Source organism: Saimiri boliviensis, chromosome 8 (genome assembly GCF_048565385.1).
Source record: "Saimiri boliviensis isolate mSaiBol1 chromosome 8, mSaiBol1.pri, whole genome shotgun sequence".
NCBI classification, from domain to species: domain Eukaryota; kingdom Metazoa; phylum Chordata; class Mammalia; order Primates; family Cebidae; genus Saimiri; species Saimiri boliviensis.
Genome location: NC_133456.1, coordinates 109,142,813 through 109,265,969, shown reverse-complemented (window position 1 = coordinate 109,265,969; position 123,157 = coordinate 109,142,813). Strand labels below are relative to the sequence as shown.

The 123,157-nt window shown below is 43.3% G+C and overlaps 3 protein-coding genes and 2 pseudogenes across 8 annotated transcripts; 3 read left to right on the top strand and 2 right to left on the bottom strand.

Annotated features, from left to right (window-relative positions):
- Nucleotides 1–3,327: 3,327 nt before the first annotated feature.
- Nucleotides 3,328–61,479, top strand: SEC61A2 (SEC61 translocon subunit alpha 2). 4 transcript variants are annotated; one of them, XR_012518963.1, is made up of 13 exons: nt 3,328–3,447; nt 6,690–6,757; nt 10,437–10,502; nt 19,159–19,237; nt 27,353–27,484; nt 27,612–27,721; nt 33,878–34,031; nt 34,995–35,155; nt 36,135–36,332; nt 39,489–39,680; nt 41,057–41,133; nt 57,235–59,544; nt 60,272–61,479. XR_012518963.1 is itself a non-coding variant. In XM_074405038.1 (13 exons), exons 1-12 carry the CDS (start codon nt 3,441–3,443, stop codon nt 57,338–57,340), a joined length of 1,350 nt encoding a protein of 449 aa, XP_074261139.1. In that variant the 5' UTR covers nt 3,328–3,440; the 3' UTR covers nt 57,341–57,363; nt 59,422–61,479. The 4 variants fall into 4 exon arrangements, 3 of the variants coding, with proteins under 3 accessions (XP_074261139.1, XP_074261138.1, XP_039334936.1); XM_074405038.1 differs by having other exon boundaries at nt 57,235–57,363; nt 59,422–61,479; XM_074405037.1 differs by having other exon boundaries at nt 57,235–61,479.
- Nucleotides 9,696–10,147, bottom strand: LOC101036099 (large ribosomal subunit protein eL32-like; annotated as a pseudogene).
- On the top strand, nt 23,585–23,679 carry LOC120367679 (small nucleolar RNA U13; annotated as a pseudogene).
- NUDT5 (nudix hydrolase 5) lies at nt 45,645–70,974 on the bottom strand. Of its 2 annotated transcripts, XM_003930617.4 has the most exons (10): nt 70,837–70,974; nt 66,166–66,269; nt 64,830–64,897; nt 59,170–59,219; nt 56,858–56,965; nt 53,133–53,228; nt 52,180–52,281; nt 50,103–50,111; nt 49,921–49,974; nt 45,645–47,390 (listed from the first exon to the last, which is right to left on the bottom strand). In XM_003930617.4, exons 2-10 carry the CDS (start codon nt 66,226–66,228, stop codon nt 47,281–47,283), a joined length of 660 nt encoding a protein of 219 aa, XP_003930666.1. In that variant the 5' UTR covers nt 66,229–66,269; nt 70,837–70,974; the 3' UTR covers nt 45,645–47,280. The 2 variants fall into 2 exon arrangements, with proteins under 2 accessions (XP_003930666.1, XP_010339474.1); XM_010341172.3 differs by lacking the exons at nt 64,830–64,897; nt 66,166–66,269; nt 70,837–70,974 and adding an exon at nt 60,446–60,618.
- Nucleotides 70,975–71,216: 242 nt separating this feature from the next.
- CDC123 (cell division cycle 123) lies at nt 71,217–115,952 on the top strand. Of its 2 annotated transcripts, XM_039479003.2 has the most exons (13): nt 71,217–71,385; nt 73,591–73,662; nt 79,772–79,829; nt 80,108–80,140; nt 86,042–86,137; nt 87,964–88,070; nt 94,810–94,858; nt 100,286–100,361; nt 102,384–102,506; nt 104,022–104,050; nt 112,107–112,235; nt 114,352–114,489; nt 115,677–115,952. In XM_039479003.2, exons 1-13 carry the CDS (start codon nt 71,312–71,314, stop codon nt 115,701–115,703), a joined length of 1,011 nt encoding a protein of 336 aa, XP_039334937.1. In that variant the 5' UTR covers nt 71,217–71,311; the 3' UTR covers nt 115,704–115,952. The 2 variants fall into 2 exon arrangements, with proteins under 2 accessions (XP_039334937.1, XP_039334940.1); XM_039479006.2 differs by lacking the exon at nt 86,042–86,137.
- Nucleotides 115,953–123,157: the final 7,205 nt, after the last annotated feature.

The window sequence follows — 123,157 nt, the reverse complement described above, 5'->3', positions numbered from 1 at the left end:
AAATAAGGGATGGTTGCGATGACTCACACCTGTAATCCCAGCACTTTAGGAGGCCAAGGTGGATCATGAGGTCAGAAGTTCAAGGTGAAACCCTGTCCCTACCAAAAACAGAAATTAGTCGGGCATGGTGGCACATGCCTGTAATCCTGGCTAGTCAGGAAGCTGAGGTAGGAGAATCACTGGAGCCCGGGAGGCGGAGGTTGCAGTGAGTCGAGATCACACCATTGCACCCCAGCCTGGGTAACGAGAGCGAAACTCCCTCTCAAAAATAAAAATAAAAATAAAAATAAAAATAAACATAAACAGAGTGCATAGTGGCTCATGCTTCAAATCCTAGCTCTTTGGGATGCTGAGGAAGTTAAGTCTCTTGAGCCAGGGAGGCATAGGTTGCAATGAGCCGATATGGCACCACTTCAGCCAGGATGACAGAGCGAGACCCTGTCTGAAGAAAAAAATAAAAATAAAAAATGTATTAAAGTTATATTATTTTAGTGTTATGTCCCTGTTTTCTTTGACTTACATGAACCAAACATTAGAAATGACTCTTTTAAGAGTAAAATGGTATTTCATCAATAAATACTTTATTGGACACCCATTCCCTATATGACATTTTTATGGACTTTAGAAATACATAGAACTAGAAGATCAAATGGGTGGCCCACTGTCCTCAATGGGCTAACAGTCTATTTGAGAAAACAAAGCATTTTATACATAGAGACATTTTCTTAGTGGATGTGCTACAACAATGAAAGATGAAGGTACAGCAAGATTCCCAATGGATGTAGACTAGGCCACTCAGCTCACTGCAGCCTCTGTCCATCCCAGCGACAGAGTGGAACTCCATCTCAAAAAGAAAAAAAAAAAGAATGGTGGAAGGATTATTCACAAAGTTTATCCAGAGTAAAAACTCATTCCCAGGCTCTTACTTGAAACATGAAACTATCCCAGAAATGGGCACTAAAAGAGGCACAGGACAGGCTTCACCTTCTGTGATATTTTCAGTTTAGTGCATGTCCCCCACCCCCCAACTCCCCCACTGCTGGAATGCAGTGGTGTGATTTCAGCTCACTGCAACCTCTGCCTGCAGGGCTCAAGTCATCCTCCTGAGGCCTCCTGACAAGCTGGGACAACAGGTGCCAGCCACCATGCCTGGCTAATTTTTGTTTTCTTTACCTTTTGTAGAGACATGGTGTCACTGTGTTGGCCAGGCTGGAATTTAGTGCATCTTTATGGAAAGAATATTGCATTCATGAAGTTAGCTCGTAATTTAGTGTCAAAACTGCACTTGAGTCAATCATTTTGTAGGATAGTGTACGTGGTAAGAAAAAGTAAGAATGCGCACTCTAGAAGTTTACTGCATAGCAGGGGAGATCAGGCAAGTATAAAAATTACTACTACAGGCTGGGCTAGGGGGCTCACGCCTATAATCCCAGCACTTTGGGAGGCCGAGGTGGGCGGATTACTTGAGGTCAGAAGTTTGAGACCAGCCTGGCTAACATAAGGTAACTCTGTCTGTACTAAAAATCCAAAAATTAGCTGGGTGTGGTGGCTGGTGCCTGTAATCCCAGCTACTTGGGAGGCTGAGGCAGGCAGAATCCGTTTGAACTCAGAGGCAGAGGTTGCAGTGAGCTAAGATCATGCCATTGCACTCCAGCCTGGGTGACAGAGTGAGACTTTGTTTCAAACAAACAAACAAACAAATACAAAGTAGAATGAGGTAAGGATGAATTAACAGGATAGGAGATTATTACTGTGGCAGATTGGATTTTCCAAAAATTCCCACAGCAGTATTTTGAATCCCACATCTTCTTCCAGAATCTTGCCACAGTCTCCCCCCGAGTTGGTGTCCTTAGGACTTGTGGCTGCCTCTACAAACACAATGCAGTAAAAGAGATGCTGGTTCAGTTCTGAGGATATTCTTTGGCTCCCAGCTACCATGTAGTGAGGAAGCCCAGGCCACTTGGAGAAGCCATCTGGAGAGTGCTGGAGCTGACAGCTAGCACCCAATGCCAGATTGGGGAGTGAGGGAGCCATCTGATCATTCCAGTCCCCAGCCCTGGGGCTGTCCCAGATGACCTCAAGTATAGCAGAGACCCATGCAAGCTGGACCTAAATTGCTCACCCCCCTGATATATATAATTTATTTTTTGGACATAGATCTGAACATTAGAACACATTCTTGAGGCCAGTTGTGGCGGCCCACGCCTGTAATCCCAGCGCTTTGGGAGGCCGAGGCAGCTGGATTGCTTGAGCTCAGGAGTTCAAGACTAGCCTGGGCAACATAGTAAGACTCCATCTTTTTTTTTTTTTTTTTTGAGACAGAGTCTCGCTCAGTCGCCAGGCGCCAGACTGGAGTGCAGCGGCGCGATCTCGGCTCGCATCCCGGGTTCAAGCAATTCTCTTGCCTCAGCCTACCGAGTAGCTGGGACTACAGGCGCGCGCCACAATGCCCAACTAACTTTTGCATTTTTAGTAGAGACGGGGTTTCACCATGTTGGCCAGGATGGTCTCGATCTCTTGACCTCGTGATCCGCCCGCCTCGGCCGCCCAAAGTGCTGAGATTACAGGCTTGAGCCACCGCTCCCGGTCAGTAAGACTCCGTCTTTACAAAAAATACAAAAATTAGCTGGGTTTGGGGACAGGCCTGCTAGTCCCAGCTACTCGAGAGGCTGAGGCAGGAAGGGCATTTGAGACTGAGACGAGAGTTCGAGGCTGCAGTGAGCTATGATTGCGCCACTGTACTCCATTCCCGCCTGAGCCACAGAGCAAGGCTGGCTTAAAAAAAAATAAAAAATAAAAAAAGAGAATAGAGGCTTCAGGAAAACTGTTCAACGGTAGGAGGCTTACGATCCTGATCTCTGTATTTTGGAGAAGATGGAGGAGCCCAGCTTAAGTCGAGAAGGGAGCGTTCATAGCTTTTAACTATACACAAAGACGTGTCACAGATTTTTACAAATTTCCCAGAGATAATGATAAGAATGAAGCAAAATAAGATTGGTTCGGTCCCGTCCGCTCTTAGCGGCTCAGCCCCAGACTTCGGGGTCAGCTGTGGTGCGCAAGGAAACCGCAGCTTCTCCGCACTGAGTCACGAAAGCCCGTCGGCTACGAAGTGCAAGACCACTCGGCCTCCGCGCGGCTCCCACGCCCCCGCAGCTGCCCGCCCGAGCTCCGCCCCCAGGAGTGCTAGCCCCGCCTCCCCGCGCCCCGGCAGGCCTTACCGCAGCGCCCGCGGTTACCATGGCAACGCGGCGGACGTCGGCCAACGGCCGGTCTGGAGGCGGGGCTGGGCCAGGCGGGCGCGCGGGTCACGTGGCGCGGGGCGGAGCCTGCGCGGGGCCGGCAGTAGCACGTCAGTAGCCGGCACCGAGGCCCGAGCCGCGGGAGCCGAGCTAAGGCAGCGCAGAGGCAGCGGTTGCCTCCGGGCCTCCCCAGCAGCCGCCATGGGCAGTGAGTAGCGGCGGCTGGAGCGGGGCTGTGGCCGGGAACGCAGGCCCCACCTGGGCTGCGGGCGGTGGGGCCGGTGCTCTCTCAGGGTCGTGCGGGCCGGGGATGCGCGGGCCGTGTCGGGCCGCTGCGGAGGGCGCGGGCCAGGGGCCTCCGCCGAGGCTCCCCGGGGCTTGCGAGGCCTTGCCCGGCGGGTACGGGGATCCGGTGTCCCGGAGTTTGCGCTTGCTAGAGGGCGAGGATGGCGCTGGGAGGCCATTGGTTTTGGGGGCAGGGAGTTAGGGCAGCGGGTGAACCTGGACCACTTTTTAATTTTTCAGAAATTAAATTAAAGAAATCCCGTAGTTTTATTTCCCCATCATCCTTCCTTGGCATGTTGCGTGGAATAAAGCTCCCGTAACTCGTTTAATTAAAAAAAAAAAGTGATGCCTGGCGTGTGTTTTAGGGGAGGAAAGGAGAGCATTGGTAGCACAGCATTTTCCCTAAACTGTTCATTCTGTAGCGTTTACTGAACACTGTAAGGTTGTATAGCCTTAGGAACAAGGTCTTATGCTATAGGAATGCATTTCAGGGCCCTGCCCTAACACTCAACCCCACATATGTGCACGAAGCTGCTTGCATGACTGTGAAGATGTTCCTTGGATGAATGGGTCACGCATACCCAAGCAGGGCACCCATTAGCCAACTAGTGGACATTTGGGGGAAATCAGAACGGGAGTAGGAGAGACCCTTGGCAAAATTCTGCATCACAAGGATAAACAGGGGGCAGCCAGAAGCTCTGCTTGAACGTGAATACCGTTTACAGATGATCATAAAATATCAGGGAAACAGTAGCTTGGATTGAGGTGGGAGGGAAAAGGGTTGGAGAGGCTCTAGGAACTCTCCTGATGTGATTGATACTTGTTTTGCGTTAGCGATGAATGCTTTCATAATTCAGATTTACTTTCCAGATAGTCCAGAATATTAGGTTGCTGAAAGATTAATTGCGGTTTTCAGTTACTTTTCAAAAAGCGCAGTTACTTTTGCACCAACCTAACAGTACTTGGGTAGCAAACATCTGCTCATCAAAATTAGTGAATTCTTCTGTAAAACGTCAGTGACTGGCAGGGCGCAGTGGCTCATGCTTGTAATCCCAGCACTTTGAGAGGCTGAGGAAGGTGGAATACCCGAGGTCAGGAGTTCGAAACCAACCTGGCCAACGTGGTGAAACTGTCTCTACTTAAAATATAAAAATTAACTGGGTGTGGTGGTGGGCGCCTGTAATCCCAGCTTCTCAGGAGGCTGAGGCAGGAGAATCGCTCGAACCCAGGAGGTGGAGGTTGCAGTGAGCCGAGATCGTGCCACTGCCCTCCAGCCTGAACGACAGCGAAACTCCATCTCAGAAGAAAAACAAACGTCAGTGATTGCCATCATTTGTATACTTTTTTAAAAAAGATAATATAGTCAGCTTTAGGCTAACTGTAGAAATGTAATCACATCAGCTTTAAGACAGTTTTGGGATGTTAATATACAGAATCCAGGTTTTTTGTTAGTTAGTTAGTTTGTTTTTGAGTGGGAATTTTGCTCTTGTTGCCCAGGCTGGAGTGCAGTGGTGCGATTTGGCTCATGGCAGCCTCTGCCTCCCAGCTTCAAGCAGTTCTTCTGCCTTAGCCTTCCAAGTAGTTGGGACTACAGGTGCCCACCATACCTGGCTAATTTTTTTTTTTTTTTTTTTTCAGTAGAGATGAAGTTTCTACATTTTGGTCAAGCTGGTTTTGAACTCCTGAACTCAGGAGATCCGCCCACCTCAGCCTCCCAAAGTGTTAGGATTACAGATGTGAGCCACTGCGCCTGGCCCAGAATCCAGTGTCTGTAGGGGAGGAAGAGCCGAAGAGCCCAACTAATAGCTGGCTGTGGCTTGTCTTTCTCCACATTGCAGACCCTTTAGCAAAGGACAGAAACTTGAGAGATTGTCATCTTCACCCTCCAGTTCTCCAGCAGGACTTGACTTAAGCCATCCCAGAAGATGGTGTCTATCCTTAAAGAACCTTGCTTTATCTTACCTTTATATATTATAAGAGTAGTCCAGGAAAACAATACTTTCTGGTGAAATATAATTGTAAATTATCTGGGCTGATTATTTTACATAAGCAAGTACTCTGGCATTACCTGGGAGAGTAACCAGGCAATGAAATATGAAGCAGAGATTACCTACTTTAAAAAGTTAACTATAGGCTGGCTGGGTGCCATGGGTTCAACTTCTCTAACATACTAGGCTTCTACCCAGCCACAATCCATCGTTTATCTCCTCACTCAAGCCTACACACAAGTCAAAATCTGGCTTCACTTTTACTAGACCTAATGTAATTAGGAAAGTCTAATCCGAAAACAGTTTCATAAACCCGAATTTCAGCCTCTATCATGATATCAACTCAGAAAGGCCTAGTCAAAAGTCCTGTAGTCTCAGTACTTTGGGAGGCTGAGGTGGGAAGATCATTTGAGGTCAGGAGTTTCAGACCAGCCTGGCCACCATGGTGAAATCCTATCTCCAGTGAAAATACGAAAATTAGCTGGGAGTGGTAGTGGGCACCTGTAATCCCAGCTATTCGGGAGGCTGAGGCAGGAGAATCAATTAAACATGGGAGGCAGAGGTTGCGGTGAGCTGAGATCATGCCACTGTACTCCAGCCTGGGCAACACAGCAAGACTCCGTCTCAAAAAAAAGAAGTTAACTATAGGAGATGATTCTGTAATTTTTTGTGACTTACACATTTTGGTATCTTTCAGTTGTTTAAGTCAGTTCTGCAGATTAAGCCCATTTCCTGTTGTACTTCCTGAGGGTACAAGGTACCCTCCTGTCTTCCTCGTCTGATACCTGTTTTCTTCTATCATGCATTGTCTCATGGGTCCACAGTAGAGTGCATTTGCTCTCTTTGGATGTTGTGATGCCCATTGAACCACTCCCTTTCTGTATGTATAAAATGATTGGATACAAGTGTGAGGACGCAAAGTTCTAGAAAAAGGATGCTTGGATGCCTTTGTTCCTACTGACTAGCCATCAAACCATTTGGGCTTTTTTGTGCCTTTAATTCTGTCTCTTTCTTTATGTATCATTTGAAATGGAGAGCAGTATGATTATTTAATTTTGAGCTGTAAGGATGGGGTGAATTGCTGGTGAAAGAGAATATTTGTGTTTGATTCTCTAGAAAGATACATCTTTTTTTAACTTTATAATAATAGGGACATTTATTCTTTTTCTTTTTACAGTCAAATTTTTAGAAGTTATCAAACCTTTCTGTGCAGTTCTACCGGAAATTCAGAAACCGGAAAGGAAAGTAAGTATAATATTTTAATAATAGAGAGGGTAGCTCAAGGACTTATCCTACTAAACCAGCAAGGTTCATTTCCTTTCTTCAGCCCTTCTCTGTTGGTAATTGGCAAACTGTTGCTGCTCATCCTCCTGCAAGAGGCACAGAGTGAATAAAACGAATATAAACCTGTTTAAATCTAGATAGGTTATCTCATGCTTTCAGAAATGACTGTTCTTTAAGTTGTGGCATTTCCAAACTAAGTGTTTCTTTGGCCTGTGTGTTAGTGAAGACAGTATTCTCCTGTCTGCAGTGATCCTGTATAATTCCTGTAGTGTAGGGTGTATATTGTCCTTGCTAATGATGTGACTACTGGGCTAGAAGTAACCCAGTCTGCTGGATAGGTTTTGATGAGTACAGCTTTATGTAAATGAATGGCATTTGTGCATATATATACCTCCCATTTCTTGATTCATTCATTGGAGAGAAAAATGACAAGAATGCATTCAGAAGATAATTGTGACTGGGTCAAATCGTTCTTTCATCATTGCAGACTTTCAGAGTTAAGGTATTTTAATTCTGGAAATACTATTAATCCAGATTGGCCAATTTCTAGAAATTCTTTATACTTTCAGTTTCTCATCAAACTAATAGGAATAGGGACGTAGAGATAGGTAAAAAAATGTTAAACTTACTATTTTATTTAGAGGTTTTTTTTTGATTCACACAAAAAAAGAAAAGAAAAAAAAAGATTAAATAGAGGTTTGTTTTTTTTTTCATTTCTTTGAGATTGTAAAAGTAGTTGTTCCATTTACATTTAAGGCATCTTGAGAAACCCTAGCTTTGCAGTCTGTAAAATATTCATATGCCACTATCACAAACAGGTCTACCTTTGCACAGTGCAGTGTTTACTGAATCACATGCACATTGGATCTGTTATGCTTTGCCTGCTTTTCAGTTTCATTTAACACCATACAATGCAGATGAGAACTGCCTGTATTTAAATTACCTTTTTTTATGAAAAGTAAAGAAACTTGTATTCAGGAAGTTCAGCGGTTTGTTGTACCTTCTACTAAGGTGAAAGGGACATTTAAAGAGAAATCTACCTAAGACGGTACTTCAGAAAGGGACATTTAAGAGTGAATAATTCCATGTCAAGATAGGGGACGTTAGTTGCATTTTCATGTGGATTTGTGTTTTAAATTTGCTATTTCAAAAACCAAACACTGCCTGTTCTTACTCATAAGTGGGAGCTGAACAGTGAGAACACATGGACACAGGGAAGGGAACGTCACACACCAGGGTCTGTTGAGGGGTAGGGAGAAAAGGGAGGGACAGCATTAGGACAAATACCTAATGCATGTGGAGCTTGAAACCTAGATGACAAGTTGGTAGGCGCAGCAAACCACCATGGCACATGCATATCTATGTAACAAACCAGCACCTTCAGCACAGGTATCCCAGAACTTAAGTTAAAAAATATGTATATAAAATCAGAATATTTCAGGTAAAAATTTCGAAGTGAAAGAGAAACTGAAAAATTTAGATTTCAAAATTCTTCCCTCAGTAAAAGAAGATTTAAAAAATATAAATATAAGAAAGTTTAATTTTTTGGAACTTGTTTCTTTCTCTTTTTACATTTGTATAATTTAAGTAGCCCAAGGGCAGTTTTGTTACATGGATGTATTGTGCAGCGGTGTTAGTGTATCCATCACCCAAATAACGTATGTTGTACCCATGAAGTGATCTCTCATCATCCATCTCTTGCTGCCACCCTGTGCCCTTTGAATCTCCATCCAGTGACTGTCATTCCACACCCTGTGTCCATTTGGACTCATTGTTTAGCTCCCACTTTTTTTTTTTTTTTGGAGACGGAGTTTCGCTCTTGTTACCCAGGCTGGAGTGCAATGGCGCGATCTCGGCTTACCGCAACCTCCGCCTCCTGGGTTCAGGCAATTCTCCTGCCTCAGCCTCCCAAGTAGGTGGGATTATAGGCACACGCCACCATGCCCAGCTAATTTTTTGTATTTTTAGTAGAGACGGGGTTTCACCATGTTGACCAGGTTGGTCTCGATCTCTCGACCTTGTGATCCACCCGCCTCGGCCTCCCAAAGTGCTGGGATTACAGGCTTGAGCCACCGCGCCCGACCTTTTTTTTTTTTTTTTTTGAGGCCGTCTCGCTCCGTCGCCAGGCACCAGACTGGAGTGCAGTGACGCAATCTCGGCTCACTTCAACCTCCGCCTCCTGGGTTCAAGCAATTCTCCTGCTTCAGCCTCCTGAGTAGCTGGGATTATAGGTGCACGCCACCACGCCCAGCTAATTTTTGTACTTTTAGTAGAGACGGGGTTTTACCATGTTGGCCAGGATGGTCTTGATCTCCTGACCTTGTGATCCGCCCGCCTCCGCCTCCCAAAATGCTGGGATTACAGGTGTGAGCCACCATGCCCGGCCTAGCTCCTACTTTTAAGTGAGAACCCACAGTGTTTGATTTTCTGCCTCTGAGTTGTTTCACTGAAGATAACCTCCTTCAGTTCCATCCATGTTGCTGTCAGGGACATGATTTCATTCGTTTTATGGCTCAAAAGTATTTTTTTTTGGGGGACGGAGTTTTGCCGTTGTCACCCAGGCTGGAGTTCAGTGGTGCAATCTCAGCTCACCACAACCTTTGCCTCCCAGGTTCAAGCAATTCTCCTGCCTCGGCCTCTGGGAGTAGCTAGGATTATAGGCATGTACCACAACGCCCAGCTAATTTTGTATTTTTAGTAGAGTTGGGGTTTTCTCCATGTTGATCGGGCTGGTCTTGAACTCCTGACCTCAGGTGATCCACCTACCTCAACCCCCCAAAGTGCTGGGATTATAGGCATGAGCCACTGTGCCTGGCCTGTATTTCATTATTTATATATAGCTATATATATATATTTATATATAGCATATCTTCTTCTTCTTTTTTTTTTAAGGAAGGAAGATGCCAGTTTTATTTAAACACAAAACGTGCACATAAGCTGTCTACTCATTTTCTTCGCTGCGCAGCCTGGCATTGGGGTTGGTGACTCTGATGGCCAGCTGGGCAGCTCTCCACAATGGCTTTGTGGTTCTTGGAGGAAACATTGTGAGCAGTCTCAGCACAGTAAGATTTTGTTGCACATCAGCAGCACTTCCAGCTCCTTGATGTTGTGGACCAGGAACTTCCGGAAGCCACTGGGCAGCATGTGCTTTGTTTTCTTGTTGCTCCCATAACCAATGTTAGGCATCAAGATCTGGCCCTTGAACCTTCTACGAACCCTGTTGTCAATACCTCTGGGTTTCCGCCAGTTACGCTTAATTTTGACATATCAGTCTGACTGGTGCCGGATGAACTTTTTGGTTCTCTTTTTGACAATCTTGGGTTTCACAAGGGGTTTAAGGGCGGCCATGATGCCGAGGAGATCGCTGCTGCCTCCATAGGCAGTGCCGAGGAAGAGAGCGCGTATCTTTTTTATCCAGTCATTAAGAAGCATGTGCACGTGTGTGTGTGTATGAGAGAGGATGGAATGTCTATTAAACTTTGTACCTAACAAACCAAAATGCTTGCTCTATAACACATATGGACATTTCCAGCTTCTGATGATTAGGACCCAAAGAAGAACCTCAAAAATCCTGTCCCCATCCCCCCAAAAAATGTGCTGTTTCTTGGTTTTGATTGATCATTCTTTATATTTTGTTCAGATCCAGTTTAGAGAGAAGGTTCTATGGACTGCAATAACGCTCTTCATTTTCTTAGTATGTTGTCAGGTATGTAATTCCACTGTTAAATAAATGTCTCTACCATTGTTCTAAGGTCTTGATGGTTAGAGTTTGAGAACATTTTTTTTCTTGTTAAAATAATAAATATATTAGCTCAACATCTTGTCATCTATCTCTTGATAATAATGCTCAGTATATATTGAGTATTACTATCCTTTTTACTTTTTATTATCAATTTTTTTTTTCAGATGGAATCTTGCTCTGTCATCCAAGCTAGATTCAGGGACATGATCTCTGCTCACTGAACTTCTACCTCCTGGGTTCAATTGATTCTTCTGCCTCAGTCTCCTAAGTAGCTGGGACTATAGGCGTCTGCTGCCATACCTGGCTAATTTTTGTATTTCTATTTTATTTTATTTTATTTTTGGGATGGAGTTTCACATTATCATCCGGGCTGGAGTGCAGTGGTGCAATCTGGGCTCACTGCAACGTCTTCCTCCCTGGTTCAAGTGATTTTTCTACCTCAGCCTTCCACATAGCTGGGATTACAGATGCATGCCACCATGCTGGGCTAATTTTTATATTTTTAGTAGAGGGGATTCACTGTGTTGGCCAGGCTGGTCTTGAACTCCTGACCTCAAGTTATGCGCCTGCCTTGGCTTCCCAGAGTTCTGGAATTATAGGCGTGAGCCAGTGTGCCCAGCTGAATTTTTTTTTTTCAACCTCCCCACCTACCCGCCCCAGCTGAAATTTTGTAGTTTTAGTAGAAATGGAATCTTGCTGTGTTGGTCAAGCTTTTCTCGAACTCCTGACCTTAGGTGATCTGCCTACCTCAGCCTCCCAGATTGCTGGGATTACAGGCATGAGCCATCGCACCTAGCCTGTTATCCTTTTTATCTGATAATTTTTTGTTTTCAAAAAGAGATGGGGTCTCTCTAAGTTGCCCAGGATGGTCTCCAGCTCCTAGGCTCAAGTGATCCTCCTGCCTCAGCCTCCCAAGTAGCTAGGACTGCAGATGTGCACCACCATGCCTGGCGAATTTTTAAATTTTTTTGCAGAGAAAGGGTCACACAAAAATAGAATCCTGTGGTTGTACTATGTTTAAAAATTACTAAAATTCAATGATAGTTTTTTCTTTTTTTTTTTTTTTTTGAGACAAGGTCTCACTCTGTCACCCAGGCTAGAGTGATCACTTCAGTCTCAACTTCCCCAAGCCCAGGTGATCTTCCCACCTCAGCCTTCTGACTAGCTGGGACTATAGGCACAAGCCACCATACCCAGTTAATATTTTTTTGTATTTTTCATAGAGATGGGTTTTACCGTGTTGCCTAGGCTGGTCTCAAATTCCTGGGTTCAAGCCATCAGCCTACCTCTGTCTCCCAAAGTGCTGGGATTACAGGCATGAGCCACCATACCCTGCCCAATGATACTTTCAAATAAAATTTTGCAGACATATTAAGTTCACAGTGTGAGGATAAAATGTGATCTGGCTATGTCTTAGGGTTGTTGTAAAGATTAAGTAAGATAATTTAGGTCAAGGTGGCTGGGTACAGTGGCTGATGCCTGTAATCCCAGCACTTTGGGAGGCCAGGGAGGGCGGATCACTTGACATCAGGAGTTGAGACCAACCTGGCCAACGTGGTGAAACCCCAACTCTACTAAAAATACAAAAATTAGCCAGGCGTGGTGGCATGCACATGTAATCTCCCAGCTACTCGGGAGACTGAGGCAGGAGAATCACTTGAACCCGGGAGGTGGAGGTTTGCAGTGAGTAGAGATCGCACCACTGCACTCCATCCTGGGTAACAGCAAGATGCTGTCTCTAACAATACAACATAACACAACAAAACAAAAAAACCAAATCATTTATTTTAGCTCAATTTAGATCAAAGTTTTTTGAGGATTTCGAAAAGCTGTTGAAATACATGTAAGAACTTTTAAAAAATTATATTAGGAAGCAGAGCAGATTAGGTACATAATCTGGAGAAAAACTATATTTTCTTTCTGAAGGATGAAATGATCTGATTGTTAAAGTACTTTTACTGCAGTTTGCTTTAGATTTGTTTTAAATGATCAGGGAGAGGAGTTTGAAAAAACACAGAAAAATACAAAGAAAAAGAGAATAGTCATTCATATTCCTACCATCTACTTTTAGCATCTTAGAAACTCCTCTCCCCATCACTAAAAAAAAAGTCAATCTCATGGAGGTATAATATATATACAGTAAAGTACACCTGTTTTTAGGCGTACATTTTGAAGAGTTTTGACAAATTTCTACACCCACGTTAACTACAACCTGTGTGGAGGTAGAAGATTTCTGTCACCCTCAAAGTTTGCTATAACCTTTCTCATTGAATCTCCATAGGCTGCCACTGATCTACGTTCTGTTACTCTAATTTGATTTGTTTTTTCTAGAGCTTCATATAAATGGATTCATATAGTAGTATTCCTTAGTGTCTGATTTCATCATAGTATTTTTGATATTTATCCATATGATTGTTACAGCAGGAATTCATTCCTTTTTATTTCTGAGTACTGTTCTGATATATGAATTTATCAGTTCATTCATTGACTTGTTGACATTTGGGTTGTTTCCAGATTTTGGCTACAACAAATAAATTTGCTGTGAACATTCATGTATAAGTCTTTGTGTGGACATTTTTTCATGGATGAAATGGATGAATACTTAGAAGTATAGTTGTTGGTTAATTTTTTAAATTATTATTATTTTTTAAATAGAGACACAGTCGCGGTCTGTCACCCAGGCTCACTGCAACCTCTGCCTCCCAGCTTCAAGTGATTCTCCTGTCTTGGCCTCCCAAGTAGCTGGGATTACAGGCACATGCTACTGTGCCCAGCTAATTTTTGTATTTTTGGTAGAGCTGGGATTTCACTGTGTTGGACAGGCTGGTCTCGAACTCCTGACCTCAAGTGATCTGCCTGCCTCCACCTCCCAAAGTGCTGGGATTACAGGCGTGAGCCATTGTGCCCAGCCTCACATGTTTCATGTAATAAATTAATTTATGCATCTTAGGTTACATTATTTCTTCCCTTATACATTTATGTAGTTCCCAAACTGTTTCTTTTTATCTTTCTCATGCTTAGGCAGCTCTCCCTAGTGTGGGAGATTATTCTCTTTCTTCTGAATCTCAAACAGGTTCTAGCCAGTTTTCCTGAGGGAGTGGTGGGAGGTGAGATAAACTGAGATAAGTACAGTGATGCTGCCTGGGCTCTGCTCTGTCCTCACTTAAAAAAATTATTTTATTTAATTGGTATGTAACTGATGTATGTATTTTCAGTGTACATGTGATAATTGAATGCATTCGTATGATTATTAAATGCATTTGTATTATGTATAAAGATTCAGTCAGGGTAATGAGGATATTCATCACCTTAAATATTTGTCTTTTCTTTATGCTAGAAACATTTGACTTATTCCCTTCTAGCTGTTTTTTGTGTGTTTGTTTGTTTGTTTGAAATGGAGTCTCAGCTCTGTCGCCCAGGCTAGAGTGCAGTGGTGTGATCTCGGCTCACTGCAACCTCTGCCTCTCAGGTTCAAGTGATTCTTGTGCCCCACCCTTCCAAGTAGCTGTGTTTGCAGGTGCATGCCACCACACCCGGCTAATTTTTTGAGTTTTTAGTAGAGATGGGGTTTTGCCATGTTGGCCAGGTTGGTCTTGAACTCCTGAGCTCAAGTGATCCACTTGCCTCTGCCCCCCAAAGTGCTGAGATTACAGGTGTGAGCCACCATGCCCAGTCCCTTGTAGGTATTTTTTTTTTGAGACAGAGTTTTGCTCTTGTTACCCAGGCTGGAGTGCAATGGCGCGATCTCGGCTCACCGCAACCTCCGCCTCCTGGGTTCAGGCAATTCTCCTGCCTCAGCCTCCAGAGTAGCTGGGATTACACGCACATGCCACCATGCCCAGCTAATGTTTTGTATTTTTAGTAGAGACGGGGTTTCACCATGTTGACCAGGATGGTCTCGATCTCTTGACTCATGATCCACCCGCCTCAGCCTCCCAAAGTGCTGGGATTACAGGCTTGAGACACTGCGCCCGGCCCCCTTGTAGGTATTTTAAAATATACAATACTTCTTGGATTTTTGTTAACTGTCTTGAGAAGCTTTCCACCATCTAACTGAGGGGGAGTATCTTTCATTCTAGGCTCCAGATTGCTGCCCTGTAGTGGGGAATAATTTTTCATTCCCCATTCAGTGTGGCCCATTACGCTTCACTTCCATCAGAGAGGCTCAGTTCCGTTGCTGTCTTCTCTTTCTTCCATTTCTTCCCAGCTGCTGTTTCTACTGCCTCTTAGCCAGAGGAGGGAACAAGATAAGAATATCTGTGCGTTTTACTTCCTGCAGATTTGGAACATTGGTGGGAGGTCTGAGATCCTGTCAACTTCCCGTCGTGAGGGTCAGGAGCGGCTCCAGTGCTGAGTCTCCTTCCTTCTCAGCTGTCTGGAGTGTTTCCCCCAGGACCACCGGGGCTTTAAGTTTACAATCCCTTTTCTTATTTTGCTGCTTCACAGATTTTTTTTTCTCTTTCCAAAGCTTTTTTTCATTCTTGGTAGCTTTTGCTATTTGATGTTTTAAAAAATATATTTTAGACTGGGCATGGTGGCTTACACGTGTAATATCCTCACTTTGGGAGGCAGAGGCAGGCAGATAACCTGAGATCAGGTGTTCCAGACCAGCCTGGACAAAATGCTAACACCGCGTCTCTACTAACTACACAATTAGCTGGGCATTGTGGTGCACAACTATAATCCCAGCTACTTGGGAAGCTGAGACAGGATAATTGTATGAACCTGGGAGGCAGAGGTTGCAGTGAGCCAAGATGATACCACTGTATTCCAGCCTAGGTGGCAGAGTGAGATTCTGTGTCAAAAATAAAAATGTATTTTATTATGTGTCAGAGGAGGAAAATGCTGCGATTTATTTTCATCTTGCTGTCTTCCCCCAGAAATACCTTGTTTGGTTTTCGGTTTGGAAATCCCTGGTGCTGATTTTCTATTTCTTGATCTGATTAGTTCAGGTTTCTATTAGGGCTTGGAATGCTTTGTTTCTCTGCATACTGTACTGTATTTTGTCAAGTTTGTTAAAAGAAAACTTCAGACAAGATAAACTTCGGGTTTCTTGAGCATTAAAGGATTCGTGCATCTGACAGTGTTCAACATGGGTGGAGGGTCAGAGAGCTGCTCACGGGTGTGGGCAATGAGCTTTTGTAGCAGAAGTCAAGAATTTACTCAGCTGGCTACAGCTAGGCATTTGCCTCATTTGAGTATGTTCCAGTGAGAGGTTTCTATGTAGTCAGTAGGCTGGTTGGCTGTCTGTGACTGGCTGAAACTCATTCAGAATTAAATAGCCTCTAAGGTCATTTTCAGTTTTCTTTTTTTTCTGAGACAGAGTTTCGCTCTTATTACCCAGCCTGGAGTGCAATGGCGCCATCTCAGCTCACTGCAACCTCTGCCTCCTGGGTTCAGGCAATTCTCCTGCCTCAGCCTCCCGAGTAGCTGGGATTACAGGCACGCGCCACCATGCCCAGCTAATTTTTTGTATTTTTAGTAGAGACGGGGTTTCACCATGTTGACCAGGATGGTCTCGATCTCTTGACCTCGTGATCCACCCGCCTCGGCCTCCCAAAGTGCTGGGATTACAGGCTTGAGCCACTGCGCCCGGCTTCAGTTTTCTTTTATGTGAGTTCAGGGTACAGAAACAACTGCAAGCTAATGGCTTCCTGCTTAGAGTTCCTTAACAAGTTGAAACTGAACCTGGTGCGGTGGCTGACGCCTGTAATCCCAGCACTTTGGGAGGCTGAAGTGGGTGGATCATGAGGTCAGGAGTTCAAGACCAGCCTGGGCAAGATGGAGAAACCCCGTCTCTACTAAAAATATAAAATTTAGCTGGGTGTGGTGTTGGGCACATGTAATCCCAGGTACTCTGGAGGCTGAGGTAGAGAATTGCTTGATCTCGGGAGGTGGAGGTTGCAGTGAGCCGAGATCTTGCCACTGCACTCCAGCCTGGGTAACAAGAGTGAAACTCCGTCTCAAAAAAAAAAAAAAAAAGTTTTTGGTTGTTGTTTTGTTTTTGTATTTTTTGAGATGGAGTCTTGCTCTGTTGCCCGGGTTGGAGTGCAGTGGCATTTTCTTTGCTCACTGCAACCTCTGCTTCCCAGGTTCAAGCGATTCTCCTACCTCAGACTCCTGAGTAGCTGGGACTACAGGCACATGCCATGACTCCTGGCTAATTTTTTGTATTTTTAATAAAGATGGGGTTTCGCCATGTTGGCCAGACTCATCTTGAACTCCTGGCCTCAAATGATCTGCCCACCTTGACCTCCCAAGGTGCTGACATTATAGGCCTGAGCCACTGCACTCTGCCCTCATCTCTCACTTTGAATGAAGAGTGTCTACAGCTACAGGGTGCACATAAAATATCCATGCTTCATGCTTTACCAGTTTTGTTACCAAGTTAATAAGTTCAGACATTCAGAGATGTTTAGGTTGATCACGTAGGTTGTTTACAATTTCTGCCAGCATCTTTTGTAACTTTCTTAAAAAGCAGTTTCATATAGAGGTTTCTGAAATGTCTTTGTCTGATCCCCACATGGTTGAGGAGGGGTTAAGGGCATGTGTTATATCCTAAACATGGGCCATATAATACAAACCAATCTGAAGTTAAGTTTTTTTTTAATGAAAAGTTAATGTCCTCATTATGGAAAATTTGATACATTTTGAAAAGAATACAGAAGAAAAAGTTAACTATAATTCCACCATCTGTAGATAATCACTGTTTAGTATTTAAAAACATATCTCCTCCTAGTTTTATTTTCTATACATCTTTTTACAGAGTTGAAGTTTATGTATACGCTTTTGTACCTTTGTTTTTATACTAGGACTTCTTGGGAAGTTTTATTTTCTGTACATCTTTTTACCATGTTGAAGTTTAGGTAGATGCTTTCGTACCTTCGTTTTTATACTAGGGCTTCTTAACAGTGGCACTGCAGAATGTTAGGTGGGATGATTCCTTGTCATGGGGGTGGGGGCTGTCCCGATTATTTTAGGATGCTCAGCAGCATCTCTGGCCTCTGTTCACTAGATGCTAGCAGCACCTCCTGTTCTGTGAAAGGGCTGTGTATTCAAAATGACCCCCAAACACTCACGGTGCTGAGAAACTAATAAATGTGGCAGACAAATCCAGTTTGTCAGTAGAGGGTGATTTTCTGGTTAGAATCGTAGTTTGGGGCAGCAGTGAGACAGGGAAAGGCCTGCACTGTTACTCCCAGACCCAGGGCTAAGCTACCGTAGCGAAAGGGTGTACGTGCCCTGTGCAGGACAATTGAAGGCAGCCTTCTAGAATATGGAAGAATGGTCTGTGTCACAGCCTGTCATTTGTGTCATAGCATCAAGGTTGCTTACTCTCAAGGCAGGATTTACAGTAAGTGCATGTTCTTACACTAGGGACTGTAACTACAGTAGGAATCAGGAGGCATTCCTGGGACCAGGGTTGAGCAGAAGTCAACATGGTAGATTAGCATCCAAGATGGAGTCACTTTGGTCTCCATCTCCACTCCAAGTTGTGACAACCAAAAATGTCTCCAGATATTGCCAAATGTCTTATAGGGGAGCTAAAATTATCCCAGGTTGAGAACTGCTATTTTATTTTATTTTATTTTTTTTTGAGACAGAGTTTTTTCTCTTGTTACCCAGGCTGGAGTGCAATGGCGCGATCTCGGCTCACCGCAACCTCTGCCTCCTGGGTTCAGGCAATTCTCCTGCCTCAGCCTCCTGAGTAGCTGGGATTACAGGCACGTGCCGCCATGCCCAGCTAATGTTTTGTATTTTTAGTAGAGACGGGGTTTCACCATGTTGACCAGGATGGTCTCGATCTCTTGACCTCGTGATCCACCCGCCTTGGCCTCCCAAAGTGCTGGGATTACAAGCTTGAGCCACCGCGCCCGGCCAGAGAACTGCTATTTTATATTTAGTTTTATGAAATAAGCACTTCTTCCATGTTATTACAGATTTTTCAGCATCATTTTTAGTAGCCATGTAATATTCCACGGTGTATCACATCTTCAGTTTTACATTGAGAAGACTGACATTGGCCGTCTTTAGTACATAGAGCTTTGCAAAATCATTCTGTGACTAGGCAGGTATCATATTCCATAATCCATTGGTCAGAGTGTTTTTTAAATTGTGGTAAAAATACATAAAATATGCCAGCTTAACCATTTTTAGATTTACAGTTCAGTAGCGGTAGGAATGCTCACGTTGTTGTACCACGACCCTCCATAACCAGTGTATTTACTAGTGAATGAACTAGGTAATGACTTGTTTTTTATTTTTACTTTCTGGTTCTTTCTGTTATTTTTAAATTAATCCTCATCTATATGATGGAATGTTTTTATTTTTATTTTATTTTTAATAAATAGCTTTACCTTGAAGATATGCTTGTTTTTGTTAAAGAATATGAGAGGTAGTTTTTAAAAAAGTGTTGCAAACATTAAGTGAATATACTGGAAATTAAGTTCACACTTTATACTTTTTTTTTTTTTTTTGAGACAGCCTTACTCTGTCGCCCAGGTTGAAGTGCAGTGGCGCAATCTCAGCTCACTGCAGCCTCTGCCTCCTAGGTTCAAGCGATTCTCATGCCCCGCCTTATATAATACGTTTTCATAAAATATTTTGTGTGCTATTTTAGATCCCACTGTTTGGAATCATGTCATCAGATTCTGCAGATCCTTTCTACTGGATGAGAGTGATTCTGGCTTCCAATAGAGGTATGCCTGTCTTCTCTTTTTGCCTCCATGCTCCTACTCAGCAAACAGATGTAAACACGTGAATTAACAATGATTTTTCAGTGTCTACAGGGAGGGGAAGGATATCACTGCCTAGAAAAGCCTGGCATGTACATAATGACAATACCGTGTAATTACTGTAATCAGAGAGAAATCTGTCCTTGGGTTTTCTCGGGCTAGAACACCCTGATCTTCAGTGTCAAAGAAGGTGACATCCAGATAACATTGGAACCGGAGTCCATGTGGGGTGTGGTGGCTCACACCTGTAATCCTAGCACTTTGGGAGTCTGAGGTGGGCGGATCACCTGAGGTCAGGAGTTTGAAACCAGCCTGGCCAACATGGTAAAACCCCTGTCACTACTAAAAATAGAAAAATTAGCCAGGCGTGGTAGTGTGCATCTGTAATCCCAGCCACTTGGAGCGGGCGGGGGCGGGGGAAGGTGGTGAGGGTGCTGAGGTCAGACAATCCCTTGAACCTGGGAGGTGAGGGTTGCAGTGAGCTGAGATTGAGCCAGTGCACTCCAGCCTGGGTATCAGAGTGACGTGCTGTCTCCCCAAAATAAAAGGAGTCCAGTGCGTGAAGCAGTCGGGGAGCTCAGCTGGAGCCGAACCGGAAGCCTCAAACAGCATGGTTAGTCTGGGAAATTGTGGCTGGGGATGCTGGACAGTGAGACTAGCAAGAGGGTAGGCTAGTCATGAGGTTTCTTGCATTTAGGAACACTGGTTGCCTCTTTTTTGAAACACTTTTTTTAAGTAATCCTCCCACTTCAACCTCCTGAGTAGCTGGGACTATAGGCACATGCCACAATGCCTGGCTAATTTTTGTAGTTTTGTAGAGATAGGGTTTTGCCATGTTGCTCAGTCTGGTCTTGAACTCCTGGGTTCATGCCATCCTCCCTCCTCGGCCTCCCAAAATGCTGGGATTATGCCGGGCGCGGTGGCTCAAGCCTGTAATCCCGGCACTTTGGGAGGCCGAGGCGGGTGGATCATGAGGTCGAGAGATCGAGACCATCCTGGTCAACATGGTGAAACCCCGTCTCTACTAAAAATACAAAAAATTAGCTGGGCATGGTGGCGCGTGCCTGTAATCCTAGCTACTGAGGAGGCTGAGGCAGGAGAATTGCTTGAACCCAGGAGGCGGAGGTTGCGGTGAGCCGAGATTGCGCCATTGCACTCCAGCCTGGGTAACAAGAGCGAAAACTACGTCTCAAAAAAATAAAAAATAAAAAAAAAATAAATGCTGGGATTACAGGTGTGAGCCACTGCACCCAGTCTGGAAGCACTTTAAATAGCTGGCAGATATCTTTTTTTAAATGTTTTTAGGTTATAAAAATAATATTGGTTTATTATTTTAAAAATGTGCTAGCAATTTTTATACAGATTTATATGAAGCTGAAAAGAAAAGTGTCACTTCTGAGTGGAGCTCTGAAGTTGGTAGATTGGTGACTATTGATTGAGGTCTTTTCTTTGCACATACATTCACGTATATCTGTATACTTCTTATAACTAAAAAATAAGATGTCCTGTATATACTATTTTGCTACTTTGTTTACTTAACATCTTACATGAACTACTAATGGCCATGTTACTATTCCATTATAAGGATATGCCATGATTTATTTGATCATTGATTTAACAAATATTTATTGAGTTTGTACTGGATGTCAGCCTTTGCGCTAGGTACGGAGCTTAGAGCAGTGAACAAGACAGTGTCCCAATTGTCATGGACTTGATGTTTTCTGTTTGGGGAGGTACATTGGGTAGGGAAGGTGCTCTAGGAAGGTGATCTTTGAAAACAACTGCAGGAAGTGAGAGAGGAGGCCACACGAAGACCTAGGGAGGCACATTCTAGGGAAGAGCCAGTACAAAGGCCCTGAGGTGAGTGTGTGCTTGATGTGTTCAAAGAACACTAAGATGGGGGCCGGGCATGGAGGCTCATGCCTGTAGTCTCAACACTTTGGGAGGCTGAAGCAGGCAGATCACTTGAGGTCAGGAGTCTGAGACCAGCCTGGGCAACAAAGTGAGACCCCCAGCTCTACAAAAAACACAAAAATTAACCAGGCGTGGTAGCGTGTACCTGTGGTTCCAGCTATCTTGGGAGGCTGAGGTGGGAGGATGGCGTGAGCCTGGGAGGCAGAGGTTGCAGTGAGCTGAGATGACGCCTTTGTGACACAGCCAGACCCTGTCTCAAAAAAAAAAAGGGACCGGGCGCGGTGACTCACGGCTGTAATCCCAGCACCTTGGGAGGCCAAGGCGGGTGGATCACGAGGTCAAGAGATTGAGACCATCCTGGTCAACGTGGTGAAACCCCGTCTTTACTAAAAATACAAAAAATTACCTGGGCATGGTGGCTGGCGCGTGCCTGTAATCCCAGCTACTCAGGAGGCTGAGGCAGGAGAATTGCCTGAGCCCAGGAGGCGGAGGTTGCGGTGAGCCGAGATCACGCCATTGCACTCCAGCCTGGGTAACAAGAACGAAACTCCATCTCAAAAAAAAAAAAAAAAAAAGGCTGGGCGCAGTGGCTCAAGCCTGTAATCCCAGCACTTTGGGAGGCCGAGGCGGGTGGATCACGAGGTCCAGAGATCGAGACCATCCTGGTCAACATGGTGAAACCCGGTCTCTACTAAAAATACGAAAAAATTAGCTGGGCATGGTGGCACATGCCTGTAATCCCAGCTACTCCGGAGGCTGAGGCAGGAGAATTGCCTGAACCCAGGAGGCGGAGGTTGCGGTGAGCCGAGATCGCGCCATTGCACTCCAGCCTGGGTAACAAGAACGAAACTCCATCTCAAAAAAAAAAAAAAAAGGAACATTGAGGAGGTCACTGTGGGTAGAAGAAATTAAAGAGGGAGGAATTGGGGGACCTGATGCTGCAGATGTGTCAAAGTCAGATCATGAAGGGCCTGGAGACTGTCGGAACATATTTTAAGGAAGATGAGAGTCTTCTGCAGGCCATTACGGTCCTTTCTTATCATATATTACATTTCCCCCCAATTTTATATCATTATAAACAACGCTACAATGAAGGCTACCACATGCCTCTGTAATGTTTTGATAGCATGAAGTTCTAGAAGTTCAACTTTAGGTCACAAGAAATGTATACTTAAATTTTTGATAGACAAAGCTAAATTATCTTCCAAAACAGTTGTTTTATCTTTTTTTGAGATGGAGTTTTCCTCTTCTTGCCTATGCTGGAGTGCAATGGTGCCGTCTCAGCTCATCGCAACCTCTGCCTCCTGGGTTCTAGCAATTCTCCTGCCTCAGCCTCCCAAGTAGCTGGGATTACAGGTGTGCGCCACCACACCTTGCTAATTTTGTATTTGTAGTATAGATGGGGTTTTTCTTTTTCTTTTTTTTTTTTTGTTTTGAGACGGAGTTTCGCTCTTGTTACCCAGGCTGGAGTGCAATGGCGCGATCTCGGCTCACCGCAACCTCCGCCTCCTGGGTTCAGGCAATTCTCCTGCCTCAGCCTCCTGAGTAGCTGGGATTACAGGCACACGCCACCATGCCCAGCTAATTTTTTGTATTTTTAGTAGAGACGGGGTTTCACCATGTTGACCGGGATGGTCTTGATCTCTTGACCTCGTGATCCACCCGCCTCGGCCTCCCAAAGTGCTGGGATTACAGGCTTGAGCCACCACACCCGGCAGTAGATGGGGTTTTTCTACATTGGTCAGGCTGTTCTCAAACTCCCAACCTCAGGTTATCTACTCACCTCGGCCTCCCAAAGTGCTGGGATTACAGGCATGAGCCACTGCGCCTGGCCTGTTTTATCTTTTTTTTTTTTTTTTTTTGAGACAGAGTTTCGCTCTTGTTACCCAGGCTGGAGTGCAATGGCGCGATCTCGGCTCACCGCAACCTCCGCCTCCTGGGTTCAGGCAATTCTCCTGCCTCAGCCTCCTGAGTAGCTGGGATTACAGGCACTTGCCACCATGCCCAGCTAATTTTTTGTATCTTTAGTAGAGATGGGGTTTTACCACGTTGACCAGGATGGTCTCGATCTCTTGACCTCATGATCCACCTGCCTCGGCCTCCCAAAGTTCTGGGATTACAGGCTTGAGCCACCGCGCCCTGCCCCCGGCCTGTTTTATCTTACACTCCAAGTGACAATATACGAGAATGACCATTTCTCTTTCAACAATGGATATTAGCATTTTAGTCTTTGTTAGACAGGTAAAAGTTGGCGTCTGTTATTCAATTTTGATTTCTTTATCGATTGGTGAGTTTGAACTTTGTTTTATGTTTTCGTGGAACATTTATATTTTTTCTATAAGTGGACTTTTTATTAGTGTGTTAGATTCCTTTTTGTTATAAGTAATAGGAAACTAGATGCTTTCATAGTCTGTAGGTGTGATGAGTGGACTTTCACACTCATGTGTGAAATGTCCGTCTCTCCTTAGGATGTTGGACATGACCGTCTGACATGAAAAGAAAAAAGAAGGCCGGGCGCGGTGGCTCAAGCCTGTAATCCCAGCACTTTGGGAGGCTGAGGCGGGTGGATCACGAGGTCGAGAGATCGAGACCATCCTGGTCAACATGGTGAAACCCCGTCTCTACTAAAAAAATACAAAAAACTAGCTGGGCATGGTGGCTCATGCCTGTAATCCCAGCTACTCAGGAGGCTGAGGCAGGAGAATTGCCTGAACCCAGGAGGCAGAGGTTGTGGTGAGCCGAGATCGCGCCATTGCACTCCAGCCTGGGTAACAAGAGCGAAACTCCGTCTCAAAAAAAAAAAAAAAAAAAAAAAAGAAAAGGAAAACTTTTTAATAAAGGAAAAAATAAGAAATAGGAAATCACTGACTAGCTTAAACAGAAGCATGAAACTTACTGGAAGGATACGGTGAGAATGGAAGGATACAAGGAGGATGGAAAAATAACCAAATAAACTGGTTATTTTCTGGAGTCTAAAGTGGAGGTAAACAGCTAAGCCCCAGGGAAAGGGAGAGCCAAGCCAGCCCTGAGGCCTCAGCAGCAGGGATTGGTGAACCTTTTCTTTGTGATTCAACCCCACACTCCCAGATTCTTCATTTATTAGTTTAAAATTCCAAATGACTTGGGTTTACACAGGGCTGGATCAGCTTCTGTTAGAGTTCCGGGGTTGCATAGGACAGGGTTGGGTGCTGGGGGCCTATTCCTACGTGGTATTTTCCTGAGAAAACTTCATTGGGAGCAGATATATCATGTATCTGGTTTCTTTTTTAAATGGGTTTGTTCAGTTTTGAATTGATTTGTAAGAGCTCTTTGCATATTAGAGATAAGAACTCTTTGTCATTTGTGCTCAGTGTGTTTTTTTGCGGGGAGGACAGGCTCTTGCTCTTTTGCCCAGGCTGGTGTGCGGTGGTGTGAACACAGCTGATTGCATGCAGCCTTGACCTCCTGGACTCAAGTGATACTCCTGCCTTAGCCTTCCATGTAGCTGGGACCACAAGTGGGCATCACCATGTATGGCTAATATTTTAATTTTTTTTAGAGACAGGGTCTCACTTTGTTGCCTAGGCTGCTCTCAAACTCCTGGCCTCAAGTGATCTGCCTGCCTCAGCCTCCTAAAGTGTTGGGATGACAGGCATGAGTCACCACACCTGCCTGAAGAGTTTTATTCTAACTGTTAGGCTACCTTTTGCCACATGGAAGTTTCTAAGTTGTATCTAATCATATATCCCATCTTTTCCTTTGTGAGTTCTAGATATTTTGCCATGCTTAGACTTTCTTCCTCAACGTTATAAGCTATTTATCCATGTTTCCTTCTAGTATTTTTGTAATTTATCCTTTATGCTTAAATTTTCTATACATGGAGGCCTGGTGCAGTGTCTCATGCCTATAATCTCAGCGCATTGGGAGGCCAAGGAGGGCAGATCACTTGAGGTCAGGAGTTTGAGACCACTCTGGCCAATGTGGTTAAACCTTGTCTCTACTAAAAATACAAAAATCAGCTGGGTGTGATGGCTCACACCTATAATCTCAGCTATTTGGGAGGCTGAGACAGGAGAATCGCTTGAACCTGGGAGGCAGAGGTTGCAGTGAGCCGAGATCGTGCCATTGCATTCCAGCCTGGGTGACAGTGAGACTCCATCTAAAAAAAAAAAAAAAAAAATTCTATACATGTAGCATGTATTTTGATGCAAATCATGAGGTATGAGGTAAGGAATCTAGGTTTAATTTCCTAAAAATACCAATTTTTTGCCAAGGTGTATTTTTCTCTACTGATTTGAAGTACCGTCTTTCTTTCTTTCTTTTTTTTTTTTTTTTTTTTTGTCTTTTTGTTTTTTTCCTTTTTGTGGAGAACGGGGTCTCGCTATATTGCCCAGGCAGGTCTCGAACTCCTGGGCTCAAGCTATCCTCCCGCCTCTGCCTCCCTAAGAGCTGGGATTACAGGCGTGAGCCACAGCGCCCGGCCGTACCATATTTCTAATATCAAATGTTCGTTAAAACTTTATTAGATCTTGGCCAGGCGCGGTGGCTCACGCCTGTAATCCCAGCACTTTGGGAGGCCGAGGCGGGTGGATCACGAGGTCGAGAGATCGAGACCATCCTGGTCAACATAGTGAAACCCCGTCTCTACTAAAAATACAAAAAACCAGCTGGGCGTCGTGGCGCGTGCCTGTAATCCCAGCTACTTAGGAGGCTGAGGCAGGAGAATTGCCTGAGCCCAGGAGGCGGAGGTTGCGGTGAGCCGAGATCGCACCATTGCACTCCAGCCTGGGTAACAAGAGCAAAACTCCGTCTCAAAAAAAAAAAAAAAAAAAAAAAAAAAAAAAAAAAAAAAAAAACTTTATTAGATCTATTTCTGGATGAGAGCTATTTTTGCAATAATAAATTTTGCTGTCTAATATCTTGAACACTTAAACATGTTTTTATTTTTTGCTATTGCAGAAGTATCTGAGATGATATAAAAAAATTACCCTTAAGGTGGAATGTTTTCTCATATGAAGGGCAGCTTTTCAGCATTTATGAAAACAGGATTTAAGGGTGCAGTGGCTCATGCCTGTAATTCCAGCACTGTTGGAGGCCAAGGTGGGTGGATCACCTGAGGTTGGGAGTTCAAGTCTAGCCTGACCAACATGGAGAAACCCTGTCTATACTAAAAATACAAAATTAGCTGGGTGTGGTGGCAGGTGCCTGTAATCCCAGCTACTCAGGAGGCTGAGGCAGGAGAATCACTTGAACCCAGGAGGCAGAGGCTGCGGTGAGCCAAGATCTGGCCATTGCACTTCAGCCTGGACAACAAGAATGAAACTCCCTTTAAAAAAAAAGAAAAAAAAGCCGGGCGCGGTGGCTCAAGCCTGTAATCCCAGCACTTTGGGAGGCCGAGGCGGGTGGATCACAAGGTCAAGAGATCGAGACCATCCTGGTCAACATGGTGAAACCCTGTCTCTACTAAAAATACAAAAAATTAGCTGGGCATGGTGGTGCATGCCTGTAATCCCAGCTACTCAGGAGGCTGAGGCAGGAGAATTGCCTGAACCCAGGAGGCGGAGGTTGCGGTGAGCCGAGATTGCGCCATTGCACTCCAGCCTGGGCAACAAGAGCGAAAACTCCGTCTCAAAAAAAAAAAAAAAGGAGTGATGTGACAGAGTAGCCCAGGAAAAGTCTTGACAGTATAGAATCATTTAATTCTATACCTTCCTTACACAGTTGGCATATTTGATTTTCTCATTTTTCACTATTAATTCTTTTTTTTTCTTTTGATATGGAATCTCACTGTTGCCCAGGCTGGAGTGCAGTTGTACTATCTCAGCTCACTGCAACCTCCACCTCCTAGGTTCAAATGATTTTCCTGCCTCAGCCTCCTAAGTAGCTGGGATTATAGGCACCTGCTCCCACACCTAGCTAATTTTTGTACTTTTAGTAGGAACAGGGTTTCACCATGTTGGCCAGTTGATCTTGAACTCCTGACCTTAGGTGATTTACCAGCCTTGCCCTCCCAAAGAGCTGGGATAAATGATAACTTTTCTTAGCAATTAATGTTAATGAAATGAAAATGTGCTTGTTAAAATGTACACATGTGTTTCAGTTGAGGTAATTTGGGAGTGGGACACCTCTAAATCAGCTGTGTGGTGTACAGTAAACATGGCATACTTCTCTCCCCTTCCTTTACAGGAACTTTAATGGAATTGGGGATCTCCCCAATTGTAACATCTGGTTTGATTATGCAGCTGTTAGCTGGAGCCAAAATCATTGAAGTTGGAGATACACCGAAAGATAGAGCTTTATTCAATGGAGCCCAGAAACGTGAGCATTCATGCAGTTAAAGAGCTTTTTCCAAATTTGAGACTGTTTGTGGGAAAGATGTTTTCTATCGTCTTTTTTTTTGTCTTTGGTTGTAAGCATGTACTCCTTTTCCCCCAATTCTTGTCAGTATTTGGTATGATCATTACCATTGGGCAAGCCATTGTGTATGTCATGACGGGGATGTACGGAGACCCTGCGGACATGGGTGCTGGGATCTGTCTCCTTATCATTATTCAGGTAAGAAAGCCTGTATTTTCCTACGCAGATAACAAAACACTTTGACTCATTTTTTCTTTTCTAACAGTTCTTTAGGTGATTCACGTACTCATTTTGTTACTTTTGAATTATTATAGTATTTTGATTACTGAAGTGATATGTGTAAATTTTTTAAAAACATTCTGTGACCTTGAGGTGTTCAAGTTCTGTTGATGTGAAAAATCCAGATTTATTCTAGTAGCTTTATAACTGCACTGTATGGATCAACTGTATCTTATTGATTCTGAGGTACACATTTGTCACATGTTGATGGCTCTGCAATCAGGACTTTTTTGTACAGCAAACAGTGCCTTCCACTTGTATTTGTCCAGGAGGCAGCCTTGCTGCCGTGACTGCCTGCGCTTGTGTCAGCTTGTGCACGTTGTCCTGACCTCATTTAGTGAGTGCATTCTTGACAGAACTTGTGTTTGAGTTCAGTTGCTGTCTAAAGGCGTTCAGAAAATCTGTTGCAATTTGCATTGAAATGGAAGTTACTGCTTTTGCATAGAAAGGCAAGCTAGATGATAAATATCAACCTCTAGGCCTAAAATATGTTTTTGTAAGTAGAAAATTAAAATTCTTTGTAATAAGGTATTGTGTCATCAGTTAATTGGCTGTATTTTTTTCTTAGTAGTACGCAAAATAATGATGTTTTAAATGATAATATCTTAGAGAGTGAAACACTGTATATACACACATAAATATGTTCGATGAGTTTTTTAAATGGTTGCTTGGGAATGGAATTTTTGAAGGTCAACATAATTACAAGTGTCCTAAGTATCTTAAAGTATGTTAGGTTTAGAAGATATTTCTCTATTGTACAATCCTGAAAAACCATTTAGAGAAATTACCCAGGAATGGATTGTACTTAAGTTATGTTTCTTGTGTTTTGAGAAGAAGTTTGCTTACGTTAATAAACAATGGGTATCTGGAGTCTGGAAATGCCTCTTGTAAACTTTATGCAAATAGGATTAGTTTAGGAAATTTTTTCTATCGGTTCAAAAGATCAAACTCAGAAAAATATTTTTTAATAATCTCAAATACCAGTTTATTAACATATATATATATAGAAATCTGACTATCTCAGACTAGCATGGTTGAGCATTCTGGTTTTTTTTTTTTATTGTACTTTAAGTTCTGGGGTACATGTGCAGATCTTGCAGGATTGTTGCATCGGTACACATGTCATGGTGGTTCACTGCCTCCATCTCCCTGTCACCTACATCAGGCATTTCTCCCAAAGTTATCACTCCCCAACCTCCTCACCCCCTGCTGTTCCTCCCCTAGGCCCCCCCGCCCCACAACAAACCCCAGTGTGTGATATTCCCTAGCATTCTGTTTTTTAAATTAGAAACTTTATATAGGAAGCAAAACATAAGATTATTTAATGAGTGTGACTTCTGTCCAGAAACCTAGGCTGTTCAAGTATTTATTTAGTGTCGTTAACAATAGACATGACTTTTCTAATGAGATGGAACTGTTTTGTCATTTGACCAGGGCAGGAATTTTTTAATGGATGATCAGGTTCTTTGGAAGCTTTTTGATGCCCATTGTGTTCCATTTGGTAGAAGATATGTTTCCTTAAAGAATAACTGTCAGGTGCAGTGGCACACACCTGTAATCCAGCAGTTTGGGAGGCCAAGGTGGGCCGATCACTTCAGGTTAGTAGTTTGAGACCAGCCTGGCCAACATGGTGAAACCCTGTCTCTACTGAAAACACAAAAATTAGCCAGGCGTGGGTGGTGTTGCGTGCCTGTAGTCCCAGCTACTAGGGAGGCTGAGGCAGGATAATTACTTGAACCCGAGAGGTGTAGGTTGCAGTGAGCTGAGATCCCACCACTGCATTCTAGCTTGGGCGACAGAGCAAGACTCTGTCTCCAAGAAAAAAAAAAAAGGCTGAGCACAGTGCCTCACACCTGTTATCCCAGCACTTTGGGAGGCTGAGGCAGGCAGATCACAAGGTCAAGAGATAGAGACCATCTTGGCTAACATGGTGAAGCCCCATCTCTAGTAAAAATACAAAAATTAGCTGGGCATGTTGGCAGGCACCTATAGTCCCAGCTACTCAGGAGTCTGTGGCAGAAGAGTCTATTGAATCCGGGAGGCAGAAGTGGCAATTAGCTGAGATTGTGCCACTGCACTCCAGCCTGGGTGACAGAGTGAGACTGTCTCAAAAGAAAAAAAAAAAAAAGAGGTTAACTTTGTGTTTATTTCTCCATTTGCAAATCACTTGATTGGCAAATTTGCAGCCCTTGAGAATTAGGGGAAGAGGCTCATTGGATGGGGAAAGAAGATACTCTGGAGACTGATTTTAGCATCTTTCAGTGCTTAGGGTCTCTCTTCATATGCTTTAGTCATTGTTGAGGATATGGACAGGCCAATTGTTGCCTTAAGTTTTGCTTCTTTATAGCATTTTCTTTAGACAACCCAGAGTTTAGAATAATCTTGATTTTTTTTTTTTTTTTTTTTTTTAGACAGAGTTTCGCTCTTGTTACCCAGGCTGGAGTGCAATGGCACGATCTCGGCTCACCGCAACCTCCGCCTCCTGGGTTCAGGCAATTCTCCTGCCTCAGCCTCCTGAGTAGCTGGGATTACAGGCACGCGCCACCATGCCCAGCTAATTTTTTGTATTTTTAGTAGAGACGAGGTTTTACTATGTTGACCGGGATGGTCTCGATCTCTTGACCTCGTGATCCACCCGCCTCGGCCTCCCAAAGTGCTGGGATTACAGGCTTGAGCCACCGCGCCCGGCCAAATAATCTTGATTTTTAAAAGACACTTTAGAACTGGCATGTAGCTCTTAGAACATTGTATATCAGGAAAATGTCTCTAGTGTCTTACTTAAGGTTATATTCAGACTCCTTAAGGAATCTACACTGAACAATTCTCAGCTAGCTAGCTAAAGGATTGACTTCTTACAGAGTCACTTGTGGATTTAAATTGATACAAAATAGAGTTAGGCTATTTTGATGTTTATTTTCAGTATTCAGAAATCCAGAAATACAGTCCAAGAATGAAACAAGTGAAGTGGATGGATATTAATTCATTTACATGAATTCTCATATACAAATATGTGTATTATGGTTAATTCTTCTAGTGCTAATGTATAAAGAGCTATGTCACATTTGATTGTAGGTGGACAGTGACCCATTTGTGTCTTTTCGAGGCATTGCTAATATTGAAAATATGTGGATACGTTGTAGAGCTATGATTGGATGTGTGTGTTTCATCCAGAAACAGAGATTTTGAAAACTATTTGCATGCAGTTATGGAAGGTACTTCTCACTATTTGTTCATGTTTCATTCACATGGTTAGTGTTTTTTAGCTACTGAGTTTAGAAATCTAAATAGCAGGTCTTGATTAAAAATTTTTAAAAAGGCCGGGCGTGGTAGCTCACGCCTGTAATCCCAGCACTTGGGGATGCCGAGGCAAGTGGATCACGAGGTCAAGAGATTGAGACCATCCTGGTCAATATGGTGAAACCCCGTCTCTACTAAAAATCCAAAATATTAGCTGGGCATGGTGGTGCACGCCTGTAGTCCCAGCTACTCAGGAGGCTGAGGTAGGAGAATTGCTTGAACCCAGGAGACGGAGGTTGCGGTGAGCCGAGATGGCACCATTGCACTCCAGCCTGAGTAACAAGAGCGAAACTTCATCTCAAAAAAAAAAATTTTTTTTTAAAAATGTGTTAGAAAATATCAGTGTGCATGGCACATGATAAACGTGAGTATTCTGTTTTTAAGTTTTTAAGTATGTTCTGACATACTTAACAGAGGTAGTTTGACAAAACTAAGTTGTGTGTTGGTGCCGTTTGCAGGGCTGAAATGTAACGTGCCGTGTGTATACTGGCTCATCATATATGTCCATTCCCTGTGAACATGCGGTTAGGGTTCTGGTCCCATTACTGCAGATGCTGCTGTCGCTTCTTGGTTTCCCATCCCTTTTCACAGGCATGCATGGTATTTAACTGTCTTTTATTCCCTTAATTATAGAAACTGATTCTTGTTCCTCTAAAATCTTCCTCCCATTGGGAAATCCCGAGTTTAATTTTCCCAGGATGTATATGAACCACTCGTAGTTCAGTGGACACTGTTCTGAACGGGGTTCTGGAGAATTAGAATTGTTTCAGAGCCGATGTGGGACTTTGGAGAGGTCATTTCTCAAGGCCCATCACGATGCCTTCTGGTGGCTGATGGTTATGGACAGCTGTCATTTCCAGCCTGAGGATGGGTTTCTGTATTTATGATGGGGAGTATCTATTCACTCGTTACATGATTGTGGTTAAATAAAATCTGGTAGTGAGTCTTAACCTCTACATTATTTTGTCAAAATGTCAAACTTGGTTTTCAAGCAGTAAAGGATTAGCGTAATCTCTCTTAGAAGTTTGGAGAATTTTACCCTTACTCTAGTCCATTGGAAATCAAACTAAAAGACTAAATAGACAAGTTAGGCTGTGTCCAGCCATTGAAATGGCAGTTCAGGAACAAACAGCACCGTGTAAGGTAAGCATGCTTAAAATGGCCTAATGTGGTTAGTTTGGTCATGCTTCCAACAGGTGATATAAAGTGAGTACAAAATGAGGGCGGGCGGCTTGAGAGCTGGGAGGATTGGAAGTGGCCTCCTCACTGGTGCAGGAGGGTGTCTTTAAGTGGGGACATGTGTGAGGTTGGGGGCAGGAAGCATATTTTCTTCCTGTCTTGATCAGGTTATTCAAGTGCAGGAAAGGGGTCATATGACTGAGGAGGTCACTTGAAAGAATAAGAATTGTTCTTTTTTTTTTTTTTTTTTTTTTTTGAGACGGAGTTTCGCTCTTGTTACCCAGGCTGGAGTGCAATGGCGCGATCTTGGCTCACCACAACCTCCACCTTCTGGGTTCAGGCGATTCTCCTGCCTCAGCCTCCTAAGTAGCTGGGATTACAGGCACGCGCCACCATGCCCAGCTAATGTTTTGTATTTTTAGTAGAGATGGGGTTTCACCATGTTGACCAGGATGGTCTTGATCTCTTGACCTCGTGATCCACCCGCCTCGGCCTCCCAAAGTGCTGGGATTACAGGCTTGAGCCACCGCGCCCGGCTCAAGAATTGTTCTTAATGCATGCTTTTACAAAAATGTCTTCTCCCAGAAGCAAGTTAAGAATTTTCAATATACCATAAATTAAAATTGGTATGCTTTCATTTTTAAAAACATTATGAGCAGGCCGGGCATGGTGTGTCAAGCCTGTAATCCCAGCACTTTGGGAGGCCAAGATGGGCAGATCACCTGAGGTCGGGAGTTCGAGACCAGTCTGACCAACATAGAGAAACCCCATCTCTACTGAAAATACAAAATTAGCTGTTCATGGTGGTGCATGCCTGTAATCCCAGCTACTTGGGAGGCTGAGGCAGGAGAATTGTTTGAACCTGGAAGGCAGAGGTTGCAGTGAGCCAAGATCGCTCCTTTGCACTCCAGCCTGGGCAACAAGAGCGAAACTCCCATCTTAGGAGGGCACGGGGGAAGAAAACATTATGAGCTTAACCTTAACTGACTTCAAATTTATATTCAATCTGTGTCACTCTGTGTATATAATGCATTTTTACATTGTTGCTTGAGTACATATTTGAGTTCTACTTTTTTATTCTGTACACACTGTATAGAATATACATATATGTAAAATATATATAATGCTTTTTTCAAAGGATCAACACAGCAGTTAGACTTATCCTTTGATGGCAGTGTACATTTCCATCTTGCTTTTATACCAGAATTCATCTGACTTTGTACTTCCTTGGAGGTATTGGGGATGTTTTCAGTTTCTTGCTGTCATAAATTCTAGAATACTGTGATCATTTTTTGTTGTGCTTTTTAAACAGGCTTTATTTAAACATTGCAAAAGAAACTATTCAGATAAGTGTAAATAGAATTTAAAAGTTGAAATGCCTGCTTTATAATTCAACAATATTTCCAGTCCTCTTATTGCTCCCAGTTGGCCTGAGTAACTGAAAGCAGGTCCAAAGATGCAGTTGGTCATAACAGTGAGATTGCAACGAGTAGGCCTTAACATTGAAAATGCCCCTAGCTTGGAAATACCAGCGGTGTTCCTTGCCCCCTTCCTTGAGTTTGTTCTTGCTTCTGCTTACTTGCATTTCTTTCCCCACAGTTGTTTGTTGCTGGTTTGATTGTGCTGCTGTTAGATGAGCTGCTACAGAAGGGTTACGGCTTGGGGTCTGGGATTTCCCTCTTTATTGCCACCAACATCTGTGAGACCATTGTCTGGAAGGCCTTTAGTCCCACTACCATTAACACTGGCAGAGGTACATTGCACAGTGACTGCAACTGCACGAGTTTTGCTGGATGTGTGCTGGGAACAAACCCATCATGCCGCAGTACATGCCTAGAGCCATTCTGGTTTGCTCTCCTAGGGGATAAGGAATGCGGATTCTTCAAAACTTAATAAGCAGAGATTTGTGGAGTATGCAATGCTACCCCAGAGAGAATAGCATCAAAATTTTAGCCTCTGCTCGTTTAAAATTTCAGTGGTTGCAAACAGACTTTTAAAATTTTGTTTGTTAACCTTGCTTAAGCCATTGCTGCAAGTCATTTATTTGACTGATTTCAGCATTCCTAGGGGGATAAAAAGGTAGTAGATTTAGATTTTTCAAATGAAAAGACTGTTGCTCATTGAATCCACCTGGAGCACTCATACTTTGCTGCTCTTCTAATTGGCTTTGTAATAGCACCGAAGTTTTGAAATATTTCATTCTCTCCCTTTCCTCATCTCCACTTCTGTCAGATGCTGTCCTACATGGTTAATACTCTGATCCCAGCCTTAAGAAAATAGTAATGATTATTAATGTTCTTGGTGCATTAAACTTCAAGGCACGTTTGATAGAATGACATGTATCTCTTAGTTCTGACATCTCTACTCTGCTTCGTTGCTTTTTTATTTTTTCCTAAAAATACTCTCTTCCTTCCCTAAAGTAAAAGAGAGGCAAATCTCTATGAATGAAAATTTGCTTTGGTAAATTTTACTTTGTATGTTTTCATCAAGAATAGTCTCTTGAGAAAACTTCGGATTTATGCTATAAAAAGATAGATTTGCCTCAGTGATCTAGATATTTTTAGAACCTGCTCACATGGCTATCTCATAAAGCAAACATTGGTGAATTCCTTTGACTCATTTTCTGCTGTATACTGGACTTTCACAGTTATTTGTTTGAGCTTTGGGAAAGCTTTGGACAATGAGTCCACACCTTGTGTCTGTCTTGATTTTGCAGGTACCGAGTTTGAGGGCGCCGTCATAGCTCTGTTCCATTTGTTGGCCACCAGAACGGACAAAGTCCGAGCTTTACGGGAGGCTTTTTATCGGCAGAACTTACCCAATCTCATGAATCTCATTGCTACAGTTTTTGTGTTTGCTGTTGTTATATATTTCCAAGTAAGTATAATCTTTTCATCAAAGTAAGTGGGATGTAGATTTTTATGTTGCTCTTGAAGAGAATGTCATTTGACATGCTAGTGTTTAACAAGTCAGAGTTTAAGATCAAGTGAAACAGTAGTTTTGTAATTAGAGTCTCCAGAGTGTCATTTTAAGGTGTGAAATATGGGAGTCAAGTACTTTTTTTGTTTTTTGTTTTGACCCATCAGCAGGAAGCAGACTGTGAACACTTTAAAAGGCAGAACGTCTTTGTTAGCATTGTGTTTTCTTCTCTTTTTCTTTTTCTTTTTTGAGACCGAGTTTCACTCTTGTTCCCCAGGCTGGAGTGCAATGGTACAGTCTCGGCTCACGGCAGCCTCCGTCTCCTGGGTTCAAGCTATTCTCCTGTCTCAGCCTCCCGAGTAGCTGGCATTACAGGCATATGCCAGCATGCCTGGCTAATTTTGTATTTTTATAGAGATGGGGTTTCACCATGTTGGTCAGGCTGTTCTCGAACTCCTGATCTCAGGTGATCTGCCCTCCTGGGCCTCCCAAAGTGCTGGGATTACCTGGCCTTCTTTTTTCTTTTCTTTTCTTTTTTTTTTTTTTTTGAGACAGAGTCTCAATTTTTTGCCCAGGCTGGAGTGCAGTGGTGCAATCTTAGCTCACTGCAACCTCTGCCTCCCAGGTTCAAGTGATTCTCCTGCTTCAGCCTCCCAAGTAGCTGAGCTCACAGGCACGTGCCACCATGCCTGGCTAATTTTTGTATTTTTAGCAGAGATGGGATTTTACCACATTGGCCAGGCTGGTCTCAAACTCCTGACTTCAGGTGATCCACCCGCCTCGGCTTCCCAAAGTGCTGGGATTGCAGATGTGAGCCCCTACACGTGGCTGGCATTGTCTTTTCATACTCCCCACTTTTATATGCTTTCCCTCTCTGGTCTCTGTTCTTTATCTTATCTGCCTAGTTTCCCAACTGACTCTCAATTTCCTTTTTCAGGGATTTCGCGTTGACCTGCCCATTAAGTCGGCCCGCTACCGCGGACAGTACAGCAGCTACCCCATCAAACTCTTCTACACTTCCAACATCCCCATCATCCTCCAGTCGGCCTTGGTGTCAAACCTGTATGTTATTTCCCAGATGCTGTCGGTTCGATTTAGTGGCAACTTTTTAGTAAATTTACTAGGACAGTGGGCTGTGAGTATTACGTTTGTTTATATTAAAGTTTATTATAATTTGTATTTCTTGGTCATATTTTTAATGGAATGAGGTTGATATTGGGAGTGTTTGCTATAATATTTTCAGGGTAACTTAACCTATAGCAGAGTTTATTATTTATCTGGAAGAACTGGTTAAATGTTGCATAACTAAGATTGCCCAAGTACTCTTTATTATTTTGCTGTCTGGTAAGTATTTTCACATCTCATTTGAATGACCTTTTTAGGCTAAAATTGTGGTTGATTTCATAAAAGTAATTTCCTATTTTGTAATCTTATTCCAGTATCATCTATAATAATGTTTTTTAAAAAATGCTGGGGGTGGTGGCTCATGCCTGTAATCCCAGCACTTTGGGAGGCTGAGGTGGGTGGATCACCTGAGGTAAGGAGGTCGAGACCAGCCTGGCCAACATAGTGAAACCCTGTCTCTACTAAAAATACAAAAATTAGCCAGGCGTGGTAGTGGGTGCCTGTAGTCCCAGTCATTCAGGAGGCTGAGACAGAATTGCTTGACCCTGGGAGGTGGAGGTTGCAGCGAGCTGAGATTGTGCCACTCTGCATTCCAGCCTGGGCGACAGAGAGGGACTCCGTATCAAAAAAAAAACCAAAAAACAAAAAAACAAATGCTGCTTGCTGCTGCTAACATATGAGTTACTGGACTCATCCTATCCTTTCCTGTCTGCCACCTCTCCTCCAGGCCTCCTCCATTTTTCATGGCCTGAATGGCAATAAACTAGCTTGTGATGAACTGGGCTGGAGATAGGCATGTTATTAACTAGATGGTAGAGACAGCAGTGTTGCTAGTAGGACAATCTTGTAAGTTCTGACTTCCTTTCATAGATCCCCCTTGTCATAATTTTTGTAAAGCAATCTAACCACGTTGTTATTGAAGCGGTGAGTTACTGTAGTACTAAATTTTCATTGGTTTAAATTCTATCACCTAACAAAGGGGTATTTTCCCTCTTAAATTATAGATGTTAGCCAGGCATGGTGGCTCACACTTGTATTCCCAGCACTTTGGGAGACCGAGGAGAAAGGATAGCTTGAAGGCCAGGAGTTTGAGAGCTGCCTGGGCAACATAGTGAGAACCCATCTTTACAAAACAATTTAATGATTAGCTGGGCACAGTGTTGTGTGCCTGTAGCCCTATCTACTGGGGAGGCTGAGGTGGGAGGATTGCTTGAGCCCAGGAGTTCGAGGCTGCAGTAAGCTAGATCATACCACTGCACACTAGTCTGGGTGACAGAGTGAGACCCTGTCTCAGAAATAATAGAATTTTAAAAGATTATTGTCCTTTATTCTTTGCCACAGCATGTAATTATAGAATTTGCACCCCACCAAAGAATACTATTTTTTTGTACCGTTATTCTTGAAATATGGTGTTTATTCTGTGCATTTGTCTTAATATGCTATCTTTGGTATTATAAGTCATGGCAACTCCTACCTTTCTGCTTCTACTGAATGTCAAAAAAATTAGTTTAACAGAATAAAACAGTAACTCTTACATATTAGTTGAAGGGAATGGGATTCCCTTTATTCATACTTCTTTTCCGTTCATTTCACAGAAGTGTGATGACCTGTTGTTTTCTGGCCTAATATTATAGTGAAGACAGGAGAGTTAGAGACAGGAATAAGCAGGATGCTGCTTCTCCCTCCTCAGCTGTAGTGTCCAGCAGCAGTTACTTCTCTCATCAGAATTTCAGAGCAGTTAGTGCTTTGAGTAGTTGGTCTGTACAAATTGTGTTATGATCTTGACTAAGATTCTTCTGAATGAGAGAATTATTGGGAAATAGTGCTTTTGATCTGGAATTAGTGATTCTAGGGGCAGAGTAAGGAAATCATTTGGCAGTCATTAATTCAGGAACCAGGCCGGGCACGGTGGCTTACGCCTGTAATCCCAGCACTTTAGGAGGCCGAGGCAGGCAGATCACAAGGTCAGGAGATCGGGACCAACACAGTGAAACCCTGTCTCTACTAAAAATACAAAAAAATAGCTTGGCATGGTGGCAGCTGCCTGTAATCCCAACTACTAGGGAGGCTGAGACAGGAGAATCACTTGTACCCAGGAGGCAGAGGTTGCAGTGAGCCGAGATTGCACCACTGCACTTCAGCTTGGGCAAGAGAGCAAGATTCCAAGATTCCGTCTCAAAAAAAAAAAAAAAAAAAAAAAGTCAGGAACCAGATACTTTAATCATTGCAACTAAAAACTGTTTTCTCACCCCCATCTCTGTACCCTGCAACTATATTTAATATGAGCAAATAATGCTGTTCCTATTGCTTTAAGACTTCTTAAATATGTAGATAAAAATCCAGTTATTATAAATACTTATTAAAAGATTGTTCCAGCTGGGCTTGATGTCTCACGCCTGTAATCCCAGCTTTTCGGCAGGCTGAGGTGGGTGGATCGCCTGAGGTCAGGAGTTCGAGACCAGCCTGGCCAACATAGTGAAACACTGTCTCTCTTGAAAACACAAAAAATTAGTTGGGCATGGTGGCAGGTGCCTGTAATCCCAGCTACTAGGGAGGCTGAGGCAGGAGAATCACTCCAACCCAGGAGGTGGAGGTTGCAGTGAGCTGAGATTGTAGCGTATACTCCAGCCCGGGGAACAAACTCCAGCCTGGGGAACAAGAGTGAAACTCCATCTCAAAAAAAAAAAAAAAAAGATTGTTTCTTATAATAACATACAAACCACATAAAGTTTAAGTAGGATGTTAAGTCTTCTGTCAGTATTTTCGTTGATTGCATTAATATTTTCATATGGAAGAATCATTCATAGGGATCTTAATATACTGGATACTCATAGCTCAGAAAATTTGAGATTTTAAGTGTAATCAGAGGTTGATTGTAAATGTAATCATACTTCTATTTTTAGAAATGGAAGATTTTTTAATATATAATTCTTAAAAATGGCTCACAGTATTTCCACGATGTCTTACATGTCATAGATGCTCACTATATAATTTTGAAGGTGTGAAGGTATTAGACACAAAAGTACATTCTTAAGTTATGTAGAATGATTAGCTGTAGATGCCTTGAACTTAAAACACTGTCATTTCTGAGAAGTTTGAAAAGTCATACAAATGTATCGCCGACTAACTAGGCCGGCCACTTGTTCTTTGTATTCCTGTGCTGTAGGATGTCAGTGGGGGAGGACCCGCACGTTCTTACCCAGTTGGAGGCCTTTGTTACTATCTTTCTCCTCCCGAGTCCATGGGCGCCATCTTTGAAGATCCTGTCCACGTAGTTGTTTATATCATCTTCATGTTGGGATCATGTGCGTTCTTCTCTAAGACATGGATTGAAGTATCTGGTTCCTCAGCCAAAGATGTAAGTGTGTGGTTTATTTTTTATTTTTATTTTTATTTTTGAGACGGAGTTTCACTCTTGTTACCCAGGCTGGAGTGCAATGGCGCGATCTCGGCTCACCACAACCTCCGCCTCCTGGGTTCAGGCAATTCTCCTGCCTCAGCCTCCTGAGTAGCTGGGATTACAGGCACGTGCCACCATGCCCAGCTAATTTTTTGTATTTTTAGTAGAGACGGGGTTTCACCATGTTGACCAGGATGGTCTCGATCTCTCGACCTCGTGATCCACCCGCCTCGGCCTCCCAAAGTGCTGGGATTACAGGCTTGAGCCACCGCGCCCGGCGTGTGTGGTTTATTTTTAAATAAAACTCTTGGCAAGGTGTGGTGGCTCACATCCGTAATCACAGCACTTTGGGAGGCTGAGGCAGCTGCATCACTTGAGCTCAGGAGTTTGAGACCAGGCTGGGCAACATGGCAAGACCCCGTCTTGACTGAAAAATATTAACTGGGCATGGTGGTGCGTGCCTGTGGTCCCAGCTACTTAGGAGGCTGAGTGGGAGCATCAGTGCTGGAGTCAGGGAGGTGGAGGTTGCAGTGAGCCAAGATCACACCACTGTACTCCAGCCTGTGTGATAGAGTGAGATCCTGTCTCAAAAAACTAAAAAAGGCCAGGTGCAGTGGCTCACGCCTGTAATCCCAGTACTTCGGGAGGCGGAGGTGGGCGGATCACGAGGTCAGGAGATTGAGACCAGCCTGGCCAACGTGGTGAAACTTTGCCTCTACTAAAAGTGTAAAAATTAGTTGGGCGTGGCAGTGTGTGCCTGTAATCCCAGCTACTTGTGAGGCTTAGGCAGGAGAATCACTTGAACCCAGGAGGTAGAGGTTGCAGTGAGCTGAGATCGTGTCACTGAACTCTAGCCTGGTGACTCTGTCTCCAAAAAAATAAATAAATAAATAAAAGTTTTTAAAAAAAAGTATAATAAACTTTTTGGAAAAAATATTCATATTTAATTGTCAAAATTGTAGTTGATACATTTCTTTATAACTTAATTTTTACATTTTAAATGAGTTAGTGTTACTGGAACGGGCTAAAAATTGGTTCCCAAAAGGTGAAAAATTCTTAGATATTACAGTGGTTTGCAACCCTCCTGCAAAACAAAACCCTACGTGTTGGGTAATGAAAGAAGGGTTGAGCAGTCCCAGTTTCATTTGAGTAACGTGGACCGGAGCAGCACTGAAGCTTTGCTTCCCTCAGGCTTAATGGGAATGATAAGACAGCGCACTTTCAGGTTATTGTATGTTACTGGTTAGCATGTGATGAGCACTTCGCATACAACATGGTAGAGGTAAGCATTGAAATGTAGAGTTTGATTCTGAAAGTTGTTTTTCTCTCGGCAGGTAGCTAAACAGCTGAAAGAACAGCAAATGGTCATGAGGGGTCACAGAGACACCTCTATGGTTCATGAGCTTAATAGGTAAGGCCGTTAGGTTGAAACCTTTGTAGGCCTGTGTTTGTACTTCAGCCTTTCACTCATGGCTAAATGTTTTCCTTTGTTCAAGTTCATATTTAAAGTACTTCTGTTCACACAAATGAATCAAAATTTAACACAAAACTGGTTTTCCATGTCAAAACTGACACCTGAATTATGAACTGAAATTGTGATCACTGCAAGGCCCATCCCAGTGGTAAAATCTTGCAGCTCATTGGTGTTCTCATCGTTGGCTGGCTGCACACAAAACCACCACAGAGCTTTTAAAAAAGGATCTTCCAGGAATTGTGCCTTATTTGGTCTGGGGTGAGTTCCAGGTATCAGGGTTTTATTTTTTGGTAAAAGCTTTATTGAGATATAATTCAGATACCATGCAATTCACTCACTTGAAATATATTGTTTAGTATTTTTTTAGTATTAGTCAAAAGTTTAATTTTAAACACATTTTCACCACCCAGAAAGAAACCCTGTACCCACTAGCCCACCCTCCCAACCACCAACCCCAGGCAGCCACTTTTAACTCTGTCTCTACAGATTTGCCCATTCTGTACATTTCCTATAAATGGAATCATAAAATGTATGTATTTTGTAAGTGGCGTTTTTCACTTTACATCATGTCTTCACAGTTCATACACTTAATTCCTTTCTATTCATGAATAATATTCGATTGTTGGGCTTTGCCGTACTTATCAGTTGATAGAAATTTGGGTTGTTTCCCCTTTTTATGAGTAATGCTGTTATGAACATATTTGTACAAATTTTGCATGGATGTATGTTTTCATTTCTCAAGGAGTAGAACTGTTGGGTCATATGGTAACTGACTGTGTGTTGAACATTTTTGAGGAGCTCCTCAGCTATCTTCCAGGGTGGCTACCCAGTTCCTCATTCCCACCAGCCATGTATGTGGTTCCACTGCTGCATGTCCTCGCCAGCACTAGTTCTGGCTTTTTAATTTCAGCCATCCTAGTGGATGAGAAGTGGTGCAATCACAGCTCACCGCAGCCTCTACCTCCTGAGCTCAAGCGATCCTCCCCACCTCAGCCTCTCAGAGTAGCTTGGGACCACGGGTGTGTGCTACCATATAGCCAGCTATCCCCCCCCCCCCGCCGATGGGGCCTCACTCTGTTGCCCAGGCTGGAGTGCAGTGGCACCATCTCAGCTCACTGCAACCTCCGCCTCCTGGTTTTAAGCGATTCTCCTGTCTCAGCCTCCCAAGTAGCTGGGATTACAGGCATGTGCCACCATGCCTGGCTAATTTTTGTATTTTTAGTAGAGATGGGGTTTCACCATGCTGGCCAGGCTGGTCTTAAAACTCCTGAGCTCAGCTCATCTGCCTGCCTTAGCATTCCAAAGTGCTGAGATTAAAGGCACGAGCTACTGCGCCTACTTTCTTGATGAGGTCAGAGGCTGAGGTGGGCAGATTGCGAGGTCAGGAACTTGAGATCAGCCTGGCCAACAAAGTAAAACCCATCTCTCCTAAAAATGCAAAAATTAGCCAGGCATGGTGGCAGGCACCTGTAGTCCCAGCTACTTGGGAGGCTGAGGCAGCCTCTCTTCACTTTCTTGATGATATCCTTTGGTGCACAGGTTTTTAATTTTGATAAAATCCTATATATATACGTATTTGGTTGCTTTGTGCTGCTTTTGGTGTTTATCTAACCAAACCCAAGGCCACTAAAATTTATTCCTCTATCCTAGGAATTTCAGTTTTTACATTTAGGCCTGTGATCTGCTTTGAGTTAATTTTTTTGTTTGGTGTGAGTTAGGGATCCAGATTCCTTTTTTTTTTTTTTTTTTTTTTTTTTTGAGACAGAATCTTTCTCTGATGCCCAGGCTGGAGTACAGTGGCATGGTCTTGGCTCACTGCAACCTCCACCTCCTGGGATCAGGTGATTCTCCTGCCTCAGCCTCCCAAGTAGCTGGGACTACAGGTGCCTGCCACCATGCCTGGCTAATTTTTGCATTTTTAGTAGAGATGGGTTTTACTTTTTTGGCCAGGCTGATCTCAAGTTCCTGACCTCACGATCTGCCCACCTCAGACTCTGATCTCAAACTCCTGGCCTCATGATCTGCCTGCCTCAGCCTCCCAAAGTGCTGGGATTACAGGCTTGAGCCACTGCGCCCAGTGGGATCCAGATTCCTTCTTCTGCATGTGGGTATCTAGTTGTCCCAGCACCATTTGTTGAAAAGGCATTAGTATTTTTACAAACTTTGTTTATTTAGAACACAGCCTGCAGAGTAGTATGATGAATCTCCAGCTCCATTTTTCATCATCCTGCTGTTCTTGTTTCATCTATCTCCGCGTTTAAGCTTTTTTGAGTATGTTAAATCCCATTTTTAAGTCTTCTGGGTGATTCTAATGTGCAGCCGAGGTTGAATTGCTGAAGTGGATCATCAAAATCTTATGTTGATACTTAGCATTTTGAACTTACTCTTCATTCCACAACACAAGAGGGAATGAAAGGTTACTCATTTAAAAATATTAAACATTTTAATATTTAAATCTGTCCAGGAATCTAGTCTCCTGTAAGATCATGCATCGTCTTTCTCAGCTGTTGACTGGTTAGGGTCGGAATCTCTGCCTGGATCTGAGCTCCCATTCCCATGCTGTGTCCTGCGTACCCCTCCCCATGGTGGCCTGTTCCTTCTGCAGTTCAGGGAGGCTTTAGACACAACCATGGCTGCTGCGCCTTGGCCTGTCTCTTCTCTAGCTGCTGTGCTGTTCATGGTCTCGCTGCCGCCTAACTCGGGGTTCTGTCTCCTAGGTACATCCCCACCGCGGCTGCGTTTGGCGGTTTGTGCATTGGTGCCCTGTCGGTGCTGGCCGACTTCCTGGGGGCCATTGGATCCGGCACTGGAATTCTGCTAGCAGTCACTATTATCTATCAGTATTTTGAAATATTTGTGAAAGAACAGGCCGAAGTTGGTGGGATGGGTGCTTTGTTTTTCTAAATGTTCAAATATTTCATTTTGTGCGTGTGTAAGGGAAAACATTTTGACAGATCGTTTTTGTCACATGACACCGGTGGCTCCCTTTTCTCCCCTCACAGTTTCTTGTTTCAAGTGCTGACTGACCTGTTTCTGAAACGGGCACCGAGCTAAGTCTGCGCAGCATTAGTACCCGCTGCCTTAAAACTCAAGTTTACATTATTCGCTAAAAAACGTACATCTAGTGTTGCCTGTAATGCTGGAAACCAGTGTATCTACCTTGCTGTGTTAAATCATGACAGTGAGATGGTGACATGGATTAGTTTTGCACACAACATTCAAAACACTTAATATTGCCCCCACTTGTTTAAAAATAAATGTAGTTCAAATTGCCACTTTCCAGTATTTTTGCGCTTATTTAATGAGTTCTGGAACATTTATATCTAATCTATATTTTAGATAATTACTTTTTATACTTTTTAAACTCATGGTATCCCCACTCCCCATCCCCACCTCATTTTTATTTTTCCCTTCTCAAAGCAGCCACTTAGCCGACACGGGCAAAATCAAGTCTCCAGTTAGTTCTGTTACTAGTCACAGCTGCCTCTAAGGCCTCTTCCTCATCTTTTCCCAGTGGCAGCATCATCAGTGCTGTTGGCCTGTACTGGCTATGCCTTCTAACTCCAACCAGTCACTTGAGAAGACTCTTTCGAGATTATAGGCCCCAGTTCTTTTCTGTTTAAATCCCTAAAGCAAAGATCGAATTCTCCAGCAATGCCTGTAGTTCAGTGGGGGTGAACAATGAGTAATTCATGCTAGGAATTTGTGTCTGTTGTACTTACAGCAGCAACATTAGTGTAAACAGTAGACAATAAACTTTTATTTAAGAAAACTGATTCAGTTGTGTTGGAAAAAAAAAGAAATCTGATATTAAATGTTTTTTCTTAGAATATGTAGAGGTTCAGTGTATTCATAAAGTCCACCCTGAGATGCCTATTAAAAGTCAAATGTAATTACACTTAGAGCTTTAATCCTAAATTATTGAGGGACAGTGATCAACTTAAGGGTACTCAAATCTGTGACTAACATTTGGGAGGGAACAGGAAAACTGGCCTCAAAGCAAATACCCCAGTCTGCATTTGAAAGTGCATAGTTTTTGGTAAGTCACTTTAAAAACTATGTGCTTTATTTCTCAAAAGATCAAACTTAATTTTTAAAGGAGACCCTTTTCAGAAGTATGGTACTTTCTTAAGTATAGTAGCTCTTATTTAGCTTATGCTTACAAAGCCAAATAATTACAGGGGCAAGGCAGATAAAGGCAGGCAGGACATGAACAATGGCTCATTGGAGAACATCTCCCAAGGGCCCCAGACCACTGTGACCGTAAAAACATCTACCCAATGTTGTTATGTCAATTTTTTGGTGGAAATAAGGCTTTTAATACATAGGAAACCTTCAGTTTTTAAATGCATGGCGAATTTTTAAACAATGCCAGCTGGACTGCCAGTTCTCAAACAGACTTAATTTCCAAAGCACAACTTTCTCACGTTTATTTAAAAAAAAAAAAAAAAAAAAGGCATTTAGAGTTACATTCTAGGATTTGGCTGTCACACTAAGTTGCACTCTTAGGAAGAAGCGAAGGACAGAGGTCAGCTGCAGAGGTCATTCCCGTGGGGAGTGGCTGGGGAGGAACTGGGCAATGTGGAAATACTGGGCTGTGCCCATCTCCAGATGCCATCTCTCTCGGTTTCACTTACAGGATGTGGCCTTGAGAGCTGAAGGAAGGGCTAGAGCTTTGGACAATCACAATGACTGTGATTGAAATCAGGATTTAAAAAAAGGGTTAGAGGTATAGGGGAAGGCTACCATTATAGGAAGTAGTTGGATCTTAGTTTTCACATGTATAGGGCTAGATAACTTCATCTATAAAGTTCTATATTTCCATAATTGTTACCTTTAAGAAGACCAGTGTAAAGATCTCAGAGTTTGACTCATAAAAGTATCTTTGGGTCAGACAGTGAGCCTGAGGACAGATCGATGACATCGTAGCATTCTGGCATATCTAGAGAACCCTTTTATATGATTCTTGGGGCCTGGCTTGCCCCCCAGATCCAGGCTAGAAACATGACTTATGGCTGGATGAGAATCATCCTGAGACTTCTGTGGGGCCAGACTGAAGAGTCCTGGAAAATCATGGAACTGCTGGAGGCCAAAAAGTCAACACAAAAGGAGCTAAACTTACTCAAGAGGCAAAGAAAATAGCCCAGCAACACTAGGAGAGCTGCTGGGTGACAGTTTCAGGCATGGGAACCAGAGTCAACCTGCACTTCTTGCTCTGAAGTACTCTGTGTTGGGTTTCAGGTACTGGCTAATCTTGCTGGTCCTGTTCATGGTTTAACATCAAGATAATAGTGCCCCAAACCATGTCAGTCTTAAAAGATTTGTTTTCAGAAACTTCTAATAGTCTTTGAGGTAAGGATGGGAAAAGAGACCCTAAAGTATATGCAGAAGCCTGAGGGATGGCCCTGAATTCTCCTTAGTCTTCTAGCCTTGATGTAGTGAATGGAATCAACCATTTTCCTTACTTAAAAGCTGGTTCAGCTTTCAGTAAATAGGTGGACTTAAAACTAGTAGAGGATTCTATTGAATCCTACCCTATTTGGATTCAGCTACCCTAGCTGAATTGTGCATAGTAAAAATTCAGTTAGAAGAGGCCAAAAAGTCCTTTTTTTTCTTTAACTTGATGGCAGGCACTTTTTTTCTTTTTAAAGCTCTTTTTAACACAAATGGAGTATAGGGTTATTTGCATACCCAGCTATAGAATTTTTTATACTGGGGGTAGAGAGTGGAAATATTTGAGCTAATTGGGAACTTAGGTCTGTTTTCCCATACAAATACCCCTGTCTACCAGTCTAGACTAGAAAAGTAATTGAGTTGTCATTAACTGCTGTTGAGCTTTAAAAAGTTGGAGTAAACGTACTTGCATTTATATTGTTTTTCGTTAATTTTGGCTGGAGTTTAACGAATTTAAAAGGTCACAACCTACCTGTAATTATAATTCCATACCACCACATGCATTCTGTGCTCCTTTTATTTTATGAAAAAGCTAATTTCAAGTCTACATTAAGCTAAGTTGAAGACAAAGTCTTAGTGAAGAAGGCCTGGTGGTCTCGTTTACAAAAATGGCCAGCGTCATCTTTGGCCTTAAAATTTCAGGAAAGGCACTTCAAATGGCTTTGCATTTGCATGTTTCAGCGCTAGAGCGTAGGAATAGACTCTGGCATCCACTGTAACGTGTTCTTCAGCTACCAGAGCTGTGGAAAGCAAAGAAAACATCTTAGTTCCTGCGGTTAATGAAGGACAAAACATCTTAGTCAGTATTTGTGGAGTAAGTACTATACGCCAGTTCCTACGCTAGATGCTGGTGATACATTTTTTTTTTGCCTGTAAGGATCTTAGTCAAAGAATAAAGACTATAAAGGCAAGATTACATTCCTAGCAGGAGAAAAGAACATCAGGCATAATGATTTGATGTGTTAAAACGGCAGAGTTGGAAGTTTATAGAGCCAGTCACTATACCTCATTTATAGCTGGGGTAGGGATCTGCTGTTCTGAAACTCGATGGCGATGATTATATAGGATCTTAGGGATTCACATGTCTTTTCCGCTGCAAGGGGATACATAATCTCCCCTGGCAAGTTAAATGGTGTGCATGTTAGGACTGGAGGTATACTACCAAGAATGAGGTTTCAGAATCTCGTTACCATGGGCTTTCATTAAAATTTCTGTTTCACTCGGAGGCTGCCAGATGTAAAATCAGCCTCGTTTCCCTAGCTACTTTCTTGGGAACAAGCTTGGGGACATCGGCAGGCAGGGAGCATGTCCTGTTTACCTGGGCACAGCAGGTGCTTGGTAACTGGTAGATGCTTCTCTTTGTAGCAAATTGATTTTGAGATGGAATCTCACTGTATCTATCACCAGGCTGGAGTGCAGTGGTGCGATCTCGGCTCACTGCAACCTCCACCTCCCTGGTTCAAGCAGTTCTCCTGCCTCAGCCTCCTGAGTAGCTGGGATAACAGGCGTGCACCACCACACCCAACTAATTTTTGTATTTTTAGTAGAGATGGGGTTTCACCATGTTGGCCAGGTTGGTCTGGAGCTCCTGACCTCAAGGGATCTGCCCACCTTGGCCTCCCAAAATGCTGGGATTATAGGCGTGAAGACCGTTCATGGCCAGCAAACTCATCTTAAAGTACACTACCTTCCTTGTGACTTCTCAAATGTTGCTTGTTGAATAAACGGTTTGCTGTATTTTGATTGTACTAAAGCTAGCCAATTTGGTTCTTTTATCCTTCCTCCTTTAGAGCCATAGTAGCCCTCTCTCCACTCCCATCTCTTACTGTTTTTTCTCCCTCTTCTAAGACCAAAAGGGAAGTGAAGTTAGGTGGAAGGGAGAAGGAACACTATTTAAAAAAGGATATTCTTCTACTAAAAAAATAACTACGCAAGGCATTTCACGCTTGCCTACAGCATCCTACTTTTTACACACCTCCTCAGAAGGAGGGGCTGTCTATTTTGTTCCTGTTTTATGAAAACAGCTGAGAGAGGCTACAGAACCTGTTTGACATGATAGCTAATTATGGTCAGCAGAGCCTCAAACCCGAGCCTCAAACCGAGCTGGCCTGTTGCACCGAGCTGCACTGCCTGTATTGACTGCCATGGCTTTCTCTAAATACTTACCTGATAAATTATTGTGTCTCTTCAGTCTGATTGCCTAACTCTAGCTTTGAGCTGTCAAGCTGGCTTTCACCTTAGGTCTAGTTTTTAGAAAGGTGGAGCAGGAGTGGAAGCTGTCTAGGGATCTGAAGTTTGATTTTATACAAAGAAATGACAGCAGCCTTTGAAAGATCTATTCTAATTTTCAGACAAACAACAGACATTTCAAAACCAGGCGCTCTGCTTATTAAAACTGTAAGCCACTGATGCTCGGGGAAAAGCTTCAGAAGCTGGTCCTAAAGCTTCAGGTCAAACAGTGCTTCAGGTCACATTTGAAGTAATCACTTAAAAACAGTAGAAAAATCAGGTATCAATTATGTAAAACACTTAGACTCAATAAAATATTCACATGATGAAACATGTCTGCCTCTGTATGGATGAGTGAAAAGGGATTTCGCAGCCAGGTCAGAGGTGCTCCTTCATGGGCCCATGCCATGTCTCCATACAGTATCTCCTCTTGTGGTTTTATCAAGGACTTCTCTCCCCATAAGCTTACTTACTGTTTACAAAGTCCCTAAAAGGTGGGCTAGCCAAGAATTATACGATGACTCTACATGACCAGCGATCTCAAAGGGCCACACAGCTAGTTTGGTTTATATGTGAAGAACATATCACACCGAGTATACTGGAGCTGCCTCAAGTATTTGTGGAAGGAATATTTTCAATTTCTCCTTAAACTTATACCCTCCACAGAGGACCGTCTGTCGTATTAGCGTGGTTGAGGAAAAGCTAACAGTCTATCTACCCACGCCTCTGCATCACTATGGATTGAAGGTTTAAAGTGTAGATCGTTTCGGCAACTCAGCAGCAGTGTCACCTGGACCGTTCTGCAGGAGAAAAAGCCCCTACCAAAAGCTTGCACTTGAATGCTTTGCCCCTGTTTTCACCCTCTGTGCCACTCAGAAAGGAAAATCAGTAGTGGTCAACTGCAGTTTTACAAGTTTCTAGGCATGTGACCTTAGTGATACAGAAAAGATAAAGAAACGGAGTTATATTTAGAACCCAATTTGCTGGGATGGGAATGGGGAAAACTGGAGGAAGCTGGGTGACGGTCTGGAGAATGCTTACCATCAAGTCTCTGCAGTAGATCATTCTTGGGTAAAGAAATGACTTCCACAAACTCTAAACAGACAAAGTGCAAGTGAAAACAAAGCTAACGTCCAGAGCCTACCAAAACAACCCAAAACGTCTGCAGCCATTACCACTCCACTAGCCACACACGCTCGGCCACCAGGAGTTGCAGAACGTACCTCCATCCCCTGGAAATAAACAGAAGGAGAACATTTCAGCAAGGCCTGGAGTGGTCACATTGGAAGGCTTTTATGCAAGAGGCATCGAAAAGGCTTTGAGAACTTCACAGAAACCTGGGTCTCTGCTAACGTAATTTATATACATCGTTAAACAGTACGAAGTTATTCTCCACGTAATGTTTAGGAGCAAAATTTAAAGCATATTCTATGTGTAATTTTAGTAGATATGAATCTGCATACTATGGTAAAATATACAGAACATATAAAAACTTACCATTTGAACCACTCTGAAGGTACAATTTAGTGACAGTAAGTAACATTCAGAATGGTATGCAGCCACCAGTATCCATCTCCAGAACCTTTCACTACCCCCAGCAGAAACTCGGTATCCATTCAACACCAATTCCCCACCCCTAACAGCCTTTACTGCCTTTCTCTATCAGTGTGTCCATTCTGGGCACCTCGCCTACGTAGAATCACAACATTTGCCCTTCTGTGTCTGGCTTATTTCACTTAGCACAGTGTTTTCAAGGTTTATCCATGTTGTCACATGTTTCATTCTTTAGGGTGGAAGAATATTCTAGCATGTGAGTGCCTTCCTATGTGTGTGTGTATATCACATTTTGTGTCTCTGTGCGTCTCTGTGTGTGTGTGTACGTGTGTGTGTGTGTGTGTGTGTGTACCACATTTTGTGTATGCAATTCATCTGCTGACAGACACTTGGGTTATTTCCACAGAGGCTGCCATGAACACAGACAAACAAATATCTGAGTCCTTGTTTCAATTCTTTTAGGTATAGACTTAGCAGTTGAAATGCCAGGTCATAAAATATTTCTAATATTCTGAGGAACTGCCAAACTTTACCACAGTGTGTCATATGTATATTTGCAGTTCAAAAATTAAGATTTATTTATACATTTATGGGAGACAGGGTCTCACTCTATTGCTCAGGCTGGAGTGCAGTGGTGTGATCTTGACTCACTGCAGCCCCCACCTCCCGGGTTCAAGCAATTCTCCTGCCTCAGCCTCCTGAGTAGCTGGGAGAAGAGGTGTGTACCACCATGCCCAGCTAATTTTTGTAGAGACAGGATTTCACCATGTTGGCCAGGCTTATGTCGAACTCCTGACCTCAAGTTATCTGCCCACCTCAGCCTCCCAACGTGCTGGGATTACAGGTGTGAGCCACTACATCTGGCAAAAATTAAGACTTAAAATTAGTTGCAGTGGGATACTGAAACATAAATATGTACAACTGAAGAGGATAAGAAAGTAAAGAACATCACTGATATATTAACAATTACTTAGGCCTTTTTTCTTTTTTTGAGACAGAGTTTCACTCGTTACCCAGGCTGGAGTGCAATGGCGCGATCTCGGCTCACCGCAACCTCCTCCTCCTGGGTTCAGGCAATTCTCCAGCCTCAGCCTCCTGAGTAGCTGGGATTACAGGCACGCGCCACCATGCCCAGCTAATGTTTTGTATTTTTAGTAGAGACGGGGTTTCACCATGTTGACCAGGATGGTCTCGATCTCTTGACCTCGTGATCCACCCGCCTCGGCCTCCCAAAGTGCTGGGATTACAGGCGTGAGCCACCGCGCCCGCCCCTACTTAGGCCTTTTTTTGAGAGACAAGGTCTCATTCTGTCGTGGAGTGGCACCATCATAGCTCCTCTAACTCCTGGGCTTAAGCGACCCTCCTGCCTTAGCCTCCACAGCAGCTGGGACTGCAGCAGAACTTCCACCATTCTTACAATATATGTGAAAACAGAAACCACTGAAGTTTCTCACTGTTCACTACTGAAGCCTGCAGCTCGTATTAGTAGGTGGGGATACACTTCATACAGAAAACAGGGAAATAGGTCATTTAACTTTTTCTACAAAGCATGAAGACCAATGAAGTGGTAAAAGAAATACGCTAAAAAACATGATTAGGAAGAGACAAGAATACTGATGAAGTCTGTTTGAAAGCCGATTCTTTCCATGAAAGATTACATTGTTTTACTAAATTAAACTAGCAGCAAGTTCCAACACACTCAGCGCAACCGCATCACCTCCTTCAACATGGCCAATGCGCACGTACCTGGCTTTGGCTTGGGCCTTAGGTTTTCGGCATCATCTCCGTTAATGGTTACTGTTACAATGTGTGTGGTACAGTTTGTCAAGCCTGGGTCCATACAGACAGCTGTGGTGGAGAGAAGGGACAGATGCCTCAGTCCCTTTGTCTTTTGTTTTGCTACTAATCTTAGGAAGATGGGTCTCGCAGCTCAGAGTGGACGTGGAGGTGATGTAGGAAAACTAGCTCTCACTTTGGGTCAGCAGACCTACAGGCTGCAAAGCATTTGGGTACCCACACTCTCCCCAGAGCTCCCGGTACTGACAAGTTGTAAAATCTCTTTACCACATCAAGGTGAAAATTACTGGTGGCTCACACCAGTAATCCCAGCACTTTGGGAGGCCCAGTGACGAGGGTGGCACAAGGATCAGGTGGGTGAGCAGTAAAGCTCAGGGTGTGGGAAATTCCAAAAGACTGTGTTTATTTATTGATTGAGACAGAGTTTCACATTACTCTCACTGTCCAGGCTAGAGTGCAGTGGCTTGATCTCGGCTGACTGCAACCTCTGCCTCCTAGGTTCAAGCGATTCTTCTGCCTCAGCCTCCCGAGTAGCTGGGATTACAGGCATGTACCACCATAACCCAGCTAATTTTTGCATTTTTAGTGGAGACAGGGTTTCACCATGTTGATCTTGAACTCCTGACCTCAGGTGATCCACCTGCCTTGGCCACCCAAAGTGCTGGGATCACAGGCATGAGCCTCCGCACCTGGCCAAGAGAGAATTTAATTTCATTAATTCTCCCTCAACTTCAGGCCCTTCTGCCTCCAATTTCCTCCTGGGCAGGGAGACTCACTTATACTTGGTAACCAATCCTAATCTATAACTCCTCTTCAGTGAATTCTCAGCATAAAGAATACCCAAATAATCCCTTCCCACCCTGAGGAGTCTATTGCTTGGTGAATTTTCAACCAATACCAACCTGGAGAACATTCGGCAACGTCCCCTTTGTAGCCAGTTTCTTCCTCAAGCTCCCGAAGAGCAGCTGCTTCTGGGGTTTCACCATCATCTATGAGACCTGGAAGTCCAAAGCATCGCCATGTTGGGAGCGGGAAATCTAGTTTTCTTTGAACCCCTCATTCTACTAACGCAGTGGGTGCTGCACTATGTTACAAGAATCAGAGCACTGTGAAAAGTGGTCTTGCAGAGAAACCTAAGGATTGGAACTTTTTTTTTTTTTTTTTTTTTTTTTTGAGATGGAGTCTTACTCTGTTGCCCAGGCTAGAATGCAGCGGTGCGATCTCGGCTCACTGCAACCTCCACCTCCCGGTTTCAGGTGATTCTCCTGCCTCAGCCTCCCAAGTAGCTGGGACTATAGGTGTGTGCCACCATGCCCAGCTAATTTTTGTATTTTTAATAGAGGCTAATTTTGCATTTTTAGTCTCGCCACGTTGGCCAGGCTGCTCTCGAACTCCTGGCCTCAAGTGATTCACCCACTTCAGCCTCCGAAAGTGCTGGGATTACAGACACAAGCCACCGTGTCCAGCCTGGAATTTTTATAGAAACAAAAAGGCAAAATAATAAAACTCTGGGCAGAGTAACGAGGTTCCGGTGGCATCACCCAGTCCTCCGATTCAGACCCAGATCCTTCCTGACCGTCTCCACGCTGCTCTGCACAGCATGGGCAGCATCTGAGAGGAGCCGTGACTTGGTGGTGGCCGACTGGCGTAGGCCTGGGAGCGTGCTGTGTGTCTGCAGCACAGGTAGCCTGTTCATACTCTGCTTCCTGACATGGAGGATGCTGACAGTGTCACCTATCTTGTCTTCCTCCCTCACAACAAAACACTGAGGCCTGGCAATAGGTGGTCAGAAAGGAGCAAACTGAACTGGTGAAGGTTAGGGGATGCCCATGGCCACTGTGAGGAGTGAACAGAGAGGCCAACGAGGAGAAAGGGAGCAGCAATGCAGACTCTTTTTCCTGAAAGGAATTAAAAAATATAATGAAAAACTGGCTGGGCACGGTGGCTCACACCAGTAATCCCAGCACTTTGGGAGGCTCAGGCAGGGGATCACTTAAGGCCAGGAGTTTGGGAACATCCTGGTGACACAGCAAAACCCCATCTCTACAAAAAACTTAAAAATTAGTTGAATGGGCTGAACATGGTGGCTCATGCCTGTAATACCAGCACTTTGTGGGGCTGAGGCGGGTGGTTCACGAGGTTGGGAGACGAGACCGTCCTGGCCTACATGGTGAAACCCTGTCTCTACTAAAAATAGAAAATTTAGCTGGGTGTGGTGGCACGTGCCTGTAGTCCCAGCTACTCAGGAGGCTGAGGCAGGAGAATCTCTTGAACCAGGGAGTTGGAGGTTGCAGCGAGCTGAGATCACGCCACTGCACTCCAGCCTGGCAACAGAGCGAGACTCCATCTCAAAAAAAAAAAAAAAAAAAAGTCAAATGGGGTGATGCACGCCTGCAGTTCCAGCTGAGGAAGTTCCAGGAAGCTGAGGCAGGAGGTTTGCTTGGGCCCAGAAGGTCAGGGCTGCAGTGAGCTGTGATTATGCCACTGAACTTCAGCCTGGGCAACAGAGCAAGACACAGTCTCACAAAAAGAGCCCAGGCATGGTGGCGCACGCATGTAATCTTAGCGTTTTGGGAAGCTGAGGTGGGAGATCCCTTGAGCCCAGGAGTTGGAGATCAGCCTGGGCAGCATGGTGAAGCCCCGTCTCTACAAAAAATACAAAAAATGAGGTGGAGGATCACCTCAGTCTTGGGAGATCGAGGCTGCAATGGGCTGTGATGGTGCCACAGCACTCCAGCCTCAGCAACAGAGACCACATCTCAAAGAAAAGAAAGTATTAATGTTAACATTAGAGGTAATTACATAGCCTGGCTGGGCGCAGTGGCTCACGCCTGTAATACCAGCACTTTGAGAGGTCGAGGCAGGTAAATCACCTGAGGTTGGGAGTTCAAGACCAGCCTGACCTACATGGACAAATCCCGTCTCTAATAAAGATACAAAATTAGCTGGGCATCGTGGCACATGCCTGTAATCCCAGCTACTCAAGACAGCTGAGGCAGGAGAATTGCTTGAAACCGGGAGGCGGAGGCTGCAGTGAGTTGAGATCGTGCCACTGCACTCCAGTATCGGCAACAAGAGTGAAACTCCATCTCAAAAAAAAAAGAAAAAAAGAAATAGCCTTCAGTAACATGGTGAGGAAATGAGAAAAATGGTAGTTGTTAACCGTAAGTTACCATTGGCTAGCCTTTTAAAACATAAAACCTTGGCTGGGTGTGGTGGCTCAGGCCTGTAATCCCAGCACTTTTTTTTTTTTTTTGAAACGGAGTTTCGCTCTTGTTACCCAGGCTGGAGTGCAATGGCGCGATCTCGGCTCACCGCAACCTACGTCTCCTGGGTTCAGGCAATTCTGCCTCAGCCTCCTGAGTAGCTGGGATTACAGGCACACACCACCATGCCCAGCTAATTTTTTGCATTTTTAGTAGAGACGGGGTTTCATCACGTTGACCAGGATGGTCTCGATCTCTCGACCTCGTGATCCACCCGCCTCGGCCTCCCAAAGTGCTGGGATTACAGGCTTGAGCCACCGCGCCCGGCCCTATCCCAGCACTTTTTAAGGCCAAGGTAGGTGGATCACCTGAGGTCAGGAGTTCGAGACCAATCTGGCCAACATGGTGAGACCTCATCTCTACTAAAAATACAAAAATTAGATGGGCATGGTGGCTCTTGCCTGTAGTCCCAGCTACCCAGGAAGCTGAGGCAGGAGCATCTCTTGAACCCAGGAGGCGGAGGCTGCAGTAAGCCAAGATGTACTCCAGCCTGGGCAACAAAGCAGGACTCTGTCTCAAAATAATAATAATAATAATAATAATAATAATAATAAAACGTATTCCACTAATAACAAACAGATGAGATTTAATCTCTTTAGATGGGAACAATCCAATAAAGTCCTACAAAAATACAGGGCAATAAATTATGGCGCTCTTTAATTACTGTGCAATGGACAAAAATATTCTAGCTGAAATGAAGAGTCTCCTTGGCCTGTTTCCATAGGGCAGAGCAAACTGTCTCCTCCATTCATATTTTTTGGACTTAAGGGCCTGGCCTAGGCTATAATCCCAGCACTTTAGGAGGTCAAGGTGTGTGGATCATTTGAGGTCAGGAGTCCAAGACCAGCCTGGCCAACATGGTGCAACCCTGTTTTCTACTAAAAATACAAAAATTAGCCAGGTGTGGTGACGCATGCCTGTAATCCCTGCTACTTGGAAGCCTAAGGCAAGAGAGTCGCTTGAACCCAGGAGGCACAGGTTGCAGTGAGCCAAGATCATGCCACAGCACTAAACAAAAAAAGCCTGGCCTACTTATTGAAAATGTCCTGTCGAAGCAGATTGCTAGTGACAGACAATGAAATAAGCCGACAAACTGGGGAAGAGCAATTACTCAAAAGGCTGGAGACAGCGTGGCCAGGAGGAGGTGGGACGGGTGAGAGGTGGCCTTGCGTCACCTTCATGGGTTCAGAGAGTTGTTGGGGTGTCCTGGGGGCCTGGAGGAGCCTCACTATGAAATGGTTTAGTTTTACTTGGAACCACAAGGACAGATGAAAACTGCAGAGCTCAGCTTTGCAATTCTCAGGCTTTACCGTGGTTCAGGCCCACATCCCTGAGAAGCAATTCAGTGCTGAGTGACTCACCTGCAGGGAACTCTATGCAGTAGCCGCCCATGGGTGGTCGGAACTGTTTCACCAGAACGATACACTCGTAGTGAAGTGTTCTCTGTAGGACAGGGATGACCGCTACACCTGTCACCAGGAAGTGGAACCAAGGAATCCCTGATGAGAGGTCAGCAACGCCAGCATGTGGTTTAGAGCAAGCTAATGAAAACCCCAGATTTTAAGAAACTCTGATTCCATCTACAATACTGGCAGTTAATCTTGGAAGCTATTTTAAAAATGCAGTTAAAAGGAATTGCTTCTATGTTGTTTACCTTTTCTTTTTTAAACAAAAAGCCTGTTTAATTGTCACAATTTCTTTAAACTAAATTCAGAACTGAAACAAACATTTCCTACAGGGTCAAGGACGTAAGGTTTCTGCCTCCACCAACCTTCCACAGAATTGCTTCCCAGCCTGAGGCAGCTCTAGCACAGGTGAGGCCACAGCCATCCCTGTGCTCCTGAGTCAACTCTGGGCAATAAATCAAGTAAGTTCCACTGTTTGCAATAAATGCTAGCAAGACTGATTTCAGGGTTTTGGGGTAAAAGACCTTTCTCTCAAGTTACTGGTCCTTCATCAAAACATAAGAAAAACAAAAATAGGCCAGTGCAGTGGCTCATGCCTGTAATCTCAGCACTTTGGGAGGCTGAGGCTGGCGGATCACCTGAGGTCAGGAGTTTGAGACCAGCCTGACCAACATGGAGAAACCCCATCTCTACTAAAAATACAAAATTAGCTGGGCGTGGTGGCGGGTGCCTGTAATCCCAGCTACTCGGGAGGCTGAGGCAGGAGAATTGCTTGAACCCGGGAGGTGGAGGTTGTGGAGAGCCAAGATCGCCCCATTGCACTCCAGCCTGGGCAACAAGAGCAAGACTCCATTAAAAAAATAAGTAAATAAAATAAAACAAAAACAACTGGGTTTCCAAAAACACAAAGCACCCAGGAGGGAGCCCTGGCTCCCACAGTTCTATCTGTGAAGCCCAGCAGCTGTCACCCAGCTACTGTTTGCTTCCAGCAAAAACAGAAACCAAAACCAAATGGAACACTAAGAAAAGCCTAGTGTCCAACCTGCTCTCAACCAGAAGTGATTCTCAAGATGGTTTCTGGGCTCTTTGCAGTTAAGGCATTCATGCCTGGAGGGGAAGGTGAACGGAATGGGCTTTGCCCGATTTCATGTCTTCACCAACTTGTAAGCAAGTGGCCCACAAGCGTAAGTCTGTGCCAAGTAACTTTTCCAAACTAAAGGCTCTTGCCCAGATCCTTTCAATAGGATGCAAGGACTTCTAGAAGTCATAACACATCTAGACACAGTGTGTGGCTTCAAATTATGCTAATTTACAATTAGTTATAAACATTAGAACAACCTCTCCTCAAAAACACCATTCTGAGCATATATAAGAGAAGACAGAAGTTACTTATAAAGAAAGCTTGATTTAGTTATGAAGCATGGCAAAACTAATAGGAGATTTAAGCTACAACATCATAGGTTTGTGCGGTGGCTCACACCTTTGATCCCAGCACTTTGGGAGGCTGAAGTAGGTGGATTGCCTGAGATCCAGAGTTCGAAGCCAGCCTGGGCAACATGGCAAAACCATCTCTACTAAAAATACAGAAAATTAGCTGGACGTGGTGGCAGGCACCTGTAATCCTAGCTACTTGGGAGGCTGAGGCAGGAGAATCACTTGAACCCGGGAGGTGGAGGCTGCAGTGAGCCGAGATTGCACCACTTCACTCTAGCCTGGGCGACAGAGCAAGACTCTTATCTTTTTTTTTTTCCCTCCCAGTAATGGCTATAAACAATTTCTTTTCTTTCTTTCTTTTTTTTTTTTTTTTTTTTTTTTGAGATGGAGTCTCACTCTGTAGCCCAGGCTGGAGTGCAGTGGTACGATCTTGGCTCACTGCAACCTCTGCCCCCGCCGGGTCCTGGTTCAAGCAATTCTCCTACCTCAGCCTCCCAAGTAGCTAGGATTACAGACACAAGCCACCATGCCCAGCTAATTTTTTTGTATTTTTTTAAAATTTGTTTTTAGTAGAGACAGGATTTCACCATGTTGGCCAGTCTGGTCTTGAACTCCTGACCTCGTGATCCACCTGCCTCAGCCTCCCAAAGTGCTGGGATTACAGGCGTGAGCCACCATGCCTGGCCTCGCTCTACCAGACTCTGTCTCAAAAAAAAAAAAAAAGAAAAAAGATACAACATCATACGGAAGATAACTTGGTTCCATCAAAACCCCTCTTACAATCACAGCGCTAAGTTCCTTTCTGACAGGTTGGAATAGGTTTGCGCTCCTACCATCAGCACTCTGTTCTTTCCTGGTCGTACGTTTCACTGATTCCCAAGTTCTGTTCAGGCAGAGAAGAAAAAAAGTTGTTAGTGCTCAAGAGGAGAACTATCTTAGGTTTTCTGTGTACAACCAGAACTTCTTAAATGCAATGCATGCAAATGTACTCATGATATTGGTCAAGAAGACCACAGCAATAAAGGTCTGCATTAAAATAGCTTCTGAAAATTAACAATGAAAATTCTTGCCACCCTGCACCTCAGCCTCTGGGTGCCCCTGAAACAGAAAGCCTGCTGAGCATGTGAGCTGCCGCCTTCTCGGAACACTTTAGTTTGGATTCTCTGTCTTTGGGCAAGGAGCACAGCCAGTGACGGATTAATAAGCAGGTAATGCACATGAAGCCATAGGAAAAATCTCATCCCATCTCTAAGAATAAAAAAAGCTACTGTGCACAGCATGAATTACTGAGATTTTTATATAATTCTGATTTTTAAAATGTGACCTAAAATATACAATTTAGGAAAGTAGAACGTTCCCATTTATGAATGGAAGAATTGTTAAATGTAGGCAAGTGCTCTACTTTGCATGTGTGAGATCTTATCTAGAAAAAGTGAGCCGAGTAACAGTACGGTCCTGCTCTCTTGTATGGCTTTATTCCTGGTTAGCTATTTGTTTCTATTACCCCATTCAGTTTTGGGGCAACATCTGTGCTATTCTACTTTCTGGCTTTGAACGAGGGGCACAGTTGTACAGGAAACCCAGTTACTGAAACAATTAATGCAGTTGAAAGGGTAGAGGCATAAAAGAAACATTCCCCCTTCACTCTCTTCTCCCTACGATAGAAAAAAGCAGTGCTAAGAGACCGCTCAGCAAACAATTTCAGGATCTCTTCCAAAGGAAATGAGGCATGGGTGGCTTTGGGGTTTGGGATAGAAAGGAGTTACCACCTGCATCCTCAATAGGAAGGGCTGCCAGATCTCCTCCTTGGAAGAACCCTCCTTTTCTATCTGGCTGTCCCTAAAATGTGGACCTTGTCACTTTTTCATTAAAATTGTTCAAATATTTAATCTGGTTTTTAAAACAACAAAACAGAAAGACTTCTGGAAATTGTAGGTCTTTCAGCATCGTACCCAAATTCTGAAGGGCAAATACGTCAAAATGAACACAGGAAAATCAAACAGACTACTATGACAACTCACAGCAGCCCAACATGCCTGTTAGTAGCAAGGAGCCGACCAACAAGCAGTGCCGGTAAGTACATCATACAGACTGCAAGAGATGAAACACCTTTGGCATAGCTCTCTCTGCTGCCTCTTAAGGTTAGTCCTAAAGACTGAAGACAGTGCTGGGAAAAGCACTGAAGGTCCCATCCCAAACACTAGGAATAAGGGAAACAAAAAGAGGAGCATCATTATCGTGGTTATGGTGAAGTAAATAAGCAGTAACGAGCCATAATTCATGAACAATAAAATATCAACGCATTTATAAGAAATCTTGGAACAAGACTGCCCCGTGAGAGCGCCAGCAACCTCAAAGGGCCTGTGAGCTGTTCACTTGATGGGAAGTCAGCTCTGTTTGCCTACCAGCTAAGCCCAGCGCTCCAGCCTCCCGGAGACTCTTCTCTCCTTTGTAAAAAGCAGGAATGAGTATGTTACCTCCGAAACCTCTTCTAGCTTTAGGATTCTGCTTTCAGTGAGCTCACCCTATTCTTAGTCTCCTTTGCTACAGGAAAGCTGGCCTTCCTCCTTCTAGTCCACCAACACAAGAGGCGGGAGGCTCGCAGAGGGTGACTTCGGCACTGTGTTGAATGTCAAGAAAGGCACGCACCACTGGAATATTTTTATATTTCTAAAATTAATTCCACATCCCCTTTCATGAATGAGACAGTGGAACACAGGATTTTCTAGTTGCTATTTGATCTCTTAGACTTGGCCCTCCATATCCATGGGTTCCGCATTTGTGGATTTAACCAACCAAATTGGAAATCTTTGGGGAAAAAATTGCATCCGTACTGAACATGTACGCACTTTTTCTTGCCATTATTCCCTAAACAACACAGTACAACAATTGCTTACAAAAGCATGTGCATTGTGTTGGGTACTGTGATTCATCTACAGATGAAGTACATGGGAGGATGCACATTGGTTATATGCAAATACATATTGAATATATGCAATTTCACACAAGGGACTTGCGCATCTGTGGATTTGGGTACCTGCAGGGGGTCCTGGAACCAACCCGACAGGTTCCAAGCGTCAGCTGTACAGGCTGAGTATTCCTTACCTGAAATGTGTCAGGGGCTAGAAGTGTTTCAGATTTTGGTTTTTCAGATTTTGAAAAAATCTGGGTCTTACCCACTGGGTCTTATGCAGGCCTTCTGACATTTTCAGTGGTATCTTTACCCCGTAGAGCAGAAAATAAGCAAAAGAACCCCACACTGAGTCAGGCACGTAGGTCTTGTCTCCACATAGGGAGTTGTGGGGAAGCTGCTGTAGAGGCATCCAGCCTGCACACATGCCATTTCATTATCCCCTGTGGGTGTGTATGTGAAGGGAAGTCGGTGTGTGTGTGTGCAGAGGATATACTGGGCCAGGTGTGTTGGCTCATGCCTGAAACCCCAGCACTTTGGGAGGCCAAGGTAGGAGGACTGCTTGGGTTCAGGAGTTTGAGACCAGCCTGGGCAACATAGTAAGACTCTGTCTCTACTAAAAAAATGAAAATTAAATACATTTAAGGATATGGTCAGACGTTGGCTCATGCCTGTAATCCTAGTACTTTGGGAAGTCAAGGTGGGCAGATCACCTGAGGTCACAAGTTTGAGATCAGCCTAGCCAATAATCCTGTCTCTACTAAAAATACAAAAATTAGCTGGGCATGGTGGCACACACCTCTCGTCCCAGCTACTTGAGTGGCTGAGGCAGGAGAATCGCTTGAACCTGGGAGGTAGAGGCTGCAGTGAGCTGAGACCACACCACTGCACTCCAGCCTGGGCAACAGAGCAAGACTCCGTCAACAACAACAAAAAAGAAGGCTATATCTGAGCTGAAGGGGAGGGTCCCTTTTCCCCTGAGGACACTGAATTTCTGTGTTGTATGCCTGTGTTTTGACTGCAACCTGTCACATAGAGTCAAGTGTGGAATTCTCCACCTGTGGCATCATGTTGGCACTGAAAAGGTTTTGGATATTGCAGCATTTTGAATTTCTGATTTTCAGATCAGGGCCGTTCAACCTGTACACACAGGCTTTTATATCAGGTCACAGATAACATAACCTGTAACTTACAAATCGTGGCATACTGGAAAGTACAAAGATTCATTCTTCAAAGCCTGACATTCTGCTATGAAATACTAATGCTTTATCTAAGTCCTCCTCAGAGGCCAGGAAAAAAATCCTATGTATGGAGGAATGGACATGAACATGCTACAACTATGGTCGTTTGGTGGATTTAGAGCCCACTCCCAATCTACTGAAACGGATGCTCTGGAAGTGAGACTTAGTCGTGAGTATTTATGATTCTGAGGTACATCCCTGATTACAAAATGCGGGAAAGGCAGAAGACCAGTCAGGCGAAGAGATGAGCTGGTACGAACACTTTTTTTTTTTTTTTTTGAGACAGAGTCTCGCTCTGTTGCCCAGGCTGGAGTGCAGTGGCATAATCTCGGCTCACTGCAACCTCCACCTCCCAGGCTCAAGCAATTCTCCTGTCTCAGCCTCCCAAGTAGCTGGAATTTTTTGTATTTTTAGTAGAGATGGGGTTTCACCATGTCGGCCAGGCTGGTCTCAAACTCCTGATCTTAAGTGATCCACCTGCCTCGGCCTACCAAAGTGCTGGGATTACAGGCATGAGCCACTGTACCTGGCCTCAAACACATCTTTAGACCTACTAAGGGCTATGTTTTGTGTTATAAACTTAATTTTATAGGAAAAAGAGAACCAAACTGTATCACTATACACTAGATTCCAACCTCTGTATTTTCACAATATAAATACATTTGAACATACAGTGCTTCCTAAGACTTGGGCCTTGCCACATTTCTGTATTGGGTTTGGCCTCTACTTCTTTCACATATTTAGTTCTCCATATCAAACTCACTTGGCATTTTAAGTGAAGAGCTGCACTGTCAATGGATCATATTGTGCTTAGCTTTCTTACTGCTGGGTTTTAGTTCAACAATGCTATCTATCTCTTAATATTTTTCCCACAGCTCTCCTACATTAGGCCTTATTAGGGCTCTGCTAGTTTAGTAGATATAATCAAAGTTGTTCAGATTACTAGCAAATACATGCATTTGCAGCTAGATGATATATTTCATTACGAGGAAATCGTGTACTCTTATTGGATCACTTTGCAAGTGGAGTTTTCATACTGATGAATTTGTATCATGTGATCCGGTCACTAAATGTAGTTCTCATTCTGTTCTCATTCCTTTTTATATTTCACTAAAAAATTTGTTTTCACACTATTTTTTTCTGATAGTTTATGATATCAAAAGATTACTATGCAAACATCTGGAAAGTAAAAGAAAGAAGGTTAATCACATAGCTTCTTATTTCGCTATAATTTTCCTTCCGGCTTTTTCTTACACATTATTTGGCAGAGTATAAAAAGTATATGCACACTTTTCTTCTTTATGATCAACTTATAAACTTTTCCTATATTGCTCAGTGGTCTTCAGAATCTGTTTCTTAGGTGGCCGCAGAGATTTTACCAAGGGAATATGCTATAACAATTCATTTTCTATTTTTAAGATATTTAGGTTGCTTTCAAATTTGCTGTCTTTTAAAATTTTGGTGAACATTTTCTATACATAAATTTAATTCTGAATACTAATTTACTTAATACTTTCTTTTTTCTTTTTTTTTTTTTTTTGAGACAGTCTCACCCTGCCACCCAGGCTGGCAAGATCTTGGCTCACTGCAACCTCCACCTCCCAGGTTCAAGTGATTCTCCTGCCTCAGCCTCCTGAGTAGCTGGGATTACAGGCCTATGCCACCATGCCTGGCTAATTTTTGTACTTTTAGTAGAGATGTGGTTTCGCCATGTAGCCTAAGCTGGTCTTGAACTCCTGACCTCAAAGGACTGCTGCCCCGGACCACCCGGCCTCCCAAAGTGCTGAGATTACAGGTGTGAGCCACCACACCCAGGCCTTAATACTTTCTTAAAACTGGAATTACTAGGTCAAAGGGCACAATATCTTTAGGGCTATTGACATATATTATGAAATAAGCTGTATAAAACATTTTTTTCCTGATTTGCATTTCCGTGAGGCAGGCATGTACCTCAAAATTAGCAATGTTTTCTCTTTATTTCTTCTAATTTAGAAATTAAAAACTGATTTTACTAGAAGGAAGAAACATGTACTGTTAATTATTCTGTCACTTTATCAGCTTCAATTAGGTTTGGCCCAAAAGTTTTAGGTCTACACTTGTCTACTTAGGGAGAGTTGTATTAAAATAGTTTTCTGATTAGTTACTGTAACACATTTCCAACCCAATTGTATTCAGCAATTTAAAATGATCCAAACATCCTATCACTAGAAAAATGGCTAGATTCGATTTTTTATTTAAAACAGAGTTTTACAAAGAAAACATCAAAGTTTATGCAAAACACTCAACAGATAACCTGAGAACCCAAATAATGAACGTTTTAGAAGAAAAAAACAAAGTTTACCTAGTTTTACCAGTAGGATCCATGTACGTTGTTTTTTCAAGCTTGACCCATTTTCCTTCTGAAATTAACTAAAAGGATATCAGATAATAAGTTGGGAAACTTTCAAACCAAGTTGTTTTTATCTAAAAGGGTTTTTTCTTTCACATTTCCTCTGTCCTTCCCCACCCCCTCAATAAACGTGCTTCCTTCCCAATAATCTGTGGGCAAGTTTTCAGTTCAGAGTAGGTCGCTGTTCAGAGTTGTTTTTTGAAAGGGCAGTTCTGCTGCTTTTTGCTATTTCTTGGGGTTAGTACTAACAGGTGGAAAGAAATGACAGTCTCAAAACTCCTGGGGGTGGGGGGAGTGGAGGTAACTGGCGGGGGGAGTGGAGGTAACTGGAAGGGGGCACACGGGGTGAGGGTCTCTTGGGATGCTCCTGATGGTCTGTCCCCTGATCCGAGTGCATACAACACAGGTGAGTTTAGTATGCAGAAATGGGCATTTCTAGGACATTGGTAGTTTCCTGTCAGTGATGACACAGGAAGGTGGACTGTGGGGTCCAGGACTGGATTTCCTATCATGATATGTGGGTTTCTGGGTTTCCCACCCAACTGGCGACGGGCACTCCAGGCTCGTTCTGTCTGGACATTGAGAAGTTGTGGTGCTGAAGACTAACTTGCCTATGGCACTATACTGAACTGAGGGAAAGCTTCGCTGCATGCATAAAGCAGTAGTCTCTTTCCTCCTATCCTATCTTTCACTTCCTGCCAGCAGCAACCTAATAATTTTCAGCAGATCTGTTCACAGACAACATGGAAAGATTTTAAAGCAAAAGGAATTCCAGACAGGTGTCAAGATCAGAGTACCAAGATGAAGGATTTACAATTTATCCATTGCAATGGTTCCTGCAGGAAGAGACTTTCAAAGCTAAACTGAATAACACACAGACATCACTGGTTCTAGAACTCACTGGAATGGAGACTACAATTAACAATGTAGGTTTTTATTGTTCTTACTCATGTTGGGACCACTACATATTGTGACAACTACATATGAAATATCTGAGTCCTCAAATCCATCTACTCTCTCCATTTCTATCTAGGGAAACACAGTCAGGATTAAGAATTTTTCTGTTAAGAGCCCAAATCTACCTACAGTCTCCATTTCACTAATACACAGAGGGACACGCTCTTCCCACGTAAGAGCAAACTGCCTGAGCCTAAAAAAGGGAGTAGGAAAAGTCTTCAAAAACTGTCTTCAAGAATGAAAAACCATCCTTTGTAACGACAAATAGCCTACATATTTCTATTAAACTCAGATTTATGTGGGGGAGGGAGAGGAAAGTGAAAAGTTGTACCTCCTCTGAAATAATATGCTGTTTGCCATTCTGAGAAGGCTCTGTTGGTTCCTGGCTCTCCATTTTCCAACTAGTCTTTACCGCCCTCAGGTGAGAAGTTCACCCTGCAAGATAATGAGATTTGTTTAGGCTAAAATTATTTTTCTGCATTAAACATTCATCCACAGGCCACTAGTCAAAGTACTTAAATGGCAAAAAAACTTAACGACCATCAACACTGCCTGTCTCAGTTTCTGAGGGAACTGGCATCAATGGAAATGTGAACATGGAGGCCCCCGGATCAGCCAGGAAGGAAGTGACAGCAGTCTCAGCCACACTCAGCCACTCCAGCAAAGCTCCTGCCGTGCACGTTCTAACACTTAGAGACCTTCTTCATCAGATTTTTTTTTTCTTTTTTTTTTCTCGAGAGAGCCTCGCTCTGTTGCTGAGGCTGGAGTGCAATGGCATGATCTCAGCTCACTGTCACCTCCGCCTCCTGGGTTCAAGCGATTCTCATGCTTCAGCCTCCTGAGTAGTTGGGATTACAGGCGTCCATCACCACGCCTGGCTAATTTTTATATTTTCAGTAGAGATGGGGTTTCACCACATTGGCCAGGCTGGTTTCGACCTCCTGACCTCAAGTGATCCATGCCCTCCTCGGCCTCCCAAAGTACTGGGATTACAGGCGTGAGACACTGTGTCCAGCCTGATTTTTCTGACTCCCAATCTTAAACTCTTTCCAAGGGAAGACAGCAGAAACATTATATACCACTCTCTATGCCTACTTCTCAGTCTTTTATCCATCCTTTATACCTAAACTAACTTTACTTACTCCAGCCTGGCAACAGAGAGCAAGACTGTCTCCATAAAAAGAAAAAAGAGCAGGCCCTTATCCCATTAGTTGTATAGTACTATTTCCTCTTTCTTTGTTTATTCCTTCATTTTTGGACCTTGTAAAGTCTTTTTTTTTCCTGAACACATGATTGATTGATATTTCAGTTGTATATAGAATTAGAGGCCCAAAGCCAGTTTTCTGTGAAACTGCATGGCACTGCTTAGTTGTCTTGCTTCTGATACTGCTGTTGAGAATCCAAAGCTGTTCTGGTTCTTTATCTTTTTGCCGTGTGACTAGATTTCCTCCTCTGGAAGTTTGTAGTTAGTCACATGTTCACGTCGATGTTATTGTACTGGGAAGTCAAGTGGGTCCTTTCAATCTATAAACTTCTTACTATGCTTTACAGGGAATTTTTCTTGAATTATTCACTGATAATTTCCTCCCCTATGTTTCTCTCTGTTATTTCTCTTAAGAACGGTTACTTAGACCAGGCACAGTGGCTCACACTTGCAATCCTAGCCCTCTGGGAGGCCAAGAGTCTGATACCATCCTGGGTAACATGGCAAAACCCTGTCTCCACAAAAATAAAAACCAAAACCATTAGCTAGGTGTGGTACGCACCTGTAGTCGCAGGTACTTAGGAAGCTGAGGCAGAAGGGTCACTCGAGCCCAGGAGTTGGAGGTTGCAGTGAGCCATGACTGTACCACTGCACTCAGGTCCCATTATTCCCTAACCTGCCCCACCTAACTTCAGCTTCAAAGAAAATACACCCCACCCAGCTTCAACTCTCTTACCAAGTATCTGAGAGGAAAAAGGGAGTCTGCTCTTTGTTTCTTCTGGGACTCAAAGTGATAATTATACTACCCACCTGATCTTCAATTTGTACCCTGGACAGGAAGGTTCCCTGTCCTAAAATACAACCAACAACAAAACAGACTGTACATGTATTCATAAAGTGCCTTTACAAATCAAGTATCTGATTGGCTACTGTAGGTAACCTGGCTGAGTCCCTTGTGGCCGTGAAAGGTGGGATGGCGCGTTAGGAAAGTGGCGGTGAGTAGGACAAAGGCCCCACCCCCCTTGCCTCACTTTCTTGTGAGGAGAAAGGAGAAACCGAGGAAAAACACAAAATTTATGTCAAGCGACTCAACGTTTCACAAAGATTAAAAAGGATGAGAAGAGTGGGGAAGACAGGAAGAGTAATCTACATGGAAGGATCAGGCAAGGCCTGTTTAATTTGATGACTTTATAAGTAAGCCACATAGAACTTTAAATATTTAGAGACAGTTGTTTAGCATATTGAAACCTACAGCCCTACTAAGAAAACAGACACTTACTCCCTTGAAAGTATCAGAGATGATCATTTATTAGGTAAAGTTTTTTGTTTTTTCAGATGAAGTTTCACTCTTGTCACCCAGGCTAGAGTGCAATGGTGTCATCTTGGCTCACTGCAATCTTCGACTCCTGGGCTGAAGCGATCCTCCTGCCTCAGCCTCCCGAGTAGCTGGGATTACAGCTCTCACGACCACGCCTGGCTAATTTTTGTATTTTTAGTAGAGACGAGGTTTTGCCATGCTGGCCAGGATGGTCTCCAACTCCTTGCCTCAGGTGATCCGCCCACCTCCGCCTCCCAAAGTGCTGGGATTACAGGTGTGAGCCACTGTGCCTGGCAACTGAAAATGAGTATTTCTTTCTTTTTTTGTTTTGAGACAGAGTCTTGCTCCTTTTGCCCAGGCCAGAGTGCAGTGGTGCAATCTCAGCTCACTGCAACCTCTGCTTCTCGGATTCAAGCGATTCTCTGGGCTCAGCCTCCCGAGTAGCTGGGACTACAGGCATGCGCCACCAGGCCTGGCTAATTTTTGTAATCTTAGTAGAGACGGGGTTTTGCCACATTGGCCAGGCTGGTCAAACTCCTAACCAGAGGTGATGTGCCCACCTTGGCCTCCCAAAGGGATGGAATTAAAGGTGTGAGCCACCGCGTCTGGCCTACACTTAAATGTTTCCTGGGTTGTTAAAGTATTGCTTCTATGTTCCCAGGATCTATTTTCTCCCATACATTTATTAATTCCTATCTTCATTAGAAAACATCTAACTTAAATACATCTCTATCAATGCTAACATCTCCTTCTGCTGCAGTTTTTCACTTTCTAAGTCAAATCAAAACAATTATTTGAGATTGTTTCTTTCTTTCCCTCAGAACAGAAACAATCGCATAATTCTTTCCCTCAAAACAGAAACAATTGCATAATTCGGCATGGAGGCATAAATGAATCACTACCGCCCAACCTCCACCAATATACTCTGTTTGAAAATGTATTCTTCAAAGCGCTGTTTCCAGTTTGCCACTTAGCCAGTCACATTTTTGAGAAAAAACCAAACATAAAACAATGTATATATTCCTGAGGAGAAGAGTTTCTAACTCAAAATATGCAGAGAATTCTGATTATTATCCTAAGGAATACCCTTCTGAAGAGGCCTGCAGTCGGTGTGACTATCTCTTTGTAATTTAAAATTACTTAGGTGGACCAGGAAGAATGTACATTTAAGGAGATACCTAAAATGTGCACCTTTAGACACAGATGCTTGGGCCAAGCCTATAGCTTGTGAGGTAGGCAACACGGCTAGGGTTTAAAAGCAGCTGGTAGGCCGGGCACGGTGGCTCACGCCTGTAATCCCAGCACTTTAGAAGGCCAAGGCGGGCGGATCACCTGAGTTCAGGAGTTCGAGACCAGCCTGGCCAACATGGTGAAACCCCGTCTCTAAATATACTGAAAATACAAAAAATTATCCGAGATTGGAGGCATGCGCGCTCTCAGCTACTCGAGAGGCTGAAGCAGGAGAATCGCTTGAATCCGGGAGGCGGAGGTTGCAGTGAGCCGAGATTGCGCCACTGCACTCCAGCCAGGGCGACAGAGTGAGACTCTGTCTAAAATAAAAAGTAAGTAAATAAATAAAAGCAGCTGGTTATTTCTCGTTCTTTTTTTTTTTTTTTTTTTTTTGAGACGGAGTTTCACTCTTGTTACCCAGGCTGGAGTGCAATGGCGCGATCTCGGCTCACCGCAACCTCCGCCTCCTGGGTTCAGGCAATTCTCCTGCCTCAGCCTCCTGAGTAGCTGAGATTACAGGCATGCGCCACCACGCCCAGCTAGTTTTTTGTATTTTTAGTAGAGACGGGGTTTCACCATGTTGACCAGGATGGTCTCGATCTCTCGACCTCGTGATCCACCCTCCTCGGCCTCCCAGAGTGCTGGGATTACAGGCTTGAGCCACCGCGCCCGGCTATTTCTCGTTCTTTAAACGAAACAAACAAAACTGAACTTTGCTGGGTGACAGGAGTGATGCAAAGGAAAAAAGGATATTACAAGTTCCAATTCTCCCAGTCTCATGGCTCCATCATTGCATGAATACTGATAAAAATCTTTTTTTTTTTCTAGGTTGATAACTTTTGCGAGGCCAGACTAAAAGAATTGAACGCTCCAAGAAGACAAGACTCCTTTTTCCTCTGCTTTCTGAAATTGACCTCTTGTCTTTTACCTCCCAAGTGCACCGCCCCCCACTGCTCCCCCCGAGGATCGTACAGGCGGTATTCCTTCTATCAAGCATTCTACTCCTCTGCAGATGCTGCGACCTTTACACTGGAACTAACACTTAGCTGTGGTTTTTCCCGCTTTCTTCACTCGGAGCAGCCCAGGCTCTGCCGCTCCAATCCCGTTTCCCTCTCGGGCGCCTGGACGCGTGCCCAGCCGCAGCCTGGCAGACACCGCGCGGCGGCACGTACCATGCAGATGTGGTCCCTCTCCCCTTCTTCTCCCCAAAGAGACCTCGTGCTGAGATTGGCCTGAGCCCCGTTACTTACTCCAAGGTGTAGGGGTGAAGAAGGGAAGAGGACGAAAGAACTCGCTGGAGGCAGCAGTGTCAGCAGATGCCGGTGCCACGGCTCCAGACACCGGCGCCTCTCGTGGTCCTAAAAGGATAGGCGCGCGCCCTCCTCCGGGCACCCGTAGAGCCTCCGCCTTTGACCGAGCTTCAGGTGATTACCTTCCGGGTCAGCGTGCGTCCAGGGCGAAGGCGGAGTCGTAAACTTCTTAAAATTCCTTTCTCACACTTCGGTAATTCCTCTTTCGAGACTAAAGCTCTTTTTGTGTGCGTGCGTGCCGAGCGTATGCCCCGGGATTCTCCTTCGTTTCTTTTTCTCCGTCTTCCTTCTTGCTTTAGGGACCGGAAGAGTCCTTGAACCAAAATAGCTCGGCGGGCACTTCCGGGGCCGGAGCCCAGGGTTCCGGGAGGGTGCTGGCAGGAGAGGGAAAGGCAGCGGCGTCCGCAGCTGGAGGATGAAGAAGGAGCATGTGCTGCACTGTCAGTTTTCCGCGTGGTACCCGCTCTTCCGAGGCGTTACCATCAAGAGGTGAGATGGGAGGGTTTCGCCGGGCCAACTGGCCAAAGGGAACTGCGACTTGTGGGCGAATCTTACCGCCATCCAAAAAAATTGCAGGCCTCATAGCGACTGCATGGACGGGTGTGTGTCCAGAGGGAAGCAGGTCAGCAATTGTCTGCGTCCTGTTGCGAGCCAGGGAGTGTGCTGGGGAGGTAGGAGGGTCAGTTGGGGTTTCAGTGAGGGTCGGAGGCGGGAGGAGGAGTGGATTAACCTAGTTTAGGCTTGGGAGTTCACCACACTGCTTTTAGAATGGCCCAGGCGCAAGGTGATCACTGCCTAAGGCCACCCGGTGATTTAATTGCTTTTCACCACCACCCTGGACATTGGAGATTTGGGAAGGTGAAAGAATATGTAATTACAGTTAGATGTGAGAACAAGTTCAAAGATCTGTTGTAAAGCATGGAGATTATAGTTAATAAAGGTATACGTGTTATATTCTTGAAAAACGCGGAGTGGATGTTAGTGTTCTCACCACAAAAATAACTGTTAGGCAATGCATTTGTTAATTAGTTAAATTTAACTATTCCACGATGTAGATATTCTTAAAAGCATCAAGTAGGCAGTAAATGTTAATATGTGCAGTTTCATCTGTCAGGTTTTTAGAAGGTGTTGATAGAAAATCAGGGGTTGGCACTTTCTGATTTTCTGAGCCAACATTTCAGTAATTGCTGATTCATTATATAATGGTTTCGTTCAATAAAGATCGGATATGTACTTGAAAAATTGTGTAATTGGCTTTGAATTGTCAGTTAAAATGGATAAGAAAAGTTTCAAGTTCTTAAATAGTATTGGAATGTGTCGTAGAACCTTAGATTCACTGTATTTAACAATTTCGTTACTTAGCTTTGTAAGAGTAATATACTTAGGAAAGCTTATTTGTAATCAGCCAATAGACATATTAAAGAAGAAAATTGAGTAGTTTATAAATATAATTTAAATTTTTAAAGAGACTTTTAAATTGCAAAGCCTCATTTGAAATTGGTTAAAATTTAGTAGATTTACAAACATAATAATAAGAATTGTTAGATGTACTTAAAAGCCCAAGGAAGAACTAGATTTTTGAATGTGAAATCGTACCTTTGGTAAATATTTATTTTAAAAACTGAAGTAGCCCATGAATACTCTTTTTTTTGTGTGCACAAAAACTATTTGTAATGTGCCAGAAAAAGCTTTTTCCATAAATAAATGAGACATATTATAAGGCATAGATCAGGCGTCCCCAAACTTTTTACACAGGGGGCCAGTTCACTGTCCCTCAGACCGTTGGAGGGCTGCCACATACTGTGCTCCTCTCACTGACCACCAGTGAAAGAGGTGCCCCTTCCTGAAGTGCAGCGGGGGGCCGGATAAATGGCCTCAGGGGGCCGCATGCGGCCCTCAGGACATAGTTTGGGGACTCCTGGCATAGATGTTCTGTTGACTCCCTGAAAGCAGGCTGTAATCTTTTCCACTTTAAAAAATATATATGCCTCAAGATCAAAATAATAGCAGCACTTTTAGATATCTGTGGTAGGGATTTTTGATTATTTATTATTTCAAGGTAAAAGACAAATTATCCCATAAGTTTTTAAGTAACTTCAAGTATGGCTTTGCCATCCTTAATTATGATTAACTGAAACAAATTAAGCTAAAGCATGCCCAGTTAAGCAGCTTTATCTGTCTGATGATCAGTTGAATAGAATGCCAGCAAAACACATCCAAAAGTATTATGAATTCTTAGCGGTTGGTGCTTATTGCCAACCAAAGAATGGTTTCCAGCTCTTGACTCTGCTCCTGCCCTCTGTCTTTAGAAGGTGACCAAATGCTAGTCATCTTCTGGTTTGTTTTGCTGCATTTCCTGTGTTGCAGCAAATAATCTGCTTGTCTCTGATTTCTTAAAGATGCAGAAATGTTGTGCTCACTCGGATTCTTTTTGAGGTTGTTGCTTTCAGATTGTGATTTCCATCTGGTTGTTTGGACTTGGCTGGTTTTTGTTGTTATTTACAACAAAGACCATTGTGGTAATCATACTATTCCAATTCCATGTCTGCTGCTACCAAATGTACAGCACTAATATTTTCTACTTTATATTAAAACAAGTAATTCAAAAATTAATCACATGTGGACATTTTTCTCTCTGCCTAGAGTTGGTCTTATAAAATGATGCCTTTTTTGGTGTACTTTTTTTTTTTTTAGTGTCATTCTTCCACTTCCTCAGAATGTGAAGGATTATTTACTCGATGATGGGACTCTGGTGGTTTCAGGAAGGTAAAGTATATTAGAAAAAAATTTCTCAAACTTTATTGTAAAGATACACATAAAATGAATGAATTAGCTTAGGTACCATTGTCTCCTTTTAGCTCTTTTTCTTCCCTAGCCAAAATGATGTACTGATCTTTGTCTTGTATTCCTTGTCAGTGCTCAGTTAATATTTTCATCACTGAGTACTTTTCCCTCTAATAATTATGAGTTGGGCCGGGCGCGGTGGCTCAAGCCTGTAATCCCAGCACTTTGGGAGGCCGAGGCGGGTGGATCATGAGGTCGAGAGATCGAGACCATCCTGGTCAACATGGTGAAACCCCGCCTCTACTAAAAAATACAAAAGATTAGCTGGGCATGGTGGCGCTTGCCTGTAATCCCAGCTACTCAGGAAGCTGAGGCAGGAGAATTGCTTGAACCCAGGAGGCGGAGGTTGCGGTGAGCCGAGATCGTGCCATTGCACTCCAGCCTGGGTAACAAGAGCGAAACTCAGTCTCAAAAAAAAAAAAATAATAATAATAATTATGAGTTGTGAAATTGAGCGGTTCCTTTCATCTCTGTCTTTAGGAAACAGGTGTGATGACAACTTTGCCTTCTGATGGTAGCAGCATGGGGGAAGTGCACATTTAAATTCTTTGAGACCCTTCAGTTTTGAAGATTAGAAACTCATTGTTTTGAACAGAAAGCTTTCCTAGGGTTTATCATTTAATTTCTCAACATTTTATTCGACCTACCGTGGCCCCATCCCCACTTTCTAGAAGCTGTTCAGGTAGTTTCCCTATTTATAGAATAAAGGGAAGAAGTTAATGTATTTCAGTCTTTTGGACGCAAACTTGAAAACATTGAAGAACCATAGGATTTAGTGAGGTTGTTATTTTTTCATTTGAGTCTCTGCTCACAAGTCACGTTACGAGTGGCGCTCACCAGCCTTTCAAAAAGAGCCTGACAATAAGCCTGTGCCCTGACTCCCTTCATTTTTCTGCATAGTACTTCCACTTGACATAATTCCCTTAATTGTTCCATTAGAGTACAGTGTCATGAGAGCAGGGACTTGGCCCATTTGTCCACCCCAGCTCTTGGAGCAGTGCCTGATGTAGCAGAGAAGTTTGAGAGACATTTGTTGGGTGGAGGAACTATAGAAATACGATAAGAGTTGTGTGTTTTCAGTAACATTAGCTGGACCCCGTATTTTTACCTGATGGGCTTTAGTGTAGCTTTCTGGATTATATTTCTGTTTTTGGTATTCACAGCCCCTCAATAACCTGAAGATTATTAATGTAGAGCCTCATTAACTTTGAATAATTTGAGGCTAAGGAAACAGTAGGAAAGTCAGACAAGTCTCAACTTTGGGATATTTACAGATATATATATGTATTTTAAAGATGGAGTCTTGCTCTGTCACCCAGGCTAGAGTGCAGTGGCTTGATCTAAGCTCACTGCAACCTCTGCCTCCTGGATTCAAGTGATTCTCTTACCATAGCCTCCTGACTAGCTGGGACAACAGACATGCACCACCATACCCAGCTAATATTTGTATTTTTAGTAGAGACGGAGTTCTACTATGTTAGCCAAGCTGGTCTTGAACTCCTGACCTGAGGTGATCCACCTACCTTGGCTACCCAAAGTGCTGCGATTACAGATGTAATCGCAGATGGCCACCATGCCTGGCCAGTTTTATTGTTCTCAAATACATATACCTGTTTGTTTTATAAATGAGTTTATATATAATAAGCTTATATAAATGAGACTATAAGTAAAATGACTTGTATTATTAGAAAATGATTGGTGGATCTCAGTAGTGTAAACATGTTGAAGAGCTCCTGGGATGATTCTTACTGGCCAGATGTTTGCATGGCCTCTGGCTTAGGCAAGCACTGATGTTAAATACCGTTAAACAGGGCCAGGCGGGGTGGCTCACGCCTGTAATCCTAGCACTTTGGGAGGCCGAGGTGGGAATGTAGTCATTTGAAGGGCGAAGGGGAGAATCTTCCAGATGACGGGAACAGCATTAATGAAGTTTGTAGGCCTGGAAGATCTTGACTCACAGGAAGCTTGGAGAAGGTCATGTAGCTAGAGTATGGGAGTGAGCGAAGGGTAAGTGGCATGAAATTGACAGTTGATGACATGGGGGAGGACACTAAAGGTTAGGGATGTGTGTGTGGGAGTCACATTAAAGATGCTGGCATTTGTTCTGAGAAAGGCGTTGAAGGGCCCTGAGCAAGAGAATGACTTTATCAGATTTGTTTCTGAGCAGTGGTAGGTGACTGGAAGACAGGTTAGGAAGATACTGCATTGGACCGGGTGAGACCTGCTAGTGGCTTGAACTAAGATGGTGACAGTTGGGGTGGAGGAAGTGGGTTTCAGATGACCTGGACTTGCACCTTCAGAACTTGATGACAGGGATGTGTCAAGAATTCCTCTCAGACTTCTGATTGAACAATTAGATGAATGAAGATGTCATTTGCTCAGATTGAGAAAAGCATTGTCCGTTGAGCCTTTTTGACAGCTCACAATCTCTTGAGAATTTTGAAAGGTTAGTAATTTTAGAGTAGGTTATTTTTACAGATAAAAACTTAAAAAATTTAAGTATGATTTAAATTATGATTGACGATAAAATGCGTGAATCTTAAGTGTACAACTTGGCCAAGTTTGATGAATGGTTACGCCTATTTCACCGTCACTCCATTCAAAACGTGGAGCGCTTTCATTCCCCAGAAAGGTTTCTCTTGTCCCTTAGTTGACTTTTGTCAGTACTAGAATTTCATAAAAGTGGAGTTACATAGTATGTATTCTTTTATGTCTGTGTAAGTGGAAAAAATACAAGCTGTTTTTTCCTCTGTTCTCACACCACAACAATCAACATAGAAGACCTCTGTGACCACATGTGTAGGGCTTTCTTCCCACCGACAAGCAAGCAATCAGTTCTTCAGCAGACACCAGCTCGGGGTCCTCCAGTTCAGTTCAGTTGACACTGTCTCCCTGGAGGAGGCTGAGGGCTCGCTCTCACAAGACTGCCCCCCAACTTCTGATGTCAGTTGCAACCCCCGGGTAGCTTCTGACCAGCCAGCTAGAAATGAGTTCCCCCTCCTTGGATTTGATTCATTTGCCAGAGCAGCTCACAGAACTGAGAGAAATATTTACTTAGGTTTACTGGTTTATTATAAAGGATGTTACAGGCTGGGCATGGTGGCTCACGCCCGTAATCACAGCACTTTGGGAGGCTGAGGTGGCGGTATCATGAGGTCAAGAGATTGAGACCATCCTGGCCAATATGGTGAAACCATGTCTTTACTAAAAATACAAAACTTGGCCAGGCGCGGTGGCTCACGCCTGTAATCCCAGCACTTTGGGAGGCCGAGGCGGGTGGATCACGAGGTCAAGAGATCGAGACCATTCTGGTCAACATGGTGAAACCCCGTCTCTACTAAAAATACAAAAAATTAGCTGGGCATGGTGGCACGTGACTGTAATCCCAGCTACTCGGGAGGCTGAGGCAGGAGAATTGCCTGAACCCAGGAGTCGGAGGTTGCGGTGAGCCGAGATTGCGCCATTGCACTCCAGCCTGGGTAACAAGAGCGAAACTCCATCTCAAAAAAAAAAAAAAAAAATTCAAAACTTAGCTAGGCATGGTGCCGTGCACCTGTAGCCGTAGCTACTCTCAGGAGGCTGAGGCAGGAGAATCACTTGAACCTGGGAGGCAGAGGTTGCAGTGAGCTGAGATTGGACCACTGCACTCCAGCCTGGGCGATAGAGCGAGATTCTGTCTCAAAAAAGAAAAAAAAAAAAAGCATCAAGTATTCTGATAAGTCATGTTTGGGGTTTAAATGATTGCCATAAGCTGGGTTCATCCAGGAAGCCTTTACAGTAAGGGGATGCTTGGACCGAGCCTGCTCATTGGGTCCGACGCACATGGTGGCTCCCTCCAGTCACTAATCCTCATTGTCTCTTTTTGGTCACGAGTCCTTTCTTGACCTTGTCTCCCTTAAGGCTAAATAGTAAAATGAGTTGAGCGTCCCTAATTGGAAAATCTGCAATCTGTCCACATGGGTGCTGAGATGGTAACATTTTTGCTTTCTGAATATTGTATAAAATTACCTTTGGGCCATGTGTACAAGGTGTGTGTGACACTGACACATAAATGAATTTTTTTAATTTTAATTTTTAGTTTTCATAGGTACATAGTAAGTGTACATATTTATGGAGTACGTGAGATACTTTCATCCAGACATGCAGTGTGATGTAAGCACATCATGGAGAATGGTGTGGCCATCTCCTCAAACTTTGATCCATTGAGTTGCAAACAATCCAATTGCAGGCTTGAAGTTATTTTAAAATGGAAAGGTAACCAGAATCTTCCCCTTCCTTTTCCTTCTTTAGTCTTTGCATAGCTGCTATGTTGGTTCTTACTATGATTGTTTTTCTCAATGATAGGAGTTCTTCCTAGGCTAGTTATTTGTATTTGGGTGTTGAGGAGGGGCCCGGCTGGTGTTCTGAGTCTTCCCTCTGAGTTCTTTCAGCCTCTGCTTCCTTCTAGGCAATGAAGATGAGCTACCGGGTGGCCCTTTTTAGCCCTTATGTTGCAGGTGATCAGTGACTATCTGGGGCCAGTGGTGTCGGTGGTAAGAAGAATTCACTGACAGTTCGAGGTAGAGAAAGGGAAATTTATTAGAGAAAGTATGAAAATAGGTCGCAGGGGTGCAATGGGCAGGTCAGCAAGAAAGGAGCTGACTGCAGGGAGACAGAGGCTTGCTGGAGATTTTATAAGACAGTGCTTGCGTTGTGTCCTAAGAGGGCTTTGTGCAGTACTGGTAACAGCAAGGTTGCAGAGAGCTAACTTGCATTTTTCTATCAGTTGAGGATCTGGAGAAAGCTGGGCATGGGAGTATGGTGAGTTATTTGCGCAGGAGGGCTGTGTGTGTTGGACCATGAAGAAATGCAGACTTACAGCTTATCTGCCTTCTCTTTTTGCTTTCACCTGCTCCCGCCAGTCCAGCACCTTTTCCCTAACTAGGACTCCACACCTTGCTTTGCTTGTCTTCAAAGACAGTGTGCCTATTGATTTTCCCCTCTCTCTCCCAGCCTTTGCAGTGGTTCAGTCTAGATTCACAGTGAATTCCTGACACCAGCCCGCATACCCTGTTTTCATTGTACAAAGAAAAGATTCTTGGTTTTGCCCCTAGAGTAGTTCCATTGGCTGTGTAGACAGCTCTTCAGACATTCCCTTCTGGGTCTTTCTTTATCCTATTCAATCTTCCCTTTCTTGTCAGAACTTTCTCATATACTGAGGTTCAGAGTCTAGATGGTTCTCAGTATTATCAGAGATGGAGTATTTTTCTTTTTCACTTGTTTTTAATGATAATCTGAGAACAGGGCAGAAGGGTTTTATTCTGTCATGTCTTCATGCAAATGTACTCTTATTAATTTCTTTATTCTTTTTTTGAGACAGGGTCTTGCCGTCACCCAGGCAGCAATGTGATCATAGGTCATTGCAGCCTCAAACTCCTGGGCTCAAGGGATCCTTCTGTGTCAGCTTCCTAAATAGGACTACAGGTGTACTCCTCCACACCTGGCTAATTTTTAAACTTTTTGTAGACAGAGTCTCTGTGTTATCCAGGCTGGTCTCAAACTCCTGGGCTCAGGAAATTCTCCAGTCTCAGCCTCCCAAAGTACTGGAATTAAAAGTATGAGCCACCGTGACTGGCCTTGTTCTCTAACTTTAAGGCATTCGTTCATCATTAGACAGCATTTTACTTTGTCACCCAGGCTGGAGTGCAGCGGCCCGATCTTAACTCACTGCAGCCTTGACCTCCCATGTTCAAGTGATCCTCCCACCTCAGCCCCGCAAATAGCTGGGACTACAGGCGCATCCCATCTTGCCCAGCTAATTTCTCTATTTTTTTGTAGAGATAGGGTTTTGCCATGTTGCCCAGGCTGTTATCTACTTCCTGAGCTGAAGCGATCCACTCTCCTTGGCCTCCCAAAGTGCTAGGATTACAGGTGTGAGCCACCACGCCTGGCCTGATTTTAAGGCTAATTTAAAAAATATATTTAGTACCCCTGAAATTATGACCACACAGTACCCAAATCCTTTTCTTTCTTGATTTTTGTGTTTTTTTAGGGATGACCCACCAACACGTTCTCAGCCAGACAGTGATGATGAAGCAGAAGAAATACAGGTTGGTACCAAATAAAATAATCTGCTTGTAGACAGTTCTAATTTAAATGATCTCTGAGACGGTTCTGACTTTTACATCTTACCTTATATCTGATCAAATGAGAAATTACATGAGAATCTTACTTTGACATGTATTTTCACATACACTGTGTTCAGGAAAAGATGTCTCTGGTTTTATTTATAGTTTTTGGATGGAGCACTATACAGAGCACTATATATTTTGAAACCCAGTACAGTTTTTAAATTTAATGTTTTGTTTTCGTCCTCTTTTTCATGCAGTGGTCTGATGATGAGAACACAGCCACGCTTACGGTAAGAGCACAGCAGACTCAGGCTGTCACCTGTCACGAAAGGGTTAGCCTCAAGGTTTAAGTGCATGCCTTTCTAAATTCCCATGTAGTTACCATTTAATGTATCATTTCCCCTGTGGGCTATTGCTTCTATTTTGAAAAATAACTTGAAGCAACATTTAGTAAGCAAGGATGATTTGCCCTCTTTTTCTCTTTGATTACAAAGGAAGTATTTCAAGGGCCTATTTGATCCTTTGACTTATTTCTGTGAAGCTCTGAAGCTCTGCAAGAAGGAGTCATGTCTGTCATTAAACTCTGAGATTTCTAAATTTATGGAACCTAAATTAAAGGGAAAATCTGTATTTCCTTATTCAAGTTTCTTTCTTTCTTTCTTTCTTTGTTAATTTGTTTTTGAGACAGAGTCTTGCTCTGTCACTCAGACTGGAGTGCAGTAGCACGATCTCAGCTCACTGCAACCTCTGCCTCCCAGGTTCAAGGTATTCTGCTGTCTCAGCCTTCTGAGTAGCTGAGATTGCAGGTGCCTGACACCATGTCTAGCTAACTTTTGTATTTTTAGTAGTGACAGGGTTTCACCATGTTGGCCAGGCTGGTCTCAAACTCCTGATCTCATGTGATCTGTCCACCTCGGCCTCCCAAAGTGCTGGGATGACAGTTGTGAATTACAGCACCTGGCCTCAAGTATATTTAAATGGCATAAAAATTACTGTTTCTTTCAAGCAAGAGTAGAGAGGTATATGACTTTTACCAGTGTTTTACATAAAAATGTGGAAGCTGATCAAGCATATTATTATGTTTCAGGATAAGCATGTTATTGTGAAAGTCAGCCTAAAATTTTTTAAATGAAGATATTTTTAAAGGAGTAAGGGAAGCAAATGATCTATTTCTAAAAATAGGTGAATGAAACTCCTCACACCTTGAGTTAAAAGGGAAAGGTTTTTAGTGAATTCTTTACATGTAAATATAAAGGCAGCAATATAGGAAACTAGTTGTAGGGAGGATTTGTTCTAATCCAGCTCTGCATAAGAAGATACTTGTTTATTTTAATGAAAGAGATATGGTTGCCAAGGTAGAAGTTAAAAAGAGGTGGAGCTGCTCAAAACCGATGTACTGCTTTGGGTATAAAAGGGAAGGCCTGCCAGTAGATGCCAAAGTGGAAAGTTTGCATGTTTTCTTTTTCTTTTTTTTCTGAGATGGAATCTTGCTCTGTCGTCCAGGCTGGAATGCAGTGGCGTGATCTCAGCTCACTGTAACCTCCGCCAGTGGTGCAATCTCGGCTCACTGTAACCTCTGCCTCCTGGAATCAAGCACTTTTCTGCCTCAGCCTCCTGAGTAGCTGGGATTACAGGCGCCCTTCACCAGGCCCAGCTAATCTTTGTATTTTTAATAAAGACGGGGTTTTACCATCTTGGCCAGGCTAGTCTTGAACTCCTGATCTCATGATCCATCTGCCTTGGCCTCCCAAAGGGCTGAGACCACAGACGCAAGCCACCATGCCCGGCTGAGTTTGCATGTTTCATTTACTCCAGATGCCATTCAGATCACTCTCCTTTTATGAAAATTCCATTCAGTGTAATGTAAATGTTATCTATCTGCCATACTCAGGGCACTAAAACTGGGTTCTGTGAGATGAACAAAGACAAATATGATTTGATGCCTGCCACTAGGGAGTTTGTAAGCCAGTGGGGAAAGGTGACACAGGCATGGGGAGATGACAGTGCTGTGAGATCAGAGAGAGCAGTTACAGCTGAGGACACCAGGAATGCCTGATGGGACAAGTGGTATTTGACCTGGATCTTAATAGTGGTGGGGATTGTCAGTATCAACTCATTTTTAAATATGTGTAGATTGGCTGGGTACCATGGCTCAAACCTGTAATCCCAGCATTTTGGGAAATCAAGGTGGGTGGATCGCTTGAGGGAAGGAATTAGTGGTCAGCATGACCAACCTGGTGAAACCCTATCTCTATTAAAATACAAAAAATTAGGCATGATGGCAGGCACCTGTAATCCCAGCTATTTGGGAGGCTGAGGAAGGAGCATTGCTTGAAACCAGGAGGCAGAGGTTGCAATGAGCCGTTACTGTACCACTACACCCCAGCCTGGGGACAGAGAGAGACTCTGCCTCAAAATAATAAATAAATAATAAAGATGATAGATACAGCAATTAATAGTATAAAAGGGTGTGTGTGTGTGTGTGTGTGTGTGTGTGTGTGTGTGTGTTTACCAAACTCTGTTCACTAAGAAGTTTTAGAATCAATGACATGTAACATCGTGGTAGCAGTGAGCTTACCTGGTACCTTGATCTTGGTTTCTAAATATCATTGTCCACTAAACGGAATTGAAACTTCTTAGAGATATTCAGGACTGGGTTTGGGAAAGTAAAAATGAGCCTGCAACAACTTGTTGTGCCAGAAACGGAAGTCCTGAAACAATGATGAGACATGACAAAAAGATGCCAGAAGTCAGCTTTGGGCTCCCACTGTCTAAAAATAAGAGCATCATAACAAATACAGCCTGAGCATTCCTAATCCCCAAATTCAAAATCTCACATGCTCCAAAATCCAAAAGACTGGGTCTCACTGTGTTTCCCAGGCTGAACTCAAACTGCTGGGCTTCAGTGATCCTCCTGCCTCAGCTTACTGAGTAGCAGGTACTGCAGGTATGTCCCAGCATGCCCAGCTCCCAAAACTTTATGAGCACCGTAAGTGGGAAATTCCACACCTGACCTCATGTGACAGGTCACAGACACAATGCTTCAGCCTCCCCAAGGGAAAGGTGAAATTACCTTCAGGCCGTGTGCATAAGGTGTATACGAAATGTAAATGACTTTTGTGTTTAGATTTGGGTCCCATCCCATTGTATATATGCAAATATTCTGAAATCCAAAACACTTCTGATTCCGATCTTACCCATTTTGAATAAGGGATCATCCATGTGTAGTAACAGGAATAGGTTGTGACCCATTGACTAAAATAAGAATTGTTGCTCCCATAGTGACATGTAAGTGATTAAGTAAGTGGGGAAAAGAGGAAGCTTGTCTTTATAGTAGTCAAGGCACCAACTAATACATGTAGAAGGAATGATGGAATTAGGAATTACTATTTGGCAACTATTGTAATAATATTTGATTAAATAGATACTAAAACTAGTGGATGAATATACAGTGAGAAGGGAGGGATATTTTCATCTTCTCAAAGTATCTTCACCCAAATTACTATTTACACAAAGAAAAATAGTAATGTTACACTGGAAAGACCTGGCAGCCAGGTGATCAGCATTAGCCTTGGCAGTGACGGGACAGGCCTGTCATGCATGCCTCCTGATACGATGCATGGGAAGGATGTCAGCTGTCACAGCTGCACAACCTGGGTCTACTCGGGAGACATCCAACAGACTCAACTTTTAGAAATTGGATAGAGTAATTGCCCTGAACTTTTCAAAAATGCCAAGGTCATAGATGCTAAGAACAACAGACAGAGGAACTGCTGCAGATTGACGAATACTAAAGAGACCTGACAACTATATTTAGTCCACAGTTCTAGACTGGATGCCTGGACCAGAAGAAATGTGTCGATTTTTTTTTTCTATAAAAGACATTATTAGGGCAATTGGCACGTTTTGAATAAGATCTGTATTGTCAGTGTTAGTTCCCTGATTTTGATAGATAATTTATAGAAAATGGTAAAATAATGAGTCTCATACAGATCTGAAACTCTTCAATGCATGTTAAAGGTGTTATTTAACTCATGAGGGAACCAGACAGATGTTAGAACTGGTTCAGAAGAGAATCCAAAGAAAAGATATAGATTAGGAATATTGAAATGAGTATGTTAATGAGGCAAAACTGGTTTTGCCTCCCTGCAGTATGGGAGAAAAGACAATTAGACCTCTTCCAGATGAGATAGAAATTGCAGGTCCATAAAAATTACTTCATGTCAGTATCACTTACCTAGAATTTGCCATGTTGTAAAGTAGCTCACACACCTGGCTAAACGCAGATAACCTAGAAGGTCCTGCTGTATGTAAACAGTACATAGTCTTGCACTTCAGACTGTGCATAAACTTTTTATAATTTAAATTTGTTTTAAGATTCTTATGGCAGGTTATCCTAAAGTTGAGTAATTTTGAGGATTTGAGGGAACTGACCACATTTTTTGACAGACATACATGTAAAGTAATCCTAAAATGTCAAGTTTTTTGTTTTTTTTTTTTTTTTTTTTGAGATGGAGTTTCACTCTCGTTACCCAGGCTGGAGTGCAATGGCATGATCTCGGCTCACTGCAACCTCCGCCTCCTGGGTTCAGGCAATTCTCTTGCCTCAGCCTCCTGAGTAGCTGGGATTACAGGCTTGAGCCACTGCGCCCGGCCAAAATGTCAAGTTTTATGGGATAGGAAAATTAAATTGCTTTGTCTTTGAAGATTGAATCCTTTCATGTTGTAAAGTTTGTGCAACAATGCCATTTATAGGAAATACTGCCAGTGCTGATCTTAGAGAAGTGGGGTTTATGGCTAGAGTGGTAGGGAAGCCAACTCAGCTGCTGCAGGCCATTATAAGGAAATTACTGGTCTCACATAAATCGTAATTGCTTTGGATGGGGAGAGAGGAATGGGAAATAAAGGACTTCATTTTGAAAGCCTCTCTGAATTACTCTAGTCTCATTTCATCGTCTAGGGGAAGATAGAGGGGCAGCCTATTAAGTAATTAAAAGATACAGTTGTTAAGCAGTCTAGAGGTCAGATTTATCTGTAACAGAAAGAGAGGCAGCCTAATTGGGCCTTCAGCTATCTTCTTTATTCCCTAACCTCTTGCTCAAAGCTGTTTCTCGTTTTGGGGGGATATATGACCATGTTTTAAAACTCATTTATTTGGTCTTTTCTTAAGATTCTTGTGACACTTTTTTCTCTCACATAACTGGGTTAGATCTTGGGGATCTATGTAATTGATGTAATCTTGGAATCTGTAGTTTAATTCATTGAAGATGTACTCTTTTTTTTTTTTTTGCTGTGGAAGAAGTTGAGTACCACATTTTTTCAGAACTTGCAGTTGCCCGATAGGGGGCAGCAGTCCTCTTTACAGGTCATAATGATAATTAATGAGTGTGTGGAGAATCTTAGTTTTTGTTTTTTATGTCTCTTGAGGGCTCCTTACTTACCTTTTTTTCTAGCTTATGTTCATAGGCTCCTGTGGTAGTGACCCAGGCTCGAGGCAGGGCATAATGGCATCAGGCTTAAGTTCCTCTTAAACAGCAGTGTTTCTATTCACTTCGAGGTTGAAACAAACACACAGAATGTTTTGGTCATTTGCTCATATAAAATATGCATTTTTAAAATCATCCAGAACGGAAGGAACGTTTTAACTTGACCAAGGTTCAGATTTTGAGTTTTGCTTGTATTAAAACTTGTCTGGAAATAGCAGTGTTTAAATAGTTTACTACATTATTTTTCATTCTCTCCATGGCTTTTGGGGATACTGTATGTCTGAGACTCTTCTTGCGAGTGGAAGGGCTTCTGCTTCTTCAAATGGGGATGTTATTTCTGACAGCTGGGTGTAGCTACAGGTGATACTCCACTTGTCTCTTTTCACTTGATGAATACTGGTTTTATGTTGGTATACAGAGAGCCATTCCTTTCTTCCTCACGTCCTCAGAAGCCTAGTGACTTCTGTCATTTCAGCTTTGCAGGCTTTGATTGGAAAATGTCATTTTAAGCAGCTGGTTATTTCTCTTTTTGGTAAATGTACTTGATCACTGATTTTATTTAACTGGGTTCAGGAATTCTGATAGTAGTTTGTATTCTAAATTCTGTTTTTAATACCCTAAACTATAACCTTGAGATTTTGATCTTGTTTTCCAAACATACTGTGATGATATTGATGTGCCCAATGATTTCTTCTCTCTCTGTAGGCACCAGAATTTCCTGAGTTTGACACTAAAGTCCAGGAAGCTATCAATTCCCTCGGGGGCAGTGTCTTTCCTAAGCTTAACTGGAGTGCCCCAAGGGTAGGAACATATAAGTAATTCTCCTACTGTTTGAATATTTTTTGTTTTGCTATTTCATTTCGTATCCCTACAGAAGGTCTAAGTGTATTCCTGGTTCTAGGAAAAATACTGTGGAATTTATTATTAATTTCCCTCTACTAATTTACCTTCCTGATTTTGCTGTACACCTTCCTGGGTCTGTGAAATACTATGTGTTCTACCAAAAGGTAGTTTCCACCTCTTGTGCCACTGATTATTCTAGAATTCTGAGGAAATTCATACTCTGCCCTTTTCAAAACTATGGCTGTTCAGTTTAACAGAGAAGTTTTTCTCTGTAGAAAAGTAATAAAAACAAAAGTGTCATAGGCTATGGAAATTGAATGATTGGTGAAGTCAACTGATATTTCCTTCCATTGTGTCCTGTTATTTTAATACTGCATTGACAAGATTTTTTTTCATTTTTTTTTTGTGTGTGTGTTTTATTGTATTGACAAGATTTTTATGAAAGTTAAAGGCTTGTGAAAAAATCCTTTGGTTGTTTTAATCCAATAGAAAACAGTTTTATGTCAGCAAAGCTTATTTAAGGAATCAGAGACCTATTTGCATTTTCAAAAATTGTCTCGTGCCTTTTTTTTGAATTCTAAAATGAATGATAATTTGTACTTAATCTAATTTTTTACTGTTTGTTTTTACTTCTAAAATTAATTATATGTGTAAAGAATTTAAAATTCCAAATAGTTTTGGAAGCTTGCTATGAAAATCAGCAGGTCCTGACACGTGTTTTGCTTCACCACTTCCTACTCCCCAGAGGGAGCTGTTTTCCAGTATTTTAGTACTTTTCTTCCATGTAGTGTGAATAATTGGATAGTGGTTTGCAGTTGTTTTTCTCAAAATTATATTATGTCCTGTGTCTGATCTGTCTATAGGAGAGGCATGTTTTTAAAATGACGTAATTATCTATAATTTTTAGGCATGTTCCACTGAGCTTTGTTCCTCCTTCGCCTTTGCCTTCCCATCTTTTGTTGATATGTATGAGACATTCACCATTTAAAGTTGTAGTGGTTCAGAATATCCCACCTCCTTCTCTCCCAGATTTGATAAAAGTGGGATGTAACTGCTCCAGCCGTCAAAGTTCAGGTGTTCGGCTGTCACTCCCCAGAAACAGGCAGGAAGGAACTTGATCTCGCTTTTCTTGGAGAGTAGCTGGTCGGGCTATTTCTTTACCACCTTAATCTTGTAGCCAAAATGTCAGTGTTTCTGATACTTCATTCCCCTCTCTTTTATTATCAGTAATAAAAGCAAGGCTTTTCAGGCTTGGGCTGAAATGTGAGGACCCTGGCATCTCAGTGTTCAGAACTGAGTGTCTGAAATGCAATGCTGGCACTCTTAGTTGTGAAGCATAATTTAACCTTTGACGGTACCATTAATTTTTTTTTTAGATGGACTTTTGTTCTTTGTTCCCCAGACTGGAGTGCAGTTGCATGGTCTCGGCTCACTGTAGCCTCTGCCTCCTGGGTTCAAGCATTTCTCCTGTCTCAGCCTCCCAAGTAGCTGGGATTACAGGCACCCACCACCATGCCTGGCTAATTTTTGTGTTTGTAGTAGAGACGTGGTTTTACTATGTTGGCCAGGCTGATTTTGAACTCCTGACCTCAAGCGATCCGCCTGCCTTGGCCTTCCAAAGTGCTGGGTTTGCAGGTGTGAGCCACTGTGCCTGGCCTGCTAAAATTTACTTGACTTTTTTCTTTAAACCCTTGAGGTGATACGCGTTACTGATTTTGTAGGCCTGAGCTTTCATAGCAGCCAACACGGAATACAGACTAAATAGCATGTGCTTCGTTCTTTAGGATGCGTATTGGATAGCAATGAATAGTTCTCTGAAATGTCAGTCCCTCAGCGACATCTTTCTACTTTTCAAGAGTTCTGATTTCATCACTCGTGACTTCACTCAGCCGTAAGTATCTCTTACTCTCTCATGTCAATAGTTTCAGTATTTGTGCAAATTTCTCTTTAGATGAAATTACATTAGTTGTGTATTATAAACCACAGCTCCATATAACAAAGCTATGCCATATTGCTAAAATGACCTGTTAAAGCAGATCTTTCTTTTCCCTTTGTAGTAAATGGTGTCTAATGAATATCCCAAAATATTAAGGGCTTTCTGTATCTCTGCCCATAAAATGTTTTTTTTTCTATTATAAAACTGATAGATGTTTATCATAGAAAAGCCAAATTAGGGATTACAGCTAAATAAAAACAGGAAATATAAAAGCAGTCATGGCCAGGCCCCGTGGCTCACACTTGGAGACTCACGCCACTGCACTCTAGCCTGCGCAATGGGAACAAGAGTCTATCTCAAAAAAAAAAAAAAAAAAAAAAGGAAAGTAACCATCAATGAGTGTGGTTGTATTGCATGTTCATTGTATAAGGATTTTACCTATATTGGTGTTTCTGGTTTTATAGAAAAATGTGTGTGTGTGTTTGTAATAGAGACGGAGTCTCACTATGTTGCCCAGGCTGATCTCAAACTCCTGAGCTCAAGTGAACTTCCCACACCTGGCCAAGTATTGTTTTTGACATTTACTTTGTCAGTCTGTGGTCGTGTTGGCATAGGTGTCGGTAGTCTGTTTTAGTAACCAGTAGTATTTTCATTCTAGGAGATACCCTCTGAAAAGTGGAACAAAGTTGTGCCTCTGTTTTCCATTGTAAAGCTTTTTGATATCTAATGCTTTAAGAGGTCTTAAAATATGTTACACTGAAAATATTGTCTCCTTGATAATTAAACTGATAAGGATTTTATATGCCTTTATTGTTAGTTGCAGTGAGAGTGGAAGACACCTTTGCCTTTCCAGAACTAACAATAAACTGCTTTTAATGCTGAGGCTGATGTTTTTTAAATCAGCTTTGCAATTGGATGAACTGCTGCCTCCTCTTAAGCCACGTCTTGCTTTTTGTCTTTGTGTAACAGATGTTCCAATGGATGATATGAATAACAGTCTGTTGTTTTGCATTTGGTACTTTCTGACTTTTGCATGGCAAGGAAGTTAAATCAGCAAGTGAGTTTGAGGCCTTGGATTTAGAGTGTTTACCCACAGAATGCCATCCTTCTGCTATTATAAATGATTGGGAACTGGCAGGAGCAAATGCCAAGCACTGGGCTTTCAGATTTCTAGCTGGGCACCACTAATGTATCACTTTTGTCTAGAAATAGCTGTTGGTAGTTGCTTAGCAATTAATAAATCAGTTGCATAACGGGAAGTGTTGCCATTACATAAAAATTCCTTATTGATAGAACTCATTAAAGGTGAGTGTTTGTCACAAAGGCCTCTTAAAAGAGGAAATTGGGAGTACAGTTCTTTAGATTGGACAGGATCCTATCAGTGATCTAACCCTTTCCTTCTATAGGTTAGAAAATTGAGGCCTAAATCTGTTCAGTAATTTGTTAAAGGTTCCACAGCTAGTTGATGAAACTAAAACCAGAATATAATTTTGGTAACACCATTCTAAAAGTTCTTTGTCCTTTCACTTAATAAAGTTATAGATTCATTCTTTTCAAAATACTTCCCATTAAAATATTATAGAATAAAATATTTAATATTACAATATATAGTTATATATGATATGTATAAAGTTAACAACATAAAAATGAGATTATGTTTATACTATTTTGAGGCTTGACTTGGCTAAAGAAACAAATATGTTACAGTCAGAATTGCAAGTTAACAGAAGGCCAGCTGAAAATAGCTTACACACATGGGATTTAAAAAAAAAAAAAACATTATTTAACGAGGAGTCTGGAGATTGGGTATTTTTAGGAATACTCAGTGGCTCACCAAGGTCGCCAGGAACCCATGCTCTTTTGGGCTCTTTCCTTCCGCCATCCTTGACTTAGTGGCTTGGTCTTTGGGTTTATCACCTAAGGGTTAAAAGATTGCTGCTACAGTTCCAAGTATCTGTCATATGAAGACATGACCATATCTCATCCAGAAACAGGAGGGCTAGGTATGTTTCCCCTCATTCTGATCTGTATGTGAACAAGTAAAACATTCCTGAAAGCCTCCTGGGAGACTTCCTCTCCATGCTTACTGGTCACAGTTACCCAGCCTAACCCAATAGTTGGCAAAGGCAGCATATTTGCTATGATTCCTCAAATTCATAAACTTTCTTTGTTTTTGTTTTTTTTTTTCTGAGTCTTGCTCTGTTGCCCAGGCTGGAGTGCAGTGTCATGATCCCAGCTCACTGTCACCTCTACCTCCTGGGTTCAAGTGATTCTCCTGCCTCAGCCTCCGTAGTAGCTGAGGTTACAGACGCACGCCACCATGCCTGGCTAAGTTTTGTATTTTTAGTAGAGCCAGGGTTTCATCATGTTGGCCAGGATGTTCTTGATCTCTTGACCTCGTGATCCACCTGCCTCGGCCTCCCATAGTGCTGGGATTACAGGCGTGAGCCACCATGCCCAGCTGGATATGTTCTTTAGTGGTAATTTCTGAGAGTTTGGTGTACCCATCACACGAGGAGTGTACACTGCACCCAATGTATAGTCTTTTATCCCTCGCCAACCCTCAGCCTGAGTTCCAAAAGTCTACTGTATCATTCTTATGCCTTTGTGTCTTCATAGCTTAGCTCCCACTTACAGGGGAGAACGTATGATATTTGATTTTCCGTTCCTGAATTACTTCACTTAGACTAATGATCTCTAATCCCATCCAGGTTGCTAAGAATGTCATTATTTTGTTCCTTAAAAAAAAAATGACATTCCACGTCAGGTGCGGTGGCTCACGCCTGTAATCCTGGCACTTTGTGGGGCTCAGAGGGGTGGATCACAAGGTCAAGAGATCGAGACCATCCTAGCCAACATGGTGAAACCCCATCTCTATTAAAAATAGAAAAATTAGCTGGGTGTGGTGGCGCATGCCTGTAGTCTCAGCTCCTTGGGAGGCTGAGGCAGGAGAATCATTTGAACCCAGGAGGGGAAGGTTGCAGTGAGCCTAGATCACACCACTGCACTCCAGCCTGGCAACAGAGCGAGACTCCTTCTTAAAAAAAAAAAAAAAATTACATTCCAATTAGTCATCAGTACTAGTTTGGGGATAGAATATTTTTTCTTTTCTTTTTTACTTTTTTCTTTCCTTTCTAAAATTCTGTGTCTATAACATTGCTTTCCAAAATTCCTGTTAACTGGCTAATTTTAAAGTGTAGTGAAAATATGCTGGCATCATTTCATAGTAGCTTTCATCACAGTGGGCCTTTGGGATTTTGCTTTTTTTCTTCAGAATAAAATCTTTGCTATTATTATACCTGAGAATCCTTTTAGTTTGCCACTTACATTGTTAATGATGTAACATTTCTTATTTAATTACATTTGTGTTTATTTTAGAATTTTCATAGCTAGCTAGAGGAACTGTAATTATTCTGCCAAGAATTATGAGCTTGAATTCAACGTAAGAGCCTCCTTTCAATGTAGACTACAAATTTGTGACTTTGGTTTAATACCATTTTCTGTGGGTACTTGGTTGAAAATCTCAGTTAAAGAAATCTTCCAAATGAATGTAAAATACTAACCCAGGAAAAACATTTTAGGAGTTTCTTGTGGTTGTTGTTGTTTTAAAGAAAACCTACTTCCTCAAGAATCTAAATGGAATTTCAGTATTCATACACAACATTCTTTTCAGTGTTTCAGCTGAACTCCTGAAAATGTCATTGTTGACTTTTCTATTTAGTCTTAGCTAGATGGCTTGGCATTTTCTTTTCCTTTCAAGGAAGATACTTGGCCATCTGGTTAATCATCTTAATAAGAGTGTGTCTAATATAACAATCTTCTATACCACATATGTTTTAGAAAGCTGGCTGGGCATGGTGGCTCACACCTGTAATCCCAGCACTTTGGAAGGCTGAAATGGGTGGATCACTTGCAGTCAGGAGCTCAAGAACAGCCTGACCAACATGGCGAAACCCCGTCTCTAAAAAAAAATAATAAAAAATAAGTGTACATCTATTTTAAGATAGCAATAAGAGGATTAACTAAGGGTCAAAATCAGTATTTGTAAAAACGTAAAAAGACTTTATAAAAATTGGGTAATGAAGACCCATATTTTAGAATTGTTCCTTTTGGTTTTCCTTTAGTATTTTTAAAACGGTAAATATATAACCTTAATCTACCTTGTTCTTTATAGAATAATATATTAATAAGAAACTGTCCTCATTATCAGATGTATAAAAAACGTAACACCCACATGGTTAAAAATCACATTTCCAAAACAAAAATGGTAGTAGTTCTATATTACGTTAACCGTTAAGGTAATGCCATATTATTTTGATTACTCTAATTCCTTTGTTACTTTTCTTCTTGTTTTCCTTATATGTTTTAGATACCTTAAATTGAAAAAAGATAGGAAATTAGTTCAGTTTTATGATAAACGGCTGGTTGGTTGGAAGCTAAAATGCTAAGTTTTAAAATAAACTTAAATTGACTTCTATTATAAAAGCAATACATGTGTACTTTGTACTTTATGTATTTTCTAATTCCTTAAAATGAAAAGTCAAAATAAAAGTGAATTGTGCCACTGCACTCCAGCCTGGGCAACAGAGTGAGACCCTGTCTCAAAAATAATAATATAATAAAAGTAATGTGTATTCACTATAAATACAATGTTAGAAATATAGATAAACAGTAGAAAAAATTAACAGTCACTGCTATAAAAAGAATCGTTGTCAGCCGGGTGCAGTGGCTCACAGCTGTAATCCCAGCACTTTGGGAGGGCAAGGTGGATGGATCACTTGAGGCCCGGGGTTCAAGACCAGCCTGGCCAACATGACGAAGCCCTGTCTCTACTAAAATTACAAAAATTAGCCAGCCATGATGGCGCATGTCTGTAGTCTCAGCTACTCAGGTGGCTGGGACATGACAGTTGCTTGTATCCCAGAGGCAGAGGTTGTAATGAGCTGAGATCGTGCCACTGTGCTCCAGCCTGGGTGACAGAATGAGATTTGTCTGAAAAACAAAAAAGAACCATTGTTAACATTTTGATACCTATCATTGTGTTGTTTTCCCATATATAGATTTGTTTTAAAAAATGAGATCGACTATGTATGGTTATTTTCATAATTTAAACATATACTGTATTTTAAACATTTTTTCTTATTTATGAAATTTTTTTTTTTTTTGAGACGGAGTTTCGCTCTTGTTACCCAGGCTGGAGTGCAATGGCGCAATCTCGGCTCACCGCAACCTCCGCCTCCTGGGTTCAGGCAATTCTCCTGCCTCAGCCTCCTGAGTAGCTGGCATTACAGGCACGCGCCACCATGCCCAGCTAATTTTTTGTATTTTTAGTAGAGACGGGGTTTCACCATGTTGACCAGGATGGTCTCGATTTCTCGACCTCGTGATCCACCCGCCTCGGCCTCCCAAAGTGCTGGGATTACAGGCTTGAGCCACCGTGCCTGGCTATGAAAAATTTTTAGCACACACTTTTTTAGCCCTCATGGTAACTGTCTGGATTTTTTTTTTTTTTTTTTTTTTTTGAGATGGATTCTCACTGTGTCACCAGGCTAGAATGCAGTGACATGATCTCGGCTCACTGCAACCTTTGCCTCCCAGGTCAAGCGATTCTTCTGCCTCAGTCTCCCAAGTAGCTGGGAGTATAGGCGCATGCCACCACACCCAGCTAATTTTTGTAGTGTTAGTAGAGATGGGGTTCCACCATGTTGGCCAGGATGATCTCTATCTCCTGACCTTGTGATCCGCCCACCTTGGCCTCCCAAAATGCTGGGATTACAGATGTGAGCCACTGCGCCCGGTCAACAGTCTGGTGTTAATTTCTTTGCCTTTTGACAGAAAAATGGAGATTATACTGTCTCTTTGGTTATAATAGCTCAGAACATTTTTATTTTAATTTTTGTGGGTCCACAGTAGGTGTATATATTCATGGGGTACATGAGATGTGTGTTTTTTGTTGTTTTTGTTTTGCGATGAAGTCTTGTTCTGTTGCGTAGGCTGGAGTGCAGTGGCATGATCTCAGCTCACTGCAACCTGCATTTCCCAGATTCAAGCGACTCCCCTGTCTCAGCTTCCCAAATAGTTGGGATTACAGACGTCCACCACCACAGCCAGCTAATTTTTATATTTTTGGTAGAGACAGTGTTTCACCATGTTGGCCAGGCTGGTGTCAAACTCCTGACCTCAAGTGATCCGCCTGTCTTGGCCTCCCAAAGTGCTAAGGTTACAGGCATGAGCTACTGCGCCTGTCCTGGGGTACATGACATGTTTTGATACAAACAGGCCATGCATAATTATCACATCATGTAACATGGGGTATCTGTTCCACTCAAACATTTATCCTTTGTGTTGTAAACGATCCAGTTACACTCTAGTTATTTTTTAAATATACAATTAAGTTGTTGACTATAGTCATCCTGTTGTGCTACCAAATACTGGGCCAACTGAGGAAATTATTCTGTTAAGTACAATCTTGCCCATAACATTGTTTTGAGGCTTAAATTAGTTAATATCTCAGGGTGCCTAGGCTAATGCATAGAGTTGAATGCGGCATAATAAATGTTCTTCAAATTTGAATTAGTCTCCTGTTTCTGGATCCTTTTAGTAAAACGTTACTCTCATGTTAAATATAAGTTATGTGTGTGCATAAACCGACACAAGTAACAAAAAGATTCAATTGCCTTTTCTTCCTCCAAAGGTTTATTCATTGTACTGATGATTCTCCAGATCCGTTTATAGAATATGAGGTAAGAAACTTATTTTCCTTGATAATCGTAGATGAAAAGATGTTGAGAATTGCTATTTATTCTTAAGCAAAAAGAAGTTTCTTAGATTAATTTCTTTGGGAACCTAGAGCCACTGAAATTTTGTCTTTATGAAATATATACATAAGAGGATATATATTACATGTAGAATATACATATATATATATATATATATATATACACACCCAATATATGTATGCAGTACAGACTTGCTACAGGATATACGCGAACACCTTTAATAAAACAAACACTTTATACTCCTCACAGCTGCACCCAGTTGTTTCAACATTATATATAGATCTATCTATCTATATATATTTATTTTATTTTATTTTTTTTTCTTGAGACAGTGTCTCACTCTGTTGCCAGGTTAGAATGTAATGGTGCAATCTCAGATCACTACAACCTCTGCCTCCCGGGTTCAAGTGATTCCCCTGCCTTAGCCTCCCAAGTTGCTGCTACAGGTGCGTGCCACTGTGCCTGGCTAATTTTTGTATTTTAAGAGAGATGGAGTTTCACCATGTTGGCCAGGATGGTCTCGATCTCCTGACCTCGTCATCCACCCACCTCAGCTTCACAAAGTGCTGGGATTACAGGCATGAGCCACCGCGCCCAGCCCCATTTTATCATTTTTTTATATTGGTCACTCACCTTACAAGTAACTTAAAAGAATAAGAGGATAGGCTGTGTGTGGTGTCTCATGCCTCTAATCCCAGCACTTCGGGAGCCTGAGATCAAGAGTTCCAGACCAGCCTGGCCACCATAGTGAAACCTCATCTCTATTGAAAATGCAAACATTAGCCAGGCATGGTAGCGGGTACCTATAATCCCAGCTACTCCAGAGGCTAAGGCTGAAGAATCGCTTGAACCGAGGAGACAGAGGTTGCAGTGTGCCAAGATCTTGCCATTGCACTCCAGCCTGGGCAACAAGAGGGAAACGGTCTCAAAAAAAAAAAAACAAAGAAAAAAGTGTAAGAGGATGGTGAAGAAACAACTTTGTTAGAAATTTCTGAGTTTAAACATATTAAACCTTAATTTTTATTCCATATTTTCCTAGTTTTGAAAATATACACACACACATTCACACACACCTTGATCTGGTTCTTTGTTGCATCTAACTGCTCATCACCTGTCATGAATGAATCTGAAACATAATTTTTTTTTTTTTTTTTTGAGACACAGTTTTACTCTGTTTCCTGGGCTAGAGTGTAGTGGCTTGATCTCAGCTCACCGAAACCTCTGCCTCCCAGGTTAAAGCAATTCTCCTGCCTCAGCCTCCCAAAGTAGCTGGGACTGCAGGCGCACACCACCGTGCCTAGCTAATTTTTGTATTTTTAGTAGAGCTGGGGTTTCACCATGTTGACCAGGATGGTCTCAATCTCTTGACCTCGTGATCCACCCGCCTCAGCCTCCCAAAGTGCTGGGATTACAGGCTTGAGCTACCGCGCCTGGCCTAACTTCCTTTAAATGTAGACTCCATGGTTCAGCTCTCACCCTGGTTCTTCTTCTACTTGCATTGTCAAAATGCAAACTTTCAAAAACTCTGACAGCTCATAATTTGTTGAAAAGAAGATGGCCATCTTTGCTCCATAATTGCATTTTTACATTTACATGAAAATTATGTTTTCATTTTTGGTTTTATAATACCAATTCAAATAAGTGCAGTAATTTTTAAAATATGTCTTTAGTGTCTGTTTGCTTCTAGCTACTTTTGTATATATGTACATGTGTTTTCAAAATTTGTTGACTCACTGCATGAGTAATTTTTAATATGTAGACTGTAGATGTTGACATATGCTTTAGGATTATACTGTGTGCATGGAATGGTTAATTTACTAATTAATTTGCTACTTACCAAGTCACCAAACAATTACTAGATCTTAGAGTGGTTATAGGTGAGATTCTTACATACAACTTGTGAGATTTTTTTTTTCCCTCACTTAATAGCGTAGTGTGAGCATTTTCCCAGCTTATTAAACACTTTTATAACTATATAGTATAGTCATAGCTGTTAATTCACACAACAAACAGATCTGTCTATTAAGGACCTGTCTGTGGTGCTTTCTGCCAGGTACTAGAAAGAGATCATTTCCTTAGCTTTTCTCTGAGGCGCAGTCTTTTTTAAAAAGTCATCGTCAGCTGGGCACTGTGGCTCACGCCTGTAATCCCAGCACTTTGGGAGGCCAAGGTGGGTTTATCACAAGGTCAAGAGATCGAGACCATCAGGGCCAACATGGTGAAACCATGTCTCTACCAAAAATACAAATTAGCTGGGTGTGGTGGTGCGAGCCTTTAGTACCCACTACTCAGAAGGCTGAGGCAGGAGAATTGCTTGAACCCGGGAGGTGGAGGTTGCAATGGACCAAGATAGTGCCACTGAACTCTAGCCTGGGGACAGAGCAAGACTCTGTCTCAAAGAAGAAAAAGAAGAAGATGATGACATTATTTACCTCCAAGATTAATTTACCAGCAGTTTGCTTTTTATTGCCATTTTGGAAAGTTACCATTATCATGTATATAGGATTTAAAACCCAGTTTTAAAAGCATAGGAAAGTGATACCCTTTAAGTAATTCAAATGAAAAAAGTTTTCAGTAGAATCCTGTGTTATCATTTTCTCCTGTCTGTATGTACTTAAAATACACACATGGCTGGGCATGGTGGCTCACGCCTATAATCCCTACACTTTGGGAGGCCAGGGTGGGCGGATCACCTGAGTTCAGGAGTTCGAGACCAGGCTAGCCAACATAGTGAAACCCCATCTCTACTAAAAATACAAAAATTAGCTGGGCGTGGTGATGCACCCCTGTAATCCCGGCTACTCGGGAGGTGCTGGAGGTTGCAGTGAGCTGAAATTGTGCTAGTGCTCTCTGGCCTGAATGATAGAGTGAGACTCCTTCTAAATCAATCAATCAATCAATCAGTCAATCAAGGAAATATAAAGAGCCTACCACCCGATATATATCCTCACTATTAACATTTTAGTCTTTAACTTCCCTTTCTTGAAATACATGTTTGTGGCTGGATGTGGTGGCTCACTCCTGTAATCCCAGCACTTTGGGAGGCCGAGGTGGGCAGATCACCTGAGGTTGTTGGGAAGTTCAATGCCAGCCTGACCAACATGGAGAAATCCTGTCTCTACTAACAATACAAAATTAGCCAGGGGTGGTGGCGCATGCCTATAATCCCAGCTACTCAGGAGGCTGAGGCAGGAGAATCGCTTGAAGCCTGTAGGCAGAGGTTGCAGTGAGCTGAGATCGTGCCATTCAGCCTGGGCAACAAGCGCGAAACTCCATCTTAAAAAAAAAAAAAAAAGGAAATACATGTTTGTGTGTATACACACATTCTCTTTATAAAATACTTTGCATGGCATTTTATAGCTTATTTTTACTTAAAGTGGTATATGCATTTTTCTAGGTCGTTAAATATTTTTATAACATGATCTTTAGTGGCTGCTTACATATTTGCTGCTTCATTTGACAGACATTTCTGAGACACCTGCTGTATGTTACATACTTGCGCTGGGAACACAAAGATAAATAAAATATAGTTTTTTACCCATAGACAATTTACAGTTTGGTAGGCAAGAGAGACCTGTGGTAGATCACCATGGTACGGCATGGTTCTGTACTTAGTATGGAAGGTTATGCCCAAGAATCTCTGGGAACCACGTGGGGGAATACAGAACCCTTGATAGGATTCAAGGAATGGTGCCTAGGGTCACGCAAGTTCCATTTCACAGGTCTTGAAACAGAGTGGTCTGTCCAGGATAAGGGAGGCTGGGGCTGCCAGCCATTTATTATCAGTCAGTGCTGCAGAAGAACAGGACTGGGTGTTGCCAAAGAGCATTATAAACACACAAAAAGAAGCATACATTTTGCCAGCTGTACTATTTCTAAAACTGGAACAATTTAATAGTATATGAGAGTTTATATATATTCAGTAATTATTAATTACAGTAATAAGACCCATTTGTGATTTAGGCCAAGGGTAGACTTTAAAATACTGAGAAAATAATGAGAGAGTTATTTTGGTGATTTATTGTGGCAAACCTCAATAATAATTATATCAGAGTAAGGATTACCTCATGGTACTTAAGGTAGACAACTTTAGAATTACTTTATTTTATTTTATTTTTGAGATGGAGTTTTGCTATGTTGCCCGGGCTGGAGTGCAGTATGGTATAATCTCAGCTCACTGCAACCTCTGCCTCCTAAGTTCAAGCGATTCTCTTGCCTCAGGCCTCCCTAGTAGCTGGGACTACAGGCGCGCACCACCACACTTGGCTAATTTTTTGTATTTTTAGTAGAGGTGGGATTTCACTATGTTGGCCTGGCTGATCTCTAACTCCCAGCCTCAGGAGGTCCGCCCACCTCAGCCTCCCAAAGTGCTGCGATTATAGGTGTGAGCCACCTCGCCCAGCTGGAATTACTTTAGTATTTGCTATTCCTCAAGGGTAGAGAACATATGAATGAACATGGAGCACTGTGGTGTTAAGATGTGACTACATTCTTGGTGATGTGCATGTATGGCACAACTCTCAAAATGGCAGTTACATGACAAGGATGCATTTTGTCATAGAATTTTAGCACAATTTTCTTGTGGTTATTAGAATAATAGATCACAAGGCTGGGCGTGATGGCTCATGCCTGCAATCCCAGCACTTTCGGAGGCCAAGGTGGTTGGATCACCTGAGGTCAGGAGTTCGAGATCAGCCTGGCCAACATGACGAAACCCTGTCTCTACCAGAAACACAAAAAATTAGCCAGGCTTGGTGGCACGTACCTGTAATCCCAGTTTCTTGGGAGACTGAGACAGGAGAATCGTTTGAACCTGGGAGGCCGAGGTTGCAGTGAGTTGAGATCATGCCACTGCACTCCAGCCCGGGCGACTGAGCGAGACTCTGTCTCAAAAAAAAAAAAAAAAGAATAATAGATCACAACTTTATTCCCTACATCTCATGTTAAGAATGTTTTATGGCCGGGCGCGGTGGCTCAAGCCTGTAATCCCAGCACTTTGGGAGGCCAAGGTGGGTGGATCACGAGGTCGAGAGATCGAGACCATCCTGGTCAACATGGTGAAACCCCGTCTCTACTAAAAATACAAAAAACTAGCTGGGCTTGGTGGCGCGTGCCTGTAATCCCAGCTACTTAGGAGGCTGAGGCAGGAGAATTGCCTGAGCCCAGGGGGCGGAGGTTGTGGTGAGCCGAGATCGCGCCATTGCACTCCAGCCTGGGTAACAAGAGCGAAACTCCGTCTAAAAAAAAAAAAAAAAAGAATGTTTTATGATGCCTCTTGTTTTAAAACCATTTGACAATGGCAGTCATTAAGATACAGTATTGACATAAAATTGCCTAGTAGACCTCATCACATTGTTGTGTTACAGTAAATATATTTTCCTTTGTTTACAGCTTGTTCTCCGAAAATGGTGTGAATTGATTCCTGGGGCTGAGTTTCGATGTTTTGTCAAGGAAAACAAGCTTATTGGTGAGTTTTCTTGTTTGTTTTATCCTTCAAAGGCATCTTTAAAAGAAGACAAGCTTTTGTTAGAAGTAAATTTCCAGTAATTAGGACAAGGATGTCAGTCCGTTTTCATCTGAGATGCCACCTTTAACCGATTGATACTGACTCTCTGGAATGCCATGTTGACAGGAAGCCAGAGCCCATATTCAGTTGCCACAGGAAACAGTGTTGTCAGTTAATCATGGCTGCCTGAATTCCAGAGATAAAAATGGTGGTTGTCATGATCCCTGACTTAGGAAATCAGGAACACTCTGTATAGAATTTTTCTAAGCAGTACTTAGCAATAGTCTGCTTATTTTAAGGATCATAAAAAGCCAAGTTTCGGAACCTTTATTTCTATTATTGGGGCACTGTTTATTATTCTAGCAAGAGAAAATATGTGGACAAGTAAGTGTATTCTTCTGAGTCACCCATTTTCTGTCCTCTCAGGTTACTATTTTGTTTGCTATGATTTAATTAATTATTGAAGATAAGTTGTTCTTTATTTTGTTTATACATGTTTTCCATGAAGTAAAATTTATCTTCAGCCTAGAAAAGTGGAATTTGAATAGCATCAAATCAGCACTACTTATTCATTGAAAGTGATGTTGAAATTCATTAACCTCCCTGAAAGAAACTTAGGGTGTTCTAATTTCTTATATTGCTAGATATTCTTGAAGAAGCTGCAGTGTAAATATTCTAAAGGAGGGGTCCTGTTGGCACGATTCAGGATCAGAAGCCCTTACTTCAGAGCAGAGAACTTTACCTAGGACTGCAGCACATTCAGGGAGTTTGTGCACTAGTCCTCTTACAGTGTTTGGAATCATGTCAGCAAGTCACTCAGAAAAACGGAGTGTTTACTCTCCCATGGGTTGAAAGAGCAGGTTGTGAAGGGCAAGTAGCACGTATAAACAAGAAAAGTAGACTGCTTCTGTGCAATATGGGCTGACTATGGTAGACATCTGGTAGAGAATAGTTTATGTTTTCCTAAAGAAAATGGAAGAGAATACCAATTTGCAGAGACCTCTTTGGAAGAAATCAGAGCAGCAGCAGCTGATTATGTGTGCAGGTTTAAAATTGCTGCTTTAATTTTTTACAAAACAAGACTTTTTGTGATTTCGAATTCTTTCCATTGTACTACATGAAAATAACTATTTCCATGGGCTAGGTGCAGTGGCTTATACCTGTAATCCCAACAGTTTGAGAAGCCAGGGCAGGAAGATTGCTCGAGGCCATAAATTCAAGACCGGCCTGTACAACATACTGAGACCTCATTTCTGCAAATAAATAAAACAGTGAGCCAGGCATGTTGACACATGCCTGTAGTCCCAGCTGTTTGGGAGACCGAGATGGGAGGGTCACATGAGCTCAGGAGGTGGAGGTTGCAGTGAGCTATGACTGTGCCACTGCACTCCAGCCTCGGCAACAGAATGAGAACCTGTGTCTTTAAAAAAAAAAAAAGGCCTGGCACAATGGCCCATGCCTGTAATCCCAGCATTCTGGGAGGCCAAGGCGGGTGGGTCACGAAGTCAGGAGTTCAAGACCAGCCTGGCCAAGATGGTGAAACCCTATCTCCACTAAAAATACAAAAAAAAAAAAAATAAATAATAATAATAATAATAGCTGGGCATGGTCGCAGGCGCCTGCAATCTCAGCTACTTGGGAAGCTGAGGCAGGAGAATTGCTTGAACCCAGGCAGCAGAGGTTGCAGTGAGCCGAGATCGCGCCATTGGACTCCAGCCTGGGTGATGGAGTGAGACTCCATCTCAAAAAACAGAAAAACCAAACAGTAAATTCTTCCAGAAGTAAGAAGGCACGGCAGTGTAGAACTTCAGGATTCACCTGTTCATACGAAACTTTACAGCTGGGTCATGTGTACTGCAGTACCCATCAGGGTGATCTTCTCATCTCCTTCAACGGTTCTTTCCTCAAAATGTTTAAATCACATGCTGATGTGTTTGAAAAGAATATTGTGTAATAACAAAATATAAAATATTTTCTTGCCAGGTATTTCTCAGAGAGATTATACACAATACTATGATCATATTTCTAAACAAAAAGAAGATATTTGCAGAGGCATACAAGACTTTTTCAAGAAACACATACAGTATAAATTCTTAGATGAAGACTGTGAGTATTTTTTTACTGATCCAGCAAAATGAAATATGTAATGTTACTGGACCTCATTTACTATGGTGTATATCTTAATAACTAGATTTGAAGTACTGTATTTTAAGCATTTTACTGTATTATTATTTGTTATTTTTGATGGTTTGTATGTTAATTTTTTTTTTTTTTTTTGGGAGACAGTCTCACTCTGTCACCAGGCGCCAGGCTGGAGTACAGTGGCACAATCTTGGCTCACTGCAATCTCTGCCTCCCGGGCTCAGGCAATTCTGCCTCAGCCTCCCGAGTAGCTGGGACTACAGGCACATGCCACCATGCCCAGCTAATTTTTGTATTTTTAGTAGAGATGGGGTTTCACCATGTTGGCCAGGATGGTCTCGATCTCTTGACCTCATGATCCACCCGCCTCGGACTCCGAAAGTGCTGGGATTACAGGCTTGAGCCACCGTGCCTGGCCCATTAATTTTTTTTTTTTTAATTTGGAGACAGAGTCTCACTCTGTCACCCAGCTAGAGTGCAGTGGTGTGATCTCATGCAGCCTTCACCTCCTGGGTTCAAGTGATTCTCCTGCCTCAGCCTCCTGAGTAGCTAAGGCTGCCGGTGCACATCACCACACCTGGCTCATTGTTTGTATTTTTAGTAGAGATGGGGTTTCACTGTGTTGGCCAGACTGGTCTTGAACTATTGGCCTCAAGTGATACAACCCACCTTGGCCTCCCAAGGTGCTGGGATTACGGGTGTGAGCCACCATGCTAGTCATGTTAATTTCATCTTAATTAAAATCTATTTTTACTACTGAGTCAGTTCTCGTTTTAATGTTTGATTAAACATTAAACAGTAATGTTTAATCAAACATCTCTTGTTTTAGATGTTTGATTGTGTATTTCAAAGGGGCTATCTACAGAGAACAAAGTCCATCTACCTTTCTAGCTTCTTTGAATCATCAAAGACAGCACCAGTTACAAAGTAAACATTTGTGGGTTGTTTTTAGGAATTGAAAGTATATTGTGTGAGAGTTTTCATACATCTGAAAATTATATCTGCTATGATTTACATTTTCTCTACTTGCCAAGACTGGGCTCTGTGGCAGATTTGACTTAAAATAAGATGAATCATGCATGCTTCAAGCCTAGTTAGATTTTATGCTATCTAGTATAAACTTTACTCATCATATTCTCCTAGATCAGTGATTGATGATACTTTGCTCAGTGACTCCTTCCTTCCTTCCCATAGAACCAGTTTATAATGGGGAACTGGTTGAGATGATGTTGGTATTTGGTTTGAATTTTTAAATACAGGGGATTATGGTTGGGGAACAGAGAAAAGTAAAGCAAAGTTAGATAAATAAAACATTGCAGGATGGCATTTTATGTTTGAAGTTTGAGATTTAGAAGCATTAAATCCTCAAGATCATTTATGTTCTGCCGTCTTTGATTAAAACATACTTTAATTTTCAAAAGGAGATTTACATCATAAAATATTAGTTTGTTAATAACTGAGTTTTTTTCTCCTTTACAGTTGTGTTCGATATATACAGAGACAGTAGGGTAAGTAAAAACTCTATCTGATACTCTTTAAAATAAGAGCTGTTTTTATAAGCAGGCAGAGCATGCCTTCGTTATGTGTGTGAAGTATCCACTGCTCAAAAAATATTTTGTCTGGGCACAGTAGCTCACACTTGTATTCCCAGCACTTTGGAAGGCCAAAGCAAGGAGATCGTTTGAGCTCAGTAGTTTGAGACGGGCCTGGGCAGCACAGCGTGACCTCATTTCTACTAAAAATAAAAATAAAAAAAATAGCCCAGTCTGGGCACAATGGCTGACACCTGTAATCCCAACACTTTGGGAGACCGAGGCAGGAGGACCACTTGAGGTCAGGAGTTCAAGATCAGCCTGACCAACATAGTGAAATCCGTCTCTACCAAAAATACAAAAAAAAATGAGCCGTACATGGTGGCGGGTGCCTATTATCCCAGCACTCAGGAGGCAGAGGTTACAGTGAGCTGAGATGGTGCCATTGTACTGCAGCCTGGGGGACAAAGTGACACTCCGCCTCAAAAAAAAAAAGTTATCCAGGCCTAGATAGTATGTGCCTGTAGTTCCAGTTATGCAAGAGGCTGAGCTGGGAGGATCACTGAGCCCGGAAGTTCAAGGCTGCAGTGAGCTTTGATTGCACCACTGCTCTCCAGCCTGGGTGACAGACCAAGATACCATCCCCTCCTCAAAATTTTCTCAAACCAACTAAGGTGTTTGAAATTCACCATGATTAAAAATCTCCCTTAAAATATGCCTAACATGAGGGGACAGAATATCTGAAATCGTTGTGTACTGTGATTGAGGAATTCTTTATTCAACAGGTAGGTAAATGGGCACCTTACATCCTGGTTCTCATTTGTGTCGGAGATCAGAGCCTGCTTAAAATAGTTCAGTTTGCACACTTAAATGTGGCCAGGAGTTTGTCACTTGATATTTAAATAATTATTTTTAGTCAACTAAAAGTGACTCACAGTTTGAATTACTTTTATCTTTAGACAAAAGAGGCTTAGAGTAGTTTATTCCTTAAATCTTGGCCAGGCACGGTGGCTCATGCCTGTAATCTCAGCACTTTAGGAGGCTGAGGCAGGCGGATCACCTGAGATCAGGAGTTCGAGACAAGCCTGGCCAACGTGGTAAAACCCCGTCTCTACTAAAAATAAATCAGCCGGGTGTGGTGACCTGCGCCTGTAGTCTCAGCTACTCGGGAGGCTGAGGTAGGAGAATCACTTGAACCCGAAAGTTGGAGGTTGCAGCAAGTTGAGATCATACCACTGCACTCCATCCTAGAGGAAAGAGTGAGACTCTGTCTCAAAAAAATAAAAACAAAAAAACCTTAAAAGTGATTAAAAAAAAAAAATCTTCTGTAAGGAAAAAGTTAAAGTGACTTAGTAAAGCTACTTACTGCTGACTTAATGAAGAATTTCTAGAGCAGAGGTTTCACTGTCTAAGATATATAATCTTCATAAAGAAGTTTAGGTTACTAAATGCTGTTTGGTGATGTGTTTTCCCATGTGTCACCTACACACCAGCAGAATATTTCTCATTTCCCCCTCCATGCTTGGATTAGCCTCATTGTAGTAAGACAGTCATTTGAATCTGAATCACCTTTGGACATCTTTGAATCACTTTTGGACAAAAAGATATGGCTCATATGGTCATGTCCCAGAATAACTGTTAACTGTTCATTTAACTCTGTTGAGTCAAAAAACATCACTATATTTTCGCCTTTTTGTCTTCAGAGATGATGGTGTGCGTTAAGAGTTACGAGAGAGAGGGGCTTTAGGCCTTTGCGGTGGCTCACGCCTATATTCCCAGCACTTTGGGAGGCTGAGGCGGGAGGATGGCTTGAGCCCAGGAGTTTGAGATCAGCCTGAGCTGAACATAGTGAGACCTTACCTCTGCATAAAAATTAGCCAGGTGTAGTGGTTTGTACCTCTAGCCCCAGCTACTGCCTGGAGCTGAGCAGGGAGAATGGCTTGATGCTGGGAGGTTGAGGCTGCAGTGAGCCATGCTCAGACCTATCATGCCTATCAGTGAACAGTAGTAGGTGGTATCTAGCCTCCTGCAGACTACTGCCAGGTGAACAACCCTGTACACGCATCATGTCACACGCTGCAGGTGAATCTACAGGGTGAATTCCTAGAAGTGGGATTGCTGGCTCAAAAGTGAAATGTACTTTGATTTTGACAGATACTGCAGTTGGCCCTCCCTAGATGTTACGCCTGACCAAATCCCTCAGGAGTTCACCACAGTGCCTGCAGGTTTCCTCAGCACTTGCGATTATAATAGAGGGCCACACTTTTCAGGGTTTTTTGGGTTTGATAGACAAGCGATGTTTCAGTATAATTTGTTTTTCTGAGTGAATGAGGATGAAGTTTATCTTTTCACATATTTAAGGTTCTGTAAACCATTGCTTTGTGTCTTTTTCACTTTTTTCTATTGCCTTATTATCCTCAAAATATAGGCACTGTTGAGGTATTCCGGAGATGAGGCCTTTGTCGTTAGTCTTTTGCTGTGAACAAGATCACATATATTGTTTCTTTTCTGGCTTTTGAATTTGAGCCATAATTTTAAAAAATGCCTCCCCATGGATTTTGTCTAGTTCTTTTGTAATTTCTTGGTCTACATTTCAGTATTGGCTCTGTCTGGTGTTTGTTCCTTTGCGTGTTTGGTATTGTTGCAGAATTTCAGAGACTGGTGCGTGTTTGGTATTGTTGCAGAATTTCAGAGACTGAGAGACGGTTGAGGTTACAGAAGGAGTTTAAGGACTCCGGGAAGTTTGCTTATAAAAGAAAAATTTCTGCTTCTCTTTCCTGCATCACTTTTATGTTGATTATTTTTTCCTCCAGTATGTTATATGGATCACCTTAGTCTTTTTGTCTAGCACCAGTATATTATACTGTCCTTCAGACTGATGATGATTTCCCAAGTTCCGTGTGCTTTCATCCCTGTTGCGTTTACAGACTCTCATTCAGGTTGGTTGTTTCTTTTTTGTTTTGTAAGTCAATTTTGGAGTTCATATTTAGTGAGCTGGTTCTTTTGTTTGTGAGAATTCCAAAGATCCTACGTTTTGGCTTTTTCATTTGCTCCTACCATGCTCCGCAAAACTCATTCAGAGAAAGACAGCGTCATCGTCTCCTGCGAGGAGAACTGTCTCCTGGCACTCCTGCCCTCTGGAGTTTGTGTCTAAGTTCTCATTCCCTTCCTGTGGCCGATCTGCTGGGAAACCCTCCCATGCTGTCCCCAGCAGTATAGTTCTGTGCTTTGGGTTTTTCTTGTTTCTGGCCCCTGGGGATTTCCCGGTCTTTCTCATAATCTCAGTGACATATTTAAAGGACTTGTAGCATGAACTTCATCCTGTTTGGAATAGCAGGCCTTGAGAGTTACCATAGCTGGCTGTATTTCTGGAGCCCTCACACACCTCACACGCCAGCCAAAATAACCTGTTCCCACACCAGGCTGTCGTGGTGTGGCCTCTGCGTGTGAGGGTCATTGTTCTTATGCAGTCACTTTTCCTACCAGCACCACCCTCCTCCTCCCAGAGCATTGCTGTTATCCATCAGGTGCCCAGGTCCTTGGGAAGCATTTCCAGCCTTCCCTTGCACAGGTAGGCAGGTGCTCCTGTGTGCTCTCCACCGTCACAGTGCCCCGTTCTGGCCTCTCTTGAAGCAAAATACCCTGCATGTTGCCACTGCTGGATGGTTTTGATTCTGTTTTGGGGAGGTGGAGATACGATTCTGCTCAAGACTGAGGTCTTGGGAGGAATTGATTCTGTGTTACTGACCTTCATACCCCAGTGCCTAACACAGTGTCTGGTCCCTAGAGCTTGATTGGGGTAGGGGGACAGTCAGTTGGTACAAGGACAGTTAGTCCGACTGCTCTTTGCTTGTTGGATTCCTTGAAGCAGAATTAACTTCTCAGGATGTTTGTGCTTGATATGTCACATGAAAAACATGTTATGGCCGGGTGTGGGGGCTCACGCCTGTAATCCCAGCACTTTAGGAAGCTGAGGTGGGCGGATCACCTGAGATCAGGAGTTCAAGACCAGCTTGGCCAACATGGTGAAACCCTTCTCTACAAAAAATACAAAAATTAGTCCAGCGCAGTGGTAGGTGCCTGTAGTCCCAGCTACTTGGGAGAGGGGGGGCAGGAAAATCACTTGAGCTGAGGAGGAAGAGGTTGCAGTGAGCCGAGATTGCACCACCATACTCCAGCTTGGACAACAGAGCAAGACTCTGTTCAAAAATAAAAATAAAATAAAAAAGTTATAGCCATAAAATCCTGATTCTCCTAGTTTATAAAAGCCTGATTACAGCTGTTTTTTTTAATTTGCTTATTTATTTTTTTGTACTAGAAGGTAGCTTCTGAGCTACAGAGTACACTGCCAATTAACAGTGGTGGTTTGTTTTCATTTAAAAATGTGTTTTGAAGCCGGGCGCGGTGGCTCAAGCCTGTAATCCCAGCACTTTGGGAGGCTGAGGCGGGTGGATCACAAGGTCAAGAGATCGAGACCATCCTGGTCAACATGGTGAAACCCCGTCTCTACTAAAGATACAAAAAATTAGCTGGGCATGGTGGCACGTGCTTGTAATCCCAGCTACTCAGGAGGCTGAGGCAGGAGAATTGCCTGAGCCCGGGAGGCGGAGATTGCGGTGAGCCGAGATCGCGCCATTGCACTCCAGCCTGGGTAACGAGAGCGAAACTCCGTCTCAAAAAAAAAAAAAAATGTGTTTTGGGCTGGGCACAGTGGCTTATGCCTGTAATCCCAGCACTTTGGGAGGCTGAGGCAGGCGGATCACCTGAGTTCAAAAGTTGGAGACCAGCCTAACCAACATGGTGACACCCTGTCTCTACCAAAAACAGAAAATTAGCCATACGTGGTGGTGTATGCCTATAGTGCCAGCTACTTGGGAGGCGGAGGCAGGAGAATTGCTTGAATTCAGGAGGCAGAGGTTGCAGTGTGCCCAGATTGTGCCACTGAACTCAAGCCTGGGCAACAAGAGCGAAACTCTTGTCTCAAAAAAAAAAGGAAAAAATGTGTTTCGGTTTTTTGCATTGTGGCATATTTCTGTACTAAAGATGTAACCATTTTAAAAAGTAATGAGATGGTTTTATTGATTATAAAAAGTCAAGTAGAAAGGGTTTGGAGTTTAGAAAATGTCCATTTTGTTATCATGGCATATACTGAAGACATCTTAGCAGTGTTCTTCAAAATAAAGCTGACATCATTACCAAGAAGTACATTGATGGCTGATGGTGTCTCCTGTAGTTCCAGGAATGAAGAAGTGGGTGCCGTATGGGGGTGAGGAAGCAACTCAGGCGGCAAGAGAGATTTGCGGGGTGTCTCCTGCGGCTTGTATACAGTGAGGAACTTACCTAAATGGGGTGTGGTGAACACATCCTGCATTGGGCCTCTGCCACTTCCTAGAGGTTTCTGGTATTTGAAGCAAGTCCTAATAAGATGTTTCATCTTTCTTTTTTTTTTTTTGGAGATGGAGTCTCACTCTGTCACCCAGGCTGGAGTGCGGTGGCATAGTCTTAGCTCACTGCAACCTCCACCTCCCAGGTTCAAGTGATTCTCCTGCCTCAGCCTCCTGAGTAGCTGAGACTGCAGGGGTGAGCCACTACACCTGGCTAAGTTTTGTATTTTTAGTAGAGACCGGGTTTCACTATGTTGGCCAGGCTAGTCTCAAACTCCTGACCTCATGATCCTCCTGCCTTAGCTTCCCAAAGTGCTGGGATTACAGATGTGAGCCCCCGTGCCTGGTCAGTGTTTGATCTTTCTGAAGATTTTGCCCTCACTCAGCTGAGAAACTGTGCCGATATGAGGCATGCTTGGAATTTCACGCACACACACCCGCTCAGGACATGACGGCAACACATTTATAGAAAAAACAGGCCGGGCGCGGTGGCTCAAGCCTGTAATCCCAGCACTTTGGGAGGCCAAGGTGAGTGGATCATGAGGTCAAGAGATCGAGACCATCCTAGTCAACAAGGTGAAACCCCGTCTCTACTAAAAATACAAAAAGTTAGCTGGGCATGGTGGCGCGTGCCTGTAATCCCACCTACTCAGGAGGCTGAGGCAGGAGAATTGCCTGAGCCCAGGAGGCGGAGGTTGCGGTGAGCTGAGATCGCGCCACTGCACTCCAGCCTGGGTAACAAGAGCGAAACTCCGTCTCAAAAAAAAAAAGAAAAAACAAATTCATTGTTAACCAAACGGCACAAATACACAAATGTTTCAGTGAGAAAAGTCAAAAGGAGCGAAGATAAAACTTTTCAAGGAAATACCTGTCCACTTCGTGGCAATAGGTGTTCATTACCAGACGCTGTGGCTGTCATTCCTGGCGCTGTGGCCCATGTACCCCCACTCTCTGTGTGTCAGCGCTGTGCCATTTTCTGCTCAGAGGCCCCAGCCCTACCTCAGTGCAGTGACCCCAGCTCAGAGGTGACCCTTCCCTGAGGTGAGTCACCGGATCGCCCACTGTGGTTTGAGAACAGGGTGAGGTAGACATTTCTTTCAGAGGTTGGCGTTTTTTTTTTTTTAACCTCTCCTTTGTATGCCATCAAGCTCTGTTGTGCAGACTGAACACCTGGTACATTCACAGAGAAAGAAAACAGCATCTTCGGGCTGGGCACAGTGGCTCACTCAGAGGCCAAGGCAGAAGGATCATTTGAGGTTAGGAGTTTGAAACCCAGCCTGGCCAACATGGCGAGACCTTGTGTCTACTAAAAATACAAACATTAGACAAGCATACCGATGTATGCCTGTAATCCCAGCTACTCGGGAGGCTGAGGCAGGAGAAACACTTGAAGCAGGAGGCGGAGGTTGCATTGGGCCCAGATTGCATCACTGTACCCCAGCCTGGGCAACAGAGTGAGATTGTGAAAGAAAGAGAGAAAGAGGGAGAAACAGAGGGAGGGAGGGAGAGAGAGAAGGAGGGAGGAAGGAGAAGGAAGGAAGGAAGAAAGGAAGGAAGGGGGAGAAGAAGGGGGGGAGGGAGAAAATTAAAAAGCATCTTCTACTTGGGTATGTTTAAAAAAAAATCTGCCCTTGGCCGCAGCCTTTCCCGAGTCAGGAGCACTGTTCTCTGGAGCCACAGACACTGCGTGACTCTGTCTGGCTCCCCCGAATACAGCACTGAAGGCTCCGGGGAAAGCACTCTGGTCAGACCACAGCCGCTGAGTCTTTGGGTGACAGTTCCCTTTCCTGCTGGAATTTTTTTTTTGAGACAGGGTCTTGCTTTGTCACCCATGCTGGAATGCAGTGTTGTGAACTCGGCTCACAGCAGCCTTGACCTCCTGGGCTCAAGCGATCCTCCTACCTCAGCCCCCCAAGTAGCTGGGACTGCAGGTGTGTGCCACTGCATTCAGCTAATTTTTGAAATTTTTTTTGCAGAGACAGTTTCACCACATTGCCCAGGCTGGTCTTGAACTCCTAAACTCAAGTGATCTGTCCACCTCAGCCTCTCAAAGTGCTGGGATTATAGGCGTGAGCCACCACATTGGATTTAAAGTTCCAGTGTGGCTTGAGGCTGGAGTTGTAAGGTATTTCTTAGGCAGAGCTTTTGTGGGTCCCTTCTTTCTACATTCACAGGGACCCTCCCTTAGATCTCTGTCTACTCTGTTCAGACAGGTGGGCTTTTCTCAGATGGGACTTAGAGGAATAATCTTTTGAAATAAGTCTTAAGATTTTTAAGATTAGAATAATATGAAGACTCTCTGGCCGGGTGACTTGATTCATGTCTGTAATCCCAGCACTTTGGGAGGCTGAGGTGAGAGGATCGCTTGAACCCAGGAATTCGAGACCAGCCTGGGTATGAGATCCTGTCTCTAAAAAAATACAAAAATTAGCTGCATGTAGTGGCACATGCCTGTAGTCCCAGCTACTCAGGAGGCTGAGGTAGGAGGATTCTTTGAGCCCAGGAGGTGCAGGTTGCAGACCGTGGTCACACCACTGCACTACAGCCTGGGCAACAGCAAGAGTCCCTGTCTTAGGATAAAAAAGTATTTCTTTCTAAGAAGACAGTACAGACTGTATTTGTTTTCGTTTTTTCTCTGTGTGTTCCAGGGGAAGGTGTGGCTAATTGATTTTAATCCATTTGGTGAAGTCACAGATTCACTGCTGTTCACCTGGGAAGAACTGACCTCTGAGAACAACTTAAACGGTGATTTTAGCGAAGCAGATGCTCAAGGGCAGGTAAGGCGTTTTTAAGACAGAACGTAAACCTTTCCAGTCTGCTGACTGCTTGCTCTTCAGACGCATAGGTAGGCGGCCAGGACCCTTGGGATGTGCAGCGTGTAACACAGCTTGACTGATAGCTCACCTGCCCCTGATGGCGGTCAAAGAAGGGTGTGCCACTTCACTTTATATACAGAAGTAAGGATCGTCTGATCACTTCTTTTAGTTCTTTTTCTGAGCTGCTTCTGTTAACACCCACTGGAGGCATCTTGGTCCGAGATCAGTGCATGCGTCTGTTCCTTCTGACCGCAGCCCCAGCTGCTGAGGCTGATGGAGAACAGGGCCACACGTGCGCAGCCGCGGTTCCTGTCAGCCTCCTCCTCCACGTCCGCAGTGCCTGGTTCATGCCTTCACACTCCTCACATCTCCCACCTTCCGTCCTTCCTCCCTTCCTTCCTGCAGATGATTTAACTTCCTCTTTCCAGGAAAAGGGAACCCACTGATGAGAATTCCCTCAGCTGATTTCTCATCACACCTACAAGCTTATCTGGTCTTCCTCAGTCTGATCTCTCCCCCAGGACACTGTGTCCTCTTTTCTCATCCCTCCCCCCAGGATACTGTGTCCCCCTCTCTCATCTCCCCCCAGGATTCTGTGTCCCCCTCTCTGTCCAGATGGCCTCTGCTCTGTTTCCAAACTCTTCCTCTGTACCAACTTCTGTCCATCCAGATTTAGTCATATTCAGATCTCGCCCATCTGAAAAACAAAACAGTGTTCAACCTGGGGTTTCTTCACCCGCCGCTCTCTCCTTTCTTCTCAGTTTCACAGCCAAACTTTCTTTAAACAACTTTGTAGAGCTGTTTTCTGCCTATTAACGTTACGTGCTCGTTCTTAAAGAAAATTATAAAATCATCTATGACTCTACCACCTTGAGAACCACTGTTTATATTTTGATATATAACATGCATTTAAATACATACATAGAGCTTTGTAAATAAATGAGATCGTGCTACATATGCAGTTATGTGTCCTGAGATTTTCATGTACTCTTCTCTTGTGAGGATTTTGTATCTTTTAAAAAATAATTTTGGGCCAGATGTAGTGACTCACGCCTGTAATCTCAGCACTTTTGGAGGCAGAGGTGGGCAGATCACCTGAGCTCAGAAGTTCGAGACCAGCCTGGCCAACATGGCGAAACCTCATTTCTACTAAAAATACAAAAAATTAGCCGGGCATGGTGGCAGGCACCTGTAATCCCAGCTACTTGGGAGGCTGAGGCAGCCTGAATTCTCCTGAATTGCATGAATCCGGAGGCAGATGTTGCAGCAGTGAGCCAAGATCGGCCTGGGTGACAGAGCAAGACTCCATCTCAAAAAAAAAAAAAAAATTTTTTTTGGCAGCTAGGTGAGGTGGTTCATGCCTGTAATCCCAGCACTTTGGGAAGCCAAGGCGGGTGGATAATTTGAGGCCAGGAGTTCAAGACTAGCTTGCCCAACATAATGAAACCTCCATCTCTACTAAAAATACAAAAGTTAGTTGGACATGGTGGCACACACCTGTAGTCCCAGCTACTTGGGAAGCTGAGGTGGGAGAATCACGTAAACCCAGGAGGCAGAGGTTGCAGTGAGCAACAGAAATCTGGGAAACAGATCACGCCACTGTACTCCAGCCTGAGAACAGAGGAGAATTTGTCTTAAAATAAAAGAAGATAATTTTGGCTGAGTGCAGCAGCCCACTGAGCCTGTAAGCTCAATACTTTCGGAGGCCGAGGCGGAGGAGTGCTTCAGCTCAGATGTTTGAGTCCAGCCTGGGCAACATAGTGAGACCCTGTGTGTACTACAAAGCAAACAAATCAGCCGGGCGTGGTGGCGTGTGCCTACAGTTCTGGGAGGCTGAAGCGTGAGGTTCACCTGAGCCCAGGAGGTCGAGGCTACAGTGAGCCACTGTGCTCTAGGTGGGATTACAGACAGGAGCCACTGTGCCTGGCCCATTTTAACTTTAGAATGTTCCTTTCTCCTTACTATGCACAGAAGGAAACATGAAGTTGAAATTGTTCTGCTAGGTTCTTTTTTAGTTCAGAGAATAGGCCTAAAAATAAAGCACTGACATTCTTTCTCCTTTTTCTTCTTTGTACAGGATTCCCCAGCTTTCCGTTGCACAAACAGTGAAGTGACAGTCCAGCCCAGCCCCTATTTGAGTTACCGGCTGCCCAAGGACTTTGTAGACCTCTCTACCGGGGAGGACGCTTACAAACTAATAGACTTCTTGAAGCTGGTAAAGTCTGTGTGCATTTAGTGTGCTGGCCATCTTTTCAAATGGACCTTCAGATTGGCTTTTATGATATTTCATTGAATCCTGTATCACCTAGACTTTGTTGGTTATGAATGGAACCGAGTTACTGAGTTAGATCATTTTCTGATTAAATGTGAAATAGGAGCTGAAGGCATAATTTATTGATTACAATGACAGAACGTGTTTTTGGGCAGTATGTGCCTTTTGAACTTTCTTCAGAATACTTGTAACTTTGAAGAAAGTGTATATGTTGCCAGGCGCCGTGGCTCACGCCTGTAATCCTAGCACTTTGGGAGGCTGAGGCGGGCAGATCACTTGAGGTCAGGAGTTTGAGACCAGCCTGGCAAATGTGGCAAAACCTCATCTCTACTAAAAATGCAAAAATTAGCTGAGTATGATGGCAGGTGCCTATAATCCCAGCTACTCAGGAGGCTGAGTCAGGAGAATTGCTTGAACTCAGGAGGCAGAGGTTCACGATCTCAGTGAGCTGAGATCGTGCCATTATACTCTAGCCTGGGCAACAAAAGTGAGATTCCATCTCAAAAAAAAAAAAAAAGAAAATCACGAGTTCAAGAGATCGAGACCATCCTGGTCAACATGGTGAAACCCCGTCTCTACCAAAAATACAAAAAAATTAGCTGGGCATGGTGGCGCGTGCCTGTAATCCCAGCTACTCAGGAGGCTGAGACAGGAGAATTGCCTGAACCCAGGAGGCGGAGGTTGCGGTGAGCCAGGATTGCGCCATTGCACTCCAGCCTGGGTAACAAGAGCGAAACTCCGTCTCAAAAAGAAAAAAAAAAAAGAAAGTGTGTATATTGTTAGTGGGCTTCAAGGAGACCAAGCCTCTGCTCTGGTGGTGATTTTACTCTAGGGAATGTGAGTATTTATATTTCTGAGTGGATTTCTGTGTAGGAGTTTTTGTATGTACAGAAGAAAGAGAAGAAAATATTCAAATACCTGAGGATAATTTGCTCAGGAATCAAAGTGATAAAACTAGTTTAATGAATTAGTTAAAGCATGGTTTTCCATGACAGTTTTTAATCACCTTCATTGCCATCCATTGCCAGGACCTCTAGAAAATTACACCTGCTGACAGAAAACGTGATCTTGGCTGAGCAGACATCCAAGGAGCATGTGCTGTTTTAACTGCCTCTTGGTTTTTTTGACAGAAGAGAAATCAGCAAGAGGATGACTGATGAGCGTGCTGGAGCTGGAGAAGAGGAACCCCCACTGCTCTGGGAGCTGCTCATCAGCCACAGCTTCCTGCTAACCCTGATGCTGGGTGGGGCGGCCAGTGTGGACATCAGCCGGTTTTTATATTCATGTACATTCACCTGGGGGAAACAACGGAGGGACTTTGCTACTTGTAAAAATAACATAATAAATAGATCTTAAACATAGGAAACCAAACTGTTCTGATAATAAAATACTTTCTATGAAATACATTGCTCTTCCACCCAGTCTTCATTTATTTTTAATTTATTATTTTTTTTTTGAGATGGGGTCTTGCTGTTGCCAGGCTGGAGAGCTCACTACAACCTCCGCCTCCTGGGTTCAAGCAGTTCCCCTGCCTCAGCCTCCCAAGTAGCTGGGACTACAGGCACGTGCCACCATACCCAGCTAATTTTTTGTATTTTAGTAGAGATGGGGGTTTCATCATGTTGGCCAGGATGGTCTCCATCTCCTGACCTCGTGATCCGCCCACCTTAGCCTCCCAAAGTGGTGCGATTACAGGCTGAGCCACAGCACCTGGCCTTAATTTTTATTTTTTGATACAGAGTCTCGCTGTGTCGCCCTGGCTGGAGTGCATTTCGGCTCACTGCAACCTCTGCCTCCTGGTTCATGCGAGTCTCCTGCCTCAGCCTCGTAAGTAGCTGGGATTACAGGTACACGCTACCACACCAGCTGATTTTTGTATTTTTAGTAGACACAGGGTGTTTCTTTCACCTGTTGGCCAGGTTAGTCTCCCAACTCCTGATCCTCAAGTGATCCTCCCACCTTGGCCTCCCAAAGTGCTGGGATTACAGGTGTGCAACCACCACGCCCAGCCTATTTTGTTTATATAGTGACAGTCTTGTTCTGTTGCCTAGCCTAGGCTGGAGTGCAGTGGCACAATCACAGCTCACTGCAGCCTCAATCTCCTCGGCTCAGGCAATCCTGCCTCAGCTTCCCAAGTAACTGGGACTACAGGTGCACACCACCACACCCAGCTGATTTTTTTTTTTTCTTATAGAGCTGGGGTTTTGCCATGTGGCCTTTTTAAAAGATCACCATTTTTTTTTTTTTTTTTTTTTTTGAGACGGAGTTTCGCTCTTGTTACCCAGGCTGGAGTGCAATGGCGCGATCTCGGCTCACCGCAACCTCCGCCTCCTGGGTTCAGGCAATTCTCCTGCCTCAGCCTCCTGAGTAGCTGGGATTACAGGCACGCGCCACCATGCCCAGCTAATTTTTTGTATTTTTAGTAGAGACGGGGTTTCACCATGTTGACCAGGATGGTCTCGATCTCTCGACCTCGTGATCCACCCGCCTCGGCCTCCCAAAGTGCTGGGATTACAGGCTTGAGCCACCGCGCCCGGCAAGATCACCATTTTTAAGTGATGATGGTATCAGTTGTGCCTAATTTACTGAGGCTTTATGATGTACCAGACATTCTACTAAGAGCTGTTTCTGTATTAGTTGACATCACCAAGCAATTTGAAGGATACGGACGTCACGGTTTCCGAGGGTACCTGCCTGGTGTGGTGTACAGTGGAAATCTTCATCCTCAATGCTTGATCTTTGTATTCAGTATATCAGATGCCCTTACTTTTTTTTTTTTTTCTTTGGTAGAGACGGGGTTTCCCTATGTGGCCCAGGCTGAGCTCACACTTCTGGCCTTAAGCAATCCTCCTGCCTCAGCCTTCCAAAGTGCTAGGATTACAGGTGTGAGCCACCACGCCCAGCCTCAGATGCCATTTCTGAGGCCAGTTGTTTGACGTACAAGTTCTTCAAAAATACTTTTCATTTTTTTAAACTGCTCGTAGGTGCCTACTGACCTGTGGTGGATTTAGTACCAAGGGTTGATTTTAAGTTTAGCTCTGGAAGCTGGCTTTGTCAAGATGGCACCTATCTTTTCTATCTTGGTAAACCAAGATAAAGGAAATATGAATATATTTGATGCCAATTGAAAATATTTAGACTGGGCTGAGTGCGTTGGCTCACACCTGTAATCCCAGCACTTTGGGAGCCCGAGGTGGGTGAATCACCTGAGGTCGGGAGTTTGAGACCAGCCTGGTCAACATGGTGAAACTCTGTCTCTATTAAAAATACAAAAATTAGCCGGGCGTGGTGGCACATGCCTGTAATCCCAGCACTTTGGAAGGCTGAGGTGGGTAGATCACTTGAGGTCAGGAGTTCAAGACCAGCCTGACCAATATGGTGAAACCCTGTCTCTACTAAAAATACAAAAAAAAAAATTAGCTGGGCATTGTATTGTATGCCTGTAATCCCAGCTACTCAGGAGGCTGAGGGCAGGAGAATTGCTTGAACCTGGGAAGCGGAGGTTGCAGTGAGCTGAGATCATTCCACTGTACTCCAGCCTGGGCAACAGAGTGAGATTCTATCCCCCACTGCAAAAAAAGAAAAGAATATACTCAGACTATATAAAATGAAAAGACCCAAGCCAAATTTGGCAGATAGTTCATAAACTGCACAGTTCTCTTCACATTTTTGCATACATTTTCCTGAGAAAACTGGACTTCAACTCTCTACTTCCTAAAACGTGATTTTTGTAATGTTCACTTAGTGTATTTTAGTTGATTTTCCTGGTGTTAAATGTAGTATAATATGCAGGGAATTTCTCCGAAAGCCCAATATCATTTATGCCTGCCTAAAGATTAGTTTTGTTTTGAGATGAAGTCAACTCTGTCTCCCAGGCTGGAGTGCAGTGGCACTATTGTGGTTCACTACAACCTCCGCCTCGTGGGTTCAAGCAATTTTCCTGCCTTAGCCTCCTGAATAGCTGAGATTACAGGTATGCACCACCACACCCAGCTAATTTTTGTGATTTTAGTAGAGATGGGGTTTCACTATATTGGTCAGGCTGTTCTCAAACTCCTAGCCTCAAGCCCTTCACCCACTTCAGGCTCCCAAAGTGCTGGGATTACAGGCGTGAGCCATTGCGCGCAGCCCTTCAGGTAAGTTTTGAATTGTCCTTTTACTGGCATTTGTTCTTTCTTTGAGGTATCTCAGGCTTGTGCTTGAATTCAGAAAATGGAAATCTGTGTGCTTCGTCAGCTCGTCCCTGCAGTCCGCCCTTCTGAGGAGAAGGCATTCCGGCTGTTGCCTTTGACGGGTTGGGAGAAACACCTACTTTGTTCTGCGGGTGGCGGCAGGTCGCATGGGCCTCCTGGAGACAGCAGGCTTTGCCAGTTCTGTTTTTGAGTCTCATTTTGATTTGCATTTTCTGAGTTCTGAATAAGGTTTTCTCATCTCAGTCATTTCTCTTTTTGATGATTGTGGATTTTTAAAAAAAAAAAAAGCAGAAATCTTATGTGACAGTTTTTGTTGCAGTTTGTTCCCTGCAAAGTATAAGAAGAGTTTTCCGGTGTCTGTTAAGTGAGATAACTCATATACAGGCCCCAGACACATGGTAGCTATTGTCACCATTCTGCTTTCAGACCTCTGTACGGTATATGAAAGGCATGTTCTTTTCAACAGAGTCAAGAAAATATCCATGTATATCTGTCTGTCTATCTGTCTATCTATTTATCTATCTGTATTTTTGAGACTGGGTGGACTTCTGTCACCCAGGCTGGAGTGCAGTGGCACCATCTCGGCTCACTGCAGACTTGACCTACTGGGCTCAAATGATACTCTCACCTCAGCCTCCTGAGTAGCTGGGAGTACAGGTGTGCACCACCACATCAGGCTAATAATTGTTTTTTAATTTAAAATTTTTGTATAGAGAGAAGACTTCCCTATGTTGCCCAGGCTGGTCTCAAACTCCTGGGCTCAAACGATTCTCTGGCGTCGGCTTCCCAAGGTGCTGGGGTTACAAGTGTGAGCCACTGCACCCAGCCTCAAAAAAACATTGATTAGAAAAAAGGCTTCAGAGATCATTTGGCCTACTTTCTTTTCCCTCCTTCCTCCCTCCTTTCTTTCTTTTGTTTATTTTGAGACAGAGTCTCACTCTGTCACCCGGTCTGAAGTACAGTGGTGCTATCTTGGCTCAGTGCAACCTCCACCTCCTGGGTTCAAGCAATTCTCCTGTCTCAGCCTCCTAAGAAGCTGGGATGACAGGTGCTCACCACCACACCCTGCTAATTTTTGTATTTTTAGTAGAGATGGGGTTTCGCCGTGTTGGCCATGGCTGGACTGGAACTCCTGACCTCAGATGATCCACCCACCTTGGCCTCCCAAAGTGCTGGAATTACAGGTTTAAGCCACCATGCCCATCCCCTTCCTTTTTTTTTTTTTTTTTTTGAGACAGAGTGTCACTCTGTTGCCCAGGTTGGAGTGCAGTGGCAAGATCTCCTTTCACTGCAACCCCCGGCCCCCAGGTTCAAGGAATTCTCCTGACTTAGTCTCCCAAGTAGCTGGGATTACAGGCACCTGCCACCAAGCCCAGCTAATTTTTAATTTTTGGATTTTTTGAGAAGGGGTCTCGCCCTGTCACCCAAGCTGGAGTGCAGTGGTATGATCTTGGCTCACTGCAACCTCCACCTCCTGGGTTCAAGCAATTCTTCTGTCTCGACCTCCAGAGTAGCTGGAATTACAGGTGTGTGCCACCATGCCCAACTAATTTTTCTATTTTGGTAGAGACAGGGTTTTGGCATGTTGGCTAGGCTGGTCTCAAACTCCTGACCTCAGGTGATCCACCCGCCTTGGCCTTTGAAAGTGTTGGGATTACAGGTGTGAGCCACTGTGCCCGGCCCAATTTCTGTATTTTTAGTAGAGACAGGGTTCCACCATCTTGGGCAGGCTGCTCTTGAACTCCTTTGTGACCCACCCACCTCGGCCTCCCAAACTGCTGGGATTACAGGTGCCTAGCCCCCTTCTTTTCTTTTTTAACAGAAGACAAAACTGCTCTCCAAAGATGTTGACTTCTCCAAAACCTTCACTGTAGCAGGAGCTAAACATTGTTTTATTCACATGTCCTTGGCTCATGCTAAGGAAAGAATAAATCATGGCAAAGTCACCACTCCCACACAGTGCAGGCATGTATACACGTTGGAAAGATGCTTGAAGACTAGGCCTGGCATGGTGGCTCACGCCTGTAATCCCATAACTGTGGGAGGCTGAGGTGGGTGGATTGTTGGAGGTTGAGTTCGAGACCAGCCTGGCCAACATAGTAAAACCCTGTCTCTACCAAAAACACAAAAAAATTAGCCTGGCATGGTGGCGTGCGCCTATAATCCCAACTATTTGGGAGACTGAGGCAGGAGTATCACTTGAACCTGGGAGGCAGAGGTTGCAGTGAGCTGAGATTGTGCCACTGCACTCCATCCTAGGAGACAGGGTGAGATTCCATCTCAAACAAACAAACAAAAACATGATTGAGGACAAGGAATCTAAGACATCCTATGGGTTAGACAATAAATCTGGCATGCGTGACCTAAAAACAGAACCTGTTCAGGTGTGTCTTCGGTTTTTTTGTTTGTTTGAGACAGAGGCTCACTCTGTTGCCCAGGCTGGAGTGCAGTGGCACGATTTTGGCTTACTGCAACTTCCGTCTCCTGGGTTCAAGCAATTCTTTTGCCTCAGCCTCCTGAGTATCTGGGACTACAGGTGCGCACCACCATACTCGGCTAATTTTTGTATTTTTAGTAGAGACGGGGTTTCACCATGTTGGCCAGGCTGGTCTCAAACTCCTGACCTTGTTATCAGCCTGCCTTAGCCTCCCAAAGTGCTGGGATTACAGGCATGAGCCACCACGTCCAGTGTCTTTTTTTTTTAATCAAAGAAAACCAAAATAAAATGACAGCTTGCAACACAGCAAGATCCTGTCTCTAAAAAAGGATTTTTTTTTTTTTTTTTTTTTTTTTTTTTAAGAAAAATTAGCCAGATGTAGTGGTGCATGCCTGTACTCCTAACTACTCAGGAGGCCGAGGCGGGAGGATCACTTGAGCCCAGAGGTTTTGAGGCTGCAGTGAGCTATGCCCTCCGCCCCCCCAAGAAAAAGGAAGAGAATGGTCATGGTGGTTCATGCCTGTAATCCCAGCACTTTGGGAGGCCAAGGTGGGTGGATCACGAGGTCAGGAGTTTGAAACTAGGCTGGCCAACATGGTGAAACCCCGTTTATACTAAAAATATAAAAAATTAGCCGAGGGTGGTTGGCACGTGCCTATAATCCCAGCTACTCAGCAGGCTGAGGCAGGAGAATCACTTAAATCCGAAAGGGACAGGTTGCAGTGAGCCAAGATCTAACTACTACACTCCAGCCTGGGCAATAGGAGCTGAGCCAGACCGAAGCCCCAGTGTTCTCCAAACTGTCACCCCAGACTCACGATATGTACTAGGTAAATTATAGGTCTTTTCTTCTTTCTCACTGAGTTCATTCCCCCACCACCCTCCTTTGTCTCCTCCTAAGAAGTAATTTTGTTCAGACACAGTTTATAAGCAGGGCCCATTGTTTAGATCTGAAGAGGAGGACAGGGTTGTACTAAGCACTTAGGCAATGATTCTTATTTGGGAAGGGCTGACAGCTTATTCTTTAATGTCTGCAAGTTGCTTTGAAGATGAAAAATGCTACAAAAATGTCAAGTAATGTTACTGCTTTTAGGACCATTTGCTTTCCATCTTGTAAAAGGCATGTATATCTCTCAGGCCAGTGAAAGCTCAAACTTCCAAACCAGACTTGATTTCTCTCACTTACAAAAGAAGCATAGCCTCCTCTGCATGGACTGGTAATGCTGAGAGCGTTGGGGTTCTTAGTAATTTACAAAAAAAAAAAAAAAAAAAAAAAAGTCACCAAAGAGGACACCAGGAGCTGGGCACAATGGCTCATACCTGTAATCCCAGCATTTTGGGAGACTGAAGCGGGCAGACCACCTGGGGTCAGGAGTTGGAGACCAGCCTGACTAACACGGTGAAACCCCATCTCTACTAAGAAATTAGCTGGGTGCGGTGGTAGGTGCCTGTAATCCCAGCTGCTCAGGAGTCTGAGGCAGGAGAATCACTGGAACCCAGGAAGCAGAGGTTGCAGTGAGCTGAGATCACACTATTGCACTACAGCCTGGGCAACAGAGAGGGACTCAGTCTCCAAACAAACAAACAAACAAACAAAAAACAGAATACCAGATAGGAACATAGGAAAGAAGGAACGGAGAGGAAGGAATGCTCTCAAATACTCTTCTATTTTTCTTTTTTCTTTTTCTTTCTTCCCCTTTCTTTCTTTGATTCTTTCTCTTTCTTCCCCTTTCTTTCTTTCTTTCCCTTCCTCCCTCTCCCTCTCTCTTTTTCTCTTTCTCTTTCTTTCTTTCCTTCCCCCCTCTCTTTTTCTTTTTCTCTCTCTTTTCTTTTTCTTTCTTTTCTTTCTTTCCCTCCCTCCCTCCCTCTCCCTCTTTTTCTTTTTCTTTCTTTCCTTCCCCCCTCTCTTTTTCTCTTACTCTCTTTCTTTCTCTCTCTTTCTTTCTTTCCCTCCGTCCCTCCCTCCCTTTCTCTCTCTCTC

What these genes read in the sequence shown, in the direction of transcription:
- CDC123 (XM_039479003.2), top strand. Translation starts at nt 71,312, where the DNA reads ATGAAGAAGGAGCATGTGCTGCACTGTCAGTTTTCCGCGTGGTACCCG. An exon ending in CAAGGAAAACAAGCTTATTG is followed by an intron (nt 100,362 to 102,383) that starts GTGAGTTTTCTT and finishes TTTTCTTGCCAG; the next exon opens with GTATTTCTCAGAGAGATTAT. An exon ending in TAATAGACTTCTTGAAGCTG is followed by an intron (nt 114,490 to 115,676) that starts GTAAAGTCTGTG and finishes TTTTTTTGACAG; the next exon opens with AAGAGAAATCAGCAAGAGGA.
- NUDT5 (XM_010341172.3), bottom strand. Translation starts at nt 60,618, where the DNA reads ATGAATTATGGCTCGTTACTGCTTATTTACTTCACCATAACCACGATA. An exon ending in GAAAGAACAGAGTGCTGATG is followed by an intron (nt 56,966 to 59,169) that starts GTAGGAGCGCAA and finishes TCCTGGTGACAG; the next exon opens with GTGTAGCGGTCATCCCTGTC. An exon ending in CTGCATAGAGTTCCCTGCAG is followed by an intron (nt 53,229 to 56,857) that starts GTGAGTCACTCA and finishes TTGGACTTCCAG; the next exon opens with GTCTCATAGATGATGGTGAA.
- SEC61A2 (XM_039479002.2), top strand. An exon ending in TTCAGAAACCGGAAAGGAAA is followed by an intron (nt 6,758 to 10,436) that starts GTAAGTATAATA and finishes TATTTTGTTCAG; the next exon opens with ATCCAGTTTAGAGAGAAGGT. An exon ending in GTCTCCTTATCATTATTCAG is followed by an intron (nt 27,722 to 33,877) that starts GTAAGAAAGCCT and finishes CTTTCCCCACAG; the next exon opens with TTGTTTGTTGCTGGTTTGAT.